The sequence below is a fragment of the Callithrix jacchus genome, chromosome 19 (assembly GCF_049354715.1).
Source record: "Callithrix jacchus isolate 240 chromosome 19, calJac240_pri, whole genome shotgun sequence".
In the NCBI taxonomy this organism is placed as follows: Eukaryota; Metazoa; Chordata; class Mammalia; order Primates; family Cebidae; genus Callithrix; species Callithrix jacchus.
Window position 1 is genome coordinate 7086905 of NC_133520.1, and position 144179 is coordinate 7231083.

At 38.9% G+C, this 144179-nt stretch overlaps 1 long non-coding RNA gene across 1 annotated transcript; it reads left to right on the plus strand.

Moving 5' to 3' along the window:
- Positions 1-36809: 36809 nt before the first annotated feature.
- Positions 36810-99976, plus strand: LOC144580311 (uncharacterized). The gene is made up of 2 exons (XR_013529598.1): positions 36810-37004; positions 97308-99976. It is a non-coding gene; the product is annotated as an uncharacterized LOC144580311 (long non-coding RNA).
- Positions 99977-144179: the final 44203 nt, after the last annotated feature.

The window sequence follows — 144179 nt, forward strand, 5'->3', positions numbered from 1 at the left end:
AAAGAATATGTGGTAGTGACTATAAGCAGCTGGAAAAGCCTAAAACATTGGACCTTTACAAAAAAGAAAATATTTGCCAATTCCTGTGCTAGATACCTATAGCCTTTTTTTTTTTTTTTTTTTTGAGAACACAGAACCAGAAAAAAAAAAAAATACTGGTTGCATAATTTCCAGAAAGTGTGTCTGTAATTCTAGCATGGCTTTGAGCAAAGATGAGCTCATTCTTTCTCTGTCAAACCAATGCTCAGGAGGCCATGAATAACAATCCACAAGACTGATATGGTTTGCATCTGTGTCCCCACCAACTCTCATGTCAAATTTTAACCCTCAGTCTTGGAAGCAGGGCTTGGTGGGAGGTGATTGGCTCCTAGGGGTGTTTTATCAAGAATGGTTTAACAACATTCCCCTTGGTACTGTCTCCAGGTTGGTGAGTAGTTTTCATGAGATCTGGTTGTTTAAAAGTTTGTGGCACCTCCTCTCTTCTCTCTCTCACCCCTGCTCCTGCCAGATTAATTGTATCTTCTCCTCCTTTACCTTCTGCCATAAACTTAAGTTTCCTGAGGCCTCCCCAGAAGCCGAGCAGATGCTAACATCATGTTTTTGTATGGCCCACAGAACTATGCACCAATTAAACCTCTTCTCTTTATACATTACCTAGTCGCAGTTATTTCTTTATAGCACTTTAAGAATGCACAAATACAAAAACACATGGAGATGCAGTAAAGGGGGCTGGGAGACTGGGATCAGAGTCTAACAACCTCAAAGATGGAAGACAAAGACTATCCCCAACTTTGTGTGCGTCTCTTAGCAGACAGGGTTGGAGAGGTTGCATCTGGCTTAGAACATTGGTCAGTGGGTGGCATTACTAGTAAATAGGTCTTTCTTTCCACTCCAATCACTAACAATTGGCTTTCTTTAAATTCAAAGAGGGAGATATGATGATTTATGTAACGCCAGGGCAACGTCCGTCTTGTACAACAGGAAGCACTGCCACAGAGAAACTGTCAACATAAGAGGAGAACAGTTCCACCTCACTACAAAATGAAAGAATCACTAACACATAAAGCAGCTGATGCCTTGACTCATACCCTCCATGTTGCCTTCCACTGCCCAGGATATCAGATCTCGGCAAGGATCAGAGTTTTATTCCTGCTATATCCAGGCTTCTACTGCCTCTTTAATCCAGAAATAAGCCTAATAAACACTAAGCAGTGTTAGCTTAGAGGATATACGGGCATTTAGGTGAATGAAGTCTCTTATAAGGTCCTTTCATGGCTCCACAGAGGACCTGATGGTCCTTGGCAAATGTCCATAGCAGTTTTAAAAAAAATTGTCTTACAGTACCATATTGTAAATAACATGCACTGTTCTCTTCCCTGCCATGCCTTTTACACGTCCTCTTCCCTAGGCCTGGAGTCTTCCTGATATTTCAGTATCTAATAATTGAATGCTTGTTCTTCCTATCTCAGCTCAGACAGCATTTCCTCAGGGACACTCTCCAGAATAAGTTAGGACTTCCTATTTCCTGGTTCTGCCATGTGCTACCCTTTTTTTTCATGACTCTCATCATGCTTACATGCTCAATATTTCTCATTCCCCTCCACGGGACCAGGGACAGAGAGTTGTATCCCTAGTGTAGAGCACAGCCCGGGGCACATAGAAAGAACCCAGACTCTCTGGAACCAGAACAGGCATTTATGCACCCATTTTACAGATGAAGAGAATGAGAACAGCATGGTTCAGAAAGATTATAACTAGTCCAAGGCCAAAATGTTGTTAAGTGGCAAGCCTGGGTTCAAACTCCAGTCTTCTGAAAATAATAAATCTTGCTCTACTTTCTGCAGATGCTTCTGTTGAATTCAACAGCAGTCTGGTGAAACAGCTATTTCGGTGGCTGTTTCTCTGTAAGTCTATGTTAAGATCCTTTCACCTCTGGGATCTTAAGACTTACAGGAGTTGCTCAGGCAATAAGTAAATGTGGGAGCATTACTCGAAAGAGGAAAAAGAAGGAAGGTAGGAAAGAAAGAAAGAGAGGAAGAAAGGAAGAAAAAAGAAAAGGAAAGAAGGAAGGAAAAAGGAAGGAAGGAAAGGAGGGAAGGGAGGGAGAAAGGGAGGCAAAGGAAGGAAGGGAGAAAGGACAGGAGGCAAAGGAAGGAAGGAAAAGGAAGGGAGAAAAGAAAAGAGATAAGAGAAGAAAAGCAACTGTCCATCCATGCAGATGAAATACATCCTTTCGCTTAGGAAGCAACAAGAGTTGTGACAATGTAGTTCTGGGTGAACTGTTTGGCTGTGTCCCATCGTTCGCATTTGTAAGGTAACATGACTTTGATAAATGCAAGTGAGGAGTCCTGGGTTGATGACTGGATGACGCTTTTCCAGATTCATAGTAGCAGAGCACCTGGGAGTTTAAGCATCCCGTAAATATTAGGTGCTATCTCTCGCCTGCTCAGAAAGCTCCCAAATCTATTCATCTCATTGCTTTGCTGCCTCCTTCAGCACACTGTAGATTTTCCCAGCAATGTTTTATGGTTCGTCTATGTCACCACTCATGTCCCCAGGCCAAAGTTGGGAGGAGGGAAGAGAGAATAAAAGGGCAAACCTATGTATAGTTCCGAATGCCCGCACACTTGTGCCTGCATCAATTGAGCCCTCTTCTTTTGACTGCCTGGGTTGCTCCAGAATTTGACAGGTGCTGAAAAACATACATTAACCCTTTCATGCCCCTGGAACACAAGAGAGTGCCAGGATCAGAATTTTCAAGTAGTGACATGTAAACTAGAATCTTCTCACTAGAGTGCGTCTCTTTGGACAGAGAGATGACTTCAAATTTCACATGGGTGAGACACAGAGTTACCACAAGTGATTCAGAGCAACCGTTATCTCAGAGCCTAGCGCAGAAACTTTCACAAAGCAGAGACGTAAGATTTTGCTGGGCAAATAAATGAATAAACTGCATTCATGGCACCATAAGATAAGCTTAGAAAATTCTTCCCCAGCACCAGGCACTAAAATCCCTCAGCTCCAGCCAGCTGCCTCAACAGTAGCTCTGCCAGGTCTTCATTGTAGCCAGAATCTGAGATCCTTCTGGAAGATCATATTAAAAAAAAAAAAAACAGACTTCAAAGCTGCAAAGGCAATAGATTCTCACTTCAAATCTAATACTTGTTTTAAGCAGAAAGTATAAGCATCATCTGTTTCAAAAATAAACGAGTCCTTGAAATATAATCACATTGTTGTGTATAGAAACAGTGATGGTGCTTTGTTGATAAGGACTAAACCATGCTTATCTCTTCTTATAAAGTCATCCTTTTATCAAGTTATCTACATCTTTCCACATGTAGCATTAGCTGAACTTGAAAGAAAAACATTAGACCAATATGTCATGGAGATAAATACAAAATTTAGGAAAGAATATAAGCCCAGAAATTATCATTAACTTTTTGTACTACAAGTGAATGTAACTTCAACCTAATTCCTACTTTAAAATTGATTATTACCATCTTGATCTTCTCCTTTCACATATAAATTATAATAAATAATATGATAAAATGATAATGATGATTAATAATAATAACTACATGTGTATATATAGCACTCACGTCTTTTTACATAGTTTTTTTACATGCCATTCTGAGAACCCAGCCACTCTGGGATAAGGGAGATATTTAATGGGTAAATAAAATAAAGCTTAGCAATGGTGGCTGATTCATATATATCTAAGGTCCTCACCAGCAGAGCAGTAATCCTGAATGCTGATCTTGATTTCTTTCTAGAATACCATATTCTCTGGAAAGTCTCTCATATCTATCCACATGCTATTGGTCAAAACAGGACCAATGGCCAAATGCAGAATCAATGGAGTAGGAACTCCACATGCTTCCTGTGAAGGGAACTACAAGTAACATGACAAAGACTATGGATGACAAGCAGGGTGCAACCTACTACATTGCCCCAAACAGAGCATGAGCATTCTGTTGACTTGAATTTCATGATAGATTGATTACAACGTCAACATATGCAATCCATTGCATTAGAAAAGAATATGTTTACCAGGAAAAAGAAACAACAAACAATACCCTCAGCATCAGGTTTTGTTTTGTTTTGTTTTGTGTTTTGTTTGAGATTGGGTCTCACTCTGTTGCCCAGGCTGTATAACTGAACTGGCTCACTGCAGCCTTGGCCTCCAGGATTGAAATAATCCTCCCACATCAGCCTTCTGAGTAGCTGGGACTACAGGCAAGCCTCACTATGCTTGGGTAATTTTTGTAGATAGATAGACATTTTTTGTAAACTTTCATAGTTTCTCTATGTTGGTCAGGCTGGTCTCAAACTCCTGAGCTCAAGCAATCTGTCCACCTCAGCCTCCCAAAGTGCTGGGATTACAAGCATGACCATCGCACCTGGTAAGCCTCAGGTTTTGAATAGAGACGTTAATCATGATGAATCAACATCTGCTGGAATTGTTTGGCTCTCCCTCCACCTTGTTCATTGTCTTTATTCTGCTCATCTGGATGTTGCAAGGATTTAAAGGTTGTTTCCTTTGTTGCTATAGAGTAGTGCTAACTCCATCATTCTGGCAGAAGCACCAACACCCAGGTCCCGAAGTTAACCACCATTTGAAGCTATACTCACTGAAGTACAGTTCTTCTGGGCAGAATAGCCTGAGAAAGGACAAACATTGGCTTCCTGGCCGCATGGAAGAGACACATTTAATGCAGGAAGAATGGAAGTAATGTGTTAATGTCACCAGGATAACCTACCTGAAATTTCTTGGTGAAATGTGAAGGAGTGTGGCCCATGGTGGCTGCTATATGAGCACGTGGAAAGAGTGACCTTAAGTTTTCCACTGATCCTCATCTAATCTGTTATATTTTTATGTACCCTTAATTATCCATTTAAAAAGTTAATTATTGCTTGTGTGGTGGTGGTTGTTTGCATGTATGTATGTGTTTCAAAACCATCTGACACAGCCCATTCAATGCTTTCCTGTAGCTCATACCCCTGTACTACTTTCCCGTGGCTGCCACAGAAATTGCCACCAGTAGGTAGCTTAAAGCAGTGGAAATCTAGTCTCTCACACTTCTGGAGGCTACAGCTCTGCAATCAAGGTGTCAGCAAGGCCACGCTCCCTCTGAAGGTTCTGGGGAAGAATCCTTCCTTGCTTCTTCCTAATTTTGATGGTTGCTGCCAGTCATTGGCAATTCCTGGCTTGTGGCTGCATCAGTCCAATCTCTGCCTCAATCACCACATGGCTTTCCCCATGTATCTTCTTTGTGTCTCTGTGTTCAACTATTTCTTTCCTTTCTCCCATAGATATACCAGTCATTGGAATTAGGGTTCCTTTGATCTAGTATAATCTCTTCTCAACTGGATTGTATCTTCAAAGACCTTATTTGAAGTTCTTATTTCCAAATAATGTCACATTACCAAGGGTTAGGACTTAAACATTCCTTCTTGGGGACCATAAACTAACCTATTATACCCCACTACACAGTATATGCCATGACATATGCTGTGAGACCAACTTGAGATGTAGAGTGACACAATTCTTTATGTGATCAATGAGTATTTGCAGACAATCCAGATGATTCCCCTGAGACTATCATGGCTCCCTCCCTTACTTATTTAGATATCTGTTCAGGCTGGGTGCTGTGGCTCATGCCTATAGTACTAGTTATTTGGGAGGTGGAGGAAGGTGGATCACTTGAGCCCAGGAGTTCAAGATCAGCCTGGGCAACATGGTGAGACCTTGATTTTACCAAAAAAAAAAAAAAAATTAGCTGGGTGTGGTGGCATGTACCTGTATTTCCTGCTACTTGGGTGGCTGAAGTGGGAGAATCATCTGAGCCCTGGAGGTAGAGGCCACAGTGAGCCATAATCATGCCACTGCACTCTAGCTTCAACAACAGACTAAAACCCTGTCTCAAAAGCTAAAATAAAAAACAAATTCTGTTCAAAAGTATATCAGGGTTGTCTTTCCTGACTATGCAATCGAACGAAACACCGTACCTCAGCTCCCTCTAGCTTCCACTTTATTCTTTTTATAACACTCATTACGATCTGTTGGATTTTATATTTATTTGTTTGTCTATTTTCCTTCTTCCCTGATTAGCATACAACTCCAGGAGAGAAGAGACTTTGTTTTGCACACTGTTGTCCTCTCAAAGTCTTGCTCGTGGCCTACTACATCAGAAAGACTTGATGTGTATTTATTGAGTAAAGGAAAAACTGACTTAATGAAAATGGTAGCAAGAATAGAAGCCCTTTAAATGCATTTATTTTTATTTTGAATGGGTTTCCATGACTTCTGACTTGCCTGTGCCTCCCATTTCTCTCATTAATAGCATGATTACTAGCGGTGGAAGTGAATGGCCTGGTGATTCAAACATAGCTTTTTTAGACAGTGACATCATTCAACTTACTTATTTTAATGCAGAAATAAATCATATTCCCTCTGCCCACATTGTCTGTACATATAAAACTATTAAATTTTCATGATTACTTAAGAAAAGCAATTAAAGCCATAATTTCCATTCATGAGAATTATTAATGGATGACTAGTAATTTTATCACTTAGGAATAATTCTCAATACAAATTAAGTAAAAGAAAAGCCTCAAATATTAATCAATAATGAAAATAATCAAGTGCTACAGATAAGAAATTTACTGACAGGATGATATCGGTTCATTAGCCAAACGCAAGTAGCTCCAGCCTTGTTATAATAAATAACTAAAGCTCGTAGTGATGATGCTGAAAAGCACAGGTAGAGTAACAGGGAGGAAAGGTTAGACATGAACAAAAAGAATAAGAAAAGACAAAAGAGGAATATAAATGGCAGAAGTGATAGCAGGAAAGATGGCAGAGGTTAGAGCTAATGAGAGAGAGGCCAATAAAAAAAGAGAGATGGTCAGTACAGTGTACCCAGCAGGCCATTTTAGAGATGACTCAGTAGGAGTGGGGAGAAAGCCCTTCAATTAGACTAGATTAAGGAAGTCAAGCTCCGGGGAATACACTAGGTCTTTTCTGGAATTGAAAAGCATTAAACAACTACTTGTTCCATAGCTCTTTCCTCTTGAGTCAGCTGCATCAACTCCTTCTCAAACGTCTCTTAATCCCTCTTGTTCTCGAGCTCCAGTGCCTAAATCCACATGACCTTCTATCTCACATGTCCAACCCTGACTGACTCCACTTTTGAGCCTCAGTTTTCAATGTCTGGGACAGAAATCTAATTGGCTCAGCATGGGAGCTATATGACCCTTGGCCAATCAGCAGTGGCTGGGTAGGTAGTAAGCTCATGAGTCGTATCTAGGTTGCTCCTTCTAGGCTATGAGTGGAGAAATTCCTTTTGGAAGGTAGGAAGGAAATGTGTGGTGGTGAATATCATTGACATTTGTAGTACAAAATCAAACCCTGAGGACACTAAAGCAATGTTCTTCAAATTGACATTGTTTTCTGCTCATTCATTACCCCTTGCTCAAGTAGTGCCCATCGTTAGGAATATATTTCATGTTTCTCAAAATTTCCTCTTTACTCAAATTTATCTCCAGTTTCCTTTTTCATAAGTTAGAACTATATCATGCCACAGTGAGGACATAGCCTTTTTGTGATCCATAATCATAGAAACAACATAATGGCTCTTGACTTAATTATAATTTCTTTATTGACATAAATCACATTTCATAGGTTGTTTTACTGCTTATACTGTAGGATCTCAATAAAAATTGATTAATAAGGAGATGTGTCAGTTGGAGCCCTTCATATTTTAGCTGCTTTAAAGGAATTCCCCTGCCTCTCTAGAAATCCCCACATTTAAACAGTAGATTGGTTTGTACATATTCTGTGAAGGGAAAATATACACTTTACATATGTCAGTATTCCTAATAGCATCATTGTGTTAAATGGTACTACCTAGAAGGCACACAGGAATTGTCTATGAGGCATTCATGTAATTTTTGCTATGTTGCCCTTGAGTGAAATTAACACCAGACAGAAATGAAAGTTATTGTGGTTGTTGAATGCAGAAAAATAAATCTAGGTTTAAATTATTTTTTAACGTATTTTATTTAGACTTATTTTATATGTTTAAAAAGTTTTGTTTGCCAAAGTGAAAGAGCAAAGAAAAGAAGTTTATGCTAATATTAAAGTATAAGAACAGTACGGTACATGTAGGAAAATAGCACAGGAACACGCTGCTGAGTAAGTACAAGATCATCTGTATTATATAGACTCAGCTGACAAAGTGCTAGTCGAATTAGAAGTAAAATAAAGACGTTCCAATATTTTATTGCCTCACATTGCATAGAATTGATTTATGCCTTGTCCTCTATTAAAAAAAAAACTTATGGCATATGCCCCTTCACTTTAAAAAAATAAAAAGGTAAATATTTATAGCTGAATAATTTGTGTGCCTATTCAGAAGGCAGGTTTCATTATTTCTAATGATGAAAGGCAAAACAAAGTTTTAAGCTGATAAAAATTTATTTTAAAAGTCATGACATTGTACGGAAAAAAAGTAACTTTTTCTTGGAACTTATTTATAAATTTAATCTATTTACTAAATATTTTTACAATGCTGACATGAATCTTGGTAACATTTGTAAAATGCTTCCCTATTAGATATTAGTTAATCCGGAGTTGCATTAGAATTTAAGTAAAGGCCAATTGTCTTTTCATGAAGTACCACAGAATATTGTGAATATTAGTATAAATCTATAATAATCATAATATGTAACTTTCCAGCTTTGAAGACGATTGCACATACTATTGCATCTTGCCTGTTACATTAAGATTAGAAGTGTTACCCAGTGACTGCCGGAAGGATCAAAGCCAATCTTAAAATATGGCCTAGGGAAAACTCTGACCTGTGTTATGCTTTCAGAAGTGTTTGGTGATGATGAAGCATCTGTAGGCTTTGAAGTAATGCCTGTCCAAATTACATTAGCTTGAATTTTTAGAATCGTAAGTACTACTTCTCCTTCACACTCCATCTACAGATAGGACCCTCAAGAAAGAAGAATAAAATGAGAAGATTGTCATGTAAGAGAGACTTGTCAGTAGCATTCAAAACTTGTTTTGCTTTACGGTTAGTATAAGGAACGATGACAATGGTGGACTATAAACTCTCTTGAAGATTTTTTTTTATTTTTGACGTTTATTTGAACCCTTCACTTCAGAGTTCAATTCAATAGTTTTTCAGGAAAACAGCCACATTGTACCACCTAAGTCAAGCAACTTATGACATCTTCCTCATTAGTAAGAGAAAGTGGTAAAATGACCCAAAACAGAATTCAACAGCTATTCATTGAGCCCCCTTTTTAAAAAATCATCAAGGCATTTGCTACCTGTTGAATAAATGAATGCAACTGAAAAAAAAAAAAAGGCAATAAATACCACAAGATCCAAAGTAATAGTGTTCACTTGTAACTGGAGGGGTTCAGGGAAGGATTCATGCAAACATCACATCTGGTAGCCCTGAAAGATAAGTAAGGTTTAAAAGCAGTTGGTGGAAAAACACTAGGTAAAAGAAAGCTGAAGTGAAGACTTGCCACAATAACACACAGAGGGGCAAAGGTGCATGAAGGGAAGAGGTCTTGGAGTAATGAGGCCAGATCTCAAGGGCCTCACAGAGCATTCTGAAGAGTTTGTTCTTGATTCTCCAGCCCATGGGGAGTCTTTAAAGGCATCAGAGAAGGGAAGTGACACCATCTGGGTCCTGCTTTAGTGAGATTTATCTGGCAACAGTGGATGAGATATGCTGGAGGCAGAAGAATGTGCTGCAGGAAATCAATTAGGAGGCAGTCAGTGTGGTCTAGATAAGAGATAATGAGGGCCTGAGTTAGCCTGTGGACAATGGAAACAGAGGTAAGGGCGATGGAACTGGGAAATATTTCACCACTCAACCTGTCACATTTGCAGCTGATCAGGTGTGGAGACAATGATGAGGTAGGAATGAAATATTCAGTCTGTGATGATGATGCCTTTCACAGAAATAGGGAAAGATGTTTGGGATGAAAGATAATTTCATTTTGAATACTTTGAAGGGTCAGCAAGATTTCTAGACAGAGATAGTTTATGAACAGTAGAGAATACAGCCCTGGAACTCAAGAAAACATACAGCACATAATAAGTATGTGTGGGCTGACTAACCCCGTCCTCCTGGTCCCACAGAAGGAGGGAGCCAAGGCAGCTGTGTCTTACAGGACTGACTGTGTCCTTGGAAAACAGAGTAGACCATAGAGTCCCCACAGACAGCACAGGTCGGGAAGAACCAAAGTCTTTCTCAGAGCCAGACTGCCAGCACTGGCTGAGGCTCTGAGCTTCCCTCTCTTCCCCTTTCATCAACAGTTGATTATTGGCATCTCTTAAGGGCTCAACCTCCACTGCTTATCTCTGCACTTGCTCACTCACGTGGGGTCCAGGATCTGACTTCAGACCCTCAGCATCTGAGCCAAGTGCAGCTTCCTCCTTCCCTACGCTAACTCCTGCAAGACAGTTATCAATCCCTGTAGCACCCTGTCAATTTGATCTCTGCCTTGACACACTCCAAATATTGCAGCTCTGAGGTCATCCTCTTCCTGGGAAGTGAAATACAGAGCCACACTTTAAGGTACGTGTTTCTACAGCTACTCCAGGTTTCTGTCTTCATTGACTAAGAGTGAAGGGGTTTTTGGGGTGTCCCAGCATTTTGCTGCAGAACTTTGTCCTGTCTGCTCTGTGCTAAGAGTGGCTCATTTTCTCCATGCACATAGGACACCTGGCTATGTGCACATGGATCAGTTGCAGAAGAACTTGTCAGGAGCTCAGAAGCATAAACTCAGCCCACAGAAGCAGGAAGCATGGATCAAAGAGGCAGACTGTAAAGGTTTATCAGTGAGTCTATCAGTATGGTAGAAAATTATGGCTCTGCAAATGTTCTTTCTGTCGTCCTGCAATCACACTAGAAAAAAGAAACAAAGAGATAAGACTCAAGTTTAAAAGCCATCAAAATTCCTTCTTTCAGAAGTCGAGAAGACTTCCCTACACATTATACAGTACAGACGTGCAGTAAGGAGTCTAAACTGGAATCAGGTGGGTTTAAATCTGCTTCTCTGCTGCTCAGTGGCTGTTTGACTAAGGACAAGTTATTTAAACTTTATATGATTCTTAGTTTCCTCATTTATCAAGTAGAGGCAACAAAAGAACCCGTCTCATAGGGCCAATCTGAACAAAGAAGGGGATAGTGCATATGAAGTAGTACATGTGCAGTGAACAGGAGCTACCACCGTTGTTTTTATCATTATTTTTTTGTGGGCATAGTTTCTTGTAAACCATTTGAGTCACGTTCTGCACACAGAATGCAGGATGATGAAGAGCTACAGTGTTCTCTGATTTTTTTTTTAAGTCACTATTTCTTTGTTTTGCCACATTACATAAAAGCTACAACTCTGAGCCAGGAATTTTGCACCAGGTCCACATAGTAGTATCTGTAAATTCCAGAGCTCTAAAGCAAATTAGAAGAAACTCTTCTCCACTGGAGAGTCGGAGCTTCTTGGTAGGTGCTCGTTAGGCTTATAAGTTTTGTGGTATCTCTTAACAGGCTCTCTCCAGCTTAGGAAATGTGTGTGATGTTTTGTTGGCATATGTAACTTAAGCAAAATTGTTGCATAGGTTAAACTGGCCTTCAGAAATTATTCCATTTTTAAAGTTCATACCCTTAATTTGTATTGACAACTCTAGACATTTAAGTCTTTTCTTCCGTTTTCTCGATTTACTTAACATATTTTCTTTTGGTTATATACCCAGTAATTGGATTGCTGAGTCAAAAGGTAGTTTTGCTTTAAGTTATTTAAGAAATAGCCATACTGCCTTCCACAGTAGCTAAACTAATTTATATTCTCACCAACAGCTTTTAAGTGTTCTCTTTTCTACACAGTTTTACCAGCATCTGTTGTTCTTTGACTTATAGCCATTGGGACTGGTGTGAGATGTTATCTCACTGTGGCTTTGATTTGCATTTCTCTGATGATTAGTGATGTGAAATATTTGTTCTTTTTTTTGGCCACTTGTATGCCTTCTTTTGAGAAGTGTCTGTTCATGTCTATTGCCCACTTTTGAATGGAGTGATTTGTGTTTTGCTTGTTGGGTTATTTAAGTTTCTTACAGATTCTAGGTATTAAACCTTTGTCAGATGCATAGTTTGTGAATATTTTCTCCCATTCTGTAGGTTGTCTACTCTTGATAGTTTCTCTTGAGAACCTAGTCATACATTGTTTCCCAAGCCCTATGTCCAGAATGGTATTTCCTAGGTTTTCTTGTAGAACTCCTATAGTTTGAGGTTTTATGTTTAAATCTTTACTTTATCCTGAGTTAGTTTTTGCATTTGGTAAAGGTAGGGGTCCATTTTCATTCTTCTGCATATGGCTAGCCAGCTATCCCAGGACCATTTATAGAATAGGGAGCCCTTTCCCCAATGCTTGCTTTTGTCAACTTTGTCAAAGATCAGATTGCTGTGGAAGTGAATGAAGCTTTATCTCTTGGCTCTCTATTCTGTTCCATTGGTCTATGTGTCTCTTGCTGTTTGGGTGCTGCACCCTTAGAGTATGGCTTGAAGTCAGGTAATGTGGTGCCTCCCCCTTTGTTCTCTTTTCTTAGGGTTGCTTTGGCTATTCAGGCTCTATTTTGGTTCCAAATGAATTTTATAATAGTTTTTTTTCTAATTTTGTGAAAATAACATTGGCAGTTTGATAGACATAGTGCTAAATCTGTAGATTGCTTTGGGAAGTATGGCCATTTTAACAATATTAATTCTTCCAACTCCTGAATATGGAATATTTTGCTATTTGTGTCGTCTATGATTTCTTTCAGTGGTGTTTTGTAGTTCTCCTTATAGCGATCTTTCATCTCCTTGGAGAGATGTTTTTCTAGATATTTTATCATTATTATTATTTTTTGCTCATTATTGTAAATAGGATTGCATGCTTTATTGGCTCTCTCCTTGAACGTTATTGATATATACAAATACTATAATTTTGTATATTGATTTTGTATCCTGAAACTTTACTGAAGTCATGTATTAGTTCCAGAAGCCTTTTGATGGAGTCTTTGGGGTTTTCTAACTGTAGAATCCTATCATCAGCAAAGAAAAATAGTTTGACTTCTTTCCAAATTGGGATGCATTTTGTTTCTTTATCTTGCCTAATTGCTCTGGCAAGTACTTCTAGTTCTATATTGAATAAATTGAGTGGTGACAGTGAGCATCTATTTCTTGTTCCAGTTCTCAAGGGGAATGCCTCTAGCTTTTGCTCATTCAATATGATGTTAGCTGTAAATTTGTCATAGATAGCTCTTATTATTTTGAGGTTTGTGCCTTCAATACTACAGGTTTTTATCATAAAGGGATATATAATTTTATAAAAGGTTTTTTCCACATCTATGGTGATTACCATATGATGTATATTTTTAATTCTGTTTATGTGGTGAATCATATTAATTGATTTGCATATGTGGAAACAACCTTGCATCACAGGAATGCAGCCACTTGATTGATCATGGTGAATTAACTTTTTGATGTGCTGCTAGATTCTTTCTGCTAGTACTTTGTTGAGGACTTTTGCCTCTATGTTCATCAGAGGTATTGGACTGTAGCTTTCTTTTTTCATTGTGTCTTTGCCAGGTTGTGGAATCAGGGTGATGATGGCTTCATAGAATGAGTTAGGGAGGTGTCTTTTCTCCTAATGTCCATGATGATCTCTGAGGACATTTTGCATTTCTATGAGCTCTTTTGTAATATCACCTTTGTCATTTCTGATTGTTCTTATTTGGGTCTTTTCTCTTTTTCTTTTGTTAATCTAGCTAGCAGTATATTGATCTTGTTTAAACCAACTTTTGGGTTCATTGATTATTTTAATGGATTTTTGTGTCTCAATTTCATTCTGTTTCACTATGATCATAGTTGTTTCTTTTCTTCTGCCAGCTTTGGGGTTAGTTTGTTCTTGTTTTATTTTATTTTTTTAATTCCTCCAGGTGTGATATTACAGCATTAATTTGAGATCTTTCTAACTTTTTTAGGTAAACGTTTAGTGATATAAACGTTCTTCTCAACACTGATTTTGCTGTATCCCAGAATTTTTGGTATTTTCTGTCTGTTTTCACTTATTTCAAATAATTTTTAAATTTCTGCCTTCATTTCATTATTTACTCATAATTGAGTCGGAAGAAAATTGTTTAGTTCTCATGCAATTGTGTTGTATTGAGAGAAATTCTTGGTATTGATTTCCATTTTTAGTCTACTGTGGTCTGAGAGTATGGTTAGTATGATTTCTGTTTTTTACATATTTATTGAGACTTGCTTTATGGCCAAGCCTGTGGTCAATCTAGGAGTATGTTTTGTGTGCTGATGTGAAGAATGTGTATTCTGTGGTTAATAGGTGGAGCATGCTGCAGGTATCTATTAATCCCAATTGGTCAAGTGTCAAATTTAAGTCCAGAATTTCTTTGTTCATTTTCCACCTCAATGATCTGTCTAATGCTGTCAGTGGGGTGTTGAAGCCCCTCACTACTATTGTGTGGCTGTTTTTGTGGGTCTGAAAGTACTTGTTTTATGAATCTAAGTGCTCCAATATTGGATGCATATATATTTAGGATAGTTAAGTCTTCTTGTTAAATTGAAACTTTTATTATTGCCCTTCTTTGTCCTTTTTTCTTGTTACTGGTTTAAAACTTGTTTTATCTGATATAAGAATAGAAATTACCTCTGCTCTTTTCTTTTTGGTTTTTATTTGCATAATAGATCTTTCTCCAATGTTTACTTTGAGCATAAATGTGTTAGCACATGTAAGATGGGTCTCTTGGAGACAGAAAATGGATGGATTTTATTTTTTATACAACTTGGAACTCTCTGCCTATTAAGTGAAGTGAGAGTTTAGACAATTTACATTCAAAGTTAATGTTAATAAGTAAGGTTTTGATCCTTTTTGAAGTTATTAGCTGGTTGCTTTGTAGTTTATATGGGGTCTGCGGGCTCTGAACTTAAGTGTGTTTTTCTAATAGCAGGTGCTTTTGACCTGCTACTGCAAAAGAAACAAATCTTTCTTCTGTTTCCATATTTAAAAGTCCCTTAAGGATCTCTCATAAGGATGGTCTAATGCTAATGAATTCCCTTAACACCTGCTTACATGGGAAAGATTGTATTTTAGCTTAGTTTAGTTTATGAAGCTTAGCTTAGCAGGATATAAAATTCTCAGTTGGAACTTTTTTTCTTTAAGAATACTGAAAATAGGCCCCCAGACTCTCCTGTCTTGTAAAGTGTCTGCTGAGAGGTATACTGTTAGCCTGATGGGGTTCCCTTTGTAAGTAATCTAACCTTTTCCTCTAGCTGCATTTAAGACTTTTTCTTTACTGTTGACCTGGGACAGTCTGGTGACTGTACTCCTTGATAATACTCTTTTGTATGTAGGTGTTCTCAGAATCTCTTGTATCTGGATGTCTACCTCTCTAGCAAGATTAGAGAAATTTTCTTAAATCATTTCCTCAAAAATGTTTTCCAGGTTGTTTATTTTCTCCTTCTTTCTCAGGAATGCCAATAATTCATGGATTTGGTCTTTTTACATAATCCCGTACTTCTTTAAGACCATTCATTTTTAAAAGTGATTTTTTTTCTTTATTTTTATCCCTGTGGGTTAGTTCTAAAGACTGATCTGCAAGCTCTGAAATTCTGTCTTTTGCTTGGTCCATTGTCACTTAATGTGCTAAGCGGTATTCTTTCAAATGTAACCTTTTTTTTTTGGACAGAGATTCTGTTATTTATTTTTATACATTGATGGTAATTAAAATTCCCCCAGGAACATTTCCAAAAATATTTCTGAGCAGTGTCCTGGAATGAATATATGTTTAAATATCATTAAAACACATTTTGCTCCATGCTAGTGCTAGTTATGTTCTCATGACAGGTGGTTGTAGACAAAGAAGCTAAGAGAATTCTGCCAATGCACCTTATTTCATTAACTTTAAAATACAAATTTTTTCATAAAATTTTGACATATTTGAATAGAAATATTTCTATCAGACAATAGTGTGTTGTAGTTTAATTGGCAGTCCCCTTTCCCCCAGTCTTTGTCATGGTTTATAAAATCATGCTCAATCATAAAAGTCTGTGGTCTTAAATTAGATGACATATATGGTGTTCCACGCACCTGAGATTCCAAAGTGTCAGATTGTCTCCTTCATCTTTCCATTCTCTGAATTAAATCTGTGATCTTGCTATATAACTTGACCAAACTGAGCCTCACTTTCTTCACTTCACAGGACTGTTGTGGAGGAAAGTAAGTGAATGTGTTCCAAACACTTGGAACTTTGCCTGGAATCCAGTGTATGCTATAGCAGAGTTCTAGTTAGGCATGGCCTTGAACAGCCCTGAGAAAGAACATCTGAGAAGCATCAGTGTGGGATGCCCTGAGATGCAGTTAAGAGGATGGAGGAAACTATGGCTCATTTTAACATGCCAGCAGCATGTAAAAGATTATTTCTTAGGGTTTTCCTTTCAGACTAATTCAAGTGCATCTTGGTAGATAATGTGGGTATAATCTGATTTAAATTCATAGATATTCCTTATCCTTCACATGAGTTTGCCGTGTTTATTGTCGTGAGTCCTTTTCATCAGGAGCTCTAATCCTCTTGCCCCTGCCATTTTCCACCCTGCTCCAGGTTTACTGTCCATAAAGTGGGGCAATTCTGACGTCTTGATGAGAGCAGTTGCAGATGTCTGAACAATGACTATTCTTGCCAACATTTACCGCTAATGTCCCTTTCACTGTTCTTATCAGGCTTACAGTGCAATGGAGCACTCACTGCTGACAAGGCTAAAATGACAAAGTGATTCTCGTTATTTATTCCTCAGTGGAGGAATGGGACTAATATTCAAGAGAGAAAAATCAAACTCCTTGGTTCTATAACTTTGCTTATAAATAAAACCCGAACCTTCATGCCTCATTCTCAACTTGCAAGGACAGCCAGTCCTTGTCAGACTGTAGTGTCCCACTTTGAAGCCCCAGGAGCCCAGGCGCCATCTCACTAACTTGTTCTTCTCACAACCATCTTCCCTTAGCCTTTGGTTCTTCCATGACTTTCTGCTCACTATTTGAAGAATGTCATTTTCCCTGTTCTATTTTGTTTGCCTTCTCATTGTTTTACAAAATTCAGTGGAAATAGCATCTTTCCCATCATTTTTCTGTTTATCAAAACCCTTATCAAACACTTAACCTTGGCAAGTGTTTTGCCAAGTCCTGGGGAGATAAGGGCAAATAAGACACAGTTCTTGTCCTTAGGGATTCTCATCGTCCACTGGAAGAGAGGAACTAGTAAACTGACATACTTTGACACAGCAGATAAAAGCTATTACCGCACTATTAACAAAAACAACAACAAAAAGCCTCTGAAAATACAAAGGAATGAAGCCACAGGGAAGGTTCAAGTTGTAACACTGGAGAGCTATAGAGAGATGAATAGATTTATATTCATTAAGATGTCTTTCTGTGCAGAGCAGAATATGCTAAATGTGCGGCCATGAAAAGAGACATCAGTGTCTGTCTGAAAGGCTCACGTGGAAGGAGGCAAGGAGTGACAGAAAGATACAATGGGAAAGAGACATAGAGGCCAGAATGGGGCTGACTTTGTCTATTAAGCTAAATAATTGGAATATTTTGGGGTTAGCAATGAGGAGACACCAAGATTTAGAAACAAGAAAGAGATGTGATCCATTTTTATTTTTCACAAAGATTCTTTTTTTTTTTTTTTTTGCCAAATGTTATCACAGACTTCCACAGATTTCCTGTTCAACTTCAGAAATAAAGATACCAGATTTGCCACATCAGCTTCTCCTGGGGGTCAGTACAGGCCACAGGAATTGCTTGTTTGTTCATTTGTTTGTCTATTTGTTTTGGAGACAGAGTCTCATTCTGTCACCCAGGCTGGAGTGCATTGGCACAATCTCAGCTCACTGCAACCTCCACCTCCTGGGTTCAAGTGATTCTCATGCCTCAGCTTCCCAAGTAACTGTGATTACAGGTGCATGCCACCACACCCAGCTAATCTTTGTATTTTTAGTAGAGATAAGTTTTGCCATGTTGGCCAGGCTGGCCTCAAACTCCTGGCCTCAAGTGATCCACCTGCCAAGGGCTCTCAAAGTGCTGGAATTATAGGTGTGAGCCACCACTCCAGGAATTCTTATTTATAGGAGCTCCCTAAGACATGTATGATGATTAATTTTAGGTGTCAGTGGGAATAAGGGACAATTAGATAGCTGGGCTAAGTATTATTTCTGGGTATGTTTGTGAGGAAGTTGCCAGAAAAAAGTGGCATTTGAGTCAGCGGACTGAGTAAAAAGATCCACCCCACCAGTGCGGGTGGGCAACATCCAATTGGCAGTAGGTCCAGATAAAACAATAAAGAGGAAAGAGGGATTTATTTACCCTCTCTCTCCTGAAGCTGGGACGCCTTTCTTCTCCTACCCTTGGACATCAGAACTCTACGTTCTCTGGGTTTCAGACTCTAGGACCAGCAGTGCTTCAGGTTCTCAGGTCTTCAGCCTCATGCTAAGAGTTTCATCATTGACTTAGACTGAGCCATGCTAATGAGACAGCCAGGTGGGAAGGGCTCCCTGGCAAAACTCCAATAAGCCTGCTCACTAGGAGGAATACCGACTGGGGCAGAGCCACAGAAGTTTGTGCTGTTTGCAGTGGGGAGAAGCCTGGATCCTTCTCTTCCTGGGTGGAATGTGGGATTTAAACTACAAGGCAGGAAGCCTTACTAGCAGGGACTCTGGCCTTGTGAAGAGCCCCTGTTCCTCATTTCTTTCCTTTTTGCCCAAAAAATTCCATTTTATTCACCCTTCAAATTGTCTGCAAGCCTAAATTTTCACAGCCATGTGATAAGACCCCGTCTCCAGCTGAATAAAGGAAAAAGTACTGCAACACTAGCATCTCAGCTTGCAGATTGCCTGTTGTGGGACTTCTCAGCCACCATACTCATGTGAGCTAATCCCCTTAATAAATCCCCTCTCAAATATCTATGTACCTCCCATTGGTTCTGTTTCTCTGGAGAACCATGACTAATACAAGATATATGATAAACAGCTGTCTTGGGAATTCCTAGGTAAAAGATGGCCTAGAAGAGGAACATCAGTTAGCAGAGACCAGTAAGCAAATGATTAGGATAAGAGTGGGAAGAGATGACAGTGTCCTCGAGGCCAGATTCAGAGGCCTGCTGAACATGCCCCAAGATGAGTCAGAGAAACCTCTTCTATAATCTCCTGGACATAGTCCTTTTATTTTTATGTTGTGTATTATTTTATCCAAAAAGAATAATGGGAAATATTTATTGGCTAGATCATCTTCTAGCCACTGGAAATGTAACAGTGAACAAACAGGCAAGTACATAAAAGCAAATACCTAAATGAATACAAGAGCAAGTTACTTTTAGATGATCCTGACATTTCTGAAGATATTAAAACAGGGCAATGTGATTGAGCCTAATGGGAAAATCATCTTTGAGGACAGGAAACTTGAGATGAGATCTAAGTGGAAGCTAGAAATAATGCATGAGGGTATTTGAGGGTGGAAAGAGGGGAAGAGGAGCAAGAACAGGTGAGCAAGGTGAGGTGGAGTAGAAGATGGGGTCGGGAAGGAAATAACTCCTAGATTTTATAGGACTTTAGACAATGGAATGTGAAGAAAGTATGGGAAGTCCAGATTTTATTCTAAATGCTATTAAAGTATAATTTTCAAAAGTTAAAATTGTAACTCTACCATAGCTATAAAATGAATGCACATCACTAGTGTAATTTAGTTCATTAATAAGGAAACCAGTAAAGTGTTCAACTGGTTCAATCAGAATATGAAATATATATACATAAGTATATCTGAAGAACACACACACACACACAAACACACACACACAAAATCAGGAATGCTGAAATAAATTTGCCAATAGAAGCAAAACTATTAAAAACTATAAGACAGTACAACTTAAGACTTAGAATAACCTTTTCTACAGGGTAGAAATCAATTGTATTCTGCCAGGAATAATCATTTGCATTTCTATAAGTAAGAATCATTTGTATTACTACATATATATATTTTTAGCAATTTCTGACATGTAAAAGAAGGCTGAATCTGATAGAATGAAATAATTCTAGAGGATCATCCAGAGAACATCTAATATTCCCATTAAAAACACACTGATATGGTTTGGCTGTGTCCCTACACAAATCTAACCTTGAACTGTAATAATCCCCACATGTCAAGGGTGTGGGTAGGTGGAGATAATTGAATAATGGGGGTGGTTTCCCTCATATGGTTCTTGTGGTAGTGAATAAGTCTCAGGAGATCTGATGGTTTTATAAACAGAAGTTCCCCTGGACAAGCTCTCTTGCCTGCCGCCATGTAAAATGTGACTTTTTTTTCCTTTGCCTTCTGCCATGATTGTAAGGTCTCCTGGCTACATGGAATTGTGAGTCCATTACATCTCTTTTTCTTTATAAATTACCCAGTCTTGAGTCTGTCTTTATTAGCAGCATGAGAATTGATTAATACAACACCGAGTAATCTCTTTTGCCATTTCAAATCATTTACTTTTTTTTTTTCCCCACAGAGCAATGGGAAAACGTTTGGAGACTTTTAAGCAGGAGAGTAATATGACCTGATTTAAATTTTGAAAAGATCACCTTGACTCTACAGGTGATCTTTGCACAGTATAGGTTTGAACTGTGCAGATCCACTTATATGTGGTTGCTTTTCAATAAATGTATTGGAAATTTTGGGGGGGATTTTTAGCAAATTGAAAAAACTTGCAGATGAACTGCATGGCCTATAAATATCAAAAAATAAATAAAAGTTAGGTATGCTAGAAATGCATGAATATATGTAGATGCTAGTCTATGTTATCATTATATTAAAATATATGCAAATCTATTATAAAAAGTTAAGAAATCAAAAATTCACATGCAAACACAGATCATACATGGTGCCCACTGGCAGTACAGAGAAATGTTAACAAAGGTAAACATACATATTAAATCATAATCGCATAAAATAACTGTGGCACATACTATACTACTTTTATAATATATGCTTCCTCTTCTACCTCCTCTACCTCTTCCACCTTTGTCACCCCTGAGACAGCAAGACCAACCCTCTTCTTTCTCCTCCTCCTCAGCCTACTCAATGTAAAGATGATGAGGATGAAGACCTTTATTATGATCCACTTCCACTTAATGAATAGTAAATATGTTTTCTCTTCTTTATGATTTTCTTAATAACCTGTTTTTCTCTAGCTTTCTTTATTACAAGAATACAGTATATAATACATATATCATACAAATATGTGTTAATAGACTTAATTTCATCAATATGGCTTCTGGTCAATAGTAGGCTATAAGTAGTTAAGGTTTGGGTCTGAACTCAAGTGATCCTCCCATCTCAGCCCCTGAGTAGCTGAGACTATAGGCATGCACTACCATGCCTGGATAATTTTTTTTTAGAGATAGGTATTTGCCATTTTTTCCAGGCTGGTCTCAAATTCCTGAGCTCAAGTGATCTGCCTGCCTTGACCTTCCCAAAGTAATGGATTACAGGCATGAGTTAAGCTTTGGAAGATTCAAAAGTTGACATGGATTTTCAGCTGCACAGGCTGTCAGTGTTCCTAATCCCCTCCTTATTCAAGGGTCAACTATATTCTTCTTAAAGTGCACTATCATTGATTAATAATAAAATATTGTGTCTTTTTCACTGTTATGTTCCCAGTGCCTAGCACAGTTCCTGGCAAAATGATTTATAGCCAGAAAATGTTAAATACATGAGAAAACAAATGGCCTTTGATATGGTTTGGCTCTTTTTCACACCAAATCTCATCTCAAATTGTAATCCCCATAATCTCCATGTGTGGAGGGTGGGACCAGGCTGAGGTAACTGAATCACGGTGACAGAGCCCCCATGCTGTTTTTGTGATAGTGAGTTCTCACAAGATCTGATGGTTTTATAATGGGCTTTTCCCCTTTTGCTTGGCACTTCTCCTTCCTTCTGCCTTGTGAAGAAGGTACCTTACTTCCTCTTTACCTTCTGCCATGACTGTAAGTTTCCCGAGGCCTCTCCAGCCATGATGAACCGTGAGTCAATTAAACCTTTTTCTTTTATAAATTACCCCATCTCAGGCACTTTTTTAATAGCAGTATGAAAATGGACTAGTACAGACTTAGTGACTGAAATGTGGGAAGTTGAGTGGATGCTGACGCCATTTACAGAGTAAAAGTATATTTGAGTTGGAGTAGAATTTGAAGGGCAGATACCAATGCCTTACTTTAATTCTTTTTGATACCCCTGTGTGAGAGAGAGACTTGCTAGATCTTCATTAAACCTGCTTTCTCATTGGAACACAGCTGGAATCCATTTCCCGGTCTGCGCCATGGTTAGATGTAGCCATGTGACTGAGTTCTGGCCAATGGAGTATGAGCAGTAGGACTAGGTGCTACCTCCAGGACTGGCTCATTCAGTTTTCTACCACACATCCTCTTCCTCTTTCTTCTTCTATTGGCGGATACTGATAGCCAGAATCATTTCGGAAGCCACACATTTGACCTGGCAAAGCCTCCATCAGCCTAGAAACACCAGAGGTTTATCTACCCTTTCTCTGGATTCCCACAGTACTTTAAAAATAAATGATATTTTAACTTAACATTTACTTAATTTTGTTTCCCGGTTCCATTTTTTACATTTCCATGTTTTCCTCACATTTGTAAGCCTGCAGTGTGTTGTTTTTCAAAGGGGTTCTATTAACATTGCCTTGGCAATTCTTTATTGCGTGGGGCTGTGCTGCACGTGACAAGACACTTAGCTCCTGAGTTTTATTCACTAAGTGCCACCATGCTAGTCAATGTGACAAAGAACTTCCCTCAGTTAACAATGACTTTAAAAGGATAATGTCCATCTCATTATTTTTCATCCATTTATTTTCCATAGCAGCTAGCACAGTGTCTCTGAGAGAATGAACGTGGAGTAGAAAAAGGCACTTGAAGTTGGAAAGAATGGGTGCCAACTCCTAGCTCTATTATGTATTAACTGTGTGACTTTTGGTAAGATTTTTATCTCTCCCTTAGTTTCTGTGTCTTCATCTATAAATTGAAATGAATCGAATCTACTCCACAGGGTGATTTTAAGAATTCAATAAATAATGTGTGTCAAACTTCTTTTTGCACATAATAGATGTTTAATAGATTTTTGTTTCTATACCTCCTTTACTGTTATTTAAATTAAATAAAAATTCAAAAATATTTATTACAACATTATTTCTTCTAGTACAGTTTGTGGCTCAAATCTTTTTAAAGAAAATGTGTATATGTGTAAGATTGTGTGTGTGTGTGTGTGTGTGTGTGTGTATTGGCACAAGATTCAGAAAGGCAAGTATGCAGCCAGGCACCATGGCTTACACTTGTAATCCCATAACTTTTGGAAGCTGAGGCAGGAGCATCATTTGAGTTGAAGAGTTTGAGATCAGTATGAACAACATAGTGAGACCCTGACCCTGCAAAGCAAATGTAAAAATAATTAGCTGCATATGGCGATGCATTTTTGTAGTTACAGCTATTCAGGAGGCTAAAGCAGGAAGATCTCTTGAGCCTGGGAGGTTGAGACTGCAGACAATTGTGATCATACCACTGCACTCCAGCCTGGGTGACAGAGCAAGACTGTCTCAAAAAAGAAAAAGAGAAAGAAATGACAGATAAGTGTAGAAAGATCAACAAAATATTTGACACAATATCTCTATTTTTGATAAGTTATTTAATATGCTTGAAGAGCCAACATAGCATAAATGACTTTTGTAGTTTGAAAAGAAAAATCCAAGCAAGAGACTAAAAGCAATTTTAAACCAATTGAATTAGGTTGGGAAGCATAGTTCTTCTCACTTGGTACAACAGCAAAGAATGGGTTGTTTCTGACTGATGGATTTTCAGTTTGTATTTTCATTTTATTTTATTTTTGGGGATAGAAGTTAAAGGAGAAGAAAATGAGATCTTCCCAAGCCTTCCTGAAGGAAAATGAGAAAAACATCATTGGCTCTGAAAGCACAAATGTGAAGAAGCCGAGATCGAGCTTTGCAAGGAAGGCTGGTTGACAGAATGTGAAGCTGAGGCAGGGCCATTTGGTGAGGGTGACACTGCAGAGCCAGTGCTCTGTAGCCTGTGTCTGTAGACAGAGGAAAGTAGTGACAGGATTGCATCTCACCTCTCCCGTCTTGTGCCTTCCTGTGTGCCTGGAACCAAGAGGGCTCTACTTGTGTTTGGGGGCTTACTCTGAGCAACACAAGGCAGTGGCAGGGATGGGGGCAGCAGAACAAGAAAGAAGCATCTTGTGACCCAGGAAGAGAGTGGCCTTGGGATGTCTGTCTACAATTTAGAAAATCAGCATTTATATACCTTGCTTGACTCATAGTAGGTGTTCAATGAACTTTTGTACATTTTTAGAAAGGAAAGCAATGAATAAATGCATCTGTTTGATATCACCCTTCTGACAGGAAAGCACGTCTGTGTGTGCATAGTTCTGTGAGATGGGATGGGTGACACAAGACCAGAATAATATATGCTATGCACTGATACATGCTTAATTGGTATTATAAATCAATTCTTAATTTTTTTCAAAAAATGGATAGAAACTAGAGAGTTAGGAAATGACTGCTGATTTGAGCTGCTATTAAATGCATTAAAGAATTAGACAATCTTCTTAGAACCTTCCTGAGATTTGAGTATGAGCTATCCTGGGTGTAATGAGCTACATTGCTTTGAGGTTTCCACAGTTTCCTGTGTAAATAATTACACAAACAAAATCTTAGCCATCCGATTACTGATATTTAATACATATTTATCAAATTTCATTGCATGCATGCTAATGCCTTTGAAGTTGCGAGGCATTTCTTAAGTAGGGAGCAAGGATGCACTTAAGCCGGATGGACAGGAAAGATAATTTATTGCTCCCTTTACACATACTTCAGGCATTTCTTGAATAGAAGTGGCAGGATTTGGAATGGTGACATGAATGTTTGTTGTCCATCAATCAAATTCCCAGAGCATATATTGTTTCTGACAGCATTCTCCCGCAAGATGGAAACTAACTTTTTTACATTCCGTGTTATAGCATTTCATGGATCCCTTTCCACATAGTGTTCACATGGGAAAAACACACATTACGATGATGTCTAGTGATAGATGTGCACCACAAAATCATCACAGGGCTGAGTAATTCCAAGAGGGGTTGAACATTTGTGACTGCAACTTTCTAGATTAGAAAAAAATAATGCATTTGTTAACATCAAACATTTTAGTGAGACCAGAACCTGGTCACTTCCTATGGATGTTAAGTCTACATTTTTTATTTCATGGCCAATTTTCCTGTTCCTGGGACTTAATTATCCCAAACATAGTGCTTCCAGCACAGGCACAGAAAGACACACAACAGTTTCATTTAATCTATTTGATTTCTTTTCTCCACTCCCTCAAGGTACAGAGGCAAATTCCAATTTAGTAATCAAGGCCCGAGTCACCGAATAAATAACTCAATTCCTCATCCTTGTTCACTGAGCCGGTTGTATAAACAAATACAACGTTTATTCCTATGTCAAGTGTGTGAATGGCTTTACCGGGACATTGCATTCAGAAACCGCATAGAGATGCTGAAAATCATTCAGGCTGGAAGGAACAGAGAGAATGGTTACATAGCCAATGTCTAAAGTCTAAACTATATCTCTGAAGATTAATTTTCAGTGCAGATAACCTAAGATTAGTTCTCAAATTAAAGAACTAGAATCTATTATTAACACGTAAAAGCAACTTTAAGGTTCTATGCTAATGCATAAGACATAACAATAGATATTGTTTTGTTTCCGATAGATAATTTGTTGAATAGATAGTTTTGGGACACTCATTTCTTTGTTCGTTGAACAAAACATTTTTTGAGCACTTAGAATGTCCCAAGCACTCTACCCATAATGAGAATATAAAGATGAGTAAGTCCAAATCTGGGAGGCCAAGGCCAGTGGTTCATGAAGTCAGGAGTTTGAGATCAGCCTGACCAACATAGTGAAACCCCATCTGTACTGAAAATACAAAAATTTGCCCAACATCGTGGCATGCACCTGTAATCCCAGCTACCTAGGAGCCTGATGCAGGAGAATCGCTTGAACCCAGGAGGCAGTGGTTGTGCTGAGCCAAAATCGCACCACTGCACTCCAGCCTGGGCAACAGAGTGAGACTTCATCTCAAAATAAATAAATAAATAAGTAACATAGTCCAGTGATGTAATGATGAAGATAGGCTTGAGGCATTATGGAATCATCAAGAAGAGGCACCATCCCAGCTGAGAGGGCCCCTGAAGAACATCCCACAGAAGCTGGTGCCCAGGAGGAGGCTTCTGAAAAGTAGCCAGATAAAGAGCTGAGGATAGGAGCTGGGGCTGGGAGAGGAAGAAGGCAGTAGCAGTTTTGAGAGAGCACATGCTGATGAAATGGTGCCTGCCATCTCTACCAGAGTAACAAGAGCTACCACATGCCCCTTGTTTACCAGGTGGTAGACACTGTGCTAAGTGCTTCACACACATGGTCCTGCTTAATCCTTGCAGCAACCCTAGCAGGTTGGTTCCCCCCCCCCCCTCATTTTATAGATGAGGAAGCAGAAGGTCAGAGCTGTTTGCTAACTTGCTCAAAGTCACGGAGAGAATAAGTGGAAATTAGAAACCCTGACTCAACCTGACCTCAAAGCCTTTGCTCTTGACCATGACACTAGATTTCTCATTACTTTGTTCTGTGCTGGTTTTAAGGTGGGATTGCGGGACAGATCACTGTCTAGATAACTGAAAATATTGATATTTGTCCTCTGGATTTGTCAATTGTGTGAAAATTTTATTGAATGAGATTAATGACTGTCAGGTAGAAGTGGAATTGATCATGCTGTATATGATGGGGATATAGACATAGTACATAACAGGTGGCAGCTAGAGGAAAACTGAGTCTCAATTTACAGAATTTGTCAGTTTTTTGAAGCTCCTAATAATATGTGGACTTCCTCAAGAGAGGAATCTATCTATCTATCTATCTATCTATCTATCTATCTATCTATCTATCTATCATCGAGAGAGTTGAAAACATTGATTCACACGTTGTGGAAGCTGACAAGTCCAAAATCTGGAGAACAAGCTGGCAGGCTAGAAACTCAGAAAGGGTCTCTAATGTTGCAGTCTTGAGGCCAAATTCTCCATCATGGAAAGTGTCTACATCAAGCTTGAATATTGCAATATCATAATGAGGAATGTAATGAAAATCCAAGCCTGTCCAGGGTATCTGATGTAGTGCTCCCTTTGGGGAGCGACAGGATGCCTGCCACGCATGTGGTTTCTTGCTGAGAAGATATTTTTTTTTTTTTTGAGATGGAATTTTGCTTTTGTTGCCCAGGCTGGAGTGCAGTGGTACAATCTTGGCTCACTGCAACCTCCGCCTCCTGGAATCAAGCGATCCTCCTGCCTCGGCCTCCCGAGTAGTTGGGATTACAGGTGTCCACCACCACACCTGGCTGATTTTTTGTATTTTTAGTAGAGATGGTGTTTCACCATCTGGGCCAGTGGGCCAGGCTGGTCTCGAACTCCTGACCTCAGGTGATCTGCCCACCTCAGCTTCCACTGAGAAGGTTTTTAAGCCTACCACCCCTAACAAGGGCTGACTGACTTCTACAGGCTGGCCATATCCTTGTAATAAGACTAGAGCTAAAGCTTTTCCTAAGGGGGAGATTCCATCCAAGAACATGACATGTTCAATTAAGAATCTGATTTTTTTAGAGTCTAATATGACATACAGAGAAACAGAGATTTTTTTTGTAGCAAGGCAGAATAAGACACACAGAGAAGACACAGAGAAGCAGAAGTCAGAAGCCAAACAAGCTAAGAGTTAGAAGAAGCCTTGGGTAGCAAAAAGAGTGGAAAAGCGTTTGTCAGTAGTGCAAGAAGCAATGTTAGCAGTCAAAATTTCCCCAGTGGTGGAGGACAAGATTGGAGAGGCAGATTACCTCACTTCTCAAGCAGCAGCGTAAATTTGTACTGAACTCATTTCTTTAGGCAAAGTTGGGTGGGGAGAGGGCCTCATTACCACAGTCCTTGGGCTTCCATATGGGAAGGGACTTCAACTTAGATCCTTAGAGAGTCCCTTCACAGTATATCCTTCCAAACTACTCTGCTTGTAAAAATTTCTGTCTAAGACTTAGGTTTTTTTCTATCAACATCCTGTACAATGCACGAGTACCCTTATTTCTTGATCGATTCACTGTAGACTGTATATATTACCATTTGTTCTTAAGAAGCATATATTTTCATATAAAAGTTTTAAAATTCTCCACAGTGGCAAATAAGAAGAGTTTAACAATGATCAGTGTAATTATCTTAAATGTAAAGGATATGCAAAGAGGCTATCTCTCCCGGCACCTTTGTTCTTCTAGTGGTAGAAAATGTGAAAGGAAAAATAAATTTAAAAGGCTGCAAGCACATTCCCTTTATGTGGTTGCTCTCTATATATTTCCAGCCACCTTCTTCCCTGCAAATGATGAGGGTACAAAATCAGCAGTGGTTTCTTCTCTACAAATCCTTTATTTACTCGTTTACATTTAAAAAAAATATTTCACCACCAGAGTCATTCTGTAGAATTTTATCTTACTGTAGACATTCAGATTTGCTGCAGACATGCAGCCTAGACAAATTGGCTCTGACTCTTTGATGCAAGCATAATAGATGTCTTTGAAATCCTCCTAATGAGAGAATGTGTGTACTGACCACTCTGGATTCATTGCTAAAGTCTGCCTGTTTTCCAAATAAACAGCCTATCTTCTTGACTTCTCTGAGAAACGACAACAGGACTGTCCTTTGACCTTCACACCCCCCGTACTGTAAGTACTGAGTGCTCAGCTCATGTAGATGGTCTATCTTCTGCTGACTACTAGTCAGGTCACTGGCGATGCCAGCTCTGGGGTAGGACAGGGCAAAACCATACATTGGCCTTGAAGCCATATCCGCTAAAGCCCACTATTGAGACAGTCATAGTCTGAGGTGATTGAGCACTTCAGAGAAGCCACCAGCCTACTCATTTGCCCTTCCTGCTGACCTGGGGTAGTGAGGAGAATATAGAAATGCAAGTGAGGCATGCAAGAAGTATACTTCAGGGTTTTCTGCCACGTAGTCTTTGTTTTCATAGACTCTACATTCGTCTATCTGACATCCATTAATTATAGGACCAAACTAATGGCCAAATATATTTATATCTTCTTTGTGATTAAGTTTTCATAGGTACATAAAATTCTTATTCTAAACCCTCCAACCAATCCTGGATCTATAGATCTACACCCACAACCACCTTTTTTAACTTTTACACACCAAGATAAGATAGTATTTCCCCTGCCCTAAATCAACCAGGTAGGGCCTGGTACCAAACAACTAGAGAGACAGTCCCTATGCCCCACAGCCTGCTGAAATTATTCAAACTAAAGTGTCTTAAGCTGTTTCCCCAGCCCTGCCTTGCTTTTCCTATGGAAACCTCACTAAAGGCTATAGCCTATGTCTTCCCCTTACTCCCACTTCTCCTACTGATCAAACTAGTGCTTCCCCATGTAGCCCTGCACAGCACACCACGCCTCATTCTCTCAAAAACTGTAAAAGTAATACATTATTTCAGTGGCATTTACCTTTCCATGTTGTCACTCAGTCACCTTTATAAATTAAGACCCAGGCACACACAAATTAAGTCCTATGAATGAGTCAAGTAGCTCATTCACTTAAGTCTAAAATGAGGAATAAGACCCCAGGTTCCAGAAGAATACCAGCTGCGCCCTGCTGTGCTTCCTCCCCAGGGACCTGGAAGGCATGTACTTACAGCAAAAGTCACTAACAAGCTAATGACATCTATGTGGCATTTTTATATAGCGTTAGTCTACTGCCCAATATTCTAGTCCTTTCAATCCAGATCTATCAATGTCACACACACAAAAAGAGCTGAGGTTAGGACAGAAATTTTGTTCTTAAATTGGTGCTTGAGGCCTGAGCTCAAAAATTTATTTCCTCCACAATCTATCACCCCACTCTGGTCAACTGGTCATGCAGTGGCACTAATAGAATGAAAGGAATGTTTCTGGGGCAGCAGTGGGAGCAGAGGCTCATGAACTAGAAGACGGTTTAGCGTTTACTCAAGATTCTCACGGTATTTTTACATATACGAAAAGCGAGCTTGCAGACAAGACTAAATGCACAGTTAACATATTTACTCTTGGATTTGTGTTCTACATTATCATCTTAAGAAGCTTTTCTTGTCTCAGTTTGTATCCCTGGACAATAAAAATGAATACCTAGAGACAACGATTCCTAGGAATGTTGGGGAAAAGCCCAGTAACCTGACCTCACTCCATATGAAGATTCTCAGACCTGTGTAAAAGGAGACATTTGTCTTCTGTCCTTTGCCCAGGTGGTGTTTTGAGGCCTGATATTATCTGCAGATTTTTCAAACTTTGATTTTAAGTTCAGGGTACATGTGCAGGTTTGTGACAAAGGTATACCTATCTCATGGGGTTTGTTGTAAAGATTATTTCATCACCCAGGTATTAAGCCTGGCACCCATTAGTTATTTTTCTTAATTCTCTCCCTCCGCCCTCTGGAAGTCCCCAGTGTCTGTTGTTCCCCTCCAAATGTCCATGTGTTATCACCATTCAGCTCTCATTTTTAGTGATAGCATGTAAATATCTGCAGATTTTACCTAAAAGATTTTGGGGGAAAAGGTCCAGTCTTAGACATAATTGAAGTTGAGGGCAAGGAGAGGGTGGTGGGCTGGAAAAGTGTTTGTAAAACTTGCCCTCAGAAATAAGAGCTAAGAAGGTAAATGTGGTGTTAAATAGCCTACACTGAGTGAACCACAAAAACGAAACTGGGTCCATGATTCTAGAGTGCATTATTTTTCCATAATTGAATAATTCCCAGGAGTCAGATGTAGGTTTGAATCCTGGCTCTGTCGTTTGCTATGGGACCTTTAGCAAATTGCTAAGTCCTCACATCCTCAATCTGTAACATAGGAATGAGAATGCCCTTTACAGGAGACGGCACCATTGTGTGTGTTTGATAAATACAGTTGATGAGTGGACAATGCTGGGCTAGGGGTGCCAGTTCCTACCTAATAGAAAATACACACCTACAATTTTACTCCCCTCAGACTTTACTATTAATAGCCTAATGTTGACTGTAAGCCTTACCCATAACGTAGTTGATTAATACATATTTTATATGTTTAATGTGTTATATACTGTGTTCTTATAATAAACTAGAAAAAAGAAAATGTTATTAAGAAGATTTAAGGAAAACAATGTATTTACTATTCATTAAGTGGAAGTGGATCATCATAAAGGGCTTCATCGTCTTTGCCTTTACATTGAGTAAGCTAAGAAGGAAGAGGAAGGGTTGATCTTGCTGCCTCAAGAATGGCAGAAGAAAATCCACATGTACATGGACCTATACAGTTCAAACTTGTGTCTTTAAAGCAACAGTTATAGTACCCACCATTATGTGCAACTTTTAAAATGTTTTCTGTTTCTTTATGTTCTTTGCCTTTGAACACAGAAAGGTGTTCTCTGAATCAGTTCCTCTCTGCACCCCAGCTTAGAAACTGTACTTTCACTTATCAGCTCCAGAACTTGTGGGCTGGATGGTTTGGGGAAATTGATGTAACCTCCTCCTCACTCCTTGTGCTCCTTGCTCCTGTAAAAGGGGCATAATGCTACTCCAAATGTTTTGAGAAGACCAAAGCACTAGTATACATAAAGTACTTCCACCATGTCTGACTTCTCTTGGCAGGTCACTTACCTCACTGTCCCTTAGTTTTCTCCCTTGTAAGGAGTGGATAATGATGTGCTTACTTCACTTAGGTGTGTGTAGAGTTTAATTGACTTAGCATGTACAATAGACCTAAAAGAGGAAGAAGATCATGATGGAGGGGAGGATGGGTGAATTCTCTGGTGCCTCTTGTAAAGAGAGCTGTTCTGGAATGTGAGAAAGGTTTGAAACTCAGTGGTATATGTTCCTCCTGTGGAATTCTTTGCTGAAAAGTCCCACAGTGTGAATACTGAGAGGCTGACCACGAGGAGTGCAGGTGAGGCGCTGAGTTCTGGGATTCAACTTAGAGAAAACATCGCTCTTCAAATACTTCCTCCAAATCTATTGTTCCTCTAGCCCCCGCCTGAAAGTTGCAATGAAGTAATTCTTGGCTTCCTTGGCTTTCACCCTTATCATCCCATATTCAGTTAGTCACCAGGCTATATAATCCTACCTCAGAAGTGTCCCAAAATTTACTCCCTCCTCTTTTATTTGGCTTGAATCTGCTCAGGGGTCTCTAACAGCTCCCTTCCAGCCATGCCAGCTCCTTACAAAGGATCTGTCCCCTTCAGTTGACTGTGCAGACCCTACCCTTCTTCCTGCCATGTCCCCTCCATCTCATCTTGCCCCCATGGCAGAATCTTTGCTCCCTATTTGGCCCATTCTCTATGTCCCCCTCCCCATCCTCTGTCCTTGCAATTGCAAATTATTTCTTCCTTCCCCAGTGATATGGTTTGGATGTTTGTTCCCTTTAAATTCCATGTTCAAATGTAATTCCCAGTGTTGGTGGCAGACCCCGGTGGGAGGTGTTTGACTCCTGGGAACAGTAAACTATGTAAAGCTCCATTCAGTTCATGGAAGGCATAAATAGAGCTAAAAGGCTGAGTAAGGGAGAACCTCTCTCTCTCTGCCTGCCTGTCTTCAGCTGGGAAGTCAGTCTTTAATGGCCTCCTGACTGGGGCTCTGAATTGAATTACACCATCAGCTCTTCTGGGTCTCCAGCTTGCCAGTTGCAGATCCTGGAACTTCTTAGTCTCTATAATCACCAGAAAACATATCTAGAGCTATATCTGTATCAATATCTCCCATTGGTTGTTTCTCTGGAGAACGCTGACTAATATACAGACTTAGGAAAAGTCACTCTGAGGATATGACATTCATGCTGAGCTCTGGAGAATGAGAAAAACAAAGCAGATAAACCCTAATATGAACCAGAAAAAAAAATGCTAGTAAAATGAAATATGAGAGCAAAAGCCTGAGGCTGAAAAGAGCCAGAGAGATGGCAGTTAGCATGAGATTAGATTGGAGAGGGAAGCAGAAATCAGGTCATCTGGGTCTGACTGGTAAGGAAGGAGCTTCAATTCTTTCTCTAAAAGCACTGAAAAAGCTGAATAATTGGCCTTCAGTAAATACTTGTGTGACAAACGAGTTAATAGATATATAGTTATTTTCCAAATGGTGAAAGCAATTTGAAAACTCTAAAAAGGATGACACTATTTTTGTCCTCATTCCTTGATAATTTTCATTTAAAGGGCCCTGGAAGATAGGGTAAAAGGGAAGGATGCTGATAAAAGTTGGCTATGTCATAGCAGAGGATGATAGATGTGCAGCCTCCACACGGATAAGTTTCCTCACATTTTTGCTGTTTGGGGTTTCTATCTGTTGTTGCAGAATATGTGTGCACTAATGCAGACTACATTTACCAAATATCATGAGCAATGAATCATCTGCTCAGCAAGGAAGAAGTAAACTTCACCTCCTCCCAGGAAGCCGGCTGCAGCTTTGCACAAGAGCACCCTCTTCTGTGCAGTTGCAGCCCCAGCCTTCGGAGAGCAGGAACGATGGCCTTGCGCAATCCTTCTGTGATCCCCATTCTAAGGGAGTCACAGCTAAGTGAAAAGAAAGAAGGAAGGAAAGAAAGAGGGGGGAGAGAGAGAGAGCGAGAAAGAAAAGACCTTATTAGTTTCCTTCTTTGCCTCTGCTCTTTAGAGGATCATGTAACACCAAATTCCTCTGGAATTATCTTGGAAGTTGGAAAAGACTAGGGAGTAGGGTTCGAGACACTTTATTGAAAAGGAAAGGAAATAGCTTTCCACCCAGGAAAACGCTACTTCATTACCTAACATTGCAGGGATTTTCCAGGATGCTCAGGTTGACCAGTTCTAGAAACTAGGGAAACAATGTGATGTCCAGAGTCCACCGGGCAGAGATGCACAGAAATTTAAAAAGAGGGGTATTGCACGAGCCCCACACATGTAGCAGACTGTGTTGTGCTTTGTGTGTATAATTTTAAGTCAAGGGAATTGGGGCTCTAGTATAATTCTATACTGCTCTAAGTAGACTTCTTTAGAGCAGAGTCCCTTGTACAATTGAAAATTAGCTACAACTGGGGACCTGGCACATGGTGTTATTAAAATATTGGCATCCCATGTCTTTCAGGGGAGGGAAACATTGAGCCTTGTCAGACATTCACATCTTATTTTACTGGTTATTTCAAATAACTATGGCCACAATAACGTTGCATATAAAACAGCCACAAAATCTCAGGAGCCTACAAAAATGCATTTATGCAGCTTGCAAGTGTGCTGTTTGGCTCTGCAGTACTGTTGGTTTCAACCGGGCTCATTCATGCATCTGCGGCAGGTTGAGGTCAACTGGGGGGCTGCTGATTTGGGGTGGCCTTAGCTCTGGTGGTACGGCTCCACTCCCCGTGGCTTTCATCCTCCTCCTGGGATGAACTGTCTGTTCTGGGCATATGTTTTATTTTTCCACGGAAAAGGCAGAAATTCAAGAGTGTAAGTTGAAGCATGAAGACACTTTTCAAGCCTGCTGCATCATGGATGCTAATATCTCACTGACCAAAATAATTCATATAGCCAAGTTTACCGTGAATGGAACAGGAAATTCTGTTCTTCCAATGCAGTTATGGGAAAGGAGTGAATATCTCTGAACATGAATTGAATCTATCATGCAGACTTGTAAACTGAGTAGAGGCAGGACAAGTTAGCACATGCAGTGAAAAGACCCCAGGACACAGAGTCCTGGGCCTGGCCGATTGAATCGATGCCTCACCTCATTTAGTCCTAAAAAGGACCGTATGAGGTTGGTAACATTCACCTCATTTTGTAGAAGGAGAGGCTTAGGCTGGGAAGAGACACAGAAAATCACTTAAGACTACTGAACCAGGAAGTTGCAGATTCAAACTTGAACCCAGATCTATGCTGTCCCAAATCCTATGCTCTTCTCCATTGTGTCTCAGCAGGGAGCTGGAGCTTCCCTGACCGAGTTTCCCTGACTGGTCTCAATTTTGCTCTTTAGATCAACATAGAAGAAATTCAGCCTCTTTTCTAGAAGTCCATCTTTCATGGTTGTGGAATCGGTTCCCCTCTTTCCTTGAGAAAAATCAAGCATGCCCACCTTCCTGCCTCTCTTTCCAGCTCTGTTTCCCCAGAGCACTTCCTGTCCTGGGTGTCTGAAGATTGTAAGGATGACGTTGATCATTGGTCCTGGATAACAATATTCAGGGAAGACTTTACTGAAGGAGCAGATTTCAGAAGGAAGACAGGTGACAGGTTAACCAAAAAGGAAAGAAAAAAAGACGGAACTAAGGCATTTAACTTGTGCTAAAAAGCAAGATGAAGACTTGGGGAAAGATGAGCAAATCTGATTGGTGAGAATATCAAGTTGTGTTTTTAGACACACATACCAGGATATTCAGCTGAAAAAGGCACATTTTAAGAGAGAAATAGAAAACAGAAATATTTGGAGCTGACCAATTAGAATGGTGAGAAAACCCAAAACCATATAACTTGAAGAATATTTGAACATACTCTGGCTCCTCAGTTGGGGAAAGAGATTTAGTAGCAAGAGCTCTGCTAAAACATGTTAAAAGCTACCATCTTGGAAAAGAGACTGGGGTTCTAAAAGGCTAAATTAACACTTTAGGATAGAAATTAAAGATTTCCAGTCAACTCTATCGTTAGAGCAGGAAACATCAGAGCTGCTTAACGTGGCTCAGATTTCCTTTGAAGGCAGTTAATCTTGCTGAAGTTTTATGGAAAGGGTGGACTACTTCATGGGGAAGTAGTCAAACAGACTGAACTCTGAGGACAACTTGGACTAGCTGAACTTTAAGACCTTTTCCAAATTTAGAAATTCCTTAAAATGGAAAGACATAGTTTTTATTATTAAAAATGAAGTATAATAACAATAACAGCAATTCTCTATTATTTTATTATGCTTTGTAGTTTATATTATGCCATCATATGCTAAAACCAATTCTGAGAAGCAGGTAGAATAAGTATCTTGTTTCCATTGCATACATGGAAAGAAGGCACGGAGAGTTAAGTGATTTTCCCAGGGACACACAGTAAGTGGAAGAATTAAGATGAGCACCCAAGAGGTGCCGGCACATCCTCCTGTTGCTGCCAAATGTGATCATGAGGAGAACGGTGATGGCCATTCTAGACATTGCTGAAGGAAGCAGCGTCAGATTTCAGGAAGATCAGCAAAGACTGTGTTAAAAGGGCTCAGGGTCATTTCTCCTTTTATCGTCTGTTAGGAATATAACCATGATCCCCGATAAGCCACTGAACATCCTTGTACAATCCACACTTTACAAGGGCTTTGCTTTGAATCATCTCGAGACATTGCAGGAAATTGGCTTCCTTGTGATACAACTCAATTCAAGGCAAGTAAATCCATTTGGCAACATGTTGTTTGCCACATTTTAAAATAGAGCGTTGATTTGCTTTTCATAGTTACCCCGTTTTCACCATCGAGGGCAGCAGCTCCTCAAACTTTTGGAGATTATATTATATATATAAATGCATTCTCATTTCAGACTATATAGAAACATCTACAGCAATTTATCCCCTTACTCTCCCTTCCCTCCACACTATCTTCCCTGCAGCTCACCATGGGGCTGGACTAGCAGTAAGCAAGGGAAAGACGACTTCAGCTCCTTCCCCACTCACTCCTGACAGCCTTACACCCGAAGCTAATTTCCCCCTTCTGAAGTGGAAGGCTCTTCACTCCCCATCTCCAGTGACCTGCAGCACTCTGAAGCCGGGACTCTGAGACTCATTCCGGACACTTGTTCTCAGGTAATTTTTCAGCTCCCTATCAGCATTGAACAGCCCTGACTTCCCAGACTGAAAGAAGACTAATTAAAATGACGAACCTCGCATTGATTTATTACCACAGGGGTGAAAACAATAAACAACGATGACATTGCTAATGTGTTTGGTTCTCGCTCTCATCCCTTTCCCCACCTCCCAACCTGCATTGGGATGGAGGCACTGGGGAAGATGACAGCGCAGTGAGTTCTCTCTGTCCTCTCATCCCCTGAGATAGAATATGGACGCCCCTGCAAGGGCTCCGCAGATTAGGCATGACTAAGGGCTTTCGCACACCTCCTCCCTCTCAGTTCCAAGGGCAACCCAGGGAGGCAGCTCTTATCATCTGCATTCACAGATGAGAAAATCGAGGTCCCAAGAGGTTAAGTGATTAGCTTAAGGTCACATAGCTGCTAGACAGATTATTAATTAAACTCGGCCACTTGAAAGGACCAATAATTCTCTGCTCTCTAAAAGCATTGTTTTTTAGCAGTTAAAGTGCTTGAGCAACTGCTACTTAGCAAACATTTAAGCATTGACTGTATGAAAAATGCTGCTCTCAGGGATAAGAGGTGAGGAAAATGGACAAAAGGGAGCCCTCTTCAAAGAAGGCGCAGGGTACTCAGAGGAAATCCCCTCATATAACTTTGAGATTTCCAGTGACACCCCATGCCAATGTGTCTGGCGCGAGGAACCAGAGGCATCGGATGCCCTAGCGTGCTGAAATATAACCTCATATTGTTTACTATCATTCTTTCATTTATTCATTTAAACCCTCTCTTGAATCACTCTTTCTGCTGCTTCCAGCTCATTTCTCTTAGCTTCATGGCAAAATCCCTGGAGTATGATGTACATCTTTTCAGGCTCCAATATTCTGTAATAAGTGCTCTTTAATAACAAGCATTTAAATTGTGCAAAGTCAGGTCTCAGCACAAGAGTCCCATCCACAGATTGCCTGTGATCAGCCGATCTAATAATTCTCCCATGGTGCACTAAATTCTCTCTACACTCTTAGCCTGTTTTATTTTCTTTATAGAAATTATCTTATTGTTTTGTGTATGAGTTAATTACCTGCCTCCCCATCTACAAGGACAATTCTTATTTATTGTTATAAACCAAAGACGTAGAAGAGCAGCTAGAATGTAGAGGGAGATTAGGGAATATTTGTTTAATGAATGAATGAATAAACAAATATCCTCACTCCATTTACCAATTAATCACTTTCCATAGTGCTATTTAAATCTACTTATCCAAAATCATCAGAGATTTCTCTATCACACTTGCCACAATTCAGTCCCATGAGGCTGCTTAAGAATTACAGAAAATATGTGTAAACTACCTAGCATAGGGCCAGGCCCATAGTAGGCACAAAATGCAAGCTATTGTTATATAATCATTACTTAAGGAAGAAGGAATATTTACATGCTCCCAAGACTTTAGTGTTACTTTGAACACTATGAATTGTAATTAGTAAATAAAATTAAATTATGTATTGATAACAGCCATCATATTAGGTGCTGAAGTTAGAGATCCACATTATAAACTAGTACTTTGGGCATTTATAACCTACTCAAGTTAAAACCCACGTGAAAGTTAAATATGTATTGAATAATTGAAGAAGTATTTGCTTAACAGGATGGTATAATAATAATTGTTATAACTAATGTTTATAGAATTCTAGCTATGTGAAAGTAGTCTATACACATGATCTCATTTAATTTTCACATTACCTTAGGAATTATTGCAATCCCACTTTTATAGATGATGAAAAAAATTTAGGGAGGTGATGTCATTTGATGGATCACAGAGACGGAAAATGAACACGTTTGGATGCAGACTTAACTTAAGCCCAGATGTCAGTAAACCACATTCTTTTTAGCTCTTATTTAGTGCTGGTATCATACTCTGCTCATTTGTGTGGTGTTGACGACTTTGAACAAAGCATATAAGATATGGTGGTAATTTGCAAGTTTAGAGGCAGTGAATTACACTTCCCCCATAGGTCTATATCAGTTCTGATTTTCCCTAGGGCAATGAAAGTCAGGTACATGGTTTAGAGATATTACATAGACAAATGAGAGCTTGTTGCAAAATACACTTTAGGAAAGACCCTTCCATGTTCTTTAGCAGGTGTGCACATTCTCTTTCATGTGCTTAACGCCTGACATAAAGGCATGTTAATTTTCACCTCTTATGAGCATGGCAGGAATTTGCAAATGTTGACACATCATGACATTTTCACGAAAGTCAATTAATAGGGAAAAACAAATAGATAAGTAGCTTTGGTGATCATTAACTGGTTGGTATTGAAGTGGATCAGTTTAAAATCTTCAGTCTCAGCCTATGCTGAAAACAGTTAATCAAATCTATTGTTTAGAAGGGTTAGAATTGTCCAGAATGTGCATTTGTGTCAGAGGTGGAAGAAAGAGCATGGAGAAAAATACTTTAGAAAAAGACTTGACAAATCAAGCATTGCCATGCTAAGCTCTGTTTACCCAGAGTTATAGGAATATCAGCAAGAGGATAAATTAAAATAACCTTCCTGGTGGTACCCGCTATGTACCTGATTCTCACTGGGAAAGATTGATTCAGGTTAGGAGTGACTGGAGACTGTGATCCACAGGAATGAATTATGTTCTCTTCCATCCTAGCTCCCTACCCACCTGCCAAAAGATGAAAGCCTTCTTCTGTTGGTGGTAAATGATCTTCTGAGCCTTAGTCTCACTCATCAGTTAAGCCCATGCAGCATAAGCAATTTCCTACCTCAGAGATATACAGAACTGAATGAAGAACCCTGCCCTTAAAAGGGAAAATGAAACCACAAGCCAATGATTACATTGGAATCAATCTTTCAGTGTCAAGGAAACTCAGCTTTCCAAAATGCACATTCTCTCTGCCTCCCTTATTCCACTTCATCTCTTTTTCACTATTCAGAACGTATTGGTTCATAAAACAGTATAACAAACTTAAAATTATCTTGGCCCACGGTGGAAATAAATCCACAATCATTAAAAATGTATAAATTTAGCCCATCAGAAAAATTATTTCCCCAACATTCTTTCTGAAGGGAATTGCTTCACCACAGGGTACACCCTCCAAGCTTGTGAATACAATGCTTCATCTTTGACAAAAGTTACCATCTGGTAGGTATAAACCAGCTGTGTATAGTGCAGCAGAAACCTGTACCTCTACAGTCCTCCTTTCTCTTCTACAAACCTCAGTGAATCCTATGGTGGTTTTATTATGAAAATGATGTTGCTTTCTTATACTAGAGATAAAGGCAAATAACATTTGCTCTTCAGTGTGAAAGGGCATACTCCAGACTATTTCCTAGAGTCTTTCTCATCATCATATACAAATCTTACATTTCTTTTTCAAGATAAAATTGTGTCTGTGTGTGTGTGTGTGTGTGCTCTTCCCTTACAATGTTACTGGCTGGATCTATCAGGCAAAATCTGGACCCCTGCCCCAACTCTCATTCAGGACAAGAGACAAAAAAAAGCCATCTCTCTCATTTCCATCATGGTGTAGTAATATATGTTCCCATGTATGTCCCAGGATCTGTTCTAATCCTAGCTGAGAAGAGCCCTTGGGAACCAGGTGGGTGTTCATGCCAATCCACATTCTGCATAAAGTATGTGAAGAATGGGAGAGTGGTTTCAAGTTTTTTTCTATTGAAAATCTACATATTCATTAAGCAGCATAGATGAAGTTTCAACCACATATATTGAATTTGAAGAAAAATTGAGAAGAGGATGTGTTCTTTCTCCACCACTTCTGTATGGTCTTAGGAGTCTTCTCCACTTGTTTTGTTGATCAATAAAGAAATTTCATCTGCACTATTGGATTCCCAGTCACTTCTGATAGCCACTTGAATTGACTGTTCTATAACTAAGAAAACACATGAGCAATTGGGCTGTTGTGGAAAAGTGCCAAAGTTCCTCCACAAGTTGCACACTTCAGCTCACATATACAAAGGAATCCATGTCACCCCTTCTTATAGAGGCCCATTTATGACATAATGACAAAGTACAAAACTGAGCTGATCCAGGGCTCTGATCTAAAAGACCTTCAACAAAGCCCAGTAGCTTTGTTGAGGGGCGAGGCCCAGAAGAGAAATAACAATCACTGCCATTTTGTTCTCAGGAAGCACCATCCCTAGGGAAAGGAGGAGAGCACCACATCAAGGGAGCACCCTGTGGGGCAAAAGAATCTGAATGGCAGACCTTGAGCCCCAGATCATCCCTTTGACATAGTTTACCCGAATGAGAAGGAACAAAAAAAAAATTCTGCTAATACAACAAAGCAAGGTTCTCTACCACCCCTAAAAGATCATACCAGTTCACCAGCAATGAGTCCAAATCAAGACAAAATCTCTGAATTGCCAGAAAAACAATTCAGAAGGTTTATTATTAAGCTACTCAAGGAATCACCAGAGAAAGTTGCCTACCAACTTAAAGAAATTAAAAACATGTTACAGGATATGGACAGAAAAATCCCCAAATAAATAGTGTGAATAAAAAAATAATCACAACATCTGGAAATGAAAGACACACTTAGGGAAATGTAAAATACACTGGAAAATCTCAACAGTAGAATCGATCAAGTGGAAAAAATAACTTCAGAGCTAGAAGATAAAGCTATCAAAATAACTCAATCCAATAAACACAAAGAAGAATATATATATTTTTGAACAGAGTCTCCAAAAAATTTGGGATTGTGTTAAACAGCCAAACCTAAGAATAATTGATGTTCCTTTGGAAGAAGAGAAATCTAAAAGTTTGGAAAACTTATTTGAGGGAATAATCAAGGAAAACTTCCCTAGCCTTGCTAGAGATCTAGATATCCAAATACAAGAAGCTCAAAGAACATCTGGGAGACTCACAGCAAAAAGGTCATCACCCAGGTACAAAGTCATCAGGTTATCTGAAGTCAAGACACAGGAAAGATTCTTACAAGCTGTGAAGCAAAAGCATCAGGTAACCTATTAAGAAAACACTATCAGATTAACAGCAGATTTGATAGAAACCGTAAAAACAGAAAGGCATTGGGGTCCTATCTTTAGCCTCAAAATAAAACAATTATCAGCTGAGAATTTTGTATCCAGTGAAACTAAGCTTCATAAATGAAGGAAAGATACAGTCTCTTTCAGACAAACAAATGTTGAGAGAATTTACCACTATTAAGCCAGCACTGCAATAATTGCCGAGATGAGCTCTAAATCTTGAAACAAATCCTCAAAATGCACCAAAATAGAACCTCCTTAAAAGATAAATCTCACAGGACCTATAACACATTAACACAATGAAAAGAAGCAACCTATTCAGGCAACAAGTAGCATGATGGATAGAACAGTACCTCACATCTCAATACTAATGCTGACTATAAATGGCCTACATGCTCCGCCTAAAAGATACGGAATGGTAGAATGGATAAAAATTTACCAACCAAGCATCTGCTATCCTCAGCAGACTCCCTAGCACACAGAACTCACGTAAACTTAAGGTGGAAAAGGGAATATTCCATGCACATGGACACCAGAAGCAAGCAGGAGTAGCTACTCTTATATCAGACAAAACAGACTTTAAAGCAACAATAGTTAAAAAAGACAAAAGGGGACATTATATAATGATAAAAGGACTAGTTCAACAGGAAAAGGTCACAGTCCTAAATACATATGCACCGAACACTGGAGCCCCCAAGTTTATGAAACAATTACTACTAGACCTAAGAAATTAGATAGAAAGACAGTAATAGTGGGGGACTTTAATACTCCACTGACAGCACTAAACATGTAACCAAGACAGACAGAAAATCAACAAAGCAACTAAGCTATACCTTAGAACAAAAGGACTTAATTGATAGTTATAGAACATTCTACCCAACAACTGCAGAATATACATTCTATTCATGAGCACCTGGAACATTCTCCAAGATAGACCATATGACTGTGATAGGCCACAAAACAAGTCTCAATAAATTTAAGAAAATCAAAATTACATCAAGTACTCTCTCAGACCACAGTAGAATCAAATTGCAAATCAACTCTGAAAGGAGCCCTCAAAACCACGCAAATACATGGAAAAGAAATAACCTGCTCCTGAATGATCATTGGTTCAACAGTGAAATCAAGATGGAAATTAAAAAATTTTTTGAACTTAACATAAAAATGACAAAACCTATCAAAACCTCTGGGATATAGCAAAGGCTGCACTAAGAGGCAAGTTCATAGCCTTAATGCCTACATCAAAAAGTCTGAAAGAGCACAAATAGACAATCTAAGGTCACACCCCAAGGAACAAGAGGAACAAGAACAAACCCAAACCCAAACCCAGCAGAAGAAAAGAAATAATGAAGATTAGAGAAGAACTAAATGAAATTGAAACAAAATAACAATACACAAGATTAAGGGGGGAAAAGCGCCGGTTTTTTGAAAAGATGAAACTGACAGACCATTAGTAAGATTAACCAAGAAAAGAAGAGAAAAAGATCCAATAAGCTGGATTAGAAATGAAATGAGAAATATTACAATCGATACCACAGAAAAAGATCATTCAAGGCTACAATGAACACCTTTGTGTGCACAAACTAGAAAACCTAGCGGAGATGGAAAAATTTCTGGAAATATAAAAGGCACTCAACCAACACTATATCTTTATATATTGAGCATCATAGTCTGTAACAGGTTCTTAAAGTACATCAAGAAACAGCACTGACACCCCTGCACACACACACACAGACACACACACACACAGACGCACACACACACACAGACACACACACACAGACGCACACACACAGACGCACACACACACAGACACACACACACAGACGCACACACACAGACGCACACACACACAGACACACACACACAGACGCACACACACACAGACGCACACACACACACAGACACACACACACAGACACACACACACAGACACACACACACACAGACGCAGACACACACACAGCCACACACACACACAGCCACACACACACAGACAGACACACACACACAGACGCACACACACACACAGACGCACACACACACACACAGACGCACACACACACACACAGACGCACACACACAGACGCACACACACACACAGACACACACACACACAGACGCACACACACACACAGACGCACACACACACAGACGCACACACACACAGACGCACACACACACACCTTCCTCACGAACAAACAACTGCTTTTAGGCTGGGCACGGTGGCTCATGTCTGTAATCACAGCACTTTGAGAGGCCAAGGAGGGTGGATCACAAGGTCAGGAGGTCAAGACCATCCTGGCTAACATGGTGAAACCCCATCTCTACTAAAAATACAAAACATTAGCTGGGTGTGGTGGCATGCGCCTGTAGTCCCAGCCACTTGAGAGCCTGAGGCAGGAGAATCACTTGAACCTGGGAGGCAGAGGTTGCAGTGAGCCAAGATTGTGCCACTGCACTCCAGCCTGGGCGACAGAGCGAGACTCGATTAAAAAAAAAAAAAAATGCTTTTATGGAGTTCACAGTCTGGCAGAAAAAAAAAAGAAAGTAAAAAATAAATAGAACATATAAGTGAGATACATGGTATATTTGAAAGTAAAAAGGAATTTGACAATAAAAAATAAAATATAGTAAGTAGGTGAAAAAGAGTTTGGGGACATGTTGCAATTTCAAGGGCATTACTTAGGGTGAGCCTCATTAGTAGGATAGTATTAGCTCTAACACTTGAAGGACATGAGGGAGTGAGCAGTATGCATATCCGGGGGCAGAACTTTGCAGGTTGAGGAGACCAGCAGTGCAAGAGCCCGATGGGGTAGAAAGGGGGAGAAGCTAGTGTACCCAGGATGAGTGGGTTAGAAGGAGACAGAGTATATACCATGTCAAGGAGTTAATGGTGGCTAGATTCCACAGGGCATTTTAGATTAACATGAAGGCTTAACTTTTAGTCTAAGTGAAATGGAAAGCCACTGGAACATTCTGAATGTGAGAATGACATGATCTGACTTAAAGACTCTTCATGTAGAGAGACTAGATAACAGAGGGACAAGGGAATCAGCAAGGTGGTGACGGTAGAAGTCTAGAGAGAGATGCTGATGAGTGAGAATCATGTCGTAAGTGATGGAGGTAATAAGACATAATTGCAGTTTTGTTTATATTTTAAATGTTTAACCATCAGGAAGTTTTGACAATTAGAAATAGGGCATGAGAGAAAGATGAGTGAAGGATAATACTAAGATTTTTATTTTGAGACACTGGATGTGGAGGATGGTTGTGGGAGGAGCAAATGTAGAAGGAAGATGTGGGGTTCAGTTTCGGACATCCTGAATCCAGACATCCCCAGTGAAAATGTTGACTAGACCACTGGATATTCCAATCTGGAGGGGAGGAGTAAAGTCTGGACTTGGGATATGAATTTTACACCGTTAGCTTGCATGAGATCAACAAAGGAGTGAATGAAGCTAAAACAAGGGATGAGTTACAAGAATTAACTCCAAAGTCCTTCAACAAAAAGGGTAAAGAAAACAATGAGAAACTTGCAAAGGAGATTTAGAAGAAGCACTCAGAAGGCAGGTGGAAAGCCAAGGATACATTACTTCAGGTAGAGATGATATTTCAAAAGGCGGAAATAATCAAACATCTCAAATGCTGTCAGTTAGACAGCCAAGTTAGATGAGATCAATGATAATTGACCATTGACTTTGGCAATGGTTACCTTAATAAGTCATTTTCTGTGGAAAGGTAGAGATAAAAACGCAACTACAGCATGGAAGGGAATGGGGCAGCCAGTGTAGAAAGCAGCTCTCAGACAGGTTTTGCTGCACTGGGGAGCTGACTGAGTCAAGAAGGTGCTATTTTAAGATGGAAATAATCCAGGAAAGAGGGGCCTGAGAGGGCAAAATTGCTGGAGGAAAACCCTTGCATGGGCCAAAGGAATTGCCTCTAGACAGGAATAAAAGTTGCTTTTTTTCTCTCTCAAATTCCTTTTGGGATCATTCCACTAGCTTCAACAATGACACATCATCTTAACTAAAAATGGAATGGTGGGCTCTCTTTGAAGAACTATCCGTATCAGAAAATTGTTGATGATTTCTCTTTGTTTATGACATTAATTAAGGAGCTTAGTGGTTATTTTTTGTGACTGGCAGAAGATGTAATGACCCACCAGTTAGTTCTGTTTTTCAGAGCACCACATTCAGACAGCAGCTACCATACAGTTGTGTGTTCTGGGTCACAAAATAGACCAGATGGAGACACTGTGGGTAGATCAGTGCCAAATTCTACATGCAACTAGAAAAATGCTTGCAAAGCACTTATTTTGCTAACAGTTTGACAGTATCTTTATCTTCACATATATGAACAATTGTTATTATAATGAGCAAATCTGGTGTGACTATGGAAACTCTTTTCAAATATTTCCCAGCTCACCCAAATCACAATTCCACTCCCACAGCAAGATGGGTCTACTTGGTGTTTCTGATCACATTGCATTTTCCTAACTCCGGCAATTTCTTCCAATTGCAATTCCTCCCATTCTATTTCAATGTCCTACTTAAATTTACCTTTCCATGATCATCACACCAAAGTAAACTCTTCTCAAGGCTTCTAGAGCTTTTTTTTAAGTGGGACTCATTCAGTATTTGTACTGTGATACTTTGTATTAAATGTATAAATATTAAAAGGTTTCTCCTACTAGATTCAAAGCCCTAGAAAAATTTTTAAAAAATTAAATACCATATACTCTACAACCCCTTATCTAGTAAGTATTCACAGATAATCTAGAATAAATGAACGAAGAAAGGAAGAAATACATTTCTGTAAAGGTAATGGTGGTCATAATTTTACCAATAATATAAACAAAATCTGCTAAAGAGGCTTTTCCAAATAAAATGTGAAGTTTATGTGTATAAAATTTCTGACTTTGGCTAAAGGGGAAGTATCTAGAATGTCTTACTGTCTTTTTTTTTCTTTTTTTTTTTGCATTTCATTCAAGGGAGGATTCGTTATTAAAGCACAGTGAGGATAGTTAAGAGCTTTTGATCAAGTTATATTTCAAGCTGATTATTTTCAGCAATTACTGAATTAGGGGAGGAAGGCATGTGGAAGGAAACGTGGTAGAGAAGAAATTCTTGAGAGTAAGGACTGACATCAGAAACTGGATTAGATGATCTAAAGCCATAACGTTTTTCAACAATAGTGCTCTTCTTTAAGAATCATAAACTAACAGTCAATTGGCCAAGTAGGACAAGGGAATTCTCTAAGCTTCCAGAGCCAGTGCTTTCAGTCAGTTACCTGTGGTGTTCATTCATAGCACCTCCTGTGTCCGCACAGGTAATTAGCACTTACTGAGCTTTTACTATGTGCCAGACACTGTTATGAGCACTTTTTAAGATGTAGGACATATTTAATCACTGCCATAATTGTATGAGGTAGGAATTGTTACTATCCCATGTTACTGATCCCAAAACTAAGACATAGAGATGTTGCATAATCTGTTTAAAGTCACAAGGCTTGTAAAAGGCAACTAGTCCCTAACAGTCTGACCACTGGCCATACAGGGCCTGAAAGTTTCTGGCAGACTGACTATTCTAAGCAAGTTAGAACAAGCCTGAGCATTTTGTCATAGCCAGTCATTCTCCTCTGTCCAAATGAGACCCTGGTTAATATTAGGGCAAGAGAAGGAGATCTGAGGAAAATAAACAATAACATAAAATAAAATTTTAAAACTTGAATAAAGTAAAATAAAATAAGTTCATTTATTGAGGCTGTGTAAGTAGGGTGCCAAATTTCTAATCTGTCCATAAGAAGCCTTTTCCAGGGACAGGGATGACAGAGTCAAGGAAGCCACAGAATGTGTTGTGCACAATTTCCCACAATTTCAGTGGCTGTTAGTTTAGCTAGTCCTGGGTACTTGGAACAAACAAGTTTAGAATGTGGGTTTAGTTGTATTTCCCAGGTCTCTGCAGAAAAACTTCTTTCAAGGGAAATGCAATGACCTTAATCTTAAAGTAATCACTTTGTTTAGAAAATATTATTTCCTAATTCCCATGGCACTGAATAGGAGGGCAGGATCATTCACACTTGAATAGTGCGTAATAGGGTCTCCACAGGAAAAAAGGAGTTTATTACCAGAAGAATGTTAAAGAGAGGGTATGCTGGATACAGAAAAGCTGTAAATACCCCAGAGCCCTGTACTGTATTCCTGGTGAGAAAGGACGAAGGTGTGAACTCAGGGAGAATGTAAGCAGGAGACGAGGTGCTCAACATCGTAGTCACTAGGTCAAAGCCAATCTGTAAAGTACAATGAGATCCATGCTACACACCCACTAGAATGGTTAAAATTAAAAAGCTGCAAATAGCAAGTATTAGCCGGGATGTGAAGAAACTGGAGACTCATACATTGCTGGCTGGAAGGCATAAAATGGTACCGCCATTTTAGAAAAGTGTTTGCCAGCAGTTTCTTGAAAAATTAAGCATATATTCATCATATGACCCAGCAATTCTACTCCTATATATCTCCAATATTATTATTTATAATAGTCCCAAACTGGAAACAACCAAAATGCCCATCAATGGATGCACAGACAAACAAATTTTGGTGTAGCCATACAATGGAAGACAATTCAGCAATTAAAAAAACAAGGTAATGACACACTCTGTAACATAGATGAATCTCAACATCACACTAAATGAAAGAAATCAGATGGAAAAGACCACCTGATTCTATTTATAGGAAATGCTCAGAAAAGGCAATCCGTAGAGACAGAAGGTCGCCGTGTGGCTGTCAGAGACTCGGCATGTTGGGATTAATTGCAAGTGTGCCCCAAGGAACTTTTGGAGAAGTGGAAGTGTTCTAAATCAGGATTGTGGGGACTGTTGCACACATGAATTTTACTCAAACTCATCAAACTTTACACTTACAATGGGTAGATTTCTGGGTTTTAAATCAGTAGGTTGGTGCAAAAGTTCTTGCAGTGATTGCCATTATTTTAATGGCAATTTCAATATCTCAGTACAGCTATTTTAAAATGATGTGTGGGGAGAATTGAATAAGAAGGTGCATTTGAGAGAAGCAGGAAAAGAAGAATACAGAAGAAATATGTTTTTAGGAGAAAAAACACATTGACTGGAAAGACTTGTACACAAAATAAACTTTATTTGTTAAGCGTTTCATTAGGAAGACTTAACACGTAAGAAGAAAATTTTCACCATTTAGCCAATGTGAACAGTCTGACTCAACCATGGCTCAGGATCTGCTTCCAAGTGATTTTGCATACAGCCTCTTCAAGTCCTCTTCACAGCAACTTATATTTTCTTCTCTTATCAATACTCAACCAGTGGCTGGTTGTCTGTGAAGGACAAGTGAGGAGAGTTTAAGATGACTGAGGTTTTCGATGGGGAATGGGTGGTGACACGAAACAAATACAAGGCTGATAACGAGTTAGTGCTCCAGGAAACACCAGTAAAACTAAGTCTACATGAGCCTCTTCATTTTATAAGCAAAGCAACTCTCTTTTTCCAGTCCTTTGAAAGTTTAGGATTGAAAGAGATTTCACAACTTCTTTTTCTTAGCTCTCACCAGAGTCTTGGTTCTTTAGAAGAAACACTTCCAGAATGTCTGATACAAAGAAAGCTAAGAGCATGTTAATTCCCAGGCAAGGCTGTGGTAATAAGGTTGTATTTTATTTTAGGATCACAGAGGCTAAGACACCTTTAGAAAACTTGGCCTGCTAGGAACATAATAAACCTCTTCTTTTTTTAGCCTCTTCCCTGAAGTAATTGAAGCTTCTTCTCACCGTTACATGAGTTAAACAGTACAACATCTCAGAGAAAGAAATTTCTACTTATACATCAGTTAATCCTACCATTTCGGATGATTTCATCTGGATGAGAGCTAGAAGGCTAGATTTCAAAAAGGATAGCCTTTTAAATTTTTGTTTTTTTTGTTTAAGAAAAACTCAATACATGACTACTTTCTTCAAAGCGTCTCCAAGTTAATTTTTCATTAGCGTATGAATGAATGTACTCTTAACTACAGAGCTACCTAGATGCATTTCTCTACTAATACATTGAAAATAAACTTAGCTTGGAAGATTTGATGCAAAAGTATTTAGTACTGTTTACAAATAAATAGCTGACCTATAACTACAGAGTTTTTAAAAATCAGGAGAAAAATATTATATAGGATTAATTTTATATTAATATTTCTTATCACATAAAAATACTACATATTGGTTTTTTTATTAATAGCCTATTTCATGAGATTATCTGAAATCATACATCATTTTGTTTTGAAATTTATTTTATATTCTGACAAAAACCAAGATTGGAAGAAAAAGAAATACTAAATGTATTACTAGAAGGTGTATAAAATGTTCTGTCCTATCCCGACTCATTTTTGAACAAAGGCACACCTTCTGTTTAGGTGGAAATACATATTTATTCTTCTGAGATGTTGGAATGCTATGGAACATGGTTCTAGCTGGCAATAATTACCTTCCTTGTCCTTGGCTGGAGGGATGTAGGATCTCCAGTTCACCCACTAAGGAGTTACAGGGGTATTGACCACCGTTAGTTAGCAGAACCAAATTTTCATTTAAGCCACTTACTAGAAATTGAGGAACAACAACCTTCTGGTCTTAACAATTCCTACATGAACTCTACAAGGTAAGTCTTGAATGAAGTCCTCCCATCTTCACCTGTTTTCTTATCAGGTGGCCAGTTATAAGGTTTTGAGAGATAACTATTACTTCTTTACACTGGAATTTTCCTAAACAGTTTGTAAATCATTTTCCTGTCTATATGTAACAATTGGCTTTTCTGAATAAGTAGAAAAAGATAGAAGGAAGCTCTTCTAAGATTCCCCAACTCTCTTCATAAATCTGTCAATACATTACAAATCTTTTTAATTCCTTCAAACATCCAAGAGAAGTATATCTACCAGTTTAACAAGCAGGTATCAAGGATAATAGAATCATGTACCTTAAGAAACAATGTAGACAAAAAAATCTCCAAGTGCAATGTCTCTCAGGTGACAAGAATATCAGAAATTTCCAGGTCACTATATTTGATGGGAAACTCAAAATAAAGGTTTTTGCCTCTAGTTTACGGATGAGACTGCAGATGTACTTCACTTTAAGAAATTCCAGTATACACGGAACTTTATCCAATTCAAGCAGTGATTACTGGGATTACAAAATGATTCTTTCCTTCACATGGAAAGTTTCCAATAGATATTTGTTACTGATTGTTTCTTGAGAGAGAGACTGGTTCAGAAGAAGATAGAGAAGTTCAAAGCTAAGATAAATAGGAGATTGGACATCATTGCTCATTGAGGATAAATTTGAAGTAGAGATGACATGCCTCTGGAATTAGACCATGAACAATTAGAAACACACTTTGGTAAATAAAAACGGGCTTTGCTGTAACCATTTTATAAAATGAGGCACAACCAGAAGGTCTTCCTTTTTGTAACAGTATCTGCACCATCGCTTGCTGCCTCTCCCCAAACAACTGTTAATAACTTGGTCCCAGGAAAAGTGATACTGTATTTCTAGCTTGTGTGGTGGGACCCGTTGCCTAGCATTGCAGTAAATTTTACACAACAGTTGGCAGATGGATCAGACTAGCTGGGCTAAATGAATTAAGCACTCACGTAATACTGCAGGGCATATTAAGGAGGAATGTCCAAATTACAGCACTTGATACTCCCTTCTCACAGTCCCACTTCCCCCAGTATAATGCTTTGGCTGAGCAGGCTGTAATTTGATATTAAACAAGGTTCTTATTAAGTAGATACAATGAAATAATGCTGAGTTTTTGTTGCATTAGTGGAGTTAAATGCATTTTATTAGCACTCATTAGGAAGAGGAAAAACTTGGAGCTAAGGATTCATTAGCCAAAAGCGGCCCCTGTGAGGTAGAGCGATTAAACTGCTTGGGGCCAGAGAACAGGATCCAGGCCACACACAGCAGATTCTGGAAGTGTGTCCTCTCTCCTCCATGACTAAAATGTCTGACAGTTTGAGAAAGAAATGTTAGGTCCAACTGCAGGTCAGCTGAAAATATGTGCTTCTTTCGAGAGCTGTTAATTTGACAAAAGGCAGAAGCCCCAGAAAGAGAGCAGAATTATGACATATATTTTAGATCTGAAAGGAAGTCATTTACTTTAGGAATTGGGGGAAAAATGCTACCAGCTATTCAGTTTTGGAGGACATACATGAAAATTGCTTTTATCCTATTTTGTTTTTAGGGAAAAAAACACATCAAGTGAAAACATTTATACACAAAATAAACTTTGTTAAGCTTCTCATTAGGAAGACTTACTGCGTAAGAAGAAAATTTTCACCATTTAGCCAATGTGAGCAGTCTGACTCAACCACGGCTCAGGTTCTGCTTCCAAGTGATTTTGAATACAGCCTCTTCAAGGCCTCCTCAGAGTAACTTATATTTTCTTCTCTTATCAATACTCAAAATACACAGGGAGAAGGGTTGGGCCCAAGGGGTAAGTGAGATGCTTACACACACACACACACACACACACACACACACACACACACATGCACCTCTCATTACTTTGACATGAAACTTTTTCCCAAAAGTAAAATGAATGATATTTTGAACAGCTGTCCTCACTTGGTCAAAATTTACAAAACAATTTTGAGATGAAGGGTTATATGATAAATTTTAAATAACCCTGGAAATTCAAATTTTGGGAGTGTGATAGTCCTGTTATGTCTCTTTGACACAACCTTATGCAGTGGCCAATTTTGTGAAATGTGTCAAGCTACTGGACTAATATTAACTCTTATTACATTTCTACTCCCAAATTTTTGTCTCTTGGATTCTACTTTCTCATATCCCGTCATCTGGAGATCTACCTCTGGCTTTTCTACAAACCTAGTATATTCCAAAGGAATTCCATCGTCAGTACTCCCCGGGACCTCCTTTTCTCCTTCTAATGCCACTACCATTCCTACAACTATTTCTGTTTGAAACCTTCACTTCATTATTTTTCTTACCTCTCACCTGCAGTTGGCTTACCAATCCCTTGGATTCAACTTCTGCCACACATGCACATTCATCTCCTCTTTTCCATTATAGTTTTATAAGTCATATATTCTTCAATTGTCATTTGAACTACTGCTGTGGCCTTTACAATGGAACGGCCTTCCATCTCCACTATTCCCTGTTACACTCCATCATGCACACTGACATCAAATCTTCCAGGAGCGCAGCTCCAAATGAGTCATTTTCTTGCCCAGAATCCTCAGGGGTTTTCATTTTGTCAATCTGTAAAATGAACATGATATCATCTATTATGGAGTTGTAGAATTCAAACAAGGTAGCACATCAAGCCCTCTACTCAGAAGTTATCACATTGTGAATGCTCAGGAAAAGTATTTATTATCTGTTGTCCACACTCTTTCTTTTGACCAAACTAAACTCTTTATGGCTTTCAGTAATGCCACCCATAATTCACTTGTCTTTACGTGTTCTCTTTCAATTCTCCTGGTGTGGAGTACAGTGCCCTCAACTACTCACATTTCAATCCTTTCCATCCTCTGGGACTTAACTCCAGGTAAGCCTCCCCATACTCTCTGTAAAATTTATTATCATCTCTGTTCTCAATAATTACAGCACTGTACTTCAGTTAGCATTCTTTAGTTATTCCTGCCATTTTCTTATCAGTTTGCTACATGCTGAAAAGAACAGAATTTATACCTATTTTCTCATGACTCTCAAAGGTCTCATAACTACATTATGGAGCCCTGTACAACTCAAGGAATCTGTTACTCCCTCTCCCCTCTAACTTCATCTTACGATCTTATGTCTGCAGAAATGGAGTGCAGTGGAACTTGAAATGAAATAGACTTTGTGTTGATAAAGTGGCACTTTATGCTCAGATGCTCACGCTAATGTGTACAAGTCAAGTGCATATTTTCTTCCCATTCTATCAACTTCTATAAGCAGCTCAACATAAACAGCCAAGTCTTCCTTAAAACGCTACAGAAAGTATATTTTGGTTACTGTCGTGTATTTTTTTAAGTCAAGAGATAACTATAAAAGCCAGTATTTTTTCATGTCCATTTATGTCCCCTTTTAACTCCCTTTTGCGTAGGAATGCACAAGCAATATCCTCTGTGTGCACGTGATGTAACTCTGGCACCTAGAACAGACATACTCATGAAGATATTCACACTATGCTCACAGAGAAATAAAAAACACTCTAATGTTTTCCAATTAAAATCCTTGATCCTATAAATCTTGATTCTATGAATCTATTTTAGTTCTTTAGTCTAAAGACAATTATTGATTTGAATTTACAAAAAGGAATAATTTGAAAACATAGCAATATGGAAGTGGTAGAAATAGAATTAACAGCAACAAGTTATGCTCTCTAAGTGGTTATCATTGCAGGTGCTCTGCTGCTGGTTTTAACGAAGCTTCAAAATACCCGTAAGATCAGATACCTGCCAGATCAGAAAGCAGACTCTTAGAAAGTTTAAAACATTTGAGAAGGAAACAAAACTCATTTTATTGAATAATTAGATAATATATGGTGAATATGATGATAGGAGAGTGGTATTCAATGACTTGGGCAAATGTTTACCAGATAGTGTTCAATGAAAAAATAAAGCTCATTATAAAACAATTCTATGATTTCACAATATATACAAAATATATTTAAAAAGGAAAGCTAGTCAGACAACATCCCGAAATATTGCAAGTGCTTATTTTCCAGTGATGAGACTACATCTACTTAGTTTTTTGTATTATTGTTATAATATGCCTCAGCATATTTTCTAAATTTTTGTAAGGACTATATGTTAGTTTTGCTATGAATAAAAGAAATAAAACCAGTTTTTATTTGTTTGTTGCCCCTACATATATCTGTGTGTTCTTTCAATTAAGGAAAACATGAGAAAGGTTGATGCAATTTGGATCTCCCTAAATCATTCTAGAGCAGCACTTTGGTTGTACAGGTAAAATGGTCAAAAAGATTCTGAGCCCAAGGCTGACTCTTTTCTAGAAAGGCTCAAGATTGAGCCTATGGTATGTGTCCTTCCATGACTTTTGCACGATGGTTTCTAGCCAGAGACTCCCATCCCTCCTGGTATTTTTGCCACAACCCCTTGAAACTCTCAAAGCAGGTGCAGGGAGTTCTGATGGCTCTTTCTAGACAGGTGACAGGTTCTCAAACATTTCCCTACCTTCCCAGAGTGCCCTTCAGCTGTTGCTTCAGATGAGACAGGGTTTCCTGGCCTGCCTCCCTCATTGACAGGCAATCTTATACCAGACTCAGTGACACTGAGGCCAGCAGTACCAAATGATTGAGTTAGACAGCTAATGGTTTCCTTCCAAGAGTCAGGTCCAAATATAGTCGTAGAAAAGAAAACAACTTCTGGTGTAATCTTACAGGAGAGGACTACAAATTGCTGTATCACACTGAGAAGCAATGCTAGCCATGAGTGCCTGTGGCAAACTGTGACATCTTTATTTCTTGTATTTGTTTGTTTTAATACAAAAATTTAAAAGAAAATAAGTTTTATAAATCCCCAACATGGCCAGCACTGCATCCCTAATACGAAGTTCCCACAATGAAGAAGAATAAAAGAAGAAACCAAAGGTTGAGTCATTGGTATAGAAGCAGACACATAGACCAATGGAACAGAAGAGAGAACCCAAAAATAAATTTATAGAATTTCAGCCAACTGATTTTTGACAAAGGTGTCCAGAAAAATGGGAAAAAGACACGCTAATCAATAAGTAGTGCTGGGGAAACTGGATATTCATATACAGAAGAATAAAACTAGACCCCTATTTTTACCATATACAAAAAAAAAAAACAAATCAAAAACATAACATCTAAAATTATAAAGCTACTAGAGGCCAGGCATGGTGGCTCACACCCATGATCCCAGCACTTTGGGGGGCTGAGGCAGGTGGATCATTTGAGGTCAGGAGTTCAAGACCAGCCTGGCCAACATGGTGAAACCCCATCTCTACTAAAAATACAAAATTGGCTGGGCATGGTGGCACATGCCTGTACTCCCAGCTACTTAGGAGGCTGAGGCAGGAAAGTCACTTGAACCTGGGAGGCAGAGGTTGCAGTGAGCCCAGATCATGCCGCTGTACTTCAGCCTGGGTGACAGAGCAAGACTCCATCAAAAAAAAAAAAGAAAGAAAGAAAAGAAAAAAGGTTATTAAAAGGGCTGGGTGTGGTGGCTCACACCTGTAATCCCAACACTTTGGGAGGCCGAGGTGCAGGGATCACCTGAGGTCAGGAGTTCAAGACCAGCCTGGCCAACATGGTGAAACCCATCTCTACCAAAAAATACAAAGATTAGCTGGGTGTTGTGGCAAATGCCTGTAGTGCAGCTACTGGGGAGGTTGAGGCACAAGAATCACTTGAACGTGGGAGGTAGAGGTGTCAGTGAGCCGAGATTATGTAACCGTACTGAAGCCTGGGCAACCAACTGAAACCTTCTTCCCAACCCTACCCCCATTCCCCAGAAAAAGCTACTAGAAGAAAACATAGGAGAAACATTTCAGGAAATTGGTCTAGGCAATGATTTTATAGCTAAGTCTTACATAACATAGGCAACGAAACAAAAATACGTAAGTGGAACTGTATTAAAATAAGAAGCTTCTGCACATCAAAAGAAATCATCAACAGTGAAGAGACCACCTGTAGAATGGGTTTGTGAACTACTCATCCAATCAGAAACTAATATTCAGAGTATACAAGGAACTCAATTCACCAGAAAATAATAATCATAATAATCTCATTAAAAAGTGGGCAAAGAATCCAAACAGGCATTTTTCAAAAGAACACTTTAAAAATGACCACCAGGTATATTAAAAAATCTCAACATCACTGACGTCGGAGAAATGATGCCACCCCAGTCAGAATGGCTGTTACCAAAGTCAAAAAGTAGCAAATGTTGGCAAAGATGTGGACACAAGGGAACTCTTACACCCTGTTAGTGAGAATATGAATTAGTATAGCCATTATGAAAAATGGCATGCAGGTTTGTCGAAAAACTTAAAATTATCATATGATCCAGCATTCTCACTTCTGGCATCTATTCAAAGGAAAGGAAAGGATATCTGCACACTCGTGTTTATTGCAGCACCGTTCACAGTAGCCTAGATTTAACCTGAGTGTTCATCAATGGATGAATGGATGAAGAAAATGTGCTATGTATACATGATGGAATACCCTTCAGCCATCAGGAAAAATGAAATCCTGTCAATTGCAGCAACGTGGATGGAACTGTGGTGATTTTGTTAAATAAACTAAACTAGGCATAGAAAGACAAATATTCCATGTTCTCACTCATATTTGGGAGCAAAATAATTGATCTCATGGAAGCAGACAGTATGATGGTTACTACGGATTGAGAAGGGTTGGGGACAGGAGATGAAGAGAGTTTGGCTCATAGGTACAAACATACAGTTAGAGAAGTTCCACTGTTTGATAGTACACTAGTGTGACCATAGTTAATAATAGTGTATTATATATTTTATAATGGCTAGAAGAGATTTGAAATGTTTCCAACACAAAGAAATGATAAATGTTTGACATGATGGATATTTCAGTTACCCTAATTTGATTACTATACATAAAATGTAAAAGTATTATTTATCAATAAAAATAGGAGCTTGGCAACAACAGCAGCAAATGGGCTAATAATCTGAACAGATATTAATCCAAAGAAAATGGCCAAGAAACACATATAAAGGTGCTCAACATCATTAGCCATCAAAGAAATGCAAATCAAAATCACAATTAGATGTGACTTCATACCCGCAAGGATGTCTGTCATCAAAAAGGCATGATAAAAAGTGACAGTAAGAATGTGAAAAATTCAAACACTCACATGCTACTGGTCACAATTTAAATTGGTATAGCCCCTTGGGCAATCAGCTTGGCAGTTCACCAAAGGTTAAACATAGGGTTACCATCTGACCCAGGAATTCTACTCCTACTTATATACCCGAGAGAAATGGAAACATATGTTCACAAAAAACTTACACACAAATGTTCATAGAAGCATTGTTCATAAGATCCTCAAAGTGGAAACAACCCAAATGTCCATCAGTTAGTGAACTGAAAAATAATATGTGGCATACCCATATAATAGAATATTATTAAATAGAAGGAATGAAGTACCGATATGGGCTACATCACAGACCAATGTTGAAAACATTATGCTAAGTGAAAGAAGCAGTCACAGAAATCTGCATGATTCCATTTATATATGTCTAGAATAGGCAAATGTACAGAAGCAGAAGGTAGATTCGTGGTTGTCTAGGGCTTGGGTTTCAGGAAAACCGCAGTGAATACTGAAGGATACAGAGTTTCCTTTTGGTGTTAGGAAAATTTTCCAAAATGTGTGGTGAGAAGGTTTCACAAGGAATGTCCTTGATGAAATGGTAAAAATTATTGCATTTTATTAAATACTGACCCTCAAACACAAGTTGTTAAAATATGCAGTAAACTAGGAGCTGTGTATAAAAGACTTCTGCACCATAGTGAAGTATGACGGCTATTTCAAAGAAAGGCAACTGTGTGACTGAGCTGAAAGAATAGACAAACTGTGGTTATTCAAACTTGGGGCCTTGGTAGACTTTTTTTTTTTTTTTTGGAAATGAATGAAATGAGACCATCACTTCAAAGAAACCACTGACAGTATTTGTTGCCAATAATAAAATCTGAGCTTTCAAGAGAAAATTAGAATTTTAGAAAACTTACATCTACCACTGTGAGCTTGATGACTTCCCAATGCTTAAAACCTATTTTCTGTAGAGTGAAGATATTCATTAATGTAAATTTTTAAAGTTGTATAATGAAATATGGTAACATTTAAAATATTTGCCTAAGGTAACACTTTCCATATGACCAATGCATGATGATACAAAATCAAACATGGGTACAAGATTTGTTGTAAAGTGCAAGATTTCAAAAAATGGATTTTAATGAAAGAGTACAAAAATTTCACACATATGATTTCCATTTCGACGCTGAAACTAACCTTTGAGAAATTATTACTTGTCAACTTTTGGCGTAGTATCATGGAAGATTATACACAACCATCTGAGGGGATATTAAAAGACTCCTCTTGTTCAACCACATATCTGTCCGAAGCAAGCTTTACTTTAGCCAAAATATATAGCAACAGATTGAATGCAAAAGAGCATAGGATAATTTGTTTTTTATTAGAGCAGATATTAAAGAGATTTGCAAAATTTATGAAATATGCCATTCTCACATTTTGGTATTAGATGATATAACTGCTTTTATTAAAATGGTATTACTTAATATGTAATGTGTTTAGTATTCCTTTAAAATTAATAAATACATATTTTAGAATTTCCTTAGTCTTAGTTTCTAATGTCATCTATATTTTTAGATATAACGCACACAAACAACAGCCTTTTGAGGTCCTCAGTAAATGTTAAGATGGTAAAGGAGAAGTTTAAAAACCGCTGTCTCTGCTTCTGAGTCCACAGTAACATGCCTTCCAAGCTGTCGCAGGGGTAACGTTCTTGATAACTCACACTTTCTGAACTTGCTTCACTTCCCTGTCTCACTTCTCCATTCCAAGACCACAGTCTCTGAGATCGACTTCCAACTAAATAACCTATATACAAATCTTTTTTGTTGCTTGTTTCTTTTTTTTTAATTTTTTATTGCATTTTAGGTTTTGGGGTACATGAGCAGAGCATGCAAGACAGTTGCACAGCTACACACATGGCAGTGTGTTTTGCTTCCTTTCTCTCCCTCACCCACATTTGGCATTTCTCCCCAGGCTCTCCCTCCCCACCTACCCCTCCCACTGACCCTCCCCTTTTCCCCCCAATAGACCCCAGTGTTCAGTACTCCCCTCCCTGGGTCCATGTGTTCTCGTTTTTCATCACCTGCCTATGAGTGAGAATATGTGGTATTTCATTTTCTGTTCTTGTGTCAGTTTGCTGAGAATGATGTTCTCCATATTCAGCCATGTCCCTACAAATGACACAAACTCATCATTTCTGATTGCTGCATAATATTCCATGGTGTATATGTACCACATTTTCCCAATCCAGTCTAACATCAATGGGCATTTGGGTTGATTCCAGGTCTTTGCTATTGTAAACAGTGCTGCAATGAACATGCGTGTGCATGTGTCCTTATAGTAGAACGATATATAGTCCTTTGGATATATACCCAGTGATGGGATTGCCGGGTCAAATGGAATTTCTATTTCTAAGGCCTTGAGGAATCGCCACACTGTCTTCCACAATGGTTGAACTAATTTACACTCCCACCAACAGTGTAAAAGTGTTCCTATTTATCCACAACCTCTCCAGCATCTGTTGTCTCCAGATTTTTTAATGATCGCCATTCTAACTGGCGTGAGATGGTATCTCAATGTGGTTTTGATTTGCATCTCTCTGATGACCAGTGATGGTGAAAATTTTTTCATAGGATTGTTGGCCTCATATATGTCTTCTTTTGTAAAGTGTCTGTTCATGTCCTTTGCCCATTTTTGAATGGGCTTGTTTGTTTTTTTTCCTGTAAATCTGTTTGTGTTCTTTGTAAATTCTGGATATCAGCCCTTTGTCAGATGGGTAAACTGCAAAAATTTTTCCCATTCTGTTGGTTGCTGATTCACTCTAGTGACTGTTTCTTTTGCCGTGCAGAAGCTGTGGAGTTTCATTAGGTCCCATTTGTCTATTTTGGCTTTTGTTGCCAATGCTTTTGGTGTTTTGTTCATGAAGTCCTTGCCTACTCCTATGTCCTGGATAGTTTTGCCTAGATTTCCTTCTAGGGTTTTTATGATGCCAGGTCTTATGTTTAAGTCTTTAATCCATCTGGAGTTAATTTTAGTGTAAGGTGTCAGGAAGGAGTCCAGTTGCTGCTTTCTGCACATGGCTAGCCAGTTTTCCCAACACCATTATTTATTAAACAGGGAATCCTTTCCCCATTGTTTGTTTTTGTCAGGTTTATCAAAGATTGTATGGTTGTAGATATGTTGTGTTGCCTCCAATGCCTCTGTTTTGTTCCATTGGTCTATATCTCTGTTTTTGTACCAGTATCATGCTGTTTTGATTACTGTAGCCTTGTAGTATAGTTTGAAATCCGATAGTGATGCCCCCGACTGTTTTCTTTTTGCTTAGAATTGACTTGGCTATGTGGGCTCTCTTTTGGTTCCATATGAAGTTCATGGTGGTTTTTTCCAGTTCTGTGAAGAAAGTTAATGGTAGCTTGATGGGTATAGCATTGATTCTGTAAATTACTTTGGGCAGTATAGCCATTTTCACGATATTAATTTTTTCTAACCATGAACATGGAATGTTTCTCCATCTGTTTGTGTCCTCTCTTATTTTGTTGAGCAGTGGTTTGTAGTTTTCCTTCAAGAGGTCCCTTATGTTCCTTGTGAGTTGTATTCCAAGATATTTTATTCTTTTTGTAGCAATTGTGAATGGCAGTTCGTTCTTGATTTGGCTTTCTTTAAGTCTGTTATTGGTGTAGAGGAATACTTGTGATTTTTGCACATTCATTTTATATCCTGAGACTGCTGAAGTTGCTCATCAGTTTCAAGAGTTTTTGGGCTGAGGCGACGGGGTCTTCTAGGTATACTATCATGTCGTCTGCAAATAGAGACAATTTGGCTTTCTCCTTTTCTATTTGAATACCCTTTATTTCTTTTTCTTGCCTGATTGCTCTGGCTAGAACTTCCAGTACTATATTGAATAGGAGTGGTGAAAGAGAGCATTCTTGTTTAGTGCCGGATTTCAAAGGGAATGCTTCCAGTTTTTGCCCATTCAGTATGATATTGGCTGTTGGTTTGTTGTAAATAGCTTTTATTACTTTGAGATACGTTCCATCGATACCGAGTTTATTGAGGGTTTTTAGCATAAAGGGCTGTTGAATTTTGTCGAATGCCTTCTCTGCGTCAATTGAGATAATCATGTGGTTTTTCTTTTTGGTTCTGTTTATGTGGTGAATTACATTTATAGACTTGCGTATATTGAACTAGCCTTGCATCCCTGGGATGAATCCTACTTGATCATGATGGATAAGTTTTTTGATTTGCTGTTGCAATCGGCTTGCCAATATTTTACTGAAGATTTTTGCATCTATGTTCATCATGGATATTGGCCTGAAGTTTTCTTTTCTTGTTGGGTCTCGGCCGGGTTTTGGTATCAGGATGATATTGGTCTCATAAAATGATTTGGGAAGGATTCCCTCTTTTTGGATTATTTGGAATAGTTTCAGAAGGAATGGTACCAGCTCCTCTTTGTGTGTCTGGTAGAATTCGGCTGTGAACCCGTCTGGACCTGGGCTTTTTTTGTGTGGTAGGCTCTTAATTGCTGCGTTGACTTCTGACCTTGTTATTGGTCTATTCATAATTTCAGCTTCCTCCTGGTTTAGTCTTGGGAGGATGCAGGAGTCCAGGAATTTATCCATTTCTTCCAGGTTTACTAGTTTATGTGCATAGAGTTGTTTGTAATATTCTCTGATGATGGTTTGAATTTCTGTGGAATCTGTGGTGATTTCCCCTTTATCATTTTTTATTTCATCTATTTGGTTCCTCTCTCTTTTATTTTTAATCAATCTGGCTAGTGGTCTGTCTATTTTGTTGATCTTTTCAAAAAACCAGCTCTTGGATTTATTGATTTTCTGAAGGGTTTTTCGTGTCTTTATCTCCTTCAGTTCAGCTCTGATCTTAGTTACTTCTTGTCTTCTGCTGGGTTTTGAGTTTTTTTGATCTTGCTCCTCTAGCTCTTTCAATTTTGACGATAGGGTGTCAATTTTGGATCTCTCCATTCTCCTCATATGGGCACTTATTGCTATATATTTTCCTCCAGAGACTGCTTTAAATGTGTCCCAGAGATTCTGGCATGTTGTGTCTTCGTTCTCATTGGTTTCGAAGAACTTCTTTATTTCTGCCTTCATTTCATTGTTTATCCAGTCAACATTCAAGAGCCAGTTGTTCAGTTTCCATGAAGCTGTGTGGTTCTGGGTTGGTTTCTGAATTCTGAGTTCTAACTTGATTGCACTATGGTCTGAGAGACTGTTTGTTATGATTTCAGTTGTTTTGCATTTGCTGAGGAGTGCTTTACTTCCAATTATGTGGTCAATTTTAGAGTAGGTGTGATGTGGTGCTGAGAAGATTGTATATTTTGTGGATTTGGGGTGAAGAGTTCTGTAAATGTCTATCAGGTTTGCTTGCTCCAGGTCTGATCAAGCCCTGGATATCCTTGTTTATTTTCTGTCTGGTTGATCTGTCGAATATTGACAGTGGAGTGTTAAAGTCTCCCACTATTATTGTGTGGGAGTCTAAGTCTCTTTGTAAGTCATTAAGAACTTGCCTTATGTATCTGGGTGCTCCTGTATTGGGTCCCTATATGTTTCGGATCGTTAGCTCTTCTTGTTGTATCGATCCTTTTACCATTATGTAATGGCCTTCTTTGTCTCTTTTGATCTTTGTTGCTTTAAAGTCTATTTTATCAGAGATGAGAATTGCAACTCCTGCTTTTTTTGTGCTGTCCATTTGCTTGGTAAATCTTCCTCCATTCCTTTATTTTGAGCCTTTGTGTATCCTTGCATGTGAGATGGGTTTCCTGGATACAGCACACTGATGGGTTTTGGATTTTTATCCAATTTGCCAGTCTGTGTCTTTTGATTGGTGCATTTAGTCCATTTACATTTAGGGTTAATATTGTTATGTGTGAATTTGATAGTGCCATTTTGATGCTAGCTGGATGTTTTGCCCATTAGTTATTGTAGATTCTTCATTATGTTGATGCTCTTTAGCATTTAGTGTGATTTTGGAATGGCTGGTACTGGTTGTCCCTTTCTATGTGTAGTGCCTCTTTCAGGAGCTCTTGTAAAGCAGGCCTGGTGGTGACAAAATCTCTGAGTACTTGCTTGTTCGCAAAGGATTTTATTTTTCCTTCACTTATAAAGCTCAGTTTGGCTGGATATGAAATTCTGGGTTGAAAGTTCTTTTCTTTAAGGATGTTGAATATTGGCCCCCACTGTCTTCTGGCTTGTAGTGTTTCTGCCAAGAGATCTGCTGTGAGTCTGATGGGCTTCCCATTGTGGGTGACCCGACCTTTCTCTCTGGCTGCCCTTAGTATTTTCTCCTTCATTTCAACCTTGTTGAATCTGACGATTATGTGCCTTGGGGTTGCTCTTCTTGCGGAATACCTTTGGGGTGTTCTCTGTATTTTCTGCATTTGAGTGTTGGCCTGTCTTGCTAGGTGGGGGAAATTTTCCTGGATAATATCCTGAAGAGTATTTTCCAGCTTGGATTCATTCTCTTCGTCACATTCTGGTACACCTATCAAACGTAGGTTAGGTCTCTTCACATAATCCCACATTTCTTGGATACTTTGTTCATTCCTTTTTGCACTTTTTTTTCTGATCTTGGTTTCTTGTTTTATTTCATTGAGTCGATCTTCGACTTCTGATATTCTTTCTTCTGCTTGGTCAATTTGGCAGTTGAAACTTGTGCATGCTTCGCGAAGTTCTCGTATTGTGTTTTTCATCTCCTTTAATTCATTCATATTCCTCTCTAAGTTATCCATTCTTGTTATCATTTCCTCAAATCTTTTTTCAATGTTCTTCGTTTCTTTGCATTGATTTAAAACATGTTCTTTTAGCTCACAAAAATTTCTCATTATCTACCTTCTGAAGTCTAATTCTGTCATTTCGTCACAGTCATTCTCCGTCCAGCTTTGTTCCCTTGCTGGTGAGGAGTTTTGGTCCTTTGTAGGAGGCAAGGTGTTCTGGTTTCAGGTGTTTTCCTCCTTTTTGCGCTGGTTTCTTCCCATCTTTGTGGATTTATACACCTGTCATCTGTGTGGTTGCTGACTTTTCGGTTGGGTCTCTGAGTGGACACCCAGATTGTTGATGATGAAGTATTTCTGTTACTTGGTTTTCCTTCTACCAGTCTAGCCCCTCCACTGTACAACTGCTGAGGTCTACTCCAGGCCCTGCTTGTCTGGGGTGCACCTATAGCAGCTGCAGAACTGTGAGGGATGCTACCAGTTTCTTTTTCTGCTATCTTTGTCCCAGGATGATGCCTGCCATATGTCAGTCTTTGGATATAGAGGGGTCAGGGAGCTGCTTGAGGAGACAGTCTATACTTTATAAGAGCTCAAGTGCTGAGCTGTGAGCTCTGTTTTTCATTCAGGGCTGTTAGGCTGCTACGTTTAATTCTGCTGCAACAGAACTCATAAAAAAACCCTTTTTTCTCAGATGCTCTGTCTCGCGGGGGTTGGGGCTTTCTTTGTGAGTGTCCGTTGTGCTGTCCTGACCAGCTAGGAGGCAGTCTAGTCACTATTTGCCTGCCGAGGCTCCGCCCTGCTGGTGTGAGGTTCGCTCCGTTGCTGTAGGCTCTGCCCTTCTGCTGTGGTGTCCGCCCTGCTGCCACGGGCTACACTCTGCGGCGGAGTCTCTTTGTTGTGGCAGGTTGCCTTGGCAATGGCAGGCTGCGTCAGCAATGGGCGTGTACCTCAGTAGGAGCGGATTGCCTCAGTAATGGCAGACACCCCTCCCCCATGGAGCTGCACTGTCCTGGGTTCAGCTGTGCCCACGCCCGAAGTGTTTGGAATCGCCGTTTTGTTTGTGCCACTGCGCTACCCCAAACACTGCTTCCCTGGAATCTCATGGGCTGGCTCACTGTTTAAGTCCCATTCAGTCTCACGTTCAGCCCTCTCACATCTCAGATTGCCGGTTTAACAGGGCACCTGGACCAGTGCTCTTTGTGCGGAGTGCTGTGTAGCGCCGCTGCGCTACAGCGCCGGCCAAAACCTCTGCCTGGCGTCCCGCGTCTCTTTTATACCTGGGAATTTCCCCGTTCTGTGGGCAACAAAGATCCGTCTGGAAATGCGGCCCTGACTCACCCTCCCCGCGCATTCACCGAGAGCTTCAATCCTGGATTGTTCTCACCGCACCATCTTGAATCCCTCCATATACAAATCTTTATCTTGGGATCTACTTTTGGAGAAACCAAATGAAAAGAAGCCCCTCCTTAGAACGCTTGATTTTTCAAGACATAATTTAACAGCAATTGAGTTTAATTCTTTAACAGAGGGGAACCAGAAAGTGAGATAGGTAAAATGACATAATCAGTAGCTTACACATCGTTTACCTGGCTCAACCAACTCTCATCATTTTCATCAGCCACATCCTCCTTAAATCAATACGGTTCCAAGATCCACCACGTCTACTCATCATTGTCTTTCCCATCACCACCACACGACATTGGAAAATCAGCATACTCATGCCACATGTATCCGTTTTCATATTTGTCTCCATATTTGAAGTGGTTTTTATTGCAGTATCCTTAAGGATCTGGAGCATAAGACTTCTTTCTGCTTGCAACTCTAGTTTTAGCATCAGTAATTCCATAAATTCTAAATCCTGGGGGCTCTTCTATACCTGTGAGGTATAGGAGGAAAGCAGATGTGTATAATATGCCTTCTCCTTAAAATTACATATTCATCTTGTCATCCAAGATGCATGGCGGTTCCACGTTCTAATCTTAGGTAATTCATTCATTGGATTCTTTTACTTTCTTTATTCTTCTGTTTTCACTTTGGACTATACTCTGCTTAAGATTTTTAAAAGTCAATCTAAGGGTCTGTGTGAGTGAAGTAATAAGGAAAAGCATAATCAACCTTGACTTCTTTTGTTTCTCTGGACTTTTTTGTTTTACATTATTTCATGTGCAGACTCCCGATTGTTAATATTAGGCTGGTGCAAAAGTCATTGCACCAACCTAGTATTTATTGATCACCCGTTCGATATCCTGCTTGTCCTCCATCCCATTCCAAGGGATGCAGCTGGAATACTTGTCAAGGGTCCTGACTCCAGAGATCATGCTGTTAGCCTTTCATTGTCAGAACGAATAAGATTCACCAGCCTAGACCCTGCTGCTTTTATTTCTTTAAGCCTGAGTGACCATCCCGATACTTTTTTCAGGTTTCAAAACGATTTTGGTACTCAATTCTCCCCCCATCTGGATAGTTTGGCAGCTAATTTCAAATGGGAAGTTCAGTTGTTTCCAGTCTTTGGATTTTCATGCTGATCTGGCAGCATCACCTAAAGCATTTTTATAAAGTGAACTATTTATGTATTCTAGAATTATTCACTACTAATAAGACAGCACTACAATACTCCCGTCAACTATAAAAAGAGTAGAAATTGTTCTTTAATTTAAAAAATGTGAGCCGTGTCAACTTTCTTTGGACTTGGTCTTTTAAAGGTGACTTGGGATTAGAGTTCTGAATAGAATAACTATGTTGGAAGCAAACACGGCGCTCTCTTTCTACAAGACTCCTCTTGGAAGCCAAGAATTTTATGTGTTCAGAGGAGGTTTACGTTATATTCAAAAGTTCACAACTGGCTTCACTGGCGTGCCAACCACAGTGGCAGACCTCTTTTTTTTTTTTCTTGTGAGCTCAGAGCATTATAAAAAGGAAATAATACACAACAGTTAAAAACTTCTGAGATTCCTGTTTGAAACCTATGGACAAATATTATTTCCAACAATTGGAGCAGAGCATTTTATTTCCAAAATACTGTCTGAAGACAAACCACTTTTGTTCTGATAGAAAAAACAACCAGCAAGCATAATTGTTTGAGCTACTCTTTGTATTTTGCTTTGCTGAATACATTCAGAACTGCTGAAGGGAAGACACATAAATACACAGAATTATCCAAGAACTGAGTTGCCTTGGGAATGAGAATTAAGACACATTACCAGTGCATGCTAGGATTGGGGTGAACTGGTGTGTATGTCTTAGTTTTAATGGCAATATTGTGGGTTGGGTTTGGATAAAATCCCCAAGTGAAAAATTCTGATTCCAAGCTTAACTGAACACTTCATTTTAATTATTTTTTTTCTCATTAAACTTTTTTAATGGGTCTCAAAATTCTGTGACAAATTTTTGGTCAAGTTGTTTCCATTAAAAAGTACTGATTTTAAAAACTAATAACTTAAAACTGTCACACGCAAAAAAGAAAACCAAAGTGGTCCACAAAACATTCTCCTTTCCTCCTGAAGGTTTTACGATGCATTGTTATCATTAACCAGTCTTTTACTACTAAACTTAAATGGCCAATTGAAACAAACAGTTCTGAGACCGTTCCTATGGATTATAGGTTAAATATCCATTCATTCTTCATTATTTTAATAGTTTTGAGTTGTTTTTATGTACCAGCCATGGGCTAATTCTTGAAATATTAATTTAAACAAGATAGAGTTTTTGCCATCAAAATGCTTAACAATTTAGGAAACATATTCTTGTGGAAGAAAATATAAAATGTTTTTAAAAGAATAAGAAAGGAACATTTTAAAAGTAATCCTGGTTTGACTTTCTGTAACTGCACAATGTGCCATCCTGTGAGGGTGGCTGGAAAGTCACTCACATAACTGACAATTGGCACTGGGTGTTGAATAGGAAGCTTACCTGTGGCTATTGGCCAAGGGCCTCAGTTCTTCTCCATGTGGGCCTCTCCAAGGGCTACTGTGCTTCCTCACAGCATGGTATCCAGATTCTTCAAGGCAGGAAGTAGACACTGATAGTCCTTTCAGGATTTCAATTCAGAAGTCTCAGAATATTATTTCTGCCACATTCTGTTGACCTAAGGAAGTCACAAGTTTGGCCCAGAATTCAAAGGCAAATACACGCAAAAAAAAAAAAAAAGGAGAGGAATTGTTAGGGGATGTCTTTGGGTGCTAGCAGCCACAAGTGCATTAACAAGGAGTGAAACATGCTGGACTTTTACCTTCTAGAACTCTAAGGACTCATATGATTAGGTTGGATCCACTAAAATAATCTCAAATAACATATCCCCATTTCAAAGTCTTCAATCTTAATCACTTTCTGCAGAGTTCCTTTTGCATGCAAGGTAAGATAGTCACAGGTCCTAAGATTAGTAGAGAGAAATCTTTGGGAAAAAACATTATTTTGCTTCAATTACTTCCCTTAAAATCAAATCAAACCAAACTTGTCTTCTTTGGATATTTGAGGTTTACAGAGCCACATTTACTTTCTATGTTTGCCTAGTGCTCTCCCTTCTTCATGCACTTATACAAGTTCATTCATCTCAATTCTACCCTGCTTCAAGGCACAAATTTGACTGCCTTCATGAAGTCTTCCTCAACTGTTTGATACTTTGTTGAGATTATTCTCCCTGGAGCTTCTTTCATACCTGATCTATTTTGTCACAAGATGGCCCTCTTTGTTTCATATTTGTTATTTGGTTCTTCCCAAGATTTGTCTGCCCCTTGCAGGAAAGGCAGGGAACATGCCCAAAAATGGCACTGTATCCTAGCTTGTCTGTGTTCATGCTTCGGCTTAGTAAAAGCTTCCTTACTGTTCTCCATGACTTTAGTCTCTTCTTTAAATCCTTCCTACACATTTCAATTTTAAAATGTTTGTAAAATGCCCTTCTAGTTATGTCACATTTCCATTCAACATTTTACAATGTGTCTTATCGCCTTTATACTCAGGATAAAACTCTTTGGTCCTGAAGTCAATGCCCACCTGCTCTGCAGTTAGAACCTTTCTCTCCTAACATATAGTCTATTTATTTCCCAAAATTGCATTCTAAAGAGATGTTTTCTCTTGTATCCAAAGAGGGAGAGAGAGAAAGGGAGGGAAGGAATATAAATTATTTGCTATTTATTTCCTTCCTTCATTTATTCCTTCTTCCTTTTTATTTAAAATATGGATATCTAGTTGTTCCAGTGCCAGTTCTCAAAACGTTATCCTTTCTTTATTCTCCATTACGTTACTTTGGATTCTTTGTTGAAAAACAATTGTTCAAATATGTGAGTTATTATTTTATGATTCTCTATTCTGTTTTACTGATCTATGGGTCTATCCTTATGCCTTAACCACATTGCCATGATTATTATAGCTTTATAATAAAACTTGAAATTCATGACATAAGAACTCCATGAATATCAAGAGACAAGACTGTGTATGTCATGCATATATTTTGATAGCTACATAAAATGAAGTTGAAAAGTGTTATCTTCTGTTTTCTAGAAGCATTGTGTGGAGTTGGTATTACTTATTCCTTCATTGGTAGAATTCAGGGATCAGAAAACTTCTCTAAAGAAAATCTGATAGCAAGTGTTTTAAGCTTTAAACCGTCTCTGCTACAACTATTCAGTGCTGCCATCGTATTGTCTATGACAATACATAAGTGAATAGGCATGGCCGTGTTTCTAAAAAACTCCATTTATGGATACTGAAATCTGAATGACGTAACTTTCAGATGTCAAGAAATGCTATTTTTTTTTCAATTACTTCCCAACCATCTAAAATTGTAAAGGCTCTTCTTTGTTTGTGGGTTGTAGAAAAGGCTTTTGGGCCACATTTGGTCCACAGGTCACAGTTTGCCAACCCCCTGTATCACCAATGAAATCATTCTGGGCCTGGGGTTTTCTTACAGGAATATTTTTTAAAAATTAGTATTATACTTTCAGTTCTGGGGTACATGTGCAGATCTTGCAGGATTGTTACATAGGTACACACATGTCATGGTGCTTTGCTGCCTCCATATCCCCGTCACCTACATTAGGTATTTCTCCTAATGTTATCCCTCCCCAATCTCCCCACCCCTTTCTGTCCCTCCCCTGGTCCCCCACCCCCTAATAGACACTAGTGTGTGATGTTCCTCTTCCTCTTACAGGAAGATTTTTTAACTGTACATTCGATTATGTAATAGATAAACAGTTATTAAGGTTGTCTCTTTATTTTTGAGTAAGAATGAGTACTTTTTATTTTCCAAGAAATAGAATGAAAATACCCTTAGTTGTTTATTAACCAGAAGTCCTTATTATAATGTTTTAAAATATATTCTTCATTTTTCAATAATAGCTTTTCTTGACTTTCTTAATGGTTTCTTTATATCATTCTACTTTATTAAGTCAAAATGTTAGTAATTTAAGTTATTTATTTTATTAGATATTTGTTTGTTTGTTTGTTTGTTTGTTTTGAAATGGAGCCTTGCTCTGTTGACTAGTCTGGAGTGCAGTGACGGGAGGGATTTGGGCTCACTGCAACCTCCACTTCCTGGGTTCAAGTGATTCTCCTGCCTCAGCCTCCCAAGTAGCTGGGACTACAAGCAGACATCATCACACCTGGCTAATTTTGGTATTTTTAGTAGAAAGGGGGTTTCACCATGTTGGCCAGGCTGGTCTTGATCTTCTGATGTTAGGTGATCCACCCGCCTTGGCCTCCCAAAGTGTTGGGATTACAGGTGTGAGCCAATGTGCCTGGCCTTAACTTATTTATTTTCCAGTTCACACATGAAGGGAACATGACATGATGAAAGAGCACCTGGAATACAGCCAGGATGCTGGAATTTTAGTCCTAGAAGCCACTGACTTTGGGCAAGTTATCAAATATGCATGGTCGTCTGTTTCTTTACTCATAAAATGTGGACATTGGGAAAGCTGATCAATAAGGGCGTCATCAGCTCTAATGTCTATATTGCTGTGTTCTGTCCATCTCTGTTAATATATTTGGAAATGAAACAAACACTACGGCCTAATTCACACCTACCATACAGGCTGCTGAGAGGATTGAATGAGTCTGTATTACATGTGGACAAGGACCTGGTCCCCAGAAACCACTGCATAAGATCTATGTGGTATTCTATTCAAGTATCTCATTAATCAAGTCTTATCTAATGTATGTCTTTGGTTATTAATTTCCCAATTTGTAAAATGAAGCTATCGGATTAAATGAATGATATTGAATTTACTACCACCAAAAATTGCTTTGATTTTCCTCACTCAAGCAATTTATATTTTTAAAGATTCTGTCCATTCCAAAATTGCATGTATTGAATAATAATTGTATTATTCTCCCACTTTAAATACTGACCATATACATATATAAATATTTTATTCTGGTTTTCTCTCCCAAGTGTTAAGATCAGAATGTTCAGAGCCTTTGAAAACAAGGGCTGATGTAGGGCCTGTCATACCCAGAGCTATCAGCTGAGGATTCTCCTATGGGGACGATAGAAAGTGTGCTGTTGTTTCTCATACCCTAGGACTAAGGGTAGCAGAAGGGGAATTATTTATCTAATTTTTCTAAAGGAAATTATTTTTAACTCTAATATGCACACTGCAAACTGATGCTAATTATTAAAACTTTTGCTTTTCTCATATAAAAATTAAAACCTGTTTGTTGTGAAAAGCACCAAGATGAAAATTTCACCCAGGAACACCTACGGTGCTCCGGCAGGTAATCTAAATATACACAAAGTGGGTAGGTCCTTTGAAAACAGTGTAAAGTGAGGTCACAGAACAGAAAAGGTTAAGTGAACAGACATATCTAGAAGGCAAATGCAACCTTAAGCTGGCAGTTTGTAATCTGTCATTTAAAACCATCATAATTTCTTCAGTCGTAGACAATCACTGTTAAAAATCGAATGTAGACAGGGCGTGGTGGCTCACGCCTGTAATCTCAGCACTTTGGGAGGCCAAGGTGGGCAGATCACGAGGTCAAGAGATTGAGACCACCCTGGCTGACATGGTGAAACCCCATCTCTACTAAAAATACAAAAATTAGCTGGCTGTGGTGGCGTGTGCCTGCAGTTCCAGCTACTTGGGAGGCTGAGGCAGGAGAATCACTTGAACCTGGGGGACAGAGGTTGCAGTGAGCTGAGATTGTGCCACTACGTTCCAGCCTGGTGACAGATTGAGACTCTGTCTAAAAAAAGAAAAAAAAGTAATGTGTGTTTTTTCAGATCTGTACTTATATACATAATATTATGTTAATATATGTTTAACTTTGTAACAGAAGTGATATCCTAATGAACATTTTCTTCTAGGTCAGTTTATTTAATATATTGGAAGCATTGTTTCATAAACACATGATTCTAATGGCTGTGCAACTCTTTTTAACACACACTTTTATTCAATGATTTCTTCTTTTGGGAATTATGTTGCTCTCTTCCAAATGTGCCTAGATGTCAAAATAAACATCTGAAAGTCTTTGAGGTAACCTGGTTCCAAAGTGATTAATCCTATAAGTCTTTCTTTAGGTCTGTGTAGACCCTTGAAAGCTTAGTGGTCCCTTAGAGGCAGAAGGCTCCCAGAACCTGATGTGCTGTCTGGTCTGAGATTTATGAAATCAGGGGCTTGCTTTTTCTTAACACACGAAGTGTGTACTGATGGAAGGATGCCATGTCACATTTATGTTTTGTCACCAAACATGTAGTGTTTGATTAAAAAATTGGGAATTGGCTGGGCGCAGTGGCTCCTGCCTGTAATCCTAGCACTTTGAAAGGCCAAGGTGGGTGGATCACCTGACAGGAGTTCAAGACAAGCCTGGCCAACATGGTGAAACTCCGTCTTTACTAAAAATACAAAAATTAGTCAGGCATGGTGGCAGGTGCCGGTAATCCCAGCTACTCGGGAGACTGAGACAGCAGAATAAATAGCTTGAGCCCAGGAGGCAGAGGTTGCAGTGAGCCAAGATCACGCCATTACACTCCAGCCTGGGGAACAAGAGCAAGACTGCCTCAAAAAAAAAAAAAGGGGGGGGAATTGATCAAGCACGGACAACATTAACTTATTTACATTCTACCTGAATGTTTCTTCATATAACGTTGAATTTTATTTAAAGTAGGATAAAAATGTTCTGATAGCAAAGTACTGTCACTTCGAATAAACCTTTTCCTTTCCATTTTCTCAGCAGAACCACCGAAGCAATTGGCAGCTATTTGGTGAGCTTCTCCCCCTGCTCCTAATCCACTCCTCTTTGTTCTGAAAACAGCTCCATGATCCTGTCACTCTTTTGTTCACTGACCATCTTTGGTTCCTCATGGCACAGAATAAAGCTCCATTTTATAGTTAGGCACTCAAGGCATTTCACTTGAGGCTCTAAACTGCTCTTTCCACCTCATTTTCCATGTTCTCCTTCATAAATTGTTTGCTATAGGCAAACTGACTAATAGTAAAAACCATCTTTAACTGACTGCCTGCCATGTATTAAGTGGATTTTGCTAAATATCTACAATAACCCTGAAAAGTGTAATTGTTATTTTTTGTCTGTATATGAAGAATCAGTGTATAAGAGAAAGAGGTAGGATTTGAATCCTGAGTTTTTCCACTATGCCCATTTTTTTCCATTTTTTTATTGTGGTAAAATACCCATAAAATTTACAATTTTTACCATGTTAAGTGTATAGTTTAGTGTTACTAAATGCATTCATAATATGCATCCATCACCCCTATCCATCTCCATAACTTTTTGTCCTGTAAATCCAAAATTCTATACCCATTAAACAATGGCTCCTCTTTCTCTCCTCCCCTACAGCCCCTGAAACCCTCCCTATACTACATTCTGGTTCTATGACTGTGATTTCTCTTAAATAATGTCATGTAAGTGGAATCATGCAGTATTTTCTTTTTGTAGAGTGGCTTATTTCATCAGCATCCTGACCTCAAGCCTTATCCATGTTGCAGGGCTCCACAGGATTTTCTTCTTCTTTAAGGCTATTTCACTCACATACAGATCACGTTTTGTGATTCTTTCATCCACTGATGGACCTTTGGGTTGCTCCCTTGTTTTGGCTATTGTGAATATGCTGCTATGAACATGGGTAGAATAAATATCTCCTTGAAACCCTGCTTTTACATGTAGACCCAGAGGTTCCCACTAAGCCCCTTTGCTTTGGATTTCCAAATCAGAGCCCTCTAATTGGCCCTTACTTTCCTGCCTTTGAGCTTTTCCTTTTGCTGTACAGCCTACCTGTCCTGTCCTGTTTTGGTTCCCTGCCTGTTGAAGTCGGTTTATTCCACAAGGCTCTTCTATTTGTACCTAGCCCGATGCCTTTCACACAGTAAGTGCTCAATAACTAATATATAGTTTGATGTATCTTTACTACATCTCTGCTAAAACATCACAAAGAGATAAAAGGCAGAAATGATGCCTTATCATCCCTCATGGCCTGCACACAGTAGACAGTTTAGGAAAAGTATATTAAACAAATAAAGTCCCCATATCCCCTGGAACAAAAGGTTTGCAGGGCAGTGTTTTTCATGGGCTGTCCAAGACCTCATGTCAGAAATGTATGTTTAGGCAGCAGGAACACACAAGAGTCAGGAGAGCAAGAAAGTACGCTGGAAAATTTTGCTAGCTGGGTCGATTCCAATTTGGCAAAAATAAGCCTTCTGCTTTTTCTCCAGGGTTCTTTCTCCCAGCATCGCTTATTAATGCTAATTAGTCAAGGGTGTGCCATGATGCAGAACACTTGTGACCCATAAGGATTAGGGAGAGAGACTGTCATTTCTCAAAAGACCCATGAGAGGCAGCAAGAGTCAGCCATGGGGAAGGAGAGGAGGGGAAGAGGAACTTCTCTGCAAAGAATCGCACTAAAGTAAGTGCAAGTAAAAATAAATCCACATATAAAACAACTGTACAAATGTTAGCAGTATTTTCACAGCTGGGTTTCTTTGCCTAAAATACTTAGCACTTACTTTACAAAACTCACTTCTAAACAGAAATGGTCTGACGGATCACAGAAGCTGAGCCCTGATACAACTCTGATTTTGAACTTGACTTTTGCCCAGATGGGAATAAAAATAATGACTTCTAAGTAAGAACTTTAATTGCCATGAATTCACACCAGACTGTGGTGGGTGACCTTTATCACTCAGATGAGGAAATTAAGGTAGGGCTTGGTTTAGGAAGCTAGATTCATAACAGCATATTTATATCCAGATTAGGTAGGACTCTGGATTTAAAACACTTTCCCCTGGAAAACACCAACTCTGTCTGTTTCCATGGCACTAAAAACACCCTGCTTGAATAACTGCCCAGTTACTTATCATAGCAGGATTAGTGGTCTTCTCAAAGCATCTGCATTCACATTCCTGGTATTTATTTCCTGTAGATATTGGTTTCAAAGACTGCTGCCACAGGACATGAATAATCACGGTGACTCACTTTTGGGGACTTTCCCCTGGGGAGTGCCACCTACACAGCCACAGAATGGACTATGCACATAGTAATTAAAATATGTTTCATCTCCAAATGACTATGACAGAAGCTATACTGATGAATATGACAACTCAGTAAAAAATAACCTCATGACTAGCAGGGATTTAAACATTGTGCTTATGATGTTATCTTTCATCAATTCATTTAATAAATATTTAGTGAATGATGAGACTTCTACAGTCAGAGTGCTGGTTATCGAAATATGTAAATGGAATTAGACACAGACCATGTTTCAGTAAATGTACAACCCAGCAGGCACTTTTCCTATCAACTAATGAAATTTTTTAATTTAATATTTTTGATCAAAGCAAGGAAGTCTTCACCATTCCCCTCCAAAAAATATATTTGGTAAGAAAACAGTAAACAGAACCAATTACTCCTTCTTGGTTGAGTTAAGAAAACACGCTTTGTGCTTACATTTCCACGGTGACCAGGGATTTCTCACCCCTTGAATTTCTGCAGCATAAATTGATGACGTCTCTTCACTTCCCTGTCTCATTTCCCTGCCCAGGTGGTAAGCCCTTTGCGTGAAAGGCCTCTGCCTGACTCATCTCTGTATCTGCAATGCCTCACACATGCCTCACTTCTCCCTGCCAGGCAAGCAGTATTAGCGAAAACAGGATGTCATCAGTTAAGTAAAGATGAGGTTGACAACAAACTGTGAATAGAAAAGTCGAATAGAAATGCATTGGCCTTAAAAAAATTGTTTTCCAAATTATCCTATAGTAAAGTTGACTTTTCTCTTTGATGTACAGCTCTATGGATTTCTACATAGGTATAGATTTGTGTAACCACCACAAAGAGGATACAGAACAGTGCCATGACCCCTGAGAGCTTCCCCATGCTATCCCTTTACAGTCACCCTCTCCCTCCACCACAATCCCTGGCAATCACTGATCTCTTCTCCACCACCGTAATTCTGTCTCTTGAGACTGGAATCTCTTATTCAGCATGGAGTTATCTAAGTTGTTCTTTTTTATTACTGAATAGTGTTCTATCATATGCAGTATTGCAGTTTATTTATTCTTTCACTCATTAAGGGACATTTAAGCTATTTTCAGTTTCAAACTACTGTTAAAAAAAAAAAAGCTACTCTGAATATTTATCAGTTTTCATGTGAACACACATTTTCATTTCCCTAAGGTAAATACTCAGGATTGGTCTGTGGAGTCATAGAGTAGACGTATGTTTCACTTTACAAAGAAGCTGCCAAGCCATCGCCCAGAGTTGCTGTAGCCATCATGTATGTGAATTCCACTTACTCTGCATCCTTGTCAGCACTCAATATTGTCAGTATTTATTTTGGACATTTTTTTTTTTTTTTTGATAGAACCTCACTCTCTTGCCCAGGCTGGAGTGCAGTGGCGTGATCTTGGCTCACTGCAACCTCCACCTCTCAGGTTTAAGTGATTCTCCTGCCTTAGCCTCCAGAGTAGCTGGGATTACAGGCATGTACCACTAAGCCCAGCTATTTTTTTTTTTTTTTTTTTTTTCAGTAAAGATGGGGTTTCACTTTGTTGGCTAGGCTGGTCTTGAACTCCTGACATCAGGTGATCTGCCTGCCTCGGCCTCCCAAAGTGCTAGGATTATAGGCATGAGCCACCACGCCTGGGCTTATTTTGGACATTCTGATAGGTATGTGATTGTAGCTCATTGTGGTTTAAATTCACATGACCTGAATGGCTTGTGCTGTTGAGTATCTTTTCTCGTACTTTATATAGTAGTCCCTCCCGATCCAAGGTTTTGCTCTCTGCAGTTTCAGTTACCAGCAGTCAACTGTGGCCTAAAAATACTAAATACAAAGTTCCAGGAACAAATTTATAAGTTTTCAACTGCATACTGTTCTGAGTAGTGTGATGAAACCTGGTGCAGCCCTGCTCCGTGGGACGTGAATAACCTCTGTCCAGCGTCCTCCCTGTAGAGGCTACTTGCCCGTCAGTCACTAGTCATCTCACTTATCAGGTTACTGTCATGACATCTCATCGCATAGGCATTTTATCATCTCACATCAGCACAAGAAGAGTGAGTGCAGTACGAGATAAGGGAGAGACCCACATTCACATAACTTCTATTATATCATTATAATTGGTTTTTTGTTTTTGTTTTTGTTTTCGTTTTTGAGATGGAGTTTTGCTGTTGTTACCCAGGCTGGAGTGCAATGGCACAATCTCGGCTCACCGCAACCTCCGCCTCCTGGGTTCAGGCAATTCTCTTGCCTCAGCCTCCTGAGTAGCTGGGATTACAGGCACGCGCCACCATGCCCAGCTAATTTTTTGTATTTTTAGTAGAGACGGGGTTTCACCATGTTGACCGGGATGGTCTCGATCTCTTGACCTCGTGATCCACCCACCTCGGCCTCCCAACGTGCTGGGATTACAGGCATGATCCACCATGCCCAGCTAATTTTTTGTATTTTTAGTAGAGACGGGCTTTCACCACATTGACCAGGATGGTCTTGATCTCTCAACCTCGTGATCCACCCGCCTCGGCCTCCCAGCGTGCTGGGATTACAGGCTTGAGCCACGTTATTTAGGGTTCAGTACTATCTAGTTTCAGGCATCCACTGGGGGTCTTGAAGTATGTCCCCTGTGGATGAGGAGGCGGTGGTTGGTAATACTGTATCTTCTTTGGTGAAGCATCTGTTCAAGTTCTTTGCTCATTTTTAATTGGGTTATTTGATTTCTTGTTGAGTTTTGAGAGTTTGTTATGTAAACTGGATACAAAGTTCTCTGTTAGGAGATTTGAAAATATTTTCCTCTAGTCTGCAGCTTGTCTTTTTATTTTCTTGGAAGTGATTTAGTAGAGCAAAAGATTTTTATTTTGATAAAATTTTATTTTTTCTTTATTGTATCATGCTTTTTGGCATCATTTAAAACTCCTTGCCTAATCCCAGATAAAGAAGTTATTTTTCCATGTTTTCTTCTAAAAGTTTTATAGATTTATGATGAATACATTGCTTTTTGATGAACAAAGAAAACAGCTACTTGATCATGGATTTCCCTCTTGGTGGTGTAATTTGCCCTGTTGATTTTGGAGAGTTGTAGGAGCCTTCTGGACGGGACTGCAGGCCTGGGAATGTCTCTTGCATCACACACAGGCAGAACCACAGTCTGCTATTCACCATCAAATATTCAAAAATAGTCTAATAAGCAAGTGCTTTTTCATGTGTGGTAGATTTATGTGATGATAATCCCTGATCTGAACAAGGTGAGACTACTTTTAGTCTTCTATTTTATCACTCTTGGTGTGACTACCACACATTCAGTTACAGAACTCTTCATGTGTTGAATTAGGGGTCCTACTCCAGCCCCCATCAGACTATTCCACAATATTCAATGCATAGACTGTATTACATGTCTACCATCTTCTGAATCCTGAAACACATTTGTTCACAAGAGTTTCAGAAAAAGGATTGTGCATCTGACATTCAAATGGTTTTTGTGACATGATAGTTCTCATAATTGCTGCAAGGAACCTTTTCTTCAGATGTCCCCAATCCTGGCCAGAGGTTCACATTAATTTGACTGAGGATGGAAAGAGGGGTCACTATATTTACTGCATTATTCAACCCAAATTAATATGTTTCTCTTGTGACAAAAGAGTTTTCCTGATGTCTTTTCCCATTCTTCTTTCTGGTGATAAATATACTGGCCAGTCAGCCCCTAAATATTGGAGAAGTCCTTGGCTTTCATATGATGATGTATGTATGTGAATACACATGTGGGTTATAAACAGGATTGGAGGCGTGGGTTAGACCCAATGTGGACACCCCAGCCCTCTGCTTGCCAGGACCGAGATGCTCTGTGTCCATCTGGGCCAATTGGAAGCAAGCAGGAAGATGGGGTGTGTGGCATGATTTGAGGCAAACAGGCACAGAGCAAAGACCCTACAGAAGTTAGGCAAAGGGCATTCTGAGCACAATGTCTTATCATTTCAGGTGTGACTGTGCCTGTAATTGTAACATAAGGAATTCAGCCCATGTGACTAAGCAATTCTTTCTATGTAGTAGCTTAATGGGAAATCAGGGCATCTCCAGCACTGCAGTGTGTCAGTTCATCAGTCATTGATCCAACTCACACACTTGGTCCTTCTGATGCATGTCTCTCCTCCTCCTTTACTGCTACAATTAGAGTGAGAACCCATGCTATGGTTCCACTCCCTGCCTACAACCGAGTATACCCTGAGAAAGTTAGAAATTCTCCTCTATCTGCTTCCAGAAGCTTATTTCAAGACTTAAAAATTAAAGAGAATAAAATTAATAGCCAGGATCAACAATAAAAAAAGAGAGATTTTAGCTTGCCGTTTTTTTTCAAGTTATGTATTTTTGTCTTGTGGAGTTCAGTTTGGAGAAAAACACTTAGACATGAGCCAGGGTTGGTTCAGGGGTAGGGCCATATTTAAATGCTCAAAAGGCTTGTTTTTGTGGTACCAAAGGAATCGACACTTCTTTTTCCTTCCCAAAAGGAAACAGAAGCTTATTATCCTGACTGGGGAAGTAAGTTTTTAGGCGGAGATTAACCCTTACTCTGAAACACTGAGGCTCCTGTTCAACTTCTTGCTTAAGAGATTTTAGTAACTTAAAAAATGTTAGCATGCTGCATTGGTTGGCTCTCTAAATAATTTAGAGGACTTGTGACCTGCAGCTTTCATGGAATTGATGCAACTGTTCTGGAAATCTCTTGACTTTAACTTGAGACTCACTTGCACACAGCTGCAGTATGTCCACCATCAACAGCAATCTGTACCCAGAAAGCAGAAGGAAATGGGGGAAACACAAGACACAATCGCAAAGAAATGTCTTTCCGCAGCTGCAGTTCTACATATTGACCACCAGGTGTCCATCTTCACACAAGCAGTCCTGTTTGGATGATGTACTTCTTGACTGCGGGATTATTTTAAAAATGAAAGCAGTTTTCTAGATACGGGCACATATAAGTATAAATGTGCAAATGTAAAGTTTCAAAGCCAAACTTAATAACTTATAATTCCTTATCTAAGTGGGACAATCAATTGGTCCTTGTGTTGATTTTTCTAAAGTTGTTTGAAAAACTAATTGAGGCCATAAATGGCCAATAGATTTGGGGAACGGTGAAAAAAAATTGTTCTCTTCCTAAATATTATCATGCTTTTTTTTTAATTTCAAGGTTCTTAGTATGCACACAGGTTTATGTTCCCAGGAACATGGTTTTTGGTAAAAACAAACCAATTGTATTCTGTGCTGGCTTCTGAATTCCATGGTTCAGTTTCGTAGTTCAGTCTCTACTGTAGCTTGTTTCACAGTTTCAATTCTAGGCCCTGATACAGGTGAAAAATATCTCTACTTGGAAATGCAAGAATAAAATTTGACTTCTTTTTTCCCGCAATTGGAAGCGACATTATAATAGAATTAGATAACTCTAGCAAGGTTCAGGATGCATAATTTATGTATTTATGTCAATCCTAGGAAAGAAGTGCTCTTTGGGTCTGCAAAGAATGGTCACCAGATTAAACAGTTGTAGGGGTATCTTTTATATCTCAAACTCTACTTTTGCTTTTTGTTCATTTTGCTTTGCTTTAAATTACCCAAAGAATAGTTTCCATAATTTTAGGATCTTCTTTTTTCATTCTGTTCCTTGCCAAAATATGGAGGCTCCTGAGAGCCCTAAAGACCCTTTATATTTTTTAATAAATTGTATATAGAAGAGACCAAAAAAAGTAACTAGTACAGAAGTACTTTAACATAAAGAACGGTACCATCCTGTGCAACTATTTTAGTGGGGCCTGAAGAGGCAGAAAATATAAATCTATTCCATCAAAGCACTGTGTTGAGCCTGAAGAGTTTCCTTTTGGTTGTTATTATTAATTTGAATTTGGTCTTGCTTATTGTGTTTGATACCTTTAAAACATTAGAAAAAGTGTCTCCAGTGATCGTCTCCAGTGACCATCTCCAGCTATTTAGTGAGTGGTGCTCTCACCAACGTTGGTTTCCCATTTCTGTGCCCTCAGATATTTATAGCTATGCTTACTAAAGCTGAGTTTCTTCCCAAATTTTGTGTTTTTAACATTATTTTTTACAATGCATTCATTTTTGCATTAATTTGATCTTTTTTTTTATTACTCACAGTGAACCTCATGCTGTGAATAGAATAAAAGTGATTAGGAAGAACCAGTCTTTGCTCTCAAAAAGCTATTAAGCCAATGAAAAGAATTTTATAAGGTATCTCCTAAATATACTTCTGGATCCTATTGAATAAATGGAAATACGTTATGCTACTGGCACTTGTGAAATAAAACCAATTTCTGTTTTATGTCATGTAATATGCTTTCAATATACTATTACGTTCAGAGAGCACTGTCACTACAGTACATGAAATAATGAGTCACATTTTTGCAGTGGAGGTGGAACATAGTGATCTACATGTTTACATAAAGTTACCATGCAAATTATATCACTAATATTATTAATTAAACTAATAGATGTGAGCAGAGAGGTAAGGACTGATATTAATGTATCTATTATATGAAGAGGAAAATAAAAATTCACTTTGAAAAATTATTTTCACTTGGCTTCAGTTGTCTGGATATAATTATTTGACTTTTATTATTATATTTCAGTCATTGCATCTGTTTGCAAAATGTTCTGTAATGGAAGTATTAACAGGAAGCAAATTCTGCAGCTGAGACCCTTTTCTCTCCGACCATAGCATCCATGGTGATGAATGAACACAGGAAAAGAAATAAAAGCAGCACAAACCTGGAAGGAAAACCTCTAAATGCTTAGATTAACTTTGGCTTGAATGAAATGGACAGGGACCATCTCTCTGTTCCGTTTGAAAACCATTCTTAAAAATCCCAGAGTGCATGATACAGCAATTGCCAAAAGACCAAATGAGTAGGTTTTTCATTAGGCAAGATAAAATGGCGGAGAAAAAATTGTATTTTTTTAAGGATGTCAATGCGGGTCTAGTTACTTTGATTCAAAAAGAAACCCAACAGGTCATGCTGCTTCATAAAACTGTGAAAATAACAAGCCTGCTTAAGCAGAAAGGGCCCGTTTAAAGTCTGAAAGATAACTTCAGGGTCAAGGGAGTTCTTTGTACTCTTTCATTTATTTGCTGAACTCTGACTAGTTTGCTGACTATAAACCTTTACATTCATCTTGCTCTTTTCCACTTAAGGGGGTTGTTTATTAATTCACTAAATATTTATTGAATGTCAGTTAGCATTCAACAATGGGCATGTAAATAAATGGACATGGGTTTAAGCATCAAGGGGCTCCCTATCTAATGTAATAGCAAATGGGTCCTTCAACTCATTAAAAATATCAAATTTTTGAATTATAATAATGTGAACACAATTTCAGCAGTTCAGAAGGTTGATCCTGACTATCACCCATAAGGGGATATATAATCTTGTCTGTAGTGTTGAACTAGCTTTTTGATAGCCAAGAGGTGGTAGGAGGCATTTCAGGAGAAAATAAAGAATGCCATGAAAAATCATACAGCATGTAATTATATGCTCGGGGACAAAGCATCGAAGACTGTGACTAGAGCACGTGTGCATGGGGCAAAAATAGCAGGAAATGAGGATGGAAATCGTCAATTAAAACTGGGTTATGATAATTCTTGAAACCATTGCAAGGAGCAAAGAACTCATCATATAATAACCGCATTTAGAGAAAACAGTTACGAAGAACTCATCATGCAATAACCGCATTTAGAGAAAACAGTTACGAAGAACTCATCATGCAATAACCGCATTTAGAGAAAACAGTTACGAAGAACTCATCATATAATAACTGCATTTAGAGAAAACAGTTACGAAGAACTCATCATATAATAACTGCATTTAGAGAAAACAGTTACGAAGAACTCATCATATAATAACCGCATTTAGAGAAAACAGTTACGAAGAACTCATCATATAATAACTGCATTTAGAGAAAACAGTTACAAAGAAAAAAAAGGCCTACATCACAGCTTTATCACCGAAGACTCTTGAGATTGTAAGTAACTGAACACCTGGGCCAAATAGCTTAAGCAACAGGGGAACTAACTGGTTTGCATAAATGCGTGGGTAGCTTCAGGCATAGCTTGGTTCACTCACCGAATGACATCACCAGGACCAAGCCCTTTGTCCGAGGTTAGCTCCATACTCAGGATCTTGGTATTAATGCCTTATCTCACTTTGTTGCCGTGACCTTAAAAGCACACTGTTGAGAGTGACACCATCCAGATGGTAGAGTATAAAGCCCCAGAAACCTCTTTCCTCCCATGGAAACACTGATTCAACAACAATATGTAGACCAATTCCCTTTCTGGTAAATGTAGAAACCAGTTAAGAGACTTCTGCACCCAATGTAAATGCAAAATCAGCAACATCAAAGCCATTAGAAAAATTTATGGCACCCTAATACCGTAAGCTCTCCCCTTGTCATAGCACCACACATTTGAGAAGAAAATCCTAGCTCCTGGCCGCTCCTTGAGGAGGAAAAAGTAGTTTTCAACTGCATGTCCAATGTTCTGACTTTTTTAGAGGGTACCTGAGGGACTGGCTTCTGTTTCACCTGTCTCAGAGCACTTACAAGAGCCAGCATACTCTAGATTTCTGGGAGCTACTGGGAATAAAATAGAAATGGGCAGCTTTTGCTGCTTCAAATGGCCAATGTTAGAGCATATTGGGCTGAAGTGGCCTCTCACTCAGGGGAGAAAGAGAAGAATGGAGTATGTACCAAACATTCCGGCTTTCATGAGTAACTGGCTTTTGTCTAACTCAACTTGGGTTGCTGATGGAACAAGCATACTCTAGATCTTTGGGGAAAGCTGAGAGCATGCTGCTGTTTTAGATGACCCATGGTACAGCAGACAGATATCAGAAGGAGTGAGAGATTATGAGCTCCTAAAAAAAGAAACAAACAAATCTCTATAATTAAGAATCTGCATGCAAAAGTCCAAAGAAGACACATCACAGAAAAGATTTGAGAGGGCCCCAGAATCCCCAGTCACTCTTAATGGTGATGTCATTTTCTATACAAATCCAGTCTGTAAAAAGTGGGAGAGGTGGTTGTTTTTCAAATATGTAGGTATCAGTGCAAAGTTTAAAAAAGCATGAAGAAACAGAGATAAATGATCCGATAAAAAAATAAATAAATAAGTCTCCAGAAATCAACCCTAAATAAATAAAAGTGTATGAATTACCTAACAAAGAATTCAAAATAAACTCTAAAAGATCCTCAATGAGCTCATACAAACAATGAGTGAGCAAAATAAGAATTTCAACAAAAAGATACAAACAAAAAGAATAGAATAAATTTGGGAGCTGAAGAATGTCTTAAATGAACTGAAAACATAATGTTGTAAACTAAAAATAAAATCCTAAGCCCCACCCCACACCAACTGACTGGTTCCCCACTTGGCCAGAAGGACTATAGAGAAACCTTAAAAACTGAGTTCCCAGCTATGAGGGGACAGGAGGACAGACGTGCCTCATTACACACTCTCCCTTCTGCAGTTTAGACACAAGGACTGACCAGCATTAATTCTAAAATAGAGATCTAAGACTGACAAAACAAACTCTTTGTGGCAATACAATGTCAAATTATAAACAGGCCCCAAGGCCGTGCTTGGCAAGAGTTAAATCACACACCCCCTACACTTAAAAAATAAACCATTTTCTAACTGCCACAAGATCTTTCTTTTTCTTTAGCAGCTAAACAAACACTGGTCTTGAGATAAGCAATGATTAAAAAACTTGCAGCTCTTCTACCACCAAGCACTGACTAACTGACCCTCTGTTCTACAAGTCATACATAACTACAACTTTAATTAGACAAGAGACTGATTTGTCTGATAAGATTACCAACCATGGATTTGTTCTAGGCAGTTTGTAGAGTGCCTTCATGTTCCTCTTCACCTTTGAAATAGAAGGCCTAATTGCAATATATTGAAACATTAAGTCAGAATCACCTACTTGAATATTTGTAGCTCTTCCTGTAACTTGTTGAATATGTATGTTAGCCAACCCATTCAGCATAAGGCTCCTGCCATAATCCCTGCTCCTTCAATCCCTGCCTTTCTCATATTTGCCAGAGGCTATGCTTCCCAGCGGTTACGCTTCCTAGCTATGGATGGTCACCTTGAAGGCTGTAACCCAATGCAATATATATATGAATGAAAGAAAGAAATGAAGTCCCTTTCTAAATTTATAAATCTTGTGATTTTTCAGTTAACAGTTTCTAACAGCAAGCTTGATTAATCAGAATGAAAAATCAGTGAACTAGAAGTCATTTGAAATTACCCAGTAAGAAGAGCAAAAGGAAAAGAAAATGGAAAAGACTGAAGAAAATCTAAAGGCCTTACGGGACACTATCAAGACACACATACATACACACACACTATGTCTATATCTATAGATATATCCATATCTCTATCTCTATCTATCTATCTACAACTTCACCCTAGACCTCAAGAAACTAGAGAAAAAAGAACAAACTAGGCTAAAAGTTAGCAAAGGGGAGGAAATAATAAAGATTAGAGCAGAGATAAACAAAACTGAGAATAGAAAAATCAATGAAACTAAAAGTTCTCTTTTAAAAAAAGATAAACAAATTTGACAAACTTTTACATAGGCTAAGTAACAACATAAGAGAGAAGACTCAAACAAAATCAGAAATGGAAGAGGAGACATTACAATTAATGCCACAGAGATTTAAAAAAAAGTTTATAAAAGGCTGAACAATTACATGTCAACAAATTGGATAACCTAAAAGAAATGGATAAATTCCTAGAAATATCCACCTACCTGCTATGGTTTTGCTGTGTCCCCACCCAAATCTCATGTTGGGATATAGCTCCCACAATTTCCATATGTCATGAGAGGGACCTGCTGGGAGGAGGTAACTGAATCATGGGGATTTGTCATTCCCATGCTATTCTTGTGATAGTGAATAAGTTTCATGATATCTGATGGTTTTATAAAGGGGAATTTCCCTGCAAACCTCTCTCCTCTTGTCTGCCACCATGTGAAATGTGTCTTTCACCTTCCACCATCATTGTGAGGCCTCCCCAGCCACATGGAACTGTGAGTCCATTAAACCTTTTTCTTTTGTAAATTGCCCAGTCTTGGGTATGTCTTTATCAGCAGCATGGAAATGGGCTAATACAGTAAATTGGTACCTGTGGAGGGGGGCATTGCTGAAAAGATATCCAAAAATGTGGAAGCAACTTTGAAACTGGGTAACAGGCAGAGGTTGGAAGAGTTTGTAAGGATCAGAAGAAGACAGAAAAATGTGGGAAAGTTTGGAACTCCCTAGAGACTTGTTGAATGGCTTGACCAAAAAATACTGATAGTGATAATGGACAATGAAATCCATGCTGAGGTGGTCTCAAATGGAGATGAGAAACTTGTTGGGAACGGGAGCAAAGGTGACTCTTGTTATGTTTTAACAAAGAGACTGGTGGCATTTTGCCCCTGACTAGGGTATTTGGCAGAAGAAATTTCTAAGCAGCAAAGCATTCAAGAGGTGACTTTGGTGCTGCTAAAGGCATTCAGTTTTATAAGGGAAGCAGAACATAAAAGTTTAGAAAATTTGAATCTTGATAATGCAATAGAAAAGAAAACCTCATTTTTCTGAGCAGAAATTCAAGCTGGCTGCAGAAATTTGCATAAGTAATGAGGAGCCAAATGTTAATTCCCAAACAATGGAGAAAATGTCTCCAGGACATGATCAAGACCTTTGCAGCAGCTCCACCCTTCACAGGCCTGAATGCCTAGGAGGAAAAAATGGTTTTGTGCTGGGCCCAAGGTCCCTCTGCTGTATGCAGTCTAGGGACTTGGTGCCCTGCATCCTAGCTGCTCCAGCCATGACTAAAAGGCACCAAAGCACAGCTCAGGCCATGGATTCAAAGGGTGCAAGCCCCAAACCTTAGCAGCTTCCATGTGGTATTGAGCCTGCAGGTACACAGAAGTCAAGAACTAAGGTTTGAGAACCTCTGCTTAGATTTCTGCTTAGATTTCAGAGGATGTATGGAAATGCCTGGACGTCCAGGCAGAAGTTTGCTGCAGGGGCAGGGTGCTCATGGAGAGCCTCTGCTAGGGCAGTGCAGAAGGGAAATGTGGGGTGGGAGCCCCTGAACAGAGTCCCCACTGGGGTGCTGTCTAGTGGAGTTATGAGAAGAGGGCCACCATCTTCCACCAGAGAGCAGAATGGTAGATCCACTGACTGCTTGGACCATGCACCTGGAAAAGCTGCAGACACTCAATGCCAATCTGTGAAACCAGCCTGGAGGAATACTGTACCCTGCAACAGGGACGGAGCTGCCCAAGACCATGGGAACCCACCTCTTGCATCAATGTGACCTGAAAGTGAGACATGGAATCAAAGGAGATCATTTTGGAGCTTTAATATTTGACTTCCTTGCTAAATTTTGGACTTGCATGGGGTCTTTAGCCCCTCCATTATGGCCAATTTTTCCCATTTGGAATGGCTGCATTTACCCAATGCCTGTAATCCCATTTTATCTAAAAATAACTAACTTGCTTTTGACTTTACTGGCTCATATGTGGAAGGGACTTGCCTTGTTTTAGATGAGACTTTGGACTGTTGACTTTTAAGTTAATGCTTTAAAAAGTTACAACTTTAGGGGACTGTTGGGAAGGCATGACTGGTTTTGAAATGTGAGGACATGAGATATGGGAGAGGCCGGGGTGGAATTATATGATTCCACCCATTTGGCTGTCCCCACCCAAATCTCATTTTGGATTGTAGCTCCCATAATTCCCACATCTTGTGAGAGGTACCTGGTGGGAGTTGAATCAGGGGTGTGGATCTTTCCTGTGCTATTCTAATGGTAGTGAATAAGTCTCACGAGATCTGATGGTTTTATAAAGGGGGGTTTCCCCGCACAAACTTTCATTATCTCTTGTCTGTCACCATTAAGACATGCCTTTCACCTTCTACCATGATTGTGAGGCCTTCCCAGCCACATGGAATCATGAGTTTACTGAACTTATTTTTCCTTGTAAATTATTCAGTCTCAGGTATGTCTTATCAGTAGTATGAAAATGGACTAATATACTACCAAAACTTATTCATGGAGAAATAAAAAATGTGAAAAGACCAATAATAAGTGAAGAGATTGACTCAATAATTTAAAACCTTGCAACAAAAAATATCCCAGGGGCCTTTTGCACTTTCTTGTCCTTTTGCTTTTTCATATAAGTTTTAGGTCAGTTTGTCAAGTTCTATGGAAAACCCTGTTGGGATATTGATAGGGATGAGATAAAATCAATTAAATTTGGAGAGAATTGACATAGTTGTAATCTAAGTCTTATCAACCATGTACGTAGTATATATCTTGGTTCAATTGTGTATTTAAAGTTACTCAAAGTTTTACAAGGGTTTTACATTTTTTTAATCTTTGTGGATGTTTTACATTTTAATTGATATGGTAAATGATGTCTTATCATTATATCTTCTAGCTGTATCTTATATGTATAGACAATCTGCATACATTTCTCTAAGTCTAAAAGTAAATGTCTGCAATTTCCTCTGGAATTTCTATGTGGATTATATCATCTAAAAATAATAAGATTTTGTTTTTCCTAAAACAGATTTTTGATTAATGAACCAAAACATAGATTGGACAGAACCTCTAATATAACATTAAATGGAATTACAATAGCAGGAAGATGTATCAGGCTTTTAATTTTAACAAAAACATTTTAAGAGATTTACTGTTTAAAATAATGATTTTTAAAATGTTATTGTAGTGCCTTTTTTTCAGGTTGAAGTATCCTCCTCCTCCTGGAATTTATTAAGGAATTTTTAAATATAAAGAATGAATGTTGAGTATATTGCATGCTTCTTCTGCATACAACAAAGCAATCATATTTGTTTGATCTGTCTATGTGATTAATTACATTAATAGATTTTTAAATGACTTGTATTCCTGGAATATAATTAGCTTAGCCACCATGTATTTTTGTTTTGTACAATATGGAATTCAGTTTGCTAACACTTTTCTTTAGCCTTTTTCAGCTGTGTTTATAAATCAGAGCTTGTCTAATTTTGTTCTCAAAATGTCCTTATCTTTCCTTTGTTTATTGTGCAGGTTATATGAGCCTCATAAAGTTAATTGGGAGTGGCCTCACTTTTGCAATTCTTCAGAAGATTTGGTATAAAGACAGAAATCTCAGTTCCTTAAACAATTGAACAATTCATCTCTAAGCTCATTTTTTGTCACATGGTGGTCTTAAATCAGTTTTTATATTTTCTGTCCATTTCATCTAGGTTTTAAAATATGTTGGCATAAACTTTTAATAACATATATCTTTAAGAAAAGCTGCTGCATCTATAATTATGTCTTTTAAAATTTTTAAATATTTTTTGGGGAGGGGAACTCTTCCAGTTTTTCCAGATTAATCTTGCCAATTTTTATGTCTTTTCAAACAACCAGCTTTTGTCTATGTTCATCCTCTCTCATATAATTATTTTGTATTTTTATAACTATTGTTCTTTATTGTTTTATTCTTTCATTTTACTTATGTTCATTATGATGATCCTTCTAATTCCATAGACCGAATACCTAGATACCTGAATACCTTCCTCTTTCTGGGATAAACATTTAAGGCTGTATACTTCCCCGCTACCCACTCGTTTTACCTTTTTTTTTAATTGTACTTTAATTTCTGGGATACATGTGCAGATCTTGCAGGATTGTTGCATAGGTACGCACATGCCATGGTGGTTTGCTGCCTCCATTCCCCTGTCACCTACATTAGGCATTTCTCTCGTTATTCCTCCCCAAACTCCCCACCCCCTACTGTCCCTCCCCCAGCCTCCCACCCCCCAACAGACCCCAGTGTGTAATGTTCCCCTCCCTGTGTCCATGTGTTCTCATTGTTCAACACCTGCCTGTGAGTGAGAACATTTGGTGTTTGGTTTTCTGTTCTTGTGACAGTTTGCTGAGAATTATGGTTTCCAGATTCATCCATGTCCGAACAAAGAACATGAATGCATCCTTTTTTATGGCTGCATAGTTTTCTATGGTGTATATGTGACACATTTTCTTTATCCAGTCTTTGATGGGCATTTGGGTTGGTTCTAGGTCTTTGCTCTTGGGAACAGTGCTGCAATAAACATACATGTGCATGTATCTTTATAGTAAAACGATTTATAATTCTGTAGGTATATACCCAGTAATGGGATTGCTGGGTCAAATGGAATTTCTATTTTTAGATCCTTGAGGAATCACCACAGTCTTCCATAATGGTTGAACTAATTTACACTCCCACCAATAGTGTAAAAGTGTTCCTATTTCACCACATCCTCTCCAGAATCTGTTGTCTCCAGACTTTTTAATAATCACTATTCTGACTGGAATGAGATGGTATCTCAATGTGGTTTTGATTTGCATCTCTCTAATGATCAGTGATGATGAGCAATTTTTCATATGTTCATTGGCCTCATAAATATCTTCTTTTGAAAAGTGTCTGTTCATATCCTTTGCCAAAGCTGTATACTTTTAAAAAACTACTATCTAGTTAAATCCCACAAATTTGAAAGTAGTATTTTTATAATCATTCTGGTCCAAGTACTAATTTTCATTAAGAATGTTGTGGGTTTTCAAAGACAATTTTTATTTTTAAACTTATGGACTTTTAAAAATGCACTTTTTATTTTAGAATACTTTTGGAGTCACAGAAATGTTGCCAGGATGACATATAGGATACAGAGCGTTTCCACATACCTACACTCTGTTTACTAATTATTAACATTTAACAATATTACGGTAAATTTATTAAAACGGATGAAGCAATATTGTTATTAACAATTAAAGCTCATAATTTGTTTATATTTCCTTTGTTTTTTGATATTTTTTTCTGTTCCAGAATACTGTATTATATTCATCTATCATGTCTCTTTGGAATCCCCTAGATAATAACAATTTGTTAGACTTTGCTTGCTTTTGATGACTTTGACACGTTTAGAGTACCGGTAAGTTATTTTGTAGAATGTTCTTCATTTGGATTTGTCTAATTGTTTTCTTGTGGTTAGCGGGTTATGGGTTTTTGAGGGGAAGTAAAATGCCATTTTCATCACATAGTTTCAAAGGGACATAGTACTGACAAGATTTCTCATTAATAATGTTAACTTTGATCACCTTCCCTCAAGTAGCATTTGTCAAGTTTCTCTATTGTTATACTTTTTTTCACGTTCTACACTGTGCCTTTTAGAAGGAAGTGACTATACACAGTTCACATTACAGGATGGAGAGTTATGCTTTGGGAGAGAGGACATGAGGATATTTACATAAATTATTTGAAATTTCTCTGCATGGTAGATTTGTCTCTTCTCCCTTATTTGTTTATTCAATAATTTACTTATGTCAGTATGAACTGATGGATACTTATTTTATACTTTGTGTTTTAATTTAATTGTAGGTTGTTTATTGCTTTGCTTTCAAATTATTTCAGTTGTGGCTTTTTATGGATTTTTAAAGTTAATTATTTTTAAGTTTAAAAGTCATTTTAATCTACTTCTATTTCATTGAATTGTTACTAGGTAAAATATATGTAGATTACATATTATTTAAAATTTATTAGTGCTTTTTATGTCTTAGTAGATGTTAAGTTTTGTAAATAATCCAAATACCTAAAAATAATTTTTATTTTTCAATTGTTGAGAGAAATTTCCTACATATGTTGTTAGATAGTTACTTTACTAGATTCTTTTTTCTTTTAAAAAAATTAATTATTATGGGTACATAATAGTTGTATATTTTTATGGGGTATGTGGTGTGTGTGATGTTTTGATACAGGCACATATGTGTAATGATCAAATCAGGGTAACTGGGGTATCCATCTAGATTTTTTTTCTGTTTAGTATAATGAAACTGTATATATATATCCATCTAGATTTTTTTTCTGTTTAATATAATGAAACTGTATATATATATATATATATATATATATGTATATACACACAAACACACATATGAAATCAGAAATAGATATAAAACTCTCCCACCACTGTGACAGTAAAATCTTTCAATTCTCTTTATACATCTGCCATTTTATTTACATATTTTGAAAGTACATTATTAGAAATCTTCAAGATTAGTTATGTTTCATTTCCTTGATAAACTAAAGCTGAAATCTTATGTAGTAGCCTTTTTTATCTTTAATAATGCTTTTTATTAAAGTCTTATCTTTCTGACAGTCATATAATTACATAGGGCTTCCTTTGATTAGTGTTTGCCTGGTAGTTTTTTTTCATTAGTTTAACCTCTTCTGTGTCCTTATGTTCTAGAAGTATGTATTGTAATAGCAGGTGTTGGATTAAAAATATACATTAGTTTTACAACCTTTGTCTTTCGATGGAAAAACAATTTATATTTTTTATCATAACAACATAAGCAGATGTATTTCTACTTTACCTTTGTATTTATTCTGCATTTCTAAATTTCTTCTTTATACTTTTCTTACTTATTTTGGAGTGCTTGGTTTTCTTGGAAAGTGTACATTCTGGTAATTTTAGTTATTACCTTAGAAATTTAGTATGTGTGTACAACATAGTAACATCCATAAATCATTGATATCTTCTCCCTATAATAGTTTTCTTATTTTATATATCATTATCAATACATTCACTGTTTCAATCACATGAGTAGATTCAAAAATACATTTTAAACTTTTTGAAAATCCAATTTATTCTATACTTTGTTTTTTTTAATTTGTATTTTTTTTAGCAACATCTTATTCCTCATATTGCTAGAAATAGAAGTTTCACACTACATTTTTTGTTTCCCAGACAACTCCTTAAAATATCTACAGGCTTGGCTTTCCCAGTACCTATTGGTCACATGATTGTGACATGTATGTATTAATTCTCTCTTTCTTTAATGAGAGTCTCTTGGCAGGAGTAATCCACCATGGAGAAAGTTTAAAATGTTCGCTTTTCAGTGGAACTATATGTTTGAAGTTTCCTAATGCCTGATTATCTTTGTTTGATTTAAGACCATAATTGTTTTTCACTTGTTCATCATAAAAATAATATTTCATTTTTACTATCTTCTTCACTCGAAGAAGTGGATTTTTTTTTTATTTTTTATTTTTTATTGGATTTTAGGTTTTGGGGTACATGAGCAGAGCATGCAAGACAGTTGCGTAGGAACACACATGGCAGTGTGCTTTTCTTTCCTTCTCCCCTTCACCCACATTTGGCATTTCTCCCCAGGCTATCCCTCCCCACCTCCCCCTCCCACTGGCCATCCCCTTTTCCCCCCAATAGACCCCAGTGTTTAGTACTCCCCTTTCTGTGTCCATGTGTTCTCATTTTTCATCACCCACCTATGAGTGAGAATATGCGGTGTTTCATTTTCTGTTCTTGTGTCAGTTTGCTGAGGATGACGTTCTCCAGATTCATCCATGTCCCTACAAACGACACAAACTCATCATTTCTGATTGCTGCATAATATTCCATGGTGTATATGTGCCACATTTTTCCAATCCAGTCTATTATCAATGGGCATTTGGGTTGATTCCAGGTCTTTGCTATTGTAAACAGTGCTGCAATGAACATTCGTGTACATGTGTCCTTATAGTAGAACGATTTATAGTCTTTTGGATATATACCCAGTAATGGGATTGCTGGGTCAAATGGAATTTCTATTTCTAAGGCCTTGAGGAATCGCCACGCTGTCTTCCACAATGGTTGAACTAATTTACACTCCCACCAACAGTGTAAAAGTGTTCCTTTTTCTCCACATCCTCTCCAGCATCTGTTGTCTCCAGATTTTTTAATGATCGCCATTCTAACTGGCGTGAGATGGTATCTCAATGTGGTTTTGATTTGCATCTCTCTGATGACCAGTGACGATGAGCATTTTTTCATATGATTGTTGGCCTCATCTATGTCTTCTTTCGTAAAGTGTCTGTTCATATCCTTTGCCCACTTTTGAATGGGCTTGTTTGTTTTTTTCCTGTAAATCTGTCTGAGTTCTTTGTAAATTCTGGATATCAGCCCTTTGTCAGATGGGTAAACTGCGAAAATTTTTTCCCATTCTGTTGGTTGCCGATCCACTCTAGTGACTGTTTCTTTTGCCGTGCAGAAGCTGTGGAGTTTCATTAGGTCCCATTTGTCTATTTTGGCTTTTGTTGCCAATGCTTTTGGTGTTTTGTTCATGAAGTCCTTGCCTACTCCTATGTCCTGGATAGTTTTGCCTAGATTTCCTTCTAGGGTTTTTATCGTGCCAGGTCTTATGTTTAAGTCTTTAATCACCACAGATTCCACAGAAATTTAAACCATCATCAGAGAATATTACAAACAACTCTATGCACAGAAACTAGTAAACATGGAAGAAATGGATAAATTCCTGGACTCCTGCATCCTCCCAAGCCTAAACCAGGAGGAAGCTGAAACTATGAATAGACCAATAACAAGGTCAGAAGTCGAGGCAGCAATTAAGAGCCTACCACACAAAAAAAGCCCAGGTCCAGACGGGTTCACAGCCGAATTCTACCAGACACACAAAGAGGAGCTGGTACCATTCCTTCTAAAACTATTTCAAACAATCCAAAAAGAGGGAATACTTCCCAAATCATTTTATGAGACCAACATCATTCTGATACCAAAACCCGGCAGAGACCCAACAAGAAAAGAAAACTTCAGGCCAATATCCATGATGAACATAGATGCAAAAATCTTCAATAAAATATTGGCAAGCCGAATGCAACAGCAAATCAAAAAACTTATTCACCATGATCAAGTAGGATTCATCCCGGGGATGCAAGGCTGGTTCAACATACGCAAGAAGAAGTGGATTTTTAACAGGCTTTGGATTATAAGAATTCATTTTAACAATATTCCTTGTTATACACCAATTTCACTTAAAATTTGTTTTGTGGTGGAAAAGAATCAAAGCATACCTCCATCTTGTAGAAAAACATGGAACATCTGAGCATTATCTGTAGCAGGCACATCTGGTACCTAAAGAAGCATGGAGAATTCAAAATGTACCTGCCACCACTCGCAAGATTATATTTAAGAAGGAACATGTCCCAGTTGACAAAGAAACATCTCTGGCATGAGACACCACTTGTGAAATATGGAACTCATTACTGAGTTTTCAGCTATTCACAATTGCACGAAATGATCTTGTGACTCAGCTGCACAAGAGGTGTATTCTTGGCTGAATACAATCAATCAACGTACCAATTCTAAGTCTAATGTCCACAAAATCCAGACTCCCAGCCAAATTCTTCCTAGGGCTCTGACTCAAAAGTCTTACCATTAACATCTTCATCCTAAACACAATTCTCACCTAAGCGATGGGCCTGGATGGTTAGAATGTGGATGGAGGAGTGCCTTGTCATCCCAGGATGGGCGGCTGTACTTGTACTCGTCTCTGCCCAGGGGAGGCTGCCTATTGGCTTTGATTATAGGAGCCGACACTGGGGATCTGGGCCAAGTTCCACTCTCGCATGTAGGAAGCACACCTTCTGCTGTCTTTATGAAAAATTGTGGGTATTAATATCATAAATCTCAGTAATTGCTTAGACAGTCTTGCATATTAGGGCCCCATTGTTAGTTTGCACTTTGCTCAGACCTTGCTCTAATGCCAGGCTCCTTTCAAATTATTTTGGCAGGTGTGTTGGCTGTTCAGCAGTTATTGGGGAAAAGAATGAGGGAAACAGAGACTGGGCTCTCACTTCCTTCTACAGTTCTGTGGCCTGCCCTATCCCCTGTGCTATAAACCAGATTGGGAGGGGTGAGGTTGGCATCTGGACCTGGAAGTAGAGAGTGAGAAAGGACTTACGGGTTATCCTATCCCCTCATCCCAGTTGACCTGAAACTTAATTTGCCATTACATTTCCCCACATATTCATAGTGATTATATTCCTCAGATGTTCTGAAATGATCCCAGTGGAAAACAGCCCATTCTATTGTTCTTAAGAGAACATTTATATTTATGAGGCCATGTGTCCTAAATTTGGGTTTGGAAACTGTTTTCATAATATCCTCACTCCGCTACAGCCTTAATAGATAATTTCTACTGGTATTTGTCCTAATTTGAGTTAGTTACAATGCAGAGTTTCAGTTTCTACACATTCTAGTCCTCTGGGACCTGAGGTCTCTTCTTTTTCTTTTAACTTTCAAAGACATGATTTAGGGTGGTGAGTCTAGGGACCAAGAGAAGTGAGAAACAAAAAGAGACGGATCCCCTGTGCAGCTTATGAATTTGCTTTTTTCTGACCCAGGGCACCCTCCTTCATTGGACATGGACCACCCATGCTTGGCCAGGTTTCCAGGCTTCAAGAACAGTATCCTGGGTGTGAGAATTGCTCCAGACTCATCCTCTCCCTGCTACCTGTGCCTTCATGTCTTCTGACACAAGCTGATTTCTGACTTAGCCACAGGTAGAATCCTCAAGCACTTGACAGCTTTGTCCCTTTCATGCCAGCATTTACTCCTGGTGTATCTGGAATTCAATTTGAATCACAGCTTAGGAATACATGTATCAGACATCCTCACTCCACCATGATTTCCCGAGGACTCCACTCTACTACCATCCAGAAATTCAGAAAAGAAATAAAACTATGGCATATCTGACTCGAGTGATGCAATAGAAGTGTCTGCTGGGCACTTAAAGTGTGCATACTGATTGAAGCTCATTTTTGACTCCTATTTTACTGCTTCACTAGTATTTCAAGCTACCAACGAAAGCTCTTTCAGCTGTTCTTTTCCCAAACCACTTTAACAATGGTTGCTTCTGTGACCAGTTAAAAATTCATAAAAATTAATCCTATCTGTTTTCCAAATTGGCTTACAATTTTGCATCATCAACAATATATCAGAACACCCTTTCTTACCACATCTCTTCCAGCAGTAAGTGTTATGATTCTTTTTAATTTTCGGCTAGTGTGGTAAGTACAAAGTCATAGCACATTGTTACTTTAATTTGTTGTTTTGTGGCTTCTACAGAATTTGAATATATTTTTATGTGTTTGGTGGCCATTTGCATATGATTTTCAATGAGTTGCATGTAACTTTTCTTTACCTAATTTCTAGCAATTTATAAAAGTCATTTGGATATTATAATTATTTATCTTGCCTACTATTTGCCCTATAAACATTTCCCAAAAGTAAACATTGTTGAAATTCCTCATACTCTTTCACACACATTTTTAACTTATTTTAGTAAATTTAATTTTATTTAAACTTTTAAATTTAAAATTAAATGTCGTTTAATTTGAAACATCCATCTTCCCTTGTATAGAGTTTCTAGTTTTAATCAAGATGCTTCTCTTACCTCTGGGTTTACCTGGGATCTCCCAAATATGCAATCTCACTTTTAAGAATCTGTATTATAAAAATAAAAACACCAGGAAATAATGATATTTTCAAACAAATATTACTTTAGCAAAAATATAAAAATAAATCTTCATCAATAGAGAAATGATTAAATAAATTATGATAGACAAACACTGTTAAAAGAAGAAAGACAGTTATAACAGTTGTCTTGAAAAGACTTCCCAAGAAATATTTTTGAATGATAAAAGCAGGTTGTAGGAAATTACGTACAATATGAATCCATACTTATAAAGCAAAGAAGCCAGAAATGTATATATGATATGTGCAAAACATATGTGTTTGTGTTCTTTTTTTTTTTTCTTTCTCTCTTACTCTCCTTTTAGAGACAGAGTCTTGCTCTGTTGGCCAGGCTGGGATACAGTGGTGCAATCATACATCACTGCAGCTTCAAACTCCTGGGTTTAAGAAAGACACTCACCTTAGCCTCCAAAGTAGCTGTGACCGCAGGCATATGCCACCACACCCAGATAATTTTAATTATTTTTTGTTTGTAGAGACAAGATCTCATTATGTTGTCTAAGTTGGTCTCAAACACCTGGCCTCAGGCAGTTCCTCCACTTCCGCCCCCCAAAGCACTGTAAGTACAGGTGTGAGCCACCATGACCAGACCGTTTTTGTCTTTATATCTATGTAAACTTTAAAAATATGGCAGATGATATGCTGATGAGGATGGAAAGCAGTAATGGGGAGGTGGGGAGAGAAGAAGATGGAGAAGAAGAGAACAATAAAATAATTAGCAAAGATTTTATTAAAGACAAGCATAAAAATTATAATACCTACTTTTAAGAATCAAGCTACATTTTAAATATTTGTTTCCTTGAATGTCTCACCTTACTATAAAATTCACCATTCATTTATTTTCAACATGTCATCAAGGACACAAAACTAGATTCTGTAGTTGATACTAAGAGTATGATGGAGTAGGAAAAACAGGCTTAGCTCAGTTTACAGATATTTGGTGACTTGTATCAATCACTATCTCTTGAAACCCAGCATAGTTATAAGGATCTGCAGGTCCTTTTCAGCTTCACCCATTCCTCGTCTGTGATCTAACCCAGGGTATCTCGGGGCATCACCATTGACATTTTGGGCCAGGGTTTCTTGCTGAGTGTGTGGGTGAGGTGAGAGGTACAGTCCTGTGCATTGTAGGATGCTAAGTTGCCACATTCCTGGTCTCTGCCTGCTAGATGCCAGACATCACTCAGTGATGACAACCAAAAAATGTCCCTTAAGGGTGCAAAATCACTCCCAGTTTTGAACCATTAATCTAATTTGAGTGACTATTATATTCTCTTCCTGAAATTTTTCTCTGTTAACTGAAAAGAACACTGCCTAAGAACTCCTTTGAAAACTGACCTCTGAATTATTTAAGTGTCCTTTATTTTGATTAAGTGCGTGTCACCTTATCATTTGTGTGAAAGAGATATGAGCATGTTGTTTTCCTGTCTGTATTACACAAACAAGTTATAATGACTCATTCATTACAGGCACAGGGAAGCTCAGCCTTCTCAGCTTTCAGGTGCTCTGGGAATGTTCATAATAAATCACAATTATCTGAATTGTTTTGAGTGACTTTTATATGGTGAGGAAACAATGACTTCAACTTTTTTTATGAGGGAAGTTCCTTTCTATTTTTTTGCCCTATTTCTACAATAACCACATGCAAGCTGCTTTATTCTTTATTGCACTATTTTTTCTTAGAATTCTGGTTAGATTTTATGAAAGTGATACTCCAGGATAAAGGAATAAATCAGGACCCTAAAAACCGTTAGGCTTTGATGGTTTTGCTTTAAGGTAGTATCTATGAGTTTGGAAAGTCCAGGAAGCCTTGGAATTCTGAACAGCCCAATAGCTACAACCGGAGGAAAATTCTCCAAATGTCATACATGGACTAATCCCACTCAACGTTACTCTTGGATTTGTCTAGGTCATGACTTTCCAGCAGTTTTCTCAGACAGTCAAAAAGCACAGAGGTCTACAAAACCATCATGTTGACCACACTGATAGTGTGATTTTTTGGGAGGGTGGCAAATGTAATCTGAGTCTTGGTTTTATTATAACTTGTTAATGAGGTTGAATGGAAGTGACCAACTCCATGACCTCCAGCAAGTTGGTGGCTACTGAGACTTTTAAAAAATAACTTAATTACATAAAACCAAATAGCTTAGACCAGTTCACAACACCAGTAAAATTTTCTGTGTTTATAACCATCTAAAAAAACCATTCATTAAATAAAAATTATCTAAGTACCATGTGCCAGGCACTGGGCTGGGAATACCGTGGTGAACAAAAATAACATTCTCCCTGCCCTTGTGGGGTTTAAGGTCTGGTGGAGTAAAGTGATATTAATGACTAACTGTCATAAATCAGTGTTCCACGGGCTGAAGCAGGAGCATGGGTGCTGTACAGGATCTGCGCTACTTATGAAGTCAGGGATGACTTCCCCTGAAGAACAAATGCTCACACCGCGACTTGAAGGATCATTAAGAGTTAACTTAGCAAAAAAAAGGAGGGAAGATCATTTCAAGAAGAGGACATTACATGTGCAAAATTCTGGTGATGAGGGTAGGCCACTGCCACTGGTAGAGAAATGGGAAACGAAGAAAGAGATATGAGATATGCTTGAGAGATGGCAGACGCCAGACCGTCTAGTTCAAAATACATTCCACCTCATCCTATAAACAATGAGAAGACTGCAAAGAGCTTTGGGATTGAATGGACATAATCAGTGTTATTTAAGCAAGAGGTTGACACAACTATGTTTTGAAATTCTGCTGCCTGAGTTTAAAGAATGGGTACAAGAGAGACCAGAGGTGCTGCCAGCAGATAGTTTAGGAGAGTATTTGACCAGCCCAGGCAAGAGACAATACTACTTTGTATTGAGTGAATATGGCAGTGGTAGTGAAGACGGAGAAAAATGAACAGAGTCAAGAGATTTTGATTGGGTAATAACAATGAAATTGTGGTAAGTTTGGTAGGGGGTAAAAGTGAGAGGAGGAAGAAAGAAAGAATGAGAATAGCCTTGGAAAAGCTGGATTCATGAGATGAATACTATTTTTTTCCAAATCTCAGATGAGGTTTAGATAACTTAATTAGCTTTCCCAGGGTCACAGATTTGATCCATGGCATAGCCAGGGTTGAACTCAGGCGAGTCCAACAGCAAAGCCAGAGGTTTATTCATGGCTGAAGCAGTTCTTATAAGCTTTGTAAGATCCAGAAAATGAGACAATTTTTAAAATATAAAAGCTGGACTTCTGGTACTTTTGATGAAATAGACCTCTTCTTACACTTCCCCCCAACACACACATGCACACACACGCACACACACACACACACTGTGCATGTGACTGACCCTGCACATCTAGGAAGCCAATTAAAATGTGGTTCTAGAAGGACTCAGCAGTGTTGGCTGCATTGATTTCCAAACCCCACCACGGAAAAGACAGAAGAACCAGATAGCAAAAGAAACACCCAAGGATGATACTGATATCTAAAAATAAAACTAGATAGCAGATTTTCTCCACAATTCTCAAACTACAAGGGTTTGAGGGTAAAATGCCAGCATCCATAAGCCCTGCATTGGTGTTTGAGTTGCCTGAAATACCCGCAACCAGAAGAAACCCACGGTAGCCAGAGCAGTGGAAAGTGTCACAGGCCAGTTCTGGATTAGCACCAGGAGGGTGATTGTCTAGTGCAAGTGTGGTTCAGAGGAAGAGGCCTGTGGTGTGTCTTAAAAGGGGCAGGAGCAGCCAATCCCCAATAAATCCTCAAAACTAATCCCCCGAACTAACTTCCACATAGATACACACACACACACACACACGCACACACACACACACACACAATCTTCTGAAAGCAGAACCAAGATAAGTTACCAGTAGACAACCAAATTGTAGATGAGGGGAAGGTTATGCTATAAAAGCTTCCCACCTCAAAAATGAAAATTAATAATAGAATTAAGATGACCCCATATGCAATTCTCCAAAGTAGTAAGAGATGCAGTCATCAAGCATCCCTGGCTGTCAACGTCACAGAAAGAGAGACACCCAGATATCGAATGCCTCCCATTGGAAAAACGTACCACCACCTACAGTCCTGACACGTGGATAGGAACTAAGTCTGAGCAGGCTCTGTCTGATCTGATCCAGTTTGCAGCCAATACCAGGAATACAGTAGCAAGCTGAACTGAACTTTGTGTTGGCAGTCAGCAAAATCGACACTGGACAAATATCCAGGTCAGATGCCCTTTATTCTTTAAAAGATAAATTATATTTTAAAAAATGGATAAAAGAGAAGACTTAAAAGATGTATCAGTTTTCCTTAAGTGGATCAGACTAACTGAAGCTACTGGGGATGTTCACTGAAGTAACAAAAGTATAAAGAAATTCACAGAAGTGAACAAGAAAACACAAGCTTCTAGTTAAAATTGGGGCAGAGAGGTTTATGATTGGAATGGCTTCTAAGGTCATAACAGATTTTATCTCTTGACCTGAATGATGGTAACAAGAATTTTTGCCTTGTAATAACTCATAAAACCCTGCATTTGTTTTGTGTGGCAATTCCTCAAACATTTAGAACTGGAAATACTATTTGACTCAGCAATCCCGTTATTAGGTACATACCCAAAGGAATATAAATCATTCTACTACAAAGATACATGCACATGCATGTTTATGCAGCACTATTCACAATAGCAGAGACATGGAATCAGCTCAAATGCCCGTCAATGATAGACTGGATAAAGAAAATATGGTACATATACACCGTGGAATACTACGCCATGAAAAGGAATGAGATCATGTCCTTTGAAGGGACATGGATGAAGCTGGAAGCCTTTCAGCTTGCTTTGTGCTTTTCCGTATTTATTTTAATTTACAATGCAAAAACAGAAAAAAAAAGTGATGGAATTTACTTGAACAGGTCTCCGTTTATTCTAAAAATAAAATAGATAGCTAGAGAGAATTGCTGTCATTCTAGCAAAAGTAAAGTATTCAAAGTTTCCTTCACATTTCCTAAATTTCCATTAGAATTGTTTTAACTGAGAATTCATATAGGAAATGAATTTACAAATGTGATCTATGTTTTTTATCTCATCTCCGCCTGAGTTAAGTGACATAGTACCAGGTCTGAAATGTATGTAATCAATGTACAGTCTGTGTCTTCAAGGTTACCTCTCATTGTGACCAAATCTGTACATTCTGAATGGCTGGCTGGGACAAATAATCAACATCTGGGTGAACAAAATCCAACAGTTACCTAACCACCAGCGTTGAGAAAGGAGAATGATCATGGTTGATGGCAGGGGCAAGGGCTTTGGGTGGAAAATGTCCCCAGTATCCTATCAGAAGAAAGTCCCCAGAGCAAGGAATAAAAGGATAGTGAATGTTTAGGAGTTTTCCTGGGTGCCCAGAAGATGTTTGGTTTATTACTGTGATGTTTCCACAGCTGCCTGCTTGGAGAAAGAGCTGCAGGAAGTCTGTCATCCTTCTTCAAAACAAGCAAGGGTCACTAAACCCCCATTATTGGGCCAAAGCAGGAAATACAACAAAGGCCAACATAATACGGTTCTATTGAACGGAACCTGACTTAGGAAAGAGTGGCGGATTCTTCTTAGGATTGTTAGTCTAAGCTGTTCCCAGGCTGGTCGTGATTAAAAGACATGCTTATTTAATGATCAACAACTTATGACAAATTGCAAAGGCTATCAATAGGAGAAGGAAGCCTGTGCATCCAGATGTAATCTTTTTCTGATGTGCCAGGAAATATTAACCACTGATGACAAAGTAAAATAAAACAAAGGTGAATGTTGACATGCCATTTTTGGATGCATGCCAGGACTATGTTACTGCCCATGGAGATGGGAAGGTCAGGCAGAGTCACCCAAAAGTACAAGTATATAGGCTCTGGTGTTGGCTGTTCCATCAAGCCACCCTTGTGACTTCAGGTAAAGCATTAAACTGCAGAGAGAGAGAGAGGTCTCTTTTTCTTGTAAGAAATGAAAAAAAAATAGTAATGTCTTCATGACATTTATATTAGCAAGGTCCTTAGTCAAAATAGCAGGTCACCTTTCAAAGGAAGTCAAGTCACGTATATTCTAGGAGGTGTATGGGACCTCTGATTATAGTGCTTTTAAAGAAAATATGTGCACTGTCCACATGCCAAGTATAAAATGCTGCTAGAGAGTAACTGACAATATACAGTGAAGTCTCAACTTCTATTTAAAAATAGATACCTAGAGTTATGTAATGGTTTTCTCTGGAGAACTTAACAGTGATTTATTTATTTATTCCTCCGATGACCCAAATAAACACTTTGTAAAACTGATAGCTATCCTGTATCTCTCAACCCTAGGGTGCACTGGATCCTCCCCTGAGGAGGATGTAAATACTAACGTCTGCCCATGAGGAGGCCTGGACCCACCCAAGCCTTGAGCTTCTGAGAGCCAGGCCTTTTGGTATACTGAGAAATTCTTTGTCACTAGAGAGTAACAAAATGAAGATTGCTCTGCTGTCCTAAGCCCTAAATCTATTGTGCTAGGGGTAGTAGAGGCCTTGATCCTTGACAAGCATTAAGCCACAGCCCCAAATGCCCCTGTCTTTCCACCGTGTATGCTCGTTTTGCCTGACTGGCCTTTTTCTGCCTCCATAGCTCGGTCTCCTTTATCCGGGCCAGTCAGCTAGATCTTTCTTTTTTTCTTTCTTTCTCTCTTTCTTTCTTTCTTTCTTTCTTTCTTTCTTTCTTTCTTTCTTTCTTTCTTTTCTTTTTTCTTTCTTTCTCTTTCTTTTCTCTTCCTTCCTTCCTTCCCTTTCTTTCTTTCTTTCTTTTTCTTTTTCTTTCTTTCTTTCTTCCTCTTTCCTTTTCTCCCTCAGTCCTTTCTTCTCTTTTCCTTAAAATATCATTGAACCCAAGTGACTCAAATATAAATTAAAAAATCAAAAGAAGTTAAATTTTCCCATCTTCCCTTTTGTAATCTCATTTAGAAGGGTTATTACTGCCCACGTAGAATAAGGTTCCTACGGCCAACATAACCTGGGTTGTATCTCACAGAAGGGACTGTAGCTCAGCTGGGCTTAAGACTATTAGCTCAAGTCTGAGTGTCTGATCTTCCTTACATTTATAAGAGTCTCAAGAGTGAATAGCACACACACCATTATGTAGCACTGGCCCCATACCTTGCGAATGTAGAAAACAAACTCTTTCCAGATCCAGAGCAACGTCCAAGGAAGACTTTTATTCCTCAACTCCCCAACTGCATTTTTATCCACAGTCCCTTGTCTGCATTTCCAAAATTCAAGAAGCATTTGACAGCAAATATTCACCTCAACTAACTGATGTGATCTATGGTTTTTATGTATCATGCCAAGTATGAATATTCATATACTTTGCTTCAAAATGTGAATGTTAGATTATAATGTACTTCTGAAGATCCTGTGAGAGGTATTATGTAAATAATTGGTATACATAATCTGACTAACTCTAAACTCAGAAACACACCTGACTCTATGAATGTTAGAGAAGAAATCCTGGACTCGTTTTGCCAAAGAGCATTTCAAAACTGAGAGAGTTAAGATAGATGGAGATTCCATTTTCTTCAGCTAGAGCGAGGTGCAGTTCAGTCTGTCAGAATTCGTCATTGGGGAGCTCGAAGTCAGTGAAAAAGATTACCTAGTAAAGATTCATTGGGCACAGTAAATTTATCAAATCTAGGGAGGAAATCTTCATATCCATTTTTTTCCTTTCTCTCTAAATGTCATTTAAGACAGTATTGTCCCCCGAGAACTTGAGGAATTTGTAATGATAGCAGGCCCAGTCACCAGGTCTTATTTGAAATACCCTTCTTCCCACAGCAGCTAAGTGGCTTCCCAAGAGGCACAAGAGAGAACTGACCCAATGCGAAGGCATTTTTCAAGCCTGTGTTGGCGTTACATTCGCTAACATCTCATCGTCCAAAGGAAAAGACTGAGTGAAAGAACAATCGAAGGTACTTATAAGGGGTGTAGCTACAGGGAGGGAAGAATCTGTGTCCATTTTTATAACTTTTCACAAACATCAGTAGGAGGAGAAAAGTGTCTCCTGTTGGCATCCACTGTCACACGGCTACAAAGCAACGAAGCTAGAATTTAATCTGATTTTAGAGCCTCTGAACGACCTGCTCCACCCCCTATACTTTCTGATTGACTGACTCCTAAGTTCTTGCACAAATTCCCATCACATAGGATGAAACACCAGGATGGGAAAAATGTATCCTCTATGACATCCACTGTCACACAGCTACAAAGCAATGAAGCTAGAATTTAATCTGATTCTAGAGCCTGCTCTTAATAACCTGCAACACCCCACACTTTCTGATTGACTGACTCCTAAGTTCTCCGCAGGAGAAATGGACTCTATTCACCAGCATGGACTCAGCCAGCAATGTAAGTCTAGGAGCAAACAGAGGCTGGCACACAGCTGCTCCATCATGCTGGGCATTGCAGGGCGCGTGGATTATGAACACAGGAATGAGATACCCCTATACTGCGGCACCAGCGTATCCTAGAGTTCCGGTTTTGGCGTCAGAGGAGATTCCCTCTCTTAATTTCCTATCACTATCCAGGTATATATAGATGCAAATACCACAGAGGCGCAAGCCTCAGGTGTGAAGTAAGAGGATTAAGGCCAAAGATTCTGATCTATGCTGCCTTCAGCATGGCTACCCTAAGGGAATCCCCTTCATGACCGTTTTTAAGTAACTCAAATCTTGGAGGAACTGCAAAGTAGGTTTACTGAAATTCAAGTCTACCTTAGTTTTTAAAAATGACTGCATCCAAATGAAACATACTTTGCTTTCAAAGAAGGAAAGTCTTGGCTTTTTAATTGCTTTTTCTCCTTCTCTATCTTGTGACTCTATCGTGAAATGTAAGATGACTATTGATGAAGAGTGCCTTGAATGAAGTAGATTAAAGGGTTTTCTTTGGCTACTAAAAATCAGTTTTAATCTTATCCCATATCTGTTCGTTCTCTATTGATTTCAACCCCTTCAAATATCCAAATATGGAATTCAGGAAAAAATAGTCCAGGAGTTTATAGAGAAGTGAAGGCAGAGAGTTTCAGAGAAGGGAGAGATGAGGGTGGGGCTTGGAGATGAGGGTGGGGTTTGGAAGAGATGTGAGAGGCTATGTGGCTTGATTATGGACTCGGATAGTAGGGCCAGGGAATTAAATCAAACAGCAGCACATGTAGACTTCCCCTAATCCTATCACAGAATGACTATATTTTTAAGGAGAGGGAAAAAGTGAAATGAAGTCTTCAGGAAGAATATACAAAGAGCAGGAAAACTGCAGGTGCCATGAGAAGTAGAAATATTGGTGACAGATGTTCTTTGCTTATTAAAGAGACCTCACTCCAGCATCTTCATCATTTCTGTGACACTGCTTGTTCCCTCAACCATGTGACAGGCATCATAATGGCTTTCACAAGTGTGCCTAACAGAGAGATGCTGGGAAATTGTAGCGTCTCTTTCACCCAGTACCTTTACAACAGTCTTATAAAGGCCTTTCTTTAATCCAGCCACCCAGCAGGACACAACTCTATCGAAAAAGAAATTCTGGACCATACCAAACATTTGCAAAAGAAGATTGGACCTTAATCCTATTATGGCTGGGTCATTTTAGCTGCTAAGCTTTTAGATATCTCTGCTGATCAGTCTATCAGCCTACTAGTCATTATAGTATGGAGAATATAAAATATTTGTGGGTATGTAGGTAATAGGTGTGCATATGCATATGTAAAATTTATATAACGATGTATCATTAGCTTAATTCATCAAATTGATAAACTCTGATGAGCACTACAAATTCTTCATATTATTTGGATGATCCAAGGACATCTTATCCCAGCTCAAAGAATCAAGATTGATATTACAGGATTTCTGAGACAAGCCAGAGGAAGGCATTGAGTAAACCAGACCATGAAACTGAAAAGATAAGAGAAGAAAATAAAACAAATCATAAGCTTTAAGGCATGTTCAACTTAAGTCTATATCCTGGTTGAGCGACATCTACCAAATGGTTATTCAAATACACTTTTCAGTGGATTTCTGCTTCTGACTAAAGTGGAATCACAGGGACTGAGTCTATTCTTTCACCTCACATAAGCCAAATACACAAATACATAGTCATACCCACAGTATGGCAAAATATATTAAATAACAGCTTTCAGGCATTGGACATCAGGCAATAAAAGGCAATGAGTCATCCCTAAAAGATGATAAACAGAAAAAGGTGAGCCCTCTGATTACCCCATCTTACTGCCTAGACAGAGTTTTCAGGTTGTAGCCCAACTCAGAGAGAGTCCAGTGGCAATAAGTTAGAGAAATAATCTGTAAGTTCAGGGAAGGCAGCTAGAGTTCACAGGCAGAGTATCAGAGAGAAGAGAGCTGCAGAGAGAGAGAGAAGGTTCCTCATTGAATCTTCAGCTGACTACTGCTAAGTATAAATGAGATAGGAAACTACCTGGGGGTGAAGGGAGGAGGAACCTGAAAGAATTAGAGGAAATAGTCCTGCAGATCACACAGAGGTAGAACTAGTTCATGTGCCCTCCAACTAGAGTTGAAAACCTTATGTCCTCTCTGCCATGCGACAGAATACTTAAAATGGTTCTGCCTCAGTAAAGGGGCAAAATTAGCCCTAGACTAAAAACTCCTCTTTTCCCAACTAACAAAGCTTAAAGTCAAAATCCTAAAGGGACAAACTATTCCCAAGAAGCTTATCTACTGAAGAAGTGTCAATAAAGTAAAAGGATATGATGGTGTCAGGAATGTTCTCTGACCACAATAGAAGTACATTAGAGCCAGGTGCGGTGGCTCACACCTGTAATCCTCGCACTTTGGAAGGGTGGATCACCTGAGCTCAGGAGTTCGAACTAGCCTGGCCAACATTGCAAAACCCCATCTCTACTAAAAATAAAAAATTAGCCGGGCATGTTGGCAGGCATCTCTAATCCCCCCTATTCAGAAGGCTAAGGCAGGAGTATCACTTGAACCCAGGAGACAGAGGTTGCAGTGAGCTGAGATCAGGCCACTGCACTCCAGCCTGGGCTGCACAGTGTCACTCGGTCTCAAAAAAAAAGAAGTAAATTAGAAATCAATTACAGAAACGGACATAGAAATTTCTAAACATTTGGAAGTTATATAACCCTCAAAATAATCCAAGAATCAACCTCTTAAAAAAGTTGAGAAGTGAAATAGAAAGTGGTTTTAACTGAATGAAAATGAAAGTACAACGAACCAAACTGTATGAGATGCCAATAGAACAGCATTTAGAGGAGAATCTACAGCACTTATTACATAGGAAGTGTCTCAAATCAGTAACCTTGAGTTCTCCTTAAAACAAACCACACTGCATGAGATGCCAATAGAACAGCATTTAGAGGAGAATCTACAGCACTTATTACATAGGAAGTGTCTCAAATCAGTAACCTTGAGTTTTCCTTAAAACAAACCACACTGCATGAGATGCCAATAGAACAGCATTTAGAGGAGAATCTACAGCACTTATTACATAGGAAGTGTCTCAAATCAATAACCTTGAGTTCTTCTTAAAAGTAACAGAAAGAAAAACAAATTAAACCCAAAGCCAACAGAAGAAAGGAAATAATATAGGCTAGAGCAGAGATCAATAAAATTCACTTTCCATGTCCCAAAAGATCAAAGATTAAAATCAGCTCAGTGCTGTGGGGATGTTGCTTAGAAATTCAGCCATGTGTAAAATGATTCTCACCATCATTTAACAGGGAAGATTAAAAAGGAAATATAGGCCTCTTGTCTAAGGAAGGAAAGTACAAAGAGCAGAGAAGAGGGAGCCAAGCATACTTGCTGGTTATCCATCTAAACAGAGACATTCTTCCCTTACTTGATAGGAGATGGTCAAGGGAGAAATCCAGTTTGGAAAGAGAATGTATTCTCTGAAATTGCTATTTGAGGGTCAAAATGTATATAACACAACAGCTAAAATTTGTTCCAGTGCTTTCACTTTTCTTGGTCCCTTTGCAATGATAAAATGAGAACCACGGACACAGTGCTCACTTTTAGTAACCTGTATGGCTAATGTTAATTCTCTTTGCTCTTTATCTATTTTAGATGACTTAGCAAAATCAACCATCCTTTCTTCTTCCCATATACCTCCACTTCCAGATTTAGAACTTTGAATGAAAAACAGAAAAAGAATAACTTATAAAAGGAAATTCGTTGCACAAAGTTATCAAACACATGTCTGGTAGTAAATATGGAAAGCAACCCTATGTTTTATCATATGTCCTGCACTTGCAATGGTAGTCCCCTTCCCTTCCCCACCTACGGCTCTGAGCAAATTTGCTCATGTCCTGTACACCAAGATGTTTCTGTCTTGGGCAATGGGCAATTCAATAGCTTGAATTTGGTCTTAGCTAAAACCTTGTGAGAGAGGCATCAGTATTAATCTCACTTTACAAATAAGAAGACTGAATCTTAGAAAAGCAACTTGACCAATGGCGTGTAAAAGTAAGAGGAACTCAAACACAGATTGTCTGGAAGGAGTCCATGCTGGTCTGTCACCCTACATGGGTTTTAAATGAGCTATGCTTTATCCTAAAACTCATTTTTTTCATTATTTCTTTCTTTTGTTTATCCAATCACTTATTCAACAGATGTTTACTGTAACCGGCAATGTTTCATTTTTCATTAGATGTTTTATAAAAATCTAATTTGTAGAGGAACCGCCGTATCATTTCGCACAGTGGCTACGCCAGTTTACACTCCCACTAGTGATGCACAGGGTTCCAATTTCTCCTCATCCTTGCTAACACTTGTTATTTTCTGCATTTGCTTTCTTTGGTTTGGGTTGATTTGGATTGATTTCTCATGATAGCCATCCTAAGTGGTGTGAAATAATATCACATTGTCATTTGGATTCGCATCTCCCTGGTAATTAGTAATGCTGAGAATTATTTCATGTGCTTATTGGCTATTTATATATTTTCTTTGGAGTAATGCAGATTCAAGTCCTTTGCCCATTTTTAACTGGGTTTTTGTTGTTGAGATGTAGCAGTTCTTTATATATTCTGAATATTAATCCCTTATCAGATATAATTTGAAATTATTTCCTCTCATTCTGTGCTTTGTCTTTTGACTCTATTGATAGTATCCTTTGTTGCACAAAAGTTTTATATTTTAATCATGACTAAGATATCTACTTTTCTCTTGTGTGCTTCCTAATAGCCTGTCCTTTTTTTTTTTAAATTTTTTATTGCATTTTAGGTTTTGGGGTACATGTGCAGAACGTGCAAAACAGTTGCATAGGTACACACATGGCAGTATGTTTTGCTACCTTTCTCCCCTTCACCCACATTTGGCATTTCTCCCCAGGCTATCCCTCCCCACCTCCCCCTCCCACTGGCCCTCCCCTTTTCCCCCCAATAGACCCCAGTGTGTAGTGCTCCCCTCCCTGGGTCCATGTGTTCTCATTTTTCATCACCCGCCTATGAGTGAGAATATGTGGTATTTCATTTTCTGTTCTTGTGTCAGTTTGCTGAGAATGACGTTCTCCAGATTCATCCATGTCCCTACAAACGACACGAACTCATCATTTCTGATTGCTGCATAATATTCCATGGTGTATATGTGCCACATTTTCCCAATCCAGTCTATCATCAATGGGCATTTGGGTTGATTACAGGTCTTTGCTATTGTAAACAGTGCTGCAATGAACATTCGTGTGCATGTGTCCTTATAGTAGAACAATTTATAGTCCTTTGGGTATATACCCAGTAATGGGATTGCTGGGTCAAATGGAATTTCTATTTCTAAGGCCTTGAGGAATCGCCACACTGTCTTCCACAATGGTTGAACTAATTTACACTCCCACCAACAGTGTAAAAGTGTTCCTTTTTCTCCACATGCTCTCCAGCATCTGTTGTCTCCAGATTTTTTAATGATCGCCATTCTAACTGGCATGAGATGGTATCTCAATGTGGTTTTGATTTGCATCTCTCTGATGACCAGTGATGATGAGCATTTCTTCATATGATTGTTGGCCTCATATATGTCTTCTTTTGTAAAGTGTCTGTTCATATCCTTTGCCCATTTTTGAATGGGCTTGTTTGTTTTTTTCCTGTAAATCTGCTTGAGTTGTTTGTAAATTCTGGATATCAGCCCTTTGTCAGATGGGTAAACTGCAAAAATTTTTTCCCATTCTGTTGGTTGCCGATTCACTCTAGTGACTGTTTCTTTTGCCGTGCAGAAGCTGGGAGTTTCATTAGGTCCCATTTGTCTATTTTGGCTTTTGTTGCCAATGCTTTTGGTGTTTTGTTCATGAAGTCCTTGCCTACTCCTACATCCTGGATGGTTTTGCCTAGATTTCCTTCTAGGGTTTTTATGGTGGCAGGTCTTATGTTTTAGTCTTTAATCCATCTGGAGTTAATTTTAGTGTAAGGTGTCAGGAAGGGGTCCAGTTTCTGCTTTCTGCACATGGCTAGCCAGTTTTCCCAACATCATTTGTTAAACAGGGAATCCTTTTCCCCTTGCTTGTTTTTGTCAGGTTTATCAAAGATTGTATAGTTGTAGATATGTTGTGTTGCCTCCAATGCCTCTGCTTTGTTCCATTCGTCTATATCTCTGTTTTGGTACCAGTACCATGCTGTTTTGACTACTGTAGCCTTGTAGTATAGTTTGAAATTTGGTAGTGTGATGCCCCCCACTGTGTCCTTTTTGCTTAGAATTGACTTGGCTATGCGGGCTCTCTTTTGGTTCCATATGAAGTTCATGGTGGTTTTTTCCAGTTCTGTGAAGAAAGTCAATGGCGGCTTGATGGGGATAGCATTGATTCTTTAAATTACTTTGGGCAGTATAGCCATTTGCACGATATTAATTCTTCCTAACCATGAACATTAAATGTTTCTCCATCTGTTTGTGTCCTCTCTTATTTTGTTGAGCAGTGGTTTGTAGTTTTCCTTGAAGAGGTTCCTTACATTCCTTGTGAGTTGTATTCCTAGGTATTTTATTCTTTTTGTAGCAATTGTGAATGGCAGTTCGTTCTTGATTTGGCTTTCTTTAAGTCTGTTATTGGTGTAGAGGTATGCTTGTGATTTTTGCACATTGGTTTTATATCCTGGGACTTTGCTGAAGTTGCTTATCAGTTTCAGGAGTTTTTGGGCTGAGGCGATGGGGTCTTCTAGGTATACTATCATGTTGTCTGCAAATAGAGACAATTTGGCTTCCACCTTTCCTATTTGAATACCCTTTATTTCTTTTTCTTGCCTGATTGCTCTGGCTAGAACTTCCAGTACTATATTTAATAGGAGTGGTGAAAGAGGGCATCCTTGTCTAGTGCTGGATGCTTCCAGTTTGTGCCCATTCAGTATGATATTGGCTGTTGGTTTGTCGTAAATAGCTTTTATTACTTTGAGATACGTTCCATTGATACCAAGTTTATTGAGGGTTTTTAGCATAAAGGGCTGTTGAATTTTGTCAAATGCCTTCTCTGCATCAATTGAGATAATCATGTGGTTTTTGTTTTTGGTTCTGTTTATGTGGTGAATTACGTTGATAGACTTGCGTATGTTGAACCAGCCTTGCATCCCCGGGATGAATCCTACTTGATCATGATGAATAAGTTTTTTGATTTGCTGTTGCAATCGGCTTGCCAATATTTTATTGAAGGTTTTTGCATCCATGTTCATCACGGATATTGGCCTGAAGTTTTCTTTTCTTGTTGGGTCTTGGCCGGGTTTTGGTATCAGGATGATATTGGTCTCTTAAAATGATTTGGGAAGGATTCCCTCTTTTTGGATTATTTGGAATAGTTTCAGAAGGAATGGTACCAGCTCCTCTTTGTGTGTCTGGTAGAATTCGGCTGTGAATCCATCTGGACCTGGGCTTTTTTTGTGTGGTAAGCAATAGCCTGTCTTAAATCTCACTAATTCTTTCTTCTGCTTGATCAATTCTGTTAAAGAACTATGATTCATCCTTTTGTGTGCTAACTACATTTTTCAGCTCCAAAATTTCTGCTTGGTTCTTAATTATTTCAATCTCCTTGTTAAATTTACTTGATATAATTCTGAACTCCTTCTTGTGTTATCTTGAATTTCTTTGAGTTTCCTCAAAGTAGCTATTTTGAATTCTCTGTCTGACAGGTCATGTATCTCTGTGTCTCCAGGATTGGTCCCTGGTGTCTTATTTAGTTTATTTGGTGAGATCATGTTTTCTTGGATGATGTTGCTGCTTGTAGATGTTTGTCAGTGTCTGGGCATTGAGGAATTAGGTATTAATTGTAGTCTTCACTGTCTGGGCTTATTTGTAGCTATCCTTCTGGGGAAGGCTTTCCAGATATTGGAAAGGGCTTGAATGTTGTGATTCAAGCTGCATCTGCTTTAGAGGGCACTCCAAATCTAGTAACACTGTGGTTCTCATAGACTCACAGAGGTACTGCCTTGATGGTCTCGGACCAGATCTGGAAGAATTCTCTGGATTGCCAGGCAGAGACTCTTGTTCTGTTCCCTTACTTTCTTTCAAACATACAGAATCTTTGTTCTGAACCACCTAAAGCCAGGGGTGGAATGACACAAGCATCCCTGTGGTCCCCACCACTATGACTGCATCAGGTCAGACCTGAAGCCAGCACAGCAATGGGTCTCAGCCAAAGTTGCTGTAACCACTTCCTGCCTGCTGCCTATGTTCACATAAGACCCTGGGGCCCTACAATTAGCGGGCAGCAAAGTCAGCCAGGCCTGTATCCTTCCTTTCAGGGCAGCAAGGTCCCCCTGCCCCACTTCAGTTCCTAGTGGATCCAGAAATGCTGCCTGAGAGTCCAGAACTAGAGTCAAAAAACTTAGAAGTTTACCTGGTGTTTTACTTTATTGCAACTGAGCTGGCACTCCAACCAGAAGACACAGTCCTTCCTACTCTTTCCTCCCCTTCAAAGGCAGAAGAGCCTCACCCCATAGCCACTGCTACCCCAGGCCATGAGGAATGCTGCCAGCATACTGTTGATGTTCCCTTAAGACCTAGGGTTCCTTAAATCAGCTTGTCGTGAATGCTGCCTGGCCTGGGACTCACGCTTCAGGTCAGTGGACTTCCCTCTGGCTCAGGGCAGAACCAGAAATGCCATCCAAAAAGAGTCGAGTCTTAGAATTTGGGACTCCAAGAGCTCACTTGGTGCTCTACCTGGCAATGGCAGTGCCAGTACCTAGGGTGCAAGGCAAAGTCCCCTTTCCTTTTCCCTCTGCTTTTCTCAAGCCAAAGGAGTTTTGCCCCGTAGCCACCATAGCTGGGAATGTGCTGAGTCTCACCTACAGCCAGCAAGTCTCAGAGGCTCACTCAAGGCCCTCAATGTCATATCTGAGCTTTTCTTATTCAGAACCTAAGGCCTCTTTAGTCAGCAGATGATAAATGCTGCCAGGACTGGGTCCTTTCTTTCAAGGCAGCAGGTTCTCTTCTGGCCCAGAGTGTTTCTGGAAATACCACCTGGGATCTAGGTCCTAGAAAAGCAGTCTCCCAATTCTGACCAGTGCTCTGTGCTCCTGTGGCTGAATTGGTATCCTAGATGCGAAGCAAAGTCCTCCCCGCTCTTCCCTCTCCTCTCCTCAAGCAGAAGAGGGGTATCTCTTTTGGAGCCTCCAGCTGTGCAGCCTGGGCTAGAGGAGGGGTGATACCAGCACTCCCTTGGCTGCCCCAGCTGGCCTCTCAGTATGTTGCATGCCCCCACCCAGTCCATTGTCTGCAGGCCTGGTTCAGCACTATGAGTCATCTAAGAGTGGTGGTCCTTGTGGCCGAGAGTGGCTTTCAAGTTTGCTGGAAGACACAGAGTGCTGAAGCCCTTGACGGTGAGGTTTGCAGGTACTCAAGTTTGAACTGCTGGGATCAGTGATTCCCTTCTTCTTAGGGTTTTTTTAAATGCTCCCTCTGTGGGTGGGCATCAGCTGAGTTTGATGAGTTTGGTCAGCTGGCTTTCTTTCTCCTCTAACAGGACAGCATTGAGTTTAATGCCTCACAGGTGCCGTGCTCTCCCTCCCCCAGCACCGAGAGAAGCTCTCTGTATCACACCTCTGCTGCCAGGGTGGGATAGGGATGGTGCTAGCCATTTGGGAGTGTTTTTTCTATTTATTCAGTGTCTCTTTCAGCAATATGAAGTCACAACCAGGTACTGTAAGTGTTCATCGGGTTTTTGGTCTTTATAAAGGTGTATTTTTCTGTGTAGATAGTTGTTAATTTGGTCTCTTTGGTGAGGGTTGCGGCAGGGGGGGGGGCAGCCATCAGTGGAGCTTTGTATTCTACCAGCTTAATATACCTCTCCTGTTTTCTTTTGTTGCCTGTGCTTTTCATATGCGTGTGGTAAGATATGGTGCTTTCATGGGGACTAGATGGACAAGGAGGAAGGGAAATAACATGTCAAAACACCAGGAAATTCAAATTTTCCAGTAGTCATTTTCATTTTAATATGTGCCTTACTTTCTCTCATGGGCCATAGGGAACTGTCCACTGGTTGCCTCCCCACACAGGAGAGATCCTCTGCTCCCAGGGCCTCTTCAGAGTTTTCTCTCTTTCCTTTTTGTTCTCTCTCTCTCATTACACAGCAAAACTCTTCCTTTCCTATGGAGACAAGTTTAGCCATTTTTCTCAGAAGCCTTGGCTATTCCCCACAGAGCCTTCAATCCCCAGGGGCTGAGAAACTTATCTTTACAGATAAAAAGAATTCTCTCCCTAAAAGAAATTCTGACTGCTGTTAAGATAATAGGTTTCCACATCCTTAAAGGGGACAAAACTGGGGAGAGGGAGAAGGCCAGAGAAAGACATTTTTGTTCTGGAGATTGCAGTGGGGTAGTAATATGCTGGAGGTCCACAACAGCACAGATTATAGGAGAAGCATCCATGCCAGATTTGAGGGTATTCCTGTTGACTGCACTGAAAAAGATCTCTCCATGCTTACCACATGAAAACAACAGCCATTTATTTGCTTCCATTTCAGACAGAGCACAATGGGGATCGCTCATCTCTGCTCCACAATTTCCAGGCATGAGCTAGGACAGCTCAACCAGTAACAGCTGGATGGGGCAACTTAACAGAAGCCACATGGGTAAGTCCTTATTGTTCCCTGACTTCCTTGGTTCTCCTCCATATGGTGCTTCCTTCAGGTAGCTTGTGCTTCCTTACAATATGGTGATACCCAGGGAGCTGAAATTATATGTCAGCTGATTTTCAGAGATATAACATGTAACCAGCTAGTCTTCTTTAGGTTTGAGCTCAGGATTCTTAAAACATAATTTTTATTTCATAGAAAACCACAAGAAGGGAGCAATGGATTCTATTGGGGATCGGGGGTTCTTCATAAAAGGGAAGTATCATGAAAAAAGGCTTCAGTTAGCACTTGTGATGCTAAAGGAGGAATGCCATAAAATGGGAATCAGGAAGAAGCTTTTTTATCAAGTTGCATCCAGCCTTCCACACTTAAATTGTTAAACTTTCATTCTTTAGTAGATACAAGGCACATTCAATTCTCGTTCTGAGTCCTGAACCACCAGCAAACATCACCTTACTTAAAAGCATTGTGACAATTGTTCTTATTTTCTGAAATATAGTGTTGTCTCTGGTGCTGGGGACATCAGGCGTTCCAAAGTGGGTTTTGAAAATCTGGGGTGAGCTTTATTCATTTTGGCTTTATCTCAGATTTTTATGGAAATGTTTTCCCCAAGGTTGTGGTCAGAACCAAGGGTCTACTGTGGAAAACCTATACTGGGGGTTTTCATTGTTCTCTTTAAATGTCCAAGCTATTTCTTCAGGTCTGTGACAGCTGCCAGCCAGGATGAGGGATGGAGCTCATGAGGTGGGATGTTTTTCCCTGGTTCATTGTGCTTTATTGGACAAAACAAAGGATCTAGCCAGCTGCTCTGTGGAAGAGAGTAAGATGCTCAGAAAGCCCTCTTTCTTGGTCTATTATGCCATTCTGAGAAAGGAAGCTCAGGCAAGATCAATACATCCTCCGTGTAGACGTCAAATGGCCTGTGACGTGGGTTCTTCAGGGCTGTTTTTTGTAAGGATATTCCAGTCTTATGAGTTTGACATGAATTTGGCTTGATGCCCTAACAGAATGCAATGTAGGCATAATTCAATCTTCCTGTCATTGTCTATTTAACTTGGCAATCCAGACTAATTTTTTCCTGTGAAGTGAGCCCAAGACGTCACTAGGACAGTGGTTGGGTTAATTAATGAGGCATAATAATGTGCATAATAAAAGCTTATGATCTGAGTTCTCTTCCCACTATTTTCCTCTCTCCTTAGCATAGAGAACTCCTGGGCTCACAGGAATCTGTGAGTCACGTTTTCTTAAAGGAGTTTTTTCTTGTAAACAACAGTAAGGAGAAAATAATAACTTGAGAACCATCTGTTTGCGTCCTTGACATATTTTTCTTTCTTTTTTTTTTTTAACCATTTCCCCCCATTGCATGTTAAAGAAAGTAAATAGGAAAAAAAATTCTAATTATGTCACTGTTTACCGATTACAGGATAACTTTATTGTATTTATTTTAAATACCATTCGGATCCACACCCATAGCCTTAATCGTCTTTCTACTTACTGCTTTTTCCTGTTCTCTTTTTTTTTTAAATATGTAACTAATTACCTTAAACACTATTCTTAAGCTTGTTCAAATCCCTCCAGCTCAGTGGTACCAGGGAGAGCTGCGGGGATAATAGCTTTCTTTGGTATCAACAGTGACTTGGGGAAAGAACTGTTTTTACAAATGCCAGTGGCAAGTCCAGAGGACCCAGGCATAAAAGATGGCTTTAAGTCTTAGCAGTTTCACCTGGTATGGCTGAGTTTGCAGAAGTCATTAAACATTCTTATCTGAAAATGTGGATTCAACAACTTAAATTCTATAAATAGTCAAGTGCCAATTATGTATGGAGCAAGAACTGAACTAGACCTAGACTTGGTCGTAAGTATATTAACTTTGCCTCATGAGGAATCAAGTGATAGGATCCAGTGAGAGAAAGTACATTGAAGTTCTCTGTAGACTAAAGCACTGCCCGAGCCTGAGACATTGTTGACATTACTATCACAGTAAGCCATCTCATAGTCAAACTGACCAGGTTAGGATTTCACGGCCAGTTGGTTACCTTATCATGTGGAGTTGAGCAAGGAAATAATAGTGCACCAAACAAAGCTTGATGTTTGCGTTTCTATGCCTAATCCTTTCCCAGAGAGAAGAAATGGTGCCTTTATATCAGATTCCCCAGTGGATGCCATTTTGCTGCTGACATTGAGCACATGATCTACCACAGTTGAAAATGCCTTGACTTCACCACTCCAAACTTTTTCTAAAAATAGTACCATTTTTGAGCAAGGTCAAAATTTGTCAAAAACAACTTTTGTTAAAAAGAAAGCATAAACACTCTGATCAGCCTGGCACGCTGTCACGTTCTTCCTCTTGGCTCTCATCATTACCAGTGTTCGGAGGCAGAAATCTTATAAGAACAAAAGATTTGGATAAAAGTGGTGCATTTCATGTGAGTCATAGGTGATGAAGTCATAATCCAACTTCTAGCCTGCTCAATTTCTTGAAACTAGGCCCATGAGGAAACAACAGTATTCATCAAAGGAAAGATTTAACCTGCCCTGCTCCTGACAGACATCCATTAGGTCACTTTTATACATACGAATAGTAACACTATTAGATGTTATCCTCTCATAGATCCATTTTGAATTTGGAGGGAGTTATGACAAATGTTTGTATTGCTTCCAGATAACCTTAGAATACTCTCTGCATGTAGTATTTGTAAATTGTGGTTAATTGAAAAAAATTTTATTTTGAGAATTAGTCAAAAAGTTAGAATTGTCAAAGAAGAAAAAGTGGATGTAACTAAAATCACCAGGAAATTGCAAAATTGGGGCTTAGTGTCACTGTTCTAACTCAAAGTGCAGAGATACTAATACACCAGTAAACACAGCGCCTCTCTTCTAAGAGCTTACCATTTTAGACAGCAATCTGCATAAATATATGAAGGAAGTTGCTGGGGCTCCAAAATTAATACCCCAAAATGAAAGCCTCAGAAGCAAAAGTTTTTCTCTGACCTTCTCCTGCCCCCCTGACTCTCAGTCCTATTATTTCTAAAGAATAAACTAGAGAATTCTACAGAAACTAGAATCCTTCTTCCCTGAGGCCAGTCATAGAAACCAGAACCTCTTTCTCCTAAAGCCAGGCATAAAACCTAAAAATATTGCCCTAAGTTTCTCTTTACCTTTCTGCATAAAAATTGACCGTAAAGAAATTACCTGGTCTAACATTTTTTACTACAGGTCATCTTAAGATTGCCATTTCACAGAGGGTTCTGCCCTATATCCAGAACGAAGGAATGTGTGCTCAGAGAGGCCAAGCAGAACCCAGACGGACAGCCCTTGCTGGTTTCCTCAGTCCACCTATTAGCAGTACATAATACCCTTTTTGTCCAATCATATTTCTACATAGCTGTTTGGGGAATTTTGTGGAACCTAAGTATAAAAATGGACAATTTCCTCTGTATTTTGGGTCTTCTTCTAAAGGCTCCCATATATACACATTAATCTGTATGCCTTTTCTCTGATTCCTCTGCCTTTGCAAGTTGACTTTTCAGCAAACCTTCAGAGGACCAAAGGGAACATTCTTCCTTGGCCCCTACAAACCCAAATCTAATACAACAAGCATAGCTTAAAAATTTAGGACAAAAATGGTAGTGATACGAGACAGCAAGAAAAAAGAAATAGAGTTGGAATTGTGAACTGTTTAAGGAAAGTATAGTTTGAGGCCCAGAAGGAGTCAGAGATACATCAACTTTTAATCGTTCAAAAAGCTTTTGCAAATGGCTTTTGAGGCATGATTTAATCAGTCTAGCTTTTCTCCCCATTGATGTCACAAATTTGGGCAAAACCATACTTGGCTTAGTAGTCCAAGCAAGTACTAAACACAAATTATTCAAAATCCGAGACAGTGAAAGCTAACAGCCACATAAGTGGCTAGCTGGTGGAATCAAGGAAGTTTCTTAATTGAAGTAGTATTTGATGTGGGCGTGGGGATCAGTCACTTTTCTGGGGCCATTGCCTTTATTTACCCTTCGCAATGTTTCTCTTCCTTGTTTCTATAACAGAAGTCCTAGCTATGCTTCCAGGCAAGAACTTAGTCTGCAAGGTAGAACTGTCCTGTTTGCTGGGGGTCCTATGCAGATGGCTTCTCATGCACACGCCTGTCCTCATGACACTCTCAGAGCCCTCCCTGTCTTTGCCCTGGAAACACATTCCCTTCTTTTATCTCCTTTGCCCTTTGAAGACCTGGCCTCTCGCATCAGCTTTGGATTCAACTACAAGCCCACTGCTGTGGTGACCAACTGCCTTACATCTACCCACCCCCATCATACTCTCACCATTGCACTCCCCTTGTTTAGTGGGTCCACTCTGCTAAGAGACCCTCCTACCACTAGCATCTTTCCAATGGATCCACCTCAAATAGTGTAGCCTCAACCATATCCTTATAGTCAGGGAATAGGATATTCATTATCAGATGCACATGTGATCCCCTGCCTTTATGGAGATAATAGATGAGTAAGAGAAATGTAATAAACAAGTAAACTAAAAATAAATCATTTTCAAATTTTATAATTTTTAAAACTGCTATGAATAAATCACATCTAATGACAGCTTAATCTACGGCATGTTTTCCATGTGCATTTCCTCAGCGCTTTGTGTAAATTGTCTCATTTAATCTTTAGAATCCCATAAAATAGGGGCGGTGATTATTATCACTTTCTAGGTGAGGAAACTAAAGCTCAGGGATGTTAAGAAACTTCCTCGTGGTCCACAGTTGCTAAGTGTTGAGACCAAGATCTACAAAAAGGCAGTCTGACTCTAGGGCCTGTCCTTGTAACCTACCAGGTAAAGAATGAGAGTCTGGGAAGGGGTCTATTTCAACTGAGACTCAATGAGGTATGACAGGTATAACAATGAGATAGAGCTCTTGGTTTCTCCATTGTCAAGTGGTGACTTCCTTGGCAATTGCACCCCAAGGGAACCCCAAAAGTTATAAACACTGAAATCCCTTCCCTCCTGCAACTTTACTCAAACCTCTTATTCAGGTGCGATTAAACTTAGAAACTCTCCGAATCTCAGTAATCCCTTTTCATCAGAGCACAAGTCAAGACACTGGGCTTACAAAGAATCCCTAAGAGCTGCATCAAGAAGGACAATTTCCTCTATCCCTTGCCTTCCCAGCAGGGCCTAGAGGAAGTTACCACATGGCTTTTCTATCCGTTCTTTCTCTGGAAAAGCAGTGAAAACCCAATGTTTCCTCTGAATTTTATTTTTCCTAATTTACAAAGTTATAGATGCTCATTACACCTACTTTGGAAAATGAAGAACAATACAAAGGAAAACTTCACTCAGTGACAGTTACCCCCAGAATCTTTATTCCCCTTTCTGTGGATTTTCATTCTTTATTTTTTTCTATACAGATTTGTTATGTGTTGAGCTCATACTGCACATTTCAGTTAACATCATATCCCTTTCTAATACACATTTTCCCCATGTTATAGCACATCTGAAAGCTGTAATATTCTATCATGTGGGTATATCACAGTTTATGAATAATTTCCCAGTGTTGGAGATTTAGATTGTTTTCAGTTTCACACAAATAGAAACAACGATGAAACTGACATCTTGAAGTACAAAACTTTTGCTGTATTTTAGATTTATTCCTTGGGATAAATTCCCAAATTTAGAATTATCAGGTCAAAATGTATCAATGCAGTAAGCTTATAGACACGTATTGTTAAAATACTTTCCAGGAAGATTATACAAATCCCAGCAGACTGTATAACATTGTCAGCAAGACTGTGTCATTACCACACTGGACATTTAGACAGGGGACTGCAAAGCCCTGGAGAAAGTTTTCCCTGGTTTATAATTTTCTACAGGCTCAGTTTTGCAGAACCTATCACAGAGTTTCATATAGAGTTCTTGGAGGTAAGCAAGTGAAGGATTTTGGCTAAATCTCAACAGGGAGATTTTGTGAGTGGTAGAGTCAGTGAATATAAGGAGTCTTCACCAAAGGAAATAGACCGCTGGAATTTGTAGAAATATGTAGACCGTAAAAGAAGCCAAACAGAAAGCAAAAATAAGCAACCAATGAGCAATACAATCAATAAAAAGTAAGTCACCGGACTTACTTGTCTCTTTTCCCCCAGATAGTTTGGTTTTTTATCGTAGGATGGTTTGACTCACTCTATCAAGTTGTCTTTAGCTGTTTTATATCCACAAATTCTTCCCTAAATATGTGTCTCCTCTGAGCCTGGACTCAGAGGAAAAGTGATTAAGCAGTAAGATGAGAAATGGTCTTGGGAATGAAGATCTTTAATCACTGCTGAAGATTTTCTTTAATGTGCTAATATCCCAAGGATCCAGGAAAAATACTAGAAATAAAGACCTATCTTCACCAAAACAAACATCTTTGTTTGTTTTGCCCTTGGCTGCAAGACAAGTTTATTTAATAACTACATAATTTATTATCAACTCTGAGATTACGGACACCTGAAAACATCTCTTTTACTTGTTCTTTGAATTAGCCAAAGGCAAATCAGGGATTTTGCCAAACAAGGCAATGGAAAAAATAATAATCTACTGGGAAATAATAAGGTTTGGATGAGTCAAATTAAAACCATCCACTGTCCTCATAAATGATTTAGAAAATGAAATAAAATAGTTACCACTGCTTTGAGCCATGGCACACTTTCAGAAAATTTAGAAGGCAAAATGCCTTAATCTTTCACTAGGGGAGGTAGGGAGTGCTGGAGAAAAAGCAAGACTCAACAGATCTTGAAGAGAAGCAGAGCATCACACACCATACTGGCAGGAGAAGATGAATACAAAGTCCTCTGACCCATCCTCCTGTCTCCAGAAATAACCAAATTCATATAAGATATGGAGTTTCCAACTAGTACTAGCTGGGCCATAATCACTCTGGCAAGCTCCACCATGGGAGGAGAACTCTTTCCCTAGATTGAGGCCAGAAAAGAAAGGTTTTTGGTTGGGGACTGCAGGCTGTTTGTTGTTAAGGTGGCCACATTCCTTGGGTTGAAGTGGGCAGGCTGTTTTAACAGTCAGTCCAGTGGAAATATGAAAATAAGTCATGCAATTATTATTTTTAAAATTTTCTTATGTCCCTATTTCATGGCCAGGTGCTATGAGGTTAAACCTGAATATTTCTAAAACCTTGATGGGTGGTGGTAAGGACAAAAGAAGTATTCAAAAATTGCCAGGAGAAAAACACACTCTCTGTGACACTGAAGGTAGAAACAGGAATTCTGTGTCGGGCAGTCCCTTTGGTTTCTTCAGTGAGTCTCTTGATCAACTACATTTTCGTTATCCTTGGTATTGACACTGGGCTTCAGTAAAATATTCCAAATGCAAGTTTTTCTCATGACTCTGTTGTATTTTTTTTAATAATGTGGCACAGAGAGGGGAGGCGTTCTGTAGAACACTCACCCGCGATGCTAGCTGGAGGTCTGGCTTTTTAGAACACTCACCCGCCATGCTAGCTGGAGGTCTGGTATTTTGGTAGAGCACATCTGGGAAACTCAGACCCCAAAATGGCAATAAACAGATCTGAGGAGAGAAACTAGACTGAAAGTCAATGTTGATAGAGAAGTGGGAGAAGAGAGAGGTTTGAACAAGCCCAGAGATCAAACTGGGACAAGGATCAAACAGAAGTCAAAGAAAATCGAAGCAATCCCCGACAGCTTGGGGAATTTGACATCATGGGTTTTCTGGTCTTTTTCGGTTTGATTGTATTAGATTTTCATCTGAGACAATTTGTGGGAACATGGCAATACCTCCTAATGCAGATGCCATTGGCTCGGAATGAATAATAATTGAGGATCAATGTAATGTTTAAAGATAGCACTTGGCAAATCTTTAGGATATCCTTTGTATTTAACTGGAATTCCACTGAAAGGCAGTAGCGCTTTTCAAATGGATTGCTTAAGAAATCAAGAATTCTTTCCATAGGATTCTGTAGATTTCATGCAATATAAGTTTATATGAATAATGATTTCATTATTTTATTTTACTAATTATTATCCATATTTGTGTGGTTTCTAAACTAGAATAAGGCTCACTTTATTTTAAATACTTGTATGATACAGACTGTCCACGATGTCCTACCATTTCTTTTCCAGCTGTCACTCTGACCTCCTATGGCAATCACATTTGCAATTTCAAAACATTCTAAATATCATTTTAGGACTGTGCATTATATCCTTGTTTTAAACTTTCAGCTGTACACTTCAGGCAAACTAATGTCTCTAATATCATCTAATTATTCATTATCTCCCAAAAAAGAATTTTTTTTCAAATTCCTTCACATACACTTTTCAAATCTGAGAAGCCCTAATTAAACAGCAGTCACTTTCACAGCAGCATTTGCATATATAGGATAGAATGGTGAATAGTGGAGGATTTTAAACTGCAGAGACCTGGGTCCCAGCCTCGGCTCTACTGTTTACAAGACATGGACCTTGGGGACTTATCTAACATCTCTGTGTCTGTTTCCACATCAAAAACATGAAGGTAATGGCAGTACCTATCTCAGGCTTGCTGCGAAGAAAAAATGAGAAAGCCAATGTAGCTGGCCAATGGCTGGCACAGAGTCAATCTTCCCAAAAACTTTGCTATTATTTTCTCACTGTGCATTTTCCATCAGAGGATTCTGCTGGTTGTTACTTTGTATTCAGCGTTTCAGCCACAATGATACCCACTCTGCTTCCCTCAGCTTTCTGGTCTCAGAAGGACATAATTGAAGATCTTTTAGACTTTATTGGTGGGACTTGTTTTCCTATGTTTTAAGCTCCTGGGTAGATGTTACCTGACCTCTGGTTGCACAGAGAATTCTATCCAGGATCTGGCCACGGTAGTGTCATAGAAGAACTGGCTCATGGTACAGAAGAAACTGCTGTAGTGTGATGAAAATCAGAGGGACCTGGCTCAGTGCAGCTTCTGCCACTCATTAGCTTCGTGAGCTTCAGTCCTTCCACTGTAAATTGGAAATAACAATACATATATCTAGAGTTTATTAGTGAGAAAATTTGTGTAAAAGCACAAATACTATAGAGATGTGGGTGTTTATAATTCCCTTATTTATGAACCGTGGCAGCCTTTTGCTGGTTCTGCTGTAATATTAATGTAATTATATAATAATATAATATGTTGCATATTTAGCTTATTATGTGTCAGACTCAGAAATCTGTTTGTCACATGTGCCCAGTCAATTATTCCTCTTCACAAAGGCAGTCCCCTTGATTCCATTCCCACTCACCACATGTGGACAAGTTGGTCTCAGTATTGTAGCACACAATTCTCTCTCCCCAAACTCCTACCACAAGGCACAATGTAGTACTTAAGGCTCCACATCTTCTAGTTCTTATTTATCACTTCCATTCTCTAAAACAATAATGTTTCAAGTTAGCTTTTCTATTTATAAAAGTCATTTGTTAATTCCATATTAAGAAGAGCTGAATTCCTGGCTTCTCATGGTTGGAGTTATCACTCAAACAGGTGACCCTACTCATCCTCTGATTCTGCTCAACTCCAGTGTACCAGGGTTACACTACACTTGTACTTGTTTGTACGTGTCAACTTGCATACTTGTCTTTTCCCAGAGGTAAGGCTCACATTTTCTCGTTAGATTGTATGTGAGTCACCCAACGCAGAGAAGGAACCATTGCCAAATGTAACTGAACTATTGAGCTATTCTCCTCTTTTTCTTTGTAGAAAAAAAAGATTGTGAAAGCCTTTTAAATAAGGCAAAAAGATTACTGGATGCCTTTTCAATAGAAAACTAAGTGTTGCTTTTGTACCCTTGCAGTCCACCTAATTCTATCATGGTCTGCACCCGTCATTGTCTTTGAGCTATTTTCAACTCTGTACATTTTAGAAAACTGACATTTATGCAAATTATTCATATTCACAGAAATGCAAGTGAGTTTTGCCCCATGGAGGTGCAATCGATATAGCTTTGGGTCTGTGTAATAAGCCAATTTTGCATCTATTACACAAACTAATTTAAGTATTAGTGATTGCCTATATTTGTGTGCTCCTGGGAGTATCCTTTAAATGAGCTTTTCAACACCTTACTAGTTCCCTCATTAATAAGTTAAATAAAATATATGATACATGTTTACTTTATGATGTATGAAGGTCAGGATTTACCATTTTCTCAAAACTAAATTATCATTTAACTATACCCTGTCTTCCCATAAGTCAGTAATCATGAGATTCCCAGCCCATCTTCAGAGAGCTCACGCTGGACTCACTAGAGCCTCTTTATGTTGCCCTAAGTTTTAAACTGAGTTGGCCTGCTTCTAAATCAATCCTGCAAAAGTGCTGTGAGTGAAATTGGATTCTGCCTTCTTGGAATCGTCAACACACAGCTGAATTCTGAACTTGTCATCTTTAAACTTCCATTTTTGTCGGCCTGAAATATTCAGATAAGCATACTTACTGCTGCTTCCATTGTCTTATTATCAGTATTTATATTTTATATGAATTAATTACTATATCTAGGGAGGCCCCGAACATTCCAGTTCTATGGGAAGGAATCAGAAACTAGACACATTTCAGGGAGGGAATTCCAGTTGAGAGTGACTAGCAGGGGAAGAAGAAAACCAGAGAGGGCTGGCCTGAAACCCTGGGCTCAGAGGGTTCACTGAAGTTTTGGCAGCTGGGGCCCAAAAGTGAGTACTCTTTTATTCATACAATTGTGAATAAGATTATGTGTCTGTCTTTCCAAATGGTCTGTAATACCAATGAGAATAGAAAGTACATTAATCTAGTCCACTGTTAGATCCTCAGCATTTAACTCAGGGCTGAAATATATTAAGTGTTCAGTAAAAGCTTAGTAAATTAATAAATGAATAGGTAAAAGAATGAAACAATGAATCAGAGAATACAGATGATGGGACACCCAGGAATGTCAATTTTCTGGGCAATCCAAGGGCTAACCATGACTGTAATCTAAGAGTTTCTTGGCTGTAACAGTTACTAGCACCGTCGTCTTGGGCAAGTCCTTCTTTTTTTTTGAGACGGAGTTTTGCTCGTTACCCAGGCTGGAGTGCAATGGCACGACCTCGGCTCACCGCAACCTCCGCCCTCTGGGTTCAGGCAATTCTCCTGCCTCAGCCTCCTGAGGAGCTGGGATTACAGGCACGCGCCACCATGCCCAGCTAATTATTTGTATTTTTAGTAGAGACAGGGTTTCACCATGTTGACCAGGATGGTCTCGATCTCTTGACCTCGTGATCCACCCGCCTCGGCCTCCCAAAGTGCTGGGGGGCAAGTCCTTCTTTTGAGCACTCATTGCTTTGTATGCAGATGGGGGTACTGAGGCTACACATCACTAGATCACGATTTACAATGGTCAGTGGGGAATCAGGATTAGATGAGGCAGAAGAAAGAAGGGGCATGGCTCCTTCAGTTGATAGAGCTAGAGTGTCAGTCATTCTGTATAAAGAAATTTCTAAAGAACGGTAGCATAGCTGGGAAACTCAACTAGATGAATTAACAAGTTGAGATCCAGCTACACAAAGTAACAGACTGAAAGTTGTCCCTGAAATAAGGAGTTATTTTTAATATAGGGGTGCACTATTTTCTACCTGTTCTTGCAGCATCTTAAAAATGTTTCTCCCAATACTTGGCTGGGGAATTAAATCACCCTGAACACTTTCACCAATGTCTTTTATAATATTAGCACCAAATTATCTATGTAATTTTATCACTCACTGCTACACATACTGCATAATTTAATCTAATTGAACTTTTCACTGTTCCCAAACCTGCCTTGAATTTCCCCACTCATATACTTTTGTTTGGGTTGAGTTTTTGCCTGCAATATTTGCCTGCAATTCACACTTCCTGACCTGTTCAGCTATAGTACCCAGGCATATTCATCAGCTGTAAGGAAAACCCTTTCATGAATCCTTTCGTTAAATCAGTCCCAACAATATACCATCCCCCCTCATTTTATCTGTGTCAGATACAGCTTTTGATGTTTATCTCAGGGTGCAATACATTACCATTATGTACTTATGGATTCCCCCTCCCCAAGACAAAAGAAGGTCTTTGAAGGCAAGGACTACCTTATTCACTTTTCTGTTCCTTGAAGTACTAAAGACCATTTCTTATGATAGGAGGCTTTCAATAAAACCATTTCCGATTAATAAATGAATTAATGAACAAATAGACATATCTGTACCATTTGTCATTGTAATTATCTACACCACATGTTGAGGAGCAAATTTAGACCGTTACTAGAATTTCACAGATTGAAACAAACTTCAAAGTCCTTTGCTGAGGAAATTTATGCTCAAGATCCAGACTTTCTTGTTCCTGGGATTTCAGCCATTTAAACCTTCCCTAAGATTTCCACTTTTCTCTGTTTTACTGCTGCTAGTAAACATGCAACTCTTCAAAGACCTTGCATAGAGTCTTCATGAGCCGTGTTCCTTACTGACGCTTAGAGGAAAGGCTGCTGTACAGAGAATGTTCCAAGGGCATTGCTCTGCTGACACCAGCTCCACATATTTTGCACTGATGGATGGTGGTTTATAAAGTGCCATAAAGAATTTTGGAAGGATAATATGAGAACCTTAAAGATGGGTTTTGTTTTCCAGGCCATATGATGAATTAATCAGTTATTTCTTTGTAAGTTTACTTTTTCAATAAGGTTTTTTTAATGGATTAAAATATTTAAAATAAAGACAAACTATTTGCTTCTCGCCCTCAAAATAAAATGCTTTCCATTGCTTTTTATATTGCTTTTAACTATATAGTTGTGATTAGGACAGGGAAGAGTGCCTGTACACTAGGGGGCCTTGTTACTGTGTAAGACTATGCATGCGCTAACACCATGCTGATAAACTGGAGGAAATCTCTCATAATTACTACGAATCAGGGCCCCACTAACAAAAGGACCACAACATCATATGCTATTATATTTGTTAGAGCTGCCACCTTAGCAAAATATGTCACCAAGGGGTTTGGAAATGCAGGCGACATGAACAGCTGCCAAAATCTACTAGGAAAAGTCATCTATTTTCTTCTGCAGGAGTCTGACCTCCACTGCAGCCTCTTAGCAATCCTCTCTCCTCTTCGTTCTAAACCTAACTAGGGCAAATGTGTTGGCCCTCTGGTTTTTCAGGGAGCCATGCCATGCAAAAAATACCCAATATGCAGGCTGCTGCAAGCTGTCTTACCGATTTAGAAGACTCAAGGGAAAAACAAAGCCATCTATAAAGCTCTTTTAATTTCTAGCATAAGCTTTGGCTTGAGTTGTAAAGTGTATCTCATTGGTCATCTTGGATCTGAAGTCCATTCCATTCCGTAAATTCATCAGTGTGTAACTGCCACAGCTGCTGGGACTTTGGCACCTGCAGGGTACCCCTGAGAGGGTCTCTGCAAGCAGACAAGTTTATAGGCAGCAAGCCTAATGGCCACAATTTCAAGATTTGTTTTTCAAATAGTGCATGTTAAGTGGAAAAAAAAAAAAACTTTACAATATCAATGAACCAGAGAAAGTTTCTTTGGCTAAGAGGAGCCTTCTGAGAAATCTGTTATACAGCCTCTGATGTAGACGTGTAAAGAGAAACAGATTGACCCAGATTTAAATAAGGGGGAGAAAGATGAGAAAGACTAAAATCTTTAATGAGTGTCATACCCATGTTTAAATCAAGGACTCCTTCCAGCTGTAATGATGGCTTCAAATGAAGGAACATTTCTTAATTTAGAGGCTAATCCTCAGACATTGCTTTGGAGGCAAGAACATTTCTTGGGTTTAAGTCGCTTTGCTTTAAATCTCAGAGGACCATAAAACCATGTTAAGGCAATATTGGGCTAGAAATCAGCAGAGTTGAGCTCTGATCCACCTTCTGCTGATACTTTGCTTTGAGATCCTCAATTTCTACCCTTCAGGCTACATTTGTCACTTGGCAGGTGTTATGTTGGTAGCCAGACTACAGATTGGTGCCAAGATCTGAACTGTAGAGACAGGCATCCCAGCCGTGGCTGTTAGCACAGAGAAGGAGGAGGGAGGGCCTACTACCCTAGACCACGCCGAGCACCCTCCCAACACAGCCATTGAAAGCAGCACAGAGGATGTCTTTGAGTATTTCCTTCCAATCGTTTCTGAGAATAAGAGGCTACTATGCTCTTCTTTAATAAGTGTAAAGAGGAGCAAGTGTAAATGGATGCTTATTCCACACACAAGAGCCCTCAAGGACAGATCATGCTGAAAAAAAGTCAGTATGACATGAAGATTTTTTTCCATCTTGAAAAGTTTATATTAAAACATCAGGATATATTATAGTGTCAAATGGAAATCCCAGTTGCATTTATGTGAAAAAGCAGGTTGTTTCAAAAATTTTTAGGTCTTACTTAGACATTAGACCTAGATGCAAATCTAGATTTCAAAGCTTTTTAAGTTCCACATATATATTGCAAAATCCTTTAGCGTCTCTGACTCTTCACTGCATTCTCCATACTTATTCATATTTCCATCTTTAATAAGTGAAAGATGTTCTAAGCTGCATACCATGGAAGCATATTGTCATACACTTTTTAGTTTGAGGCCATGCAGAATAGCAAAGAAAAACAGAATAAAAATCACGAGGAAACTGGGCTGATGGTAGCTGCTCTGCTATATCCACGAGCCAGGTCATTTGAGCAAGCCGCTTAACCCCTTGAACCTGTTTTATCATTTCCAAAATGGCTTTATGTCCCTACTTATCCTGGAGGTTAAGGAAGATAATATAAGGTATCATTAAAAACATATTACACATCTTATATGGAATTCTATAATAGTGCACGCTTAATTTTTATACCTAGAATCTCTCTGAAAAGGTAGATTTAGTGAAAGATTCATTTCACGATTGAATCTTGATAATTTTCATGGTAAAATAATGCACACAGAGCCATTCATTAGTGAACTCCTGTGCCAAGTTTCTAGACATCCAATCTCTTAGGTGATAAGCTTTTAATGAGCTCATTCTCATGTTTTTCTTCATGCTTTATTAAAGCAATATCCCGTCTCTTGTGGTCCTCTTTCCTACCTCCGGTCTTCATCAGCCCTGGAGGGTTCCCCATCTCTGAGCTGATCCTTCCTCAAGAGGCACAGGCCAGTGTTTCCTTGATGCTCTGCCTCTGCACCCAATGATGGGGTACACTGACTAGCATCCCAAGGTACGTAGCTCAACTCAACCTAAAGTCAAGTCCCAAAGTTGCTGAAGTGTCCTCTTTTATCACTGAAAGGCAGATAAGTTCTCCATGTGACTCCACTGTATATCCTCGTATTTTAAAACAATATTTCAAAATAGAAACAAAAAAACTTTGAGTAACATATTTTTTTCAGTAGAAGGAACCATATTTATGCTGGAGTTAACTTTTCCCTACCTCCAACACATTTCTCATAACCTGAGGGTATCTTTCTTAAGAATTTGTTCCCAAAATATCCTTGCAGTTCCATAAGAACTTTTCAAGCTAAAATTCTAGAAAATAATATAGGTAGGGAAAGGAGAGGAGGTATTAAAAGGGAAAACCCTTTTAATTACTTCAGCTACCTCTGACCAACTGAGCGCAGTTCCCATGCAGCTTGGCTCACAGACTCAGTCCAGCCATTTTGGGGAGATTTGCAGGCAGCTGTCCATTTTCCCTGACTCTGAGGGAGTAATTAATCCAGAACTTGGCATTCCATCTCTGAAACGTGGTTATCCATGGAAAGATATGTTTCTGGTGTGGCTCTGCTTACAGTGATATGGGAGGGGGACAGGGAAGTGCTGGCTAGAGAGGGACAGGGTCCCTGGCAAGGGCTCCACCCTCGGTCTTGTGCCCACAGACCCAGGGGAGGACAGTACAGGCACTCCTGTTTTCATACACAAAATGTTGCATTTTCCAAGACCACTCTGGCCTGTAAAAATCCTGAGGCCCTAGTGGACACACACACAAGCAGCTGGATGTTGAGAGGAACAGAGGAGCAGAAATGCACACTGACAGACACCAGCAGATGCCAACAGGCTATCAGCAGCAACATGCAGTGGGGGCAGTCAGAGGAGAGTCTGGATGCCAGGTGGCCCGACTCCAGGGGAAGACCACCTTCCATCTCCGTCCCCCTTCTGGCCTCCCCATTCACCTGGCTGAGAGCTACCTCCACTTAATAAAACCTTGCACTCATCCTCCAAGCCCACATGTGATCTGATTTTTCTGGTACGCAAAGGCAAGAACATGGGATACATAAAGCCCTCCATCTTTGCGATAAGGCAGAGGGTCTAACTGAGCTAACACAAGCCCCCTGCAGACAGCTAAACTGAAAGAGCACTGTAACACATGCCCACTGGGGCTTTGGGAGCTGTAAACACTCAACCCTACATGCTGCCCTGGGGTCGAAGCCTACGTTTCCCATAATCCATCTGCCTGTCTGCATGCTCCCCTTAGGGGTTTGAGCTGTGGGGCACCAAGGAAGCAAGCCATGACCCCATGGCACATTCTGCAAGGGATATTAGGGAACTTGCCCGTTTCAACAAGTGAGATTCCTGCATGAAACCCCAGCCTTTGCACAAGTAATTCTTTTATTCCTCAGGTAGAAAGTGTAGGCTTACTAAATATGCTACTGATTAGAAGGAGGCCGAGATAGAAAGTGCTAAGAGCTGAGCCCTGCCTTGGCATAATGTCCAACTGATGGGGGTACTGGTAGCCTCCTCACATTAAAAAAATACCACACGTGCAATATGAAGGCAGGCCTCCATCTCCCACGGAGGTACTGCAGACAGTGTCTGCCTGCACAATCCATCTCCAGGGAATGTGAGAGGGAGGCGGAGCAGAATGGGTAATGGGAAACATAAAAACGTACAGCTGAGACAAAGAGCTGCAATTGCAAATGGCCCTTAACCAACACCAGGCCTCATCTGCTCTTAGCGTTTGAAGTCTGTAGACAGAGCCCTGTGCCATTCCCCACTAATTTCTCATGCTGGAGCTCATCAGCAGTGCAATGCAGAAAGACTAAGCCTCCAGCTTGGGTCTGCTGTCAAAGACCGAAATCAGGTCCCTGGGATGGGGCCATGTATGCTCTGGGTGTCCCGGCTGTCTCCTGGGTCAAGAGATTTAAAAGATGATCAACCATGGTGCCCACTCAGGGAAGGGCTGTGACTGTTTTGCTAGCCTGATAAAGGAAATGCACCTCAAGAGATGAAGAGGGAAATAGTGCCTTACAGAGGAGGAACAATGAGGAGCTATAGCAGCAACTTCTCAGAGATATCCTCAGAGCTCTGGACCTCAGAAGGAAAGGGGAGTTATTTGGGTAAACTGAGAGAACCACGTAAGCTTGGCGTGAGATGGCACATTTGGTCCATTCTTATCTGCTTTGTAAACGCATCTGCACGTAGCTTGGTGTTTTCACAAAATAAAAGGCACTCTCCTGGGAAGAGGCGATCAGTCTGAACTCTGTCCTGTGCTAGTTAGATCATACCACCACCTGAAGTCCTTGATTCAGGTCATCCTGACGTTACTGCTGATTAACATTACTATTTGGCTGAAGCTGGACCTGAGCTGGACCTATCCACCAAACCAGAGATGCTTTTTAATCTCTTCTGCATGAAGTCTCAGGATCTTGGGATCTCCCCTTTCCATTTGTTCTTCAAGAACTCTCTGGTGTTTAGTACAATGATATGACACATTTAGATTTTCTTCTTGATGTGTTAATTATAGATGTATAAAGGATTTTTCTGTGTTCAGAATCAGAAAAATAGGCAGATACAGCAAAAATGTATGGATCGTTTATTTCAAACCATCTAAACTTAAAACATCTGAATTATCAGATAAAATTAAAGAAGAAATTTCCTTAATTTTTACATATTATTTTATGCATTCAACACATATTTCTTGAGCATCTATGTTCCAGTTGCATATCAATGCATGATTAAAAGCACATTTGTTGGGCCAGCCATGGTGGCTTATGCCTGTAATCCCAGCATATTGGGAGGCCGAGGTGGGCTGATCATGAGGTAAGAAGATCAAGACCATCCTGGCCAACATGGTGAAACCCTGTCTCTACTAAAATACAAAAAATTAGTTGGGCATTGTGATGTGCACCTGTAGTCCCAGCTACTTGGGAGACTGAGGCATAAGAATCACTTGAACCCGGGAGGTGGAAGTTGCAGTGAGCTGAGATTGTATCACTGCATTCTATCTCAGACAACCTTCCATCTCCTAAAGAAAATTTAACAAATAATGCATTTATTTCTAGGAATTGTATCTGCAATATTACTTGGTGACTTCTTGTCCAGACAAGATGGTATAGCCTTGTTTCCTCTGTTTTTCTCTACTGACTATCAACCTTGGAAATAATTTCAGAGGTGAAAGAGAACCTAAAAGGTAAAATAGGAATGCAAACTGCTTAGGGATCCCAGTTCTGGAGGAATACACAGTGGCAGTGCCTCCAACAAACCCACTTAGCAGAAGAAGGTTACCCAGATTCTATACTTCCTGACCCCCAACCTAGCAACAGAAGGTGGCTCAGATAGACTAATTCATTTTCTATACTGAATGAGAATCCTGCCAACAATACTGGGCAAGCCTGGCAGCAGTGGCAGGGGTGATGGATCAGAAGCCTTACTGACAATACGTGGCTAGGAGAAGCATTCTCCTGCTCCACCCAGAGACACCAAGCCATAGATAGAAGTAGAAGAAAAGGAGAACAGTCAACAGCAAGGGAATTCTGCCACAAGTGGCCTTGACCAGATAGTGTCTGTGTCCCCATTAGACTGAGGGCCCCCTCTCCTCCTCCACCTAATGACACCAGGTAGTTGGGCACCTGTCAAGTTGAATCCAGCTACAACATGCACCCTGGATGGAAAACACACTATTTCACTGCTGCACCTGAAACTCTCCTTACCACTATGAGATACTAGACAGCCAGGAAGGACCTGCAAGGGGGATTGAGCTACAACATGTGGACAGGCCAAAAAGCTCCTTTGTCTCCATAGGCTTAAGTCTCCCCTCTCTTAAAGACACCAGGTAGCCAGGCAGCAACATGAAGAGGGGTTTTCAGCAGAACAAGTGGCCTGGACTAGGAAGCATATTTCTCCCAGTGGAACTGATACATCCTTCCCCACCTAAACACAGGCAGCCTGGAATCCTTACACCTCCTGAGCAAGGACCAATAGGAGTCTCACCTGCACCATATGCACCAAGCAGAACAAAGTAGCATGCTAAAGGTTCTAAAAAAAAAATTGTCATTGGATTCACAGTTCATGATAATAGGCCAGGATCTGCTGAACCTGAACAAGGAAACAGCTAAAATAAAAGATTTATATAAAATCCAGAATTTCCAAAATGTTCAAGATACAATAGAAAATCATGTGCTAAAACAACCAAATATCACAACTTGAATGGCAAAACACAATCAAATAATGCCAACACCAAGATGATAGAAATGTTAAAATCATCTGACAAAGACTTTAAAATAACCATTATAAAAATGCTTCAAAAAATGAGGAATCAGAAAATCACATTAAAAAAATGAAAGTTGTAAAAACAAAACCAAATGAAAATTATAAAACAGAATAATAAAAATTTTAATTTTTGCTGATGTATCCCATAGTAGAGTTGAGATGACAGAGGATAGAATTGGAGAACTTGAATATAAATTAATTGAATTTACCCAGTTTGAACAATAGAGAGAAAAAAAAGACTGGAAAAAACAATAGAGAGAAAAAAAGACTCAGAGACGTGTACAATAACAAAGTTTCAACAATGGGTATCCCAGAAGGGAAAGAGAAAGAGATTGGGCAGAAAGAGTATTTGAAGAAATAATGTCTAAAACTTGCCAAATGTGAAAGACAGAAATGTAAGAACCTGAGCAAATTCAAAATAGAATAAATTCAAGTGCTGGAAAGTAAATGCCAAGAGAAATATATCGAGAGCATTTGGAAGAGAACAATGTGGTACCTAGAGGGAGAAAATAATTCAATGACAACAGATTTCTTCTTTGAAACCATAGAAGCCAAAAACGTGGAACATTCTTCAAGTGATGAAAGAAAAGAATTGTCATCCACAAATTCTGTGTTTAGAGAAACTGTCGTGCAGGACTGAAGGGGCAATAAAGACATTCTTAGGTGAAAGAAAACTAAAAAAGTTTGCCACTAGCAGTCCTATCTTTAAATAATGGCTAAAGAAAGTTTTTCTTCTAACAGAGAGAAGGAATGTTGGTGAGTCAAGAGTAAAAAACAATGAAAAGAGCAGAAATATGAGTACATACCATGAAATTTTATACAGCATACTTGATCGAAACAAAAAATGTAATACCATCTGATATTCCAGGCAATCACATTTTAAAGTAATAATATAAAAAAACATAAATAAAAGTAGGTTCCAAACTTCATTTGTAGTTAAAAAAATGCTGATATCAGTGGACTGTGACAAATTGCATATATATACTATAATAAACTTAGTACTAAGAAAACTATAGAAAAAGAAACACATGAAAACACCAAAGAAATTAATAGGGAATCCTGGGAAATATTCAAGTAGTCCACGAGAAGGCAAGAAAAGATAAACAGAAGACTAGAAATAGTGGAAACAAAGAGAAAACAAATAATAAAGTGACAGACTAAAATCTAACTTATCAATAACTACCTTAAATGTAGGTGGTCTAAATAGGTCAATTAAAAGGCAGAGGTTGACTAAGTGAATTGAAATAAAGGACCCAATTATATTCTGTTTACAAGAAACTGACTTCAAATTTAACACTATAGATTGAATGTAAAAAGATTTTTGAAACTAAACAAATACTAACTATACAAAAGCAGGAATTACCTCATTAATATCAAAATATGATAAAGTTTACTTCAGAGAAAACATTACTAGAAACACAGAGGAACATTATGTAATAATAAAAAAATCAATTCATCAGGAAGCAAAAACCACCCAAGTGTGTATGCGTCAATCAATGGAGTGTCAAAATTTCTCAAGCCGATTCTGACAAAGCTGAAAGGAGAATGAGACCAATCCATACTTATAATTGGGGACTTCGAAATTCACCTCTCAGCAACTGATTGAACTCCTGGAGAAAAAATTAATAAGGACATAAAAGATTTTAACAATACAATCAAGAAACAGATAATTTAGATAATGAGCAATTAGGTTTCACATATATGAACCCTAATGGCAGAATACACCTTTTTTTCTCAAGCAGCTATTGTATGTTCACAAAGATAAGTCATATCCTGGGCCATAAAATGAATCACAAATATTTTTCAATAATTGAAACCATTCAAAATATTTTCTCAGAACATAGTAGAATAAACTAAAAGTAAGAGAAAGACAACAGGAAAATCTCCAAATTTGAGATCAAATCTCAAAATAATAAGTGCCATTCTCAAAAAATGGAAAAAAGAGGCAACCAAAATAAATCAAAAGCAAAAAGAATAAAAATAGAAACTAATTTTAAATTAAAAATAGGGAAACAGGGAAAGTCAATGAAACAAAAACTTACTTTTCTTTTTTTTTTTAATTTTTTATAGCATTTTAGGTTTTGGGGTACATGTGCAGAAAAAACTTACTTTTCAAAAAGGCCAATAAAATTGACAAATCTGGCAAAACTGATGAGCGAGAGGAAGCAAGGGACGAAGAAAGGAAGATAGAGCTATGTTAACTAAAAAATGATTGACAGAAGGTCAAAAGAATAGCATTTATTTGACAAACAATTGTTCACCGCCATTTGGGTGCGCTGAATCAGAGCAGTCCTAAATACTGTCCCATAAGGCAAGCACCAGAGCATTTTTTAATAGAGAATTTCCACACACAAAAAATGGTTTTGGAGGCAGTTCATCTGATGGTCAGAAATCCTAAATCACAAACCCATTCTAATGGATCAATTAATTGGAATATTTCCACCTGAGAGATACTGAAAACCTGGGAATACTGACTTCAGTTGTTTATCCAAGTCTATTGGAAATTCTGTGGTTTGACATTTAGCAGATGTGAGTGCAATCCTTTCACAGTCTCCTGACTCCACTTTAGAAAGCCTTGGCCTTGGTTACTTCATTTTCTTTCACATTTCCCCCCACTAACCAAGAACTTTCTCCAGAAAGCAAATTAATTAGCAAATCTAATTCTGTCCCTTATCACTGGGATGGATCTGTAGCAGGGAGTCATGTCCCTCATTGGGGGATCTCAGGCTCTAAAAGATTGTAAGGCTAGACTGAGCCTTATTTGGGTAACATGGAAGTCTTGCAAGGGGAGTCCTTGATTAATCCTGCTTTGGTCCTGGAAAGATGGTCAGATTGGATGTCTCTTCTAAATCATAGCTTTGATTGAGCACATTGTGCTTCTAAGCAACTGTAACTTTGGTAAAACTTTTATTTCTAAGTAAACTTGGGTAAGGAGTTACAGACATATCTTAAATATTACAATAGCAATAGTAATCCTAATAGTGAGTAACAAAAGTTGAAGGCTGTATTTTAGCCACATTTTGACTTTAGAGGATAGTCAGCTGAAGAGATTTTTAAAAGTCAGCATTTTAACAGTAAGCACTCTTTTTAGATAAGTAGCAAATGGTTGGATTTTTCCAACTTGGTCTCTAATTTTGAAATGTATTAATCCAAGAGTAACAGGAGGTATTGACTACAGTGTAAACACCTCCTCGCTCAGCTAAGACAGAATTCAAGGTAACTCTGTTGTGCAAGGGAGTACTAGGCATAAACCAAGACTGTAGAGAAAGCAACATGTAAGAGACCAAGTATTTCGGGGATCTTAACCATGTATTGGCCTAATCCAGAGGTCTTGTGTGAAAAGGCAACTTCAGCTATCATCTGCTTCACTTCAGGGTCAGTTTTAGCTTTTAGTCTTTGATTGTTTCTGAATTCCAGAAAATTATAGGAGCGTTCCTTAAATAAGAAACATGAATCAAAGAGTCAACACCTTTTAGTTTGGCAGCACAGGGGTTGATAAAGAATACGTGATATAAACCTTTTCATCAAGATAGAAATGCTTTTGTAAACGCTTCTTTCAATAGACATGTCGCTGACAGCAGTGATATTTGATGATGTCTTTGTCTCCTGAGAGAACAGTGTGGAAAGATTGTTCTACCAAGGTATGATTTTGCCTACAGCCCAAAATTATTCCTTTACAATACTAGAGAATGTCTCTTTTATTCAATTGAACATCAAAATCAAAGAAACCTAAATGTTAGACCTTTGTCAGATGCAAGTTTACAAATACTTTCTCCCATTCTGTAGGTTGTCTGTTTACTGTCGATAGTTATTTGCCATGCAGAAGCTCTTTAGTTTAATTAGATCCTGTTTGTCAATTTTTGCTTTTGTTGCAATTACTTTCAGCATCTTCATGAGGACTAAGCTCTGATTTTTTTTATCTTGACCAAATTCCGAGGTAAGGGGTTTGGGGATTCATGCCCTCCGAACCATAAATTCTCATGCGATAGGTTTTCTCTGTCTCTGCATATCATGACTTGCTTTCCAGTCTGACTCTGGCATAGCATTAGAAGACAAGGAAGAAATAAAAATATTTTACCCAGAAACATGTTTCTCTGCCACATCTTGAAATGGCCATGCAAAGCTGTCCTTTATGACAGAAAATCTCCATCTGTGAAGAATCTCTGTTAACATAGCCAGTTCTTTTTCTTCCAGGCCCTCCCAAAGCTGAAGAGATTGAAAGTCTAGCACCTAAAAGATCTGAGCAGAAAACATTTGTCATCTGTTGTCTCTAAGAGCAGCTATTTTAAGACTGCAAAAGAACCTTGGTTTCCACAATCTTTTACCTTAACCTGAACGTTTCCTTTCTATCAATCCCAGATCTTTAGACAAACTCAACCAATTGTCAACCAGAAAATGTTTAAACTTACCTTTAGCCTCAAAACCCTCTGCCCCACTCCCCTTCAGTCCCCACTTTGAGTTGTCCCACCTTTCTGAACCAAACCAATGTATATCTTAAATATGTTTGATGTCTCATGCTTCACTAAAATATATGAATATACAAAACCCATTCCCTAAAATATATAAACCCAAGCTGTTCTGTGCCGCAATCACCCTTGGGCACATGTTCCCAGGACCTCCTTATGGCTGTGTCACAGGCCATGGCCACTCATATTTGGCTCAGAATAAATTTCTTGAAATGTTTTACAGAGTTTGACTCTTTGTTGATATTCATCATGAAATATTTGCCAGTTTGTGTTCAGAATGGTATTTCCTAGGTTGTCTTCCAGGGATTTTGTGGTTTCAGGTTTTACATTTAAGTCTTAAATTCGTCTTGAGTTTATTTTTTTATATGGTGTAAGGAAGGAATCCAGTTTCAATCTTCTGCATATGGCTAGCCAGTTAATCCTGGCATCATTTATTAAATAGGAAGTTCTTTCCATGTTGCTTGTTTTTGTCAATTTTCTTAAAGATCAGATGGTTGTAGGTGTGCCACCTTGTTTCTGAGCTCTCTATTCTATTCCATTGGTCTATGTGTCTGTTTTTGTACTAGTACCATGTTGTTTTAGTTATCGTAGCACTGTAATATAGTTTGCAGTTGGGTAGCATGATGCCTTCGGCTTTGTGCTTTTTGCTTAGGATTGCCTTGGCTATTCAGGCTCTTTTTTGGTTTCATATTAATTTTAAAATAGGGTGTTTTTTGGTTGGTGTTTGTTTTTTAGTTTTGTGAATATTGTCGTTGGTAGTTTAATAAGAATAGCATTGATTCTGTAAATTACTTTGGGCAGTGTGGGTGTTTTGATGATATTGAGTCTTCCTATACATGAGCAGGACATGTTTTTCCATTTGTTTGTGTCATCTCTGATTTCCTTGAGCAGTGCTTTGTAATTATCATTATAAACATATTTCACCTCCCTGGTTAGGTTCATTCCTAGGTATTTTCTTCTTTTTGTGGCAATTGTGAATGGAATTGTGTTCTTGATTTGGCTCTTGGCTTCACTGTTATTGATTTATAGGGAAGGTAGTAACGTTTGTATGCTAATTTTGCATCCTGAAACTTTGCTAAAGTTGTTTATCAGCTTAAGGAGTTTTGGGCCAAGACTATAAGGTTTTCTAAACATAGAATTGTGTCATCTGCAAATAGGGATAGTTTGACTTCCTTTCTTCCTATGTGGAACTTCAACAAATTTACAAGAAATTAACAACCCCATTAAAAAGTGGGCAAACGAAGACATACATGTGGACAATGAGCACATGAGAAAAAGCTCAAGACAGCCACTTCTGCTGTGTGATCAGTCAAGTTGTTTCTCTTAGTTTCATCAGTTCCCAATTTTCAGTGCCTAGAAATTTTGATTATGGTGAAGGCAGAGAGAAGTTAAATTAAATTGAATAAATTATTGACAAAAGTTTCTTTTTCAATTTGGTTTCCCCTGGAGGTTAAAATCCTATTTATCTCCAAAGCTAATAAAAAATTGGAAGAGAAAAAAATGTCCAAAAGGCCTTGTAGCCTAATTATCTCCTAAAGACCCCATCTCCTCATACTGTGGCATTCGGAATTAAGCATCAGTATGAATTTTAGAGGGGATACAAACATTGCAGCTATACCAGGGAGTGACTACTCATGTGTACAGGGTTTCTTTGGGGGTTGATAAAAATGATTGAAACTTAGATTACGGTGACTGTTGGAAAATTCTGTGAATATATGAAAAACTATCAAATTATGTACTTTACATTCTTATGGTATGAAATGATATCTCAATAGAGATACTTAAAAATCTATACACTATGACCAAGTAGTATTGATTCCAGATATGCCAGTCTAATTTAATATTCAAGTATCAAACAAAGTAATCCACCATATCAATAGGCTAAAGAAGGAAAGTCAAATAATCATATCAATTAACAGAGGAAAGGCATTTGACAAAATCCAATTCTCATTCATGATAAAAAGAAATAAATTTAAAAAGAAATAAAAGAAAATTAGCTTAACTTGAAGAGAGCATTGTAAAAATTTTATAGCTAACATCATACTTAATGGTGAAAGACTGAATGTATAGGGAAATAGGGAACAAGGCAATGTCTACTGTGACTGCATTTGTTCAACATAATACTGGGAGGCCTAGATACTGAAATAAAACTAAAAAAGAAAATTAAAAGTATACAAGTAGGAAATGAAGAAATAAAAGTCCCTATTAGCAGATGTTACCATCATTTATGCAGAAAGTCTCCAGGAATCTACAAAAAAAAAAAAAAAAGAAGAACTTCTAGAACTAGTGAGTGAGTTCAGCAAGGTTCTTGGATAAAAGATCAACCTGTAAAAGTCAATTGCATTCCTATAAACAATGAACATACAGAAACCAAAATTTAAAATAATACCACTTACAATTGCCCCAAAGAAAATGGAATTGCTTAGGTATAAACACAAAAAAAGTCTAAGTGTAAGATCTATATGCTAAAAATTACAAAGTGCTAATGGAAGAAATTAAAGCAATAAATGAATAGAAGACAGAAAATGATCCAAGATGGCTGATTGCTAACAGCTTGGGATTGCAGCTCCCAGTGAAAGCATAGAGAACAAGAGGATGCCACACTTTCAGATGAATTTTCATCACTCACGGACCAGAAGATTCCCAGTGGAGGAGCCCCACGGGTCAACAGCGTGACTCTTGTGGCCAGCGCAGAGGTTTTGCCAGTGCCTCGGCTCAGCAGCTCTTCATGCAGAGTAAACGGGAGGAGATTCCCGGGCAGAAGAGCACCATCA